The 129,366-nt window shown below is 41.6% G+C and overlaps 2 protein-coding genes across 2 annotated transcripts; one reads left to right on the top strand and one right to left on the bottom strand.

Annotated features, from left to right (window-relative positions):
* Positions 1 to 29,175: 29,175 nt before the first annotated feature.
* Positions 29,176 to 30,047, bottom strand: LOC137257589 (uncharacterized). The gene is given in 4 exon segments (XM_067794907.1): positions 29,176 to 29,331; positions 29,372 to 29,520; positions 29,562 to 29,706; positions 29,841 to 30,047. Coding segments are annotated over 4 exon segments (657 nt in total).
* Positions 30,048 to 43,653: 13,606 nt separating this feature from the next.
* Positions 43,654 to 106,523, top strand: LOC137258932 (GTP-binding protein RAD-like). The gene is made up of 4 exons (XM_067796627.1): positions 43,654 to 44,714; positions 67,112 to 67,194; positions 101,186 to 101,369; positions 103,524 to 106,523. Exons 1-4 carry the CDS (start codon positions 44,120 to 44,122, stop codon positions 103,787 to 103,789), a joined length of 1,128 nt encoding a protein of 375 aa, XP_067652728.1. The 5' UTR covers positions 43,654 to 44,119; the 3' UTR covers positions 103,790 to 106,523.
* Positions 106,524 to 129,366: the final 22,843 nt, after the last annotated feature.

Here is a 129,366-nt window from a genome sequence, read left to right as displayed (position 1 = left end):
ATTATGTAGGAAATCTAGTTGCTTTTGCAACTTCAGAGGGGTATCAGCAACTAACACTAGATCATCTGCAAAAGGAATTGATAACACATTATTCATTTCCTCTGTTATAAATACACCATTGTCAAAAGCTTGACTCATAGATTCCGAGAGCTCCTTGATGAATATTGAAAACAACAGGGACTCAGAGCACACCCTTGTCTAACAATCAAAATAATCAGATAATTTATTACCATCAATTACGACTGCAGACTTCACTTTGTTGTACAAGTCTTTGAGAATATTTAATATATTTCCATGTATACCATTATTTAAAAGTAGAAACAAAAGCTTTCGTCAATTAACCATATCAAAAGCCTGTTTGAAATCAACGTATGTACAGTAAAATCTCCCTTGCTTTCTTGTTGTATACATTTGGATAACAGATTGAAGGATAACAATATTATCTATTGTCGAATGGAATTTTCTGAAACCACCCTGACACTGTCCGATAAGGCAATTACTTTCAATGTAGTCATCTATTCCTCTCTTGATTATATTTGTAAACAGCTTGCTCATAGTATTAAACAATGAAATGCCTCTATAGTTGTTAGGTTCGTTAGGATTTCCCTTCTTATAAGTAGGTATTATTAATGCATCACTCCAAGCTTCAGGGAACTCCCCTATCTCTAGAATGCGGTTATAGAGAAGAGCAAGATATGGGGAAATATATTCCTTAATAATCTTGAAAAATTCTGATGGTGTTCCATCATTACCCGGCGATTTATTGGGTTTCGATCTATCTATTGCTGCCTCCACTTCACATATAGTTATAATGTCTGATAGATCATTGTCGCCACATTTGCTACAGTTGTGACAATCATGTTCATTAACAAAAGTTTCAACATAGTCATCAAACACACTGTCGCCATTCATGTTTAATATTGAGTTCAATAAATCTTTAAAATACGAATTCCACATTTCTGTAGATACATTACAATTATTATTTGATTTCGATGAATATTTCTTAACAACATTCCAAAAGCTTTTATAATCATTACTTATGGATGCTTCATTTAACGTTTTGGAGACACTTTCACAAAATAACCTTTGTTTCTCTTTACACTGTTGTTTATACTCTTTTCTGGTCTGGACATATAAACTGAAATTAGCTGTAGATGGATATTTTCTAAGACGATCTAAATATTTGTATTTGTATTTCTTAACCAACTCACATTCTAAATCAAACCACTCTGGCTGATTTCTTTTATAATTCTTATTCCTTGTAAGCATAGACTTCCCACTATAGTGTAGTATATCTACCAGACTACCTACAGCTCTCTCAATATCATCATTACAAACATATTCCATGAACTAGCTGAGGCTATTACTTGAATAATCTGATTTGAAATTATCAGTAAATTCTTCTCTATATTCATCGTTCCACCTATAAACTAACCAGTCAGCATATTGAGGTACAGAGGACCATACTGTCACATTTCTCTCACTGAAAAGGGTAATGGTCAGTTTTGAAGGGAGATGGTCTGACTCGCTGCGTGCTATACCGTTAAAATCAGTCACAGTTGGGTACAAGCAGGATGACACGCATATATAATCAGGAGTACTGAATCCATGTGGACCAATATAGGTAAACTCACCAGATGCGGTAGAATCAGGAGTACTGAATCCATGTGGACCAATATAGGTAAAGTCACCAGATGCGGTAGAATCAGGAGTACTGAATCCATGTGGACCAATATAGGTAAAGTCACCAGATGCGGTAGAATCAGGAGTACTGAATCCATGTGGACCAATATAGGTAAAGTCACCAGATGCGGTAGAATCAGGAGTACTGAATCCATGTGGACCAATATAGGTAAAGTCACCAGATGCGGTAGAATCAGGAGTACTGAATCCATGTGGACCAATATAGGTAAAGTCACCAGATGCGGTAGAATCAGGAGTACTGAATCCATGTGGACCAATATAGGTAAAGTCTCCAGATGCGGTAGACTATCTTCCATTTAATATCTTGATATTAAGATGGGGGGTGATGAGGTAGCATCGTACATAAAATCTTCAAGGGGCAGGAAGTCGATACTGTCGTCTTCGATATGGTCTAGCTCATTACCAGGTCTGGCGTTTATATCACCACATAGCAAGATAGTCTATCTGGATAGTCAGTCTTGAGGTCAGCCAGATGACCTCCTAGAGTCTCTTTTCCATCGCAGTAGTCGCTCGATTCTGGTGAGACATAGGTCAACAGCAGTATCACCACAGAGTTATTTATGTTAGGTTTCTTACTGATAAAACAAACACAGTCGCCCCAGTGGAGATTAACTCTAGTAAATAGATCACTTAGTGTACCTGTAAGGTATACAGCGACACCACCACTATACCTTCCAAAGTGTTTTACTTTAGGTTCAAGGTCAAGGCCGTTGTCATATTTGCGGGTAAGGGTGTTCCGAGGGGTGGGTCAGGTGGCACCTCTACACCGTGATATGGTACGGTTAACGTCATCGCACCTGTATGCCACCTTCTCAATGACCAGTTTGTCTTCGGCTAGGTACGCAGCCTTCCCTTCCTCTCGTGCTTGCACCATGAAAGGGATTAAATGTTTTCTTATAGCACGAACGCGATGGCTGAAATCTTGTGAGACTTTGTGTGTTTTACTGTCTTTAAGACATGTCCTAGCTGCAGCTAGTTTCTGTATCATCTCGACTTACAAACGTCCCTACGATTGGTGACGGTGTAGTGTTAGTTTTAAGTCTGTGGACAGAGTCAGACATTATAGAAGAAGCGTCTGCTATCTCCAGTGTATCCGATGTAAATTCGCGAATATGATTCTGGAAGTCTGTAGGAGACTCCTTGGCATCACCTGGAATATCAAAAAACAGAAGACTGTTTCTTCGGGAATATGATTCAGACCTGTCTACCATGTCTCCTAGTGTCTGACTCCGAGCGTGTTGATCCTCTACAAGTTTTCTAAGGTCTATGCCACCACTTTTGACCTCAGCAACTGCAAGCGAAACAGAACATATCCTGTAAGTGAAGTTCATGCCGGGAGTCCATGTTGTGGACTCACAGTAGTCCACGTCGATGTGACAAATTTGTCTATGTCCAGGCGGGGTAGAAAAACACCCGATTCTCCGTAGCTCAATCGTTATCCCCATGGTATCTGATGTACACTACGTTATTATTGTCGTAGGATGTGTCCTTAGACGTTGGATTTTGTTGAAAGCTGAGATAGGAAAAATACCATGTCTTCTTTTTTTCACGCACGCGCACAATCGAATGTAAAAAAATAGGACCGACATCTACAGTTACTGGCAGTTAATGTCAAACGCTCTCCCCCCTCCCATCAAGTAACGCCTATGTCCTGCGTACACAACATAAGTAACAACTTCTGTTGGAATGTGAAATAGATGGTGCTTCTTTATGGTTGGGCCTATCGACCGGAAACAAAGACAGCATCTAATCCAGATCGTGTTGGTGTTTATTTAACAAACACAATGTATGCATGTGAGACGCGAGCAAACCTATCTCTGTATGGTGAGTACGACCACAGTACGCGTCGCTGTATAAGCTTTGGTGGCCGAGAAACTGAGAAACATGCTGAATTACACCCAGATGAATGTCAACAATGTCGGTGAATATGGCCACTATGGCCATTCTGACTGCCACACATTTCACAAACATTGATTGTTATTGGTACCATTACCTGGTCTGCCTCCCGTTGCCCGAATAATATAAAATATTCACCTCAGAAATCAGCCGTCGAGTTGTCAGCATCACAATCCTCTTTCGTCCCCCATGGAGGGTCTGCGTCACTTCCGGTTACAAGAGCATCTCTACCTCGAATTTGGCTTCCAAGATTGGGGTTCGTATTGGTGTCCTTTGGGTCACTGCAAGGGTGATGGCAGTCTTCACACCATGTCCTCAACTGGTGCCAGACATTACAGCCCGTGCCTGTCGGTGGGGACGTCTGAACGGGTAACGTTACATGACACCCATGATGGTACTGATGTCTCACTGATGTTACTGGTGTCTAACTAATGGTACTGTTGTGTCACTGGTGGTACTGGTCTCTCATCGATGGTACAGGTGTCTCACTAATGGTAGTGATGTCTCACTGGTGGTATTGGTGTCTCACTGATGGTACTGGTGTCTCACTGATGGTTCCGGTGTCTGACTGATGGTTCTGGTGTCTCACTGATGGCACTGGTGTCTAACTAATGGTACTGATGTCTCACTGGTGGTACTGGTGTCTCACTGATGGTACTGTGTCTCACTGATGGTTCAGGTGTCTCACTGGTGGTACGACATTGGTACGAATGGTACCAATATTGCACGACATTAACTGAATGTTGTCCACCAGAGATGTGCAGAGATCTCTATAACAGTAAATCTGTTACAGTGAAATACACAATTTACAGAATTAAGAAAAAACCCTGAATATCCAGAAAGTGTTTGGTAAAACCACAGACGGTTAATTAAGCCCCTGGATTAGTGTAAAATGCCAGTATCTGGTGTGACCACCATGAGAATCGATAACAGCTTAGCAGCGGTAGACGAAATCAGGTGCCGAATGCTGTCTTGAGGAATGTGTTGATGCTGCATGTGAAGCGTTGCGTGCAGTTCTTGTAGTCTCATGTGGCGGATTACGCTGGCGCAAGTGTCGATCAAGGGTTTTCCACAGTTGTACACCGGGTGTACGAATCGGTTGGTCCAGAAGGCCCTGCTAACCGTTATGCCTGAAGGTTGGTTTGCTAGGGGAAGTTCTGGTAAACACATGCAGCGTGAGGTGGAGCATTGTCATGCTGGCAAGATCCCCAGTTGATGCTGTCAAGACGTTACGTCAAACTAGTTTTCTGGCAAAAAGTCCGACTACCCGTAGCCGATTGCGGACTGGTTTGTGGGAGGTTCGGCTCTGTCTAGTGACGTGGATTGTTCTGGATGATGCGGCCATGGTGTTCGCATGTTCGACACGGGGTCTTATGAATGTTGCATAAATTCTATCCATTAAGGAGCGCTGTGACAAAAAGTGAGTTTACGTAGAGTAGATATAATTTATAAAGTTATTTTTACATTTTTATCAGTATGGTGACGTCTTTTGAAAATATTAACCTGTGTATGCATATCGTCCCATTTTTCTCCTATTGTCGAAGATAGAAATTTGCAGTACAGACGTGAATGAAGCTGAGTAAACGGTGTAGTGGTGAAACCATTATATTACGCGTAGAATATAATGGCCACGTCCAGTGATGAGACCTGCTAACCCGACGATGTGAGTTTATTGACAGTATGGGTGGCCACTGGCCCATTATACATTTAAAAGAGAAATACAGTGTGTAGCACAACAAAGCGCCTGGAACATCAGTTATACATTTGGCAATACAAAACGTGATCGTAGTTGCTAACCCGACGAAATGAGACGTCCGGTGGTTTTGATATTGGTCCCTATTTTAACTGTGCAAGTTCAATGGAATGTGTTTGAAACTGTCGTTGTTCAAATAGAAAAATGAAATGAAAATGGTTTGCATTTGTCCACCCTCAGTTTTCCGCTAAAATACCGTCCCCTAAATAATGTACTTATTGGCGTACTAGGTGGTTTATGTGAGAAACATAAGCACACATATAATTTAGTATGGCATACTAGGAAATACTTACCCAGGGCCCTTCACTTCCTCCGGGTGTGTGTATGACTGCACCTACCTAACACTGTACAATAAACCTGTACCCAGGGTATTCATGTGTCCAGAATGCCCATAAAATGGTCAGTTTTCATTTTGTTAATACACATTGACTAATATACAAGCCAGTTTGGTTGTATTGCATGAAAGCTTTTAAAATAAAAGGATGAATTTTAGGATTTAACAGGTTGATTCTTCCTAAGCCTAATATATTACTGAATTTAAGTTCACTCATCTGCATATGTGCAGTGTAAAAATGTATGGACACTTTTATTTACTGGCAAAATGAACCTCATTCGTTTCATTGCTTGCCAGAAGAAAACAGCTCACAAAATTTGATGAAACTCTACGACTCTATGCATAAATCGGTTACTAAGAAATGTTTATATAATTAACAGTTTTACAGAAACACCGGTAAAGTAGAGATTAAATGAAATGATTTTTGCAAGGAGAAGATAACTGTCTCAGAGTTATTGGGATTATACGTAAATGGTCACCGCTTTGCTCCAGCTCAGAGCCTTTCCGAGTTTGAATTCAACTGTCTTTGAACGAATAGGCGATCATGAGCAGATAAACGTACAGGCGAATCATCAGCAAAAAGTCTTGTAACGTAGTCAGTCTAAGTGAACTTAGTCTCAGTGTATTTCGTTACAGTCCACCACTGAGTCTAACAAAACCTAGGAGAAGGTCGCGTCAGGTAACCTTTGAGCGACAAATGACCCTCCAGTCAAACGCAAGACGGTTAATAGATTTAACCAATCAGACAACGGCTACTATATAGGGATCAGAGGGACTTTCAAAATATTCAGGTCACTGACACAGATCTCCCCACAAACAATAATCCGCATATAACACAGTTATTTGATCTGCAGTATTATACGTTTTGGGGTTTCTGTTGACATGGTTACCATTAGTTAATATTTCCCAAAATAGCATCCTTGAATATTGCCAAAAACACTATTTACAGCGATTGTTTACTCACCGTTGTCATGGTTGTACGTACGGCGTGTACATCACCCGGAAGCGAGCGTGCGCTAAATAGCATTCGGAATCATGCGGGCACGGACCTTTTCGAGATAGAACGGTCAAAAGCCTTTAAGGTATGTGCGAATGTGGACTTTCGCGATCTGGGAGACTGTTCTGATAGGTCAATCGCAAAGGTTACCTGACGCGACCCCCCATAAGGTTTTGTTAGACTCAGTAGTGGAGTGTAACGAAAAGTACTGAGTACTAAGCAGTCCAAACCATGACCAATATCCTTTACACAAACAAGAAATAAGGATGGACCTTTGACGGACACCAGCTTGTAAATACCTCTGCTTGGATGGGGCCCCATTTACAATACGATTTTGTGAACGATTACTCATCTAATCAGTTGTCCAATTTAACAATGAACCATGGATTCCGTATTTTTTCTAATTTGAACAATAAACCTTCATGGCGCGCACGATCAAAAACTTTAGAGACATCACAGAAAACCCCACACAACAGTGTTCCGTCTGAAGGCGTACAGATTTGGTATTACAATTAACTGATGGACAGTTGAGCGACCAATTTTAAAACCTGATTGATATCTATACAATTATTAATTTACATGGAAATAGTTGTACAGATGTTTAAACACCACTCTCTCTCAGACGCCTTCATCACACATTGACCAAGTCGATAAGTAGAGACCATTGAGCGGTCACCCTTTTTTTAAATAGGGGCATTACGTTTTCTTCTTTAACATGCATAGTGGGATACTTAGTGAATGTACTGCACTTTTAAGAGACTTATGACTGGTTCTGTCCGGGACAAAAGCTTTTTACGATGTATTAAGTTTCTCTGTTTTCTGGTTTACCTTTTCGTGAACGTTGATTGGGTCTTTTAGAAAATATACAATATCATTGATTAAAAACAGGATGTCGGAACTACTTCATTCAACTTTTCAGTTCATGCACTGTTTTACACTCAAACTCTCTTGTACACGTGAATAAGAACATATTTACCCAATAAGCATTCAGCTTTGTATATTTATAAATTCGTCTCCATTTCATGCGACCGTTTGTTGCAACAGGTAATACAAGACGTATGCTGTTGTGGCATCGATGTAAACAAACATGGGGTCATCCCTATATCCGATTCAATGTTCACAGTTTGTTCAAACTTGTCATTTCTACGGTAATAGGCAACGAGATCCGCGTATTGACCTAAAGCAGGTTTTGGTATATGTAATATGTTGCAGTAGAAGTATATGATGTCTGCCTAATTCCGAAGCAATTTCTAACCCCAAAAGAAGTTTACCCCTTCTCTTACAATAACTTAAAATATGTGTAAACCCCCGATCTCAGCCTGATATAAAACTATTGATTCTTTATCTCTCAAATTATCTATATCTCAAAAGCAAATTCAAAGGGACCGAATAGCGAAACATTTTCTTTTGTATTCATGTTTTCATCAACCTTACTACGTGTCTTGCACAATACACACACCCTCTACTACAAGAAACATCGTTTTACTTACATAATCCATCGTTTGGTATGTACTTTACACTCAGGAAGCGATTGTTGGCTTGCGTCTGCTCTGGCTCAGCAATGACCGGATGCAGGTGACATACATTGTGAGGTAACGCCATTTCCTTCACGAAGATTTTCATCTGGAGACAATAGCCCTCGTGAACTAACAAAACTAAAACGCCAGAAAATAAAATTTATTCATGGTTACTTAATTGCAAGTGCTTGTGATTAGATGCCCGACTCTGAGAGTGTTGGTTTCGCTGTGTGGCTGGTGACTGCACGGGGGAAATCAAAAGTGGCATGTCCGGGCAGTGTTCCCTGGGTTTTGGAGAAGGGTTGACGTGTTACCCTCTGGTGTGCTTTTCACCATGGCTGGGCCTTGGAGTCTATGGGGTGGCGTTTATTCTTCCCACGTGGTAGTTTTAAGGTGGAGTGTCGACATCATGGCTTTGGAAGAAAGTGCTTGCTCTAGGGTGTTTATTTAGTTCTATCGTTTTACCATTCTCAGGTTTCGAAATTTGTGCTGTAATTTCTAGGTCTAGGTCTGGATCTAGGTCGGATTTGAACACCTCGGAACAATAGCACGTGAAATTTCTCTATTGTCATGTGTCATCACATATTCCTGCATTCTACAATACACGCGGTAAAACCAAGTTGTTATTATTAAGAGGTTTATTTAAGGTTTGTGGCTTAAAGCTATTTTCCGGGCAGAGTCATCACTCACCTTGGTGAATCTTGTAACTTTATTGTAACGTAACTCGGGAACCTATTGCTCGCTGGCACTACCAACTCTGGCTATAGCATTGCAGTATCTTGGAGTTATCTCCCTTGGATCACAGACTGAGTCGTGTCACGCAAGCAAACAACGTTCAGGTGCTCAGCTACATTTACATAAGAAACAAAATATAAGATCTTGACAAAACCCGAATGGGGTATCAAAGGGTTCTTCAAACTCGTCATTATTCTTTTGACGAGCGTTAATACTGTCAGAGATGCTTCGCATTTGATTATACATTTCATGACCTCGTCCACTGACCAGTGTGTTTAATTATAAAGGGACAATTTACCTTCACCAAGTCTACAAATATTGCTCCTAAGTATGTTTGTGTGTAGCTGTGTCTAAACCCTGCCCATGAGTTGTTAAATTCTCATCTTTATGTTTGAGAACAATTATTCCAGCTGCTTTGACCATGGAGCTGCGTAAAGTTCCATGTTTCTAACACCAGGCTAAATAATTTAACATGTCATGATTACAGGAACATTTGAAAATGTTAGCAATGGTGCTGTCTATTCCTAGCCTATATTCAAGCTGCATAAGATGGCCTCCTTGGTAACTGGTTAATCGATAATTCGATTTGAGCTGACACATATTAACTATTCTGCTCACATTATGACGAAACGATATTATTTCCTATACAAGCAAGGGGATCCCGTGTAATATCTTGATATCTTTGATATTTGCACAGTGTGCAATTTAGTGATTCTCGGCGTTGATTGGTCAATCGTAATTTTGTACATTTTCATTGGATGACGGAACTACTTTCACACTGCTACGTTCATTCATTATATTTCATCGATTCATTGATAAATTGAACGTGCTGTAATCTCACTGATTCGGGATTTTAAAACAGAACAAAAAAAAAAAAACATATAAGATTTCGATTTTAATTAAATGCTTTACTTCATTAACAATACAGCGTCATCGACATGAAACATGTTATGAAAATATGTTTATAATTGATAACATCGCCTCTTGTAAACAAACATGACTACCCAGTTAAGGCCAATCAGGGTCAATGACCTGGTGAAGGTGGACGGAGACATCACTGTTAATAATAATAACACAACCAGTAAATCCCTTCCATGTGTACGTTATAAACACCGAATATGGGGAAATGGAAGTTGCAAGGTACAGACTGAAAGAGTTCAGAAACAATCTCGAGCGAGTCGGCTTCTCATCAAAGCCCCCACCTGCCTCTGAGTGTCATAAATGACTGAATACTATCATATGCAAATTTTTCATACCGGCAAGGAAATATGATGGTTCGGAGTATATTTATATGGTTCATATTTACTCTTTGCATTAAGACTGTCACAACATCAAATACATTACTCCAAGACTCTTGTCTCACTCTTACAACCTGACCAGCTGATTCCATGGTGTGACCTGACCCTTGTCCCACCCTTACAACCTGACCAGCTGATTCCATGGTGTGTCCTGACCCTTGTCCCACCCTTACAACCTGACCAGCTGATTCCATGGTGTGTCCTGACCCTCGTCTTACTCTGACAACCTGACCAGCTGATTCCATGGTGTGTCCTGACCCTTGTCTCATCCTTACACCCTGACTAGCTGATACCATGGTGTGTCCTGACCCTCGCCCCACCTTTACAGCCTGGCCAGCTGATTCCATGGTGTGTCCTGATCCTGACCCAGTGATTACTTTATTCTGGGTGTACATTACTCTACATGGATTCCCTTGTCCCGAAGAGTAATCCTTTTCACCTTCAGTTTGGACATACTGTTTGTTGACCTTTGACACATCTAACCCAGCAATGTTTCTTGACCCTCGTTACACCCTTACAACCTGACCAGCTGCTTGGGATAATATGGAAGCATCTGCCTTAACAAAATGAGAGTTCATTATGACAAACTTTCATTAGAGAAGACACAGTCCTGCTGATACAGTTCTATGATATTTTAGCTTCTATCAGATATCCAACTTCACAATCACATGTGGTCGAGTCATCAGTGATTGCATGAACTAGGGCAAACGCTACAGAATGTTAGAAGCTACCTTTAAATGGGCTACAGGTATACAAGGGGCGGCCTTGGGTGAGTGAGTGAGTTAAAAATTATCGTCACACAGGCAATGTTTCAGCCATACCGTGAAGTGAGCAATCAATTTCATACATAATAATACACTTAAATGAACACTTAACTGAAATGTATGCGTATTGTAAATATCTGTCAACGAAGGACAGTAAAACAGCTAGAATATCACAATTTCAATTAAAACTAGCATGAAAAGTTCAAACTAATGTTACAGCTGGTTAAGGCGCCAAGAATCACATGACTCGCTGTAGGGGGTGGGGGGTGGTTTATTCAGAAGTTCATATTGGTAATTGTAAGCCCTGGAATGACATAACATTCTTATTAAAATTTGTACAATACATGATGTTTGGTATAGGCAGCACAAGCAGTTTACCACAATATATTCTCTAATCCAACAATGAAGTTATTCAATATAACTGAGCAAGTGAAATAATTACATGGTACATTGGTTGTGCCACCAAGGGAAATAATACATGGTCCAGTAACCTAGTTTGCCCAAGAAACTGTTAAACTTAGCAATATGTACACATGTATTGACAGGCAATAAAGTTCACAACTATAAAAACATGCAGCCAGATAAATATTTGATAACCCTTTGTAGATACTAGAAAGCTGTACATAAAAAAATACATATATATGGACAAATGAGAATACATCTTACCCATTTGTGGAATAGAGCCTAGTATGTGATCTTGATAATCTGGACCATGTGTTCACGACCCGCCAAGTGCAAACATCATTCGTCATTGTGACAACACATTCACCATCAAAGTTGATGATCTCCATTCATACAATGCAAAGAAACCCATTGCATGCATATACACAAAGAAAGATGAGGACAATGGAAGCAGATACCAATCATTCAGAAATATGAAAACGCTTTTATCCATATCTCTGCTCTCCACTCACAAAACAAACAATAAACCTTTTGCACATATATACATCTAAACAACCGTGAACCATGGTTGTAGAAAAATGAAACAATACTTGCAATACTGTTTGATTTTACACCTGATCTATAATACAATACGACATGAACTTTGGGCTTAAACATAAGTTTTCACCTTTGTCTAGTTTACAACGTTACCATATGTAACAAATTACCAAATGACATTTATAATGTAATTAAGTTAATGAAGTTATTACAAAAATCCAATGCCCTTGAACTTAGCATCATGTTAAAGTATCAAACTGACCTGTCTGATGAAAACTACAGCTGTATGCCTGGGGACCTTGTTCCTTGTTGTTGTACTGTGCTATATTGAAGTATTCTTAGATGAGTACCCAGATTGGTGCATAGGAATTATGGGAATTTTTTAAATTAGCCAATTGGGAGCTATAAATTAGGGTCATGTGATACACAATATTCCTAAGTGAGACAATACTCTTGATCCAGCACTTTTCTGAACCACAAATGGAATAGAAACGTTTCAGATGAATAAAATGCATCTTGAATACTTTCCATACCGTACTAAATGTCAATATGATTGACATATAGATAAAACCACAAACTTCAGAACACTACCACCAACCTTCAATATTTTTATGACTTATGACTTATCTTTATGACTTATATAATATTTTTATTCATATTTTCCTTGTAAAGAATAAAACACTGTAACACTAATTTATATAAGATAGTTATAAAATAGTTCACAGCAAACAAACCAAACTGAGTTATGAAAAGCATTAAAATATCACTGCTACACTAATATCACCATTTAGACAATACAACATAAAAACAGGCTATAGATCGCCAACAACTGAAGGTAGATCACCATACTAGTGACCATGGGAACTTACAGTACCTTTACTACCTGCATGGACCCTAGCTGGATTTGCACCATCCCTTCAGCCGCTGGCGAGTGTACAGAATGCTAGCCCAAATTAACACAACAAGAATACTACGATTAAAAACCTGGTAGACTTAAATTTACATCGAATGTTTTGGGACTTATGTACCCTCTCAGGAGGACAATACAATGTAATTTTACAATACTTCAACCCCCTTTGAGGGTACGACCTCTACAATTCAAGTTACCAATCCAAACTACCAATCATTAAAATACATCTATTTACAGAACATATTATTCATAATTCAACCAAGAAACTAATTTCCTTTAAAAAAAACAATAATTAAATGAGCACTGACTGTGTTAAAAAGATCCTTAATTGTTTTAACTGTAAAATACTTACATACTTGAATATGCTTGAATATGCTTGACCGCGACAAGGGTCACAAGGGACACAAAACGGAGGATCCTCACCTTTTAAAAGGTATGCATGAGTATATCTTGTATGGCCAATACGACATCGTCGTAAAATAACCTCTTCAAATCTGGACTGACAGCCCAAGTCAGCCCAATTTATTTATACCTACTTGGGTGTTCCACTTCTTCTGCATCAAGTCATGGATATAAGATCTAATAGTAGCTTTATAATCACTGTAAGGAATAAGCAGTGGTGTCACAGAGTGCTGCCTTGACAGCAAGGTCGGCCATTGCGTTACCAGAAATGCCTACGTGACTGGGTAACCAACAGAGGATGATGATCAACAGTAGCAAGATCGTTATACAATTCAATAATTTCAGTGAAAAGTGGATGTTTACAAGACAAAATTTTAATAGCCTGAAGGCAAGAAAGAGAGTCGGAAAAGATTATATACTGTCTATGTTTTGGGTGTCTTCGAAGATATTTAAGAGCCGTTAATATGGCGTTAGCCTCTGCTGTAAAAATAGAACTGTTGTCTGGTAATCTAGGGGATAATGACCAGGATCCAATGACAGTGGCACAAGCTACTGCACCGCCGTCCTTGGACCCATCTGTAAATAAGGATTTATAATTACTATATTTATGTTTGATGTGATTGTATTCTTGTTTATATTGTAATTCATTAGTTTCTGATTTTTTAAAATGTAGTTTATGTTAGTTCAACTTGTGGCCTAACCAACTGCCAAGGAGGAGAAGAAAGAAGTCGGGAAGGAGCTATATTTTCCAGCTCTATGCCGGAAGCAGCAAGAAATGGATTAATTCTGAGCCCAAGAGGCGGAACAAGAGAAGACTTTTTGTTATACAAATCCTCATACAGAGGATTAAAGACCATTAAATGCTGGGTTAGACTCATTAGAAGCTAATTTTGTCATGTATTGTAAAGATAGTTTTATACGGCGTTGGTTGAGAGAAGGCTCATCAGCTTCGACGTAAAAACTGTTGATAGGAGAGGTTATAAAAGAACCGAGACAAAGTCTTAGGCCTTGGTGGTGCACAGGATCAAGTAGTTTTAGGTTGCTTTAACAGGCTCCACCATATACGATGGAACCATTTAGATCGCACGAGTGATCTATATAAGTGAAGGAGGATAGTTTGATGCCCTCCCCATTTTGAACTGGAAACAACCTTTAATGCCTTCAGGCATTTGGCATTTAGGGATTTAATATGCGGCAAAAAGGTCAAATGTGAATCGAAAATAAGTCCCAAGAACTTGGCCTCCTTGACAACTTTGATTGGGGTACCACTTAGAAATACTTCTGGGTCTTTATGGGGTTTGTATTTACGACAGAAGTGTATACAACTGGTTTTTGATTTAGAAAATTTGAAGCCGTTTTCAAGACACCATTCATCTATTTTGTTTAAACACAACTTTGTTGCCATTCAACAGTATGCATATTTTTCCCACGACAAGAAATATTAAAATCATCCACAAATGACGATCCATCTATTAGATCGTTTGAAACTTTAGAACTTTAGAGTGACAAACAAAATACTGCCTTGTGGAACGCCCTGATCCTGAATGTAATGATCAGGCAGGATAGAATCCGCACGGACCTGGAACTGTCTGTCATTTAAAAAGTTGGCTACAAATTCAGGCAAACGACCTCGCAAGCCGAGGTCATGTAAATCTCTTAAAATGCCATATTTCCAGATTGTATCATTTGCTTTTTCGAGATAAAAAAAGATAGACACAGCGTGTTGTTTATTAATTAGTGCGTTGTTTACAAATGATTCTAAACGCACTAGGTGGTCGACAGTACTTCTGTTTTTACGGAAACCACACTGTATATCTGTTATAAGGTTATTAGTTTCCAAGTACCAAACTAGTCGATTATTTATCATGTGTTCCATGGTCTTGCAAACACAGCTAGTTCATGAAATCGGACGATAATTGGATGGATCCGTATGATCACGTCCAGGTTTAGGTATTGGTACTACTATAGCGTCACGCCATGAAGAAGGAAATTTCCCGGAAGTCCAAATATCATGAAATATATACAAGAGTGTCTCTAAACAGGATTCTGGTAAGTTTTTCAGGACCTGATAATGTATGTTATTGTGGCAGTCACATATATTCATATGGCTGGCAGCTTTGTACAGTGTAATTATTAGTCATATTAGTATTAGTACTGGTTATTAGTTTTAGTGTTAGCATTAGTACTAGTTATTAGTTTATAGTATATGTAGTATTAGTACTAGTTATTAGTTTATAGTATATGTAGTATTAGTAGTGGTATTAGTATTAGTTATTAGTACTGGTATCAGCTATTGATATTAGTATTAGTTATATACATTGGTATTAATATATGCATTTGATATTGGTTTGTAATATGGGTGAAAAAGATTTTAATTAAGAGGTTATATTACACTTTAAATATTTTAACATAGCTGCTTCTTCATATTGTATCCTTTCAAACATATCTGAACAACTGTAATTAAGGTTGTCGTTATTACTAATGTAATTGTGTAGCCAGATGCTGGACTGGTTTCGTGGCCAGTATTGTAATGACATACAATGACCATATAGATATATTATCTTCATGTAATGATATATACAATGCATATGTTATTCATACCTTCGTATGTAAGCTAAATGGTTTATCATGCTCTGGATATATTTATTGTTCTTATAAATGTTATTGTGTATTTCAGGGTGTAACTGATGAGGATAGTCATCATTAAACCGAATCACACCCGTAGCCTTGTTGTCATCTTTGTTCATGTCACAGTTAATACTGCTACATTAACAGCTCCTGTAGCAGTATCATGAGCTTGATCAAGAGCAGTATAGAGTTCATGAATAGAAAATAGTTCATTATAATCTTCCCCATTATCTGAATTGAAATTAATAGTTTTCTTTTCTTGTTGTTTTTGATGCTGCTGGAATTTAGGTACGTAATTAGAAGAGGAAGGGTGTTTAGCGAAGGTTTCGCCCAGTTTATTTGCAATATTTGATTTATCCGTAAGTAATTGATATCCGTGTTTAAGATGATGGACACTAGACTTAGTACTTTTACCTTTTCTGAACCATGTTCCATACCTTGGACATGGGTGTCCGAGAATTTATTTTGCCAAGATTGGCGTTTGTTCTCTTTAAGGGTACGCCGCACTTTAGCATTTAAAATGTTAAATTTATTCAAATTATGCACCATAGGATGGCGACGGAAATAATGCTCTGATTTTTTTCCTTGCCTTCCTAGCTTGTTTGCAGTCATCTTTGAACCATGGTTTTCGAATATGTGAAACTGCAGAGGAATATGGTATACACTCATCAGCTATGGAATTCAATTCATCGGAAAAGCATTTAATAGCATCGGGAACGTCAATAAAACGTTCAGGTTTAAGTTTTTCAGCACACAGTGTTTCATATAAAGCCCAGTTAGCCTTTTTAAAATTCCACCTTGATGATTGAGGAACATCAGATGGAGTTACAGATGTTAATATAGTAGGAAAATGGTCACTTCCACATAGATCTTATTAGAATAAACTATCTTTTGGGGGGATTTATTGGGGATCTACCCCGCACTTTTTTTGGAGGGCGACAAGCTATGTGCCCTAGAATTGACGTTTTCAGAAACGTCCATGTCTTCAAGAGACCCATATTTATTGAACAATTGAATTTTATTTTGTGGCCCTTTAGAAGCTCTCCCACTTTGTTGTTTTGATGCGTCAGGCTTAGGCTTAGGTTTACTTTTACCAGTTTGTTGACTATCAGCTGTCGATTGAGACTTTGAATGTGACTGAGATGATGATGATTTGTGATCAGAAGAAGACTTTTTTGTTGTACTAAATAGTGATTCCTCAGTCTGAGATGATATAGCAGGGTAGTAAAGCTGTGGAGAGTCGCAATTTACGAAAGGCAAAGTAGTTTGGCAGCCTGTGGTTGATGTTGTTATTTTAGACCCAGATGATGCTTTTGCTACGGTAGCATAACTTTCTGGAAGGTCTGATCTCCTTACCATTTTTTGCCTCAGAAAAAGAAATATTTTGAGTAAATTTTATTTTGCTAATCTCCATTTGCTCTTTCCAAATTGGACACGAAAATCACTAGTACAATCTTCTGTCGTGTGTGTTTTCTCACCACAGTAAGCACACACAACTGACAATGTGCAATGTGTCCATATTTCTGGCATTTAAAACACCTGAGCGGGTTTGGGAATGTAGGTGTCAACTTGAATGTTACAGTAGCCTGCCATCACAGATTTGGGTACATTTGGAGATGGAAAAGTAAACAGATACGTATTTGTTTTGATGGTTTCGTTGTTTCTACGAGTTGAAAAGCGCTTGACATAGAGCACACTTTGATCATTCATTTCTTATACGACATCAAGATCCGACATATCATCAAACAATCGATCCCGATCTTTAACGATACCTTTACTCGTGTTCAAGGTTTTGTGTGCAGAGACCGGAATGCCTGCGAAACATTTCATGTTTATCGGGTTAGTTGGTTGTTTTTTCGCGCACTCAACTAACAGAGCACCCGAACGTAAGAGTCTAAAAACAGAGTCATTTTCAAGTGGACGTTTTGTATTTGTTTGACTGGTATTTCATACGCCATGGTTAGTGTAATATGGTTCATCATCCGAGCTCCCCACCCACCACGGAGTATCACAAGGACAATGCTAAAGTAAGCGGGCCTCCAGCTTGCAGCACCAAGGATACCCAGATGATATACTCCAGTAGAAGAGTTAAGAGATTAATAATTCCACCAGATTGGCTTATGAGGCATCGCCATCGCTTTTTGGCATAGGACTCTAGACAAAGTTCAGAACAACATAATTCAAAATCAAAAATGTTTTAGACAATAAAGCCAAGGCCAAAGTTACACCAGTTCCAAATGATATGTGTGCAATGATAAATATAATTATACTCCATACACAGTGATTGGCATGATCAGGCGGTTAGTTGAACCGGGCCCATTAAACCACCCGTCTAGGTGAAGTCAGGGCCAACGTGCTGTATTAGGCAATAGCAACATAGTTGCAGGCCCCTATTGCCCTCAACCACCAGGATCCCTTCCTCCACCAACACAGGGCCGCAACCCACGGCAAACGGGTTGGTTGACCAAATATCCCCCGGGTCCCCGACGGGGGTGAACGGCTCTCAGCGTTACCCAGCACTCACCACGAGGAGGTGGCCGTTCACGGGTGCCTGGTGTATTCTGTTTTCGAAGCTTCCTTAACTAATGTGCGCTCTATATACAAATTGTTGTATTTACTTTTCAACATAATCTCTCTTGACTCCAATGCCGTGTTCTGCCGTGTGTCCAGCATATTTAACCCGTCTGAAAACCATTGTTTGTCGAGTCACCCTGGAAGCTCCTCTATTGCAGCTGTGACCCCTCAACCGTCTTGTGGCCCCTGAGGACACATTTAAGTTGAGAAAGAGGAAGAAGTCAGAAGGTTCAAGGTCAGGAGAACAGGATGGGTGAGGGAGGATCTTGAAGCCACGCTTCTGTGAAGCACTTACTGCCACTTGGGCAATAGTGAACTGGGATATTTTGGAACACAGTTGGCATTTACACAATTGTAAGTCCAGACTTAAAACTCACTTTTTCTCAGCATACTACTAATTAATTCAGCTGTAAATACTTCATTGTAAATATTCTGTAGCGCTTTGAGCATTCCTTAGAGCGTGTAACAGGCGCGTTATAAGTATGCATTTATTATAACATTTTCCTGGAGTCAGATACCTCGGAGAAATTTATCTCGGCGCTTTTAAATGATCTGAATTGCAACCTACGCAGTTATCAGTTCAAACGTGCATAAACAAATGCAGGGAAAAAATCCCATTAATCGTGGAAATAGCAACATCAACATACCGTGTGTGGATTGTCTATCTTAACCATGTACGAGTGTGGACTGTCTACATTAACACTGCATGTGTGTGGATGTTCTATATTAATAGTGAACGAGTGTGGACTGTCTACATTAACACTGCATGTGTGTGGATGTTCTATATTAATAGTGAACTAGTGTGGACTGTCTACATTAACACTGCATGTGTGTGGATGTTCTATATTAATAGTGAACTAGTGTGAATTGTCTACATGAACAGTGCTCATGTATGGATTGTCTACACGAACAATTCACATGTTATAATTGCTTACATAAACAGTGCCCGTGTGAGGATTGTCGACATTAACAGTGCACTTGTGTCAGTTTTCTACATCAACAGTGTACGCGTGTAGAGTCTCCAGTTAACAGTGGACTTGTGGATTGTGTACATTCACAGTCCATGTGCACATGTTAACAGTGCACATGTGTGAATTCTCTATATTAACAGTGAACGCGTGTGAATTGTCTACATTAAGTCTTTATGTCAGAGTTTGCAGTGTTTTTATATCAGTGTGTGGAGTGTATTCATAACAGTGGGTGGAGTGTTTTTATATCAGTGTGTGGAGTGTATTTATAACAGTGTGTGGAGTGTATTTATAACAGTGTGTGGAGTGTATTTATAACAGTGTGTGGAGTGTGTGTTTTTGTCAGTGTGTGCAGTGTTTTTATGCTAGTATGTGCAGTGTTTTATGTCAGTGTGTAGAGAGTCTTCATGTCAGTGCGTGGAGTGTCTTTATGTCAGTGTGTGGAGAGTCTTTATGATAATGTGTGTAGAGTGATTTTTATCAGTGTGTGGGGCGTCTTTATGCCAGTGTGTGGAGTGTGGGGAGAGTCTTATGTCAGTGTGTGGCGAGTCTTCACGCTAGTGTGTGAAGTGTCTTTATGACAATGTGTTGAGTGCAACGCTCGATCAAAGACCAGTTATGTACATCACTTCCTGAACCAGCAGGCGGTCAAATGATTAGAACCATTGTCTATAAATAGCCACGATATGTGTTAGCATTTATGCTAATGCCTGTAATGAATTTGAATGGTTATTTCAAATCGTCACGGTACCAGTTTACCAACAGCTGCACAATCGTCACGGTACCAGTTTACCAACAGCTGCACAATCGTCACGGTACCAGTTTACCAACAGCTGCACAATCGTCACGGTACCAGTTTACCAACAGCTGCACAATCGTCACGGTACCAGTTTTCCAACAGCTGCACAATCGTCACGGTACCAGTTTACCAACAGCTGCACAATCGTCACGGTACCAGTTTACCTACAGCTGCACAATCGTCACGGATACAATCCGACTTGTCTGTCAAGCGCCCAAGCAATACATTCCATGGCACAGCTGCCTTAACCGAGGGATCGAGTCAGTGTGGGAGTTCCATCAGCATCCCAGAGCTCCACACTCTCGAGTGACAAGTTGGTTATTAGGGAACATCTGCATGTAAATTACCGACTGTGCCAATCAAAGCTCTAGTTGGTGCTATATGGCAGAAATAATCACGTGCAATCTGACACATGATTGGCATCGGGACTGTAATGAAAGCAATGTAATTCATTAATGCACGTTTAGATCATGATATCTGCCAATATTTGTTCAAGCTTTAGGGTCAATGAGGAATGATCAGGTTACATTTTGGCGGAATCCCTAGTTATCGATGATGCCGGTGTTGCAGAATTCAGCAGACAACACTAGACGTGTTGTACTCATGAGGAAAACATTAGGGAAGTTTTATAACATGTATACATTCTTGTGAAACAGTCTGCACGGATGACATTGCTGTGCATGGATTCCTGGGCATCGTTCAGTGCGGCAGGTCGACAGTGTGGGGTTCACTGTATAAAGTATCACCGCTATATGCGTGACCTCTGCTACCGCTATTACCAGTACTAGTGCCACTGTGACTACTGGCAGTACCGCAGTAGTGATAATGCAGAGCATTCATGTGTTTGACATGTGTGGGTGCAACTGGTCAGGCCCGTACAGACAGACAGACAGACAATCGCCCACTGATACCTGCCCCGGTTAGTGTAACTATTTACACACGATGTCAGCACGAGTGTGTGTAGATACGGTCGTTCACATTTTTTAAATAAACAAGTAATTAGTTTGAAGATAACTCACCGCTCTATACACAGACCCAAGTGGAGGTCAACGATAAGTCAAGGTCGGTGAGCGCCCATGTACCCCTGATTGTGAATACGATTGAACATATACATATTACATAACCGCTGCATAACCGCTCGCTGTTACAATTATTTTTCACTGTCACATCAAGATGTCGGTGAGTTGATATTATTATGGCCCATTACTTTAGATTTGACTCAGCTGTATTGTACATGTAACCTGTCTTGTGAGTCTGCATATGTTATTGTACATGTAACCTGACTTGTGAATCTGTATATTTTTGCCTTTGTTTGCTCAATACAAAGTAACACTGAATATATCAAAATATTGTTTAAGCATCCTGCATTTGGGACGTACACGCCCTGCTCGCCTTTTATTCCTGGTTTAGTGCGTTTGATGAACATATTATCTCTCTGTTCATTAAATAGCATCTTATAAAGTACCAATCAAGCAACCATCAATATTGTGAATTGTATCACGATAGTACTGACGACAACACCTACAAACACCACCAGCATTGAGAACTGTTTATACCACAAAAGTACTGGCCGACAACACATACAGACACAATCAGTATGGTGAGCAGTTCGAATTTTGTAGATCAAGCCAACCTGTTGTGTCAACATTCCTTGATGTTCTAGTTTTGTCAGTTAAGAGGTGTTAGCAAAATCCAAGGTTAGGACTATATAACCTTTCACTATTTAAGTAGGTCCATTTTATCAGTAGGCAATGGCTCTGTTGCATATGGTGAAGTCATTACTAAAAGGTAATTAAAAGTAATTAATAAAAATAGAATCATCTCGCCTCAAGGTTTAAGACAAAATCTTTGTCATTTCTCCAGTTAATAACTTGTATATTGTGACTGACTGACCTTCTTTGGAGCAATACCGCATAAAATGACCACTATTTTCAGACTTGTGTTTTCTCCTGACATTCCGGGAAAAAAACACACAGCGAAAAGGTCTAAATTGTATAAAATCATTTCTTTGTTTACTGAGCCTATGTCATAGTTTACTTATCAGTCTATCACAGTCGAAAGTTTACATTAGGCACACATTATCAAGAAGAATATCTATAATTATAGTCATATATATGACTCTGATCGTCTCAGATGGATCCAAGGTTGGTAGTACAGCTTTTGGAGCGTAGTTAGGGAATGTCCAAGGGAATGTCCCAGTTAGGGAATGTCCAAGGGAATGTCCCAGTTAGGGAATGTCCAAGGGAATGTCCCAGTTAGGGAATGTCCAAGGGAATGTCCCAGTTAGGGAATGTCCAAGGGCCAACATCCATTGCCCAGCACTGCTGGCACAGTGAGTAGGTAACTCAATAGCTGACACTGCAGTTAAGGAAAACGTTCACTCTATCCCATACAGTAATATTAAACCACAACAATAATCGGGGCTCATAAAGAGGAGATGGCACATTAGAGGGACGCAAGCTTGAAATAGGTTGTATATTCATGAATGACAGTACTCCAAAGATGTGTACACTGTTGGATAGATTTGTTCACTGCTGCAGTGATTTGTACACAGTTGTAGAGACTGTTGCACAGATTTACATGTTGCTGTATAGATTTGTACACTGTTGCACAGATTTGAACACAGTTGTATAGACTGTTGTACAGATTTATATATTGCTGTTTTGATTTGTACAGTGTTGCACAGATTTGAACAGAGTTGTATAGACCGTTGTACAGATTTATATATTGTTGTATAGATTTGTACACTATTGCACCGATTTGAACACTGCTGCACAGATTTGAACAGAGTTGTATAGACTGTTGTACAGATTTATATATTGCTGTATAGATTTGTACACTGTTGCACACATTTGAACAGAGTTGTATAGACTGTTGTACATATTTATATATTGTTGTATAGATTTGCACAATATTGCACCGATTTGCACACTGTTGCACAGATTTATATATTGTTGTATAGATTTGTACAGTGTTGCACAGATTTGAACAGAGTTGTATAGACTGTTGTACAGATTTATATATTGTTGTATAGATTTGTACACTATTGCACCGATTTGAACACTGCTGCACAGATTTGAACACAGATGTATAGACTGTTGCACAGATTTATATATTGCTGTATAGATTTGAACACTGTTGCATAGATTTGTACACTGTTGCGTGGTTTGTACACTGCTGTTCAGAGCATACTGTTTACTAAGAGGCAAGGTCATTTCGGTTGGTTAAATATGTATGGAGAGAGTGCGGCTTGAAACATTTTGTTTAGTCGAAACGTCCAGAGTATTTTGGTTCCAGCTCAGGTATTTCATAGCGCGTAGGCACGTGAAGATTCGGGTGAGATTTGATCTTCAAAACACTATGCTTGCGGCAAAAGTCACGGGCTAGGGAGCTGACGTGTCATTGTGTCCCAGCTGTGTAGATCGACGTTCGTGTTATTCAGCACTGGATTCTCTGGTCCAGTTTCCATTAATAACTCATTCGTACCTCGTAATTTAATAGAATAAAGTAGTGTTGTGATGTTTCCATAGACCTACCACATATGACAGTTTCTGTCATGGTGACTGTGGATTAACGCTAATTAAGAACCCAAGAATGGTCGACATGTAGCATTGGCATCACTCCCGCGTTAATGTTTATCGTATGTGCATTTACTGGTGTTTTGCACATTAACGTCAGGAAGCCGATAACGGTTTTAGCTGAAGAGGCTTGTAAAATGAAATATCTTCTACACTGCAAGAGCTAGTTGTGCATCTGCTGACCTGCTGTGATGCAGCGTCCTTTCTAGAACACTTTTGGAAAAAACAATACAAGCAACACTTACATGGTATGATAAGTCATACATAATGGTGTCTTTAGTTATAATTAAACACATGTATTCTATATCAAGACATAGTCACCATTGCTTGATAAAAGTCTGATCATGTGTCCGTGTAAGTGTTGAGATTTCTGTGAAATGATAACATCATCAGCGTGATATTGTAGCTGTTGTGTTAAATGGTAACATTACTAGTACTATATGTGATACTGTAACTGTTGTATTTTGTGAGAAGGTAACATTACTGAAGGTGATACACTACCTGTTGTGTGAGATGGTATATTACTGGATTTGCTACTGCGGCTGTTCTGTGAGATGGTACCATTACTGTATGTTTTACGCTGTTAGATGGTAGTTTTACTGTACGTGATACTGTAACTCGCGTGTTAGATGGTAACATTACTGTATGCGATTTTATAGCTGTTTTGTGAGATAGCAGCATTACTATGTGTGATACCGTAGCTGTTGTGTGAGATGGTAGTGTTACAATATGTGATACTGTAGCTGTTGTGTGAGATAGCAGCATTACTATATGTGATACTGTAACTGTTCTGTGATATGGCAGCATTGATATATGTGATACTGTAACTGTTCTGTGATACGGTAGCATTAATGTATGTGATTCTGTAACTGTTCTGTGATATGGTAGCATTAATGTATGTGATACTGTAACTGTGATATGGTAGCATTAATGGATGTGATACTGTAACTGTTCTGTGATATGGTAGCATTAATGGATGTGATTCTGTAACTGTTCTGTGATATGGTAGCATTAATGGATGTGATACTGTAACTGTTCTGTGATATGGTAGCATTAATGTATGTGATACTGTAACTGTTCTGTGATATGGTAGCATTAATGGATGTGATACTGTAACTGTTCTGTGATATGGTAGCATTAATGGATGTGATACTGTAACTGTTCTGTGATATGGTAGCATTAATGGATGTGATACTGTAACTGTTCTGTGATATGGTAGCATTAATGTATGTGATACTGTAACTGTTCTGTGATATGGTAGCATTAATGTATGTGATACTGTAACTGTTCTGTGATATGGTAGCATTAATGGATGTGATACTGTAACTGTTCTGTGATATGGTAGCATTAATGGATGTGATACTGTAACTGTTCTGTGATATGGTAGCATTAATGTATGTGATACTGTAACTGTGATATGGTAGCATTAATGTATGTGATACTGTAGCTGTGATATGGTAGCATTAATGTATGTGATACTGTAACTGTTCTGTGATATGGTAGCATTAATGTATGTGATACTGGAACTGTTCTGTGATATGGTAGCATTAATGTATATGATACTGTACCTATCTAATTTAGCGATATCATTGCTGTGTCAGAAGGTGGTGATTTACCTCATATTTCATGATATAGTGACATCCAGAGACAGATATTATCCCTAGTTGTTGTAGCTCTTGGGGCCTGGGGTTACGATGGATAAGACTTCATGATCGCGATAAATACGTAACGTATTCTTGGTAAAATAAGTGAATCCATCTAACGTATTGTTAAGTCAAATCATTATTAAATGTTGAATATTATGTTATTTCCAGTAATCGCATGGCAATTAGAAACCCTATTTGTTTACTTAGATTACATGCGCTTCCATTACGGAACAATATTATATATATTATTTTTGATAAATTTTTGAAAATTGTTGACAGCAGGTCGAATGCAGATGAAATTCCCTTTTTCCACATTGTGAACCGCATAACATATTGACTGAACGTCTCATTTCATTTACAGTTATTGTACCATCCACCTTTTTAACTGATCGAAATATGTTAAAGAATCTCTTGTTATATGAAATTATGTTGCATGTTCTGTAATAAGTATAAACTGCTACTCCTTATATTGTAAGCTGTTGTCTTACTGCACACGGACTAACGGCCTTTAAAGCCGAAACACAATGAACTGAAACTGATTGTGAACCTGGTGTGTGAGCTGGACACATTTCTGTTCATCAGTTGTATTTTGTAATGTCTTGTGTAAAAACTTCTGTGTTACTAGTAGATTTAAGGCTATCTACTCGATTGTGAGTGAGATATTATGTGTTCTATGTGAGATAACTACAGTTTCAGCTCGAGCAGAGATCGAGTTGTATATGCACTGCTCAGCGTCCTCCACCGCCCCTGCAACATACCTCTATATATAATAATAACTTAAATTTACAACCTCTCACCATGTGTACTTTGTTCGCCAGATGGCCGACTCTACTTTTAGAACATGTCAAAGTTATTTCCGTCCCAGGCTGAAGTCCTATATGAGTCAGCCTTGCAGCATATCTTTGTGTTACCAGTATCTGTGTGAGCGATACTTAGCGATAAACCAGTCACACGAAATATATGCGAACCGAAAACAGGTTTAGTGTAAGCAGGTAACTAATGCTGATTGTGACGATGGCTTTCTACTTTATGTATATATCTAACTGTCACAAGCGAGGAGCAAACGTGAACATACAAAATTGTGGATTACAATTTCTTTTTTATAGTGATCAAGTTAAGAGTGACTACTACTTGATGGTGAGAAGCATGTACATGGAATGTTGAGTCAAGCAGCAGATTTAACATTAACAACGGCATGCTAGAGAATAATAAGTCGTATGTTAATGGATAAGGACAGTAGAGAACTTAAAACAACTAATAGCATTGGCGATGAAACCAATGAACAAGGGTAATTAAGTAGTATCAAAAACAATAAAACGTGCACGTGCACTGTTTCAAGCCATGTGCATGTGCACTGTCAACATCCGATGTGTGTGTGAACTGTCACACTCGATGTGCACGTGAACTGTCACTTGATGTTTGTGGACAAAGTGTCACTTGAGATGTTAATGGTGGGCAACATGTCACATGATGTGTTGTTTGTGGACCAAGAGTCACCTGAGATATTGATGGTGGACTACGTGTCACTTGAGATGTTGATGGTGGACTACGTGTCACTTGAGATGTTGATGGTGGACTACGTGTCACTTGATGTGTTGTTTGTGGACAACGTGTCACTTGAGATGTTGATGGTGGACTACGTGTCACTTGATCTGTTGTTTGTGGACAACGTGTCACTTGAGATGTTGATGGTGGACTACGTGTCACTTGATGTGTTGTTTGTGGACAAAGTGTCACTTGAGATGTTGATGGTGGACGTGTCACTTGACATGTTGTTTGTGGACAAAATGTCTGTTGAGATGTTGTTTGTGGACAAAGTGTCCTCTGAGATGTTGTTTGTGGACAACGTGTCATTTAAGATGTTGTTTGTGAGTAAAGTGTCATTTCCGATGTTGTTTGTGGACAAAGTGTCAGTTGAGAGGAATATGTAAAGTTCCCTGTGATATGTAATCCCAAATATAGCATATGCTACATCAGAAACTATTGCTCAAAAGAAAGTGTGTAGTATGTTTGACCAAACTGGAAAATAAACCATAAGCATATATAAATGAACACTTCAGCTGTTTACCAAAAGATGCACTTCACGGTACCAAACTCGGTACCCTGCAGATGACTTTGTCTGTACGTTTGTTGCTCGGGTGCAGTCGGAAGTTCCGCAATTGAAGGGTGAGGTTAGCTCCTTGCTGGGCCATTCACACAAACTGCTCTCATTCCATATGCCCCCAGCCTATCTCTTGTGCTCTTTACACTACTGTGTTTCTATACGCCAGTCTGCCTGTACATTTCGTGTTACATCAGCAAAAAATAACTTTTGAATTTTTGGCCATTTCGGCCTATTTCGGACTTGTTTCGGACTTGTTCCGCCGTTTGTTCTCGGTAAGAATGCGTCTGTGACATGGTTCAGTATAGTTTCATCACTTCACTTTTATGTTTGTGATTTTTATGCAATACTGTAATGTATATAGTTTCTATAAGCACTATTTTAGAGTGAAAATGAATACACAAGGCTTTATGACGGCTACAAAGATGTCGTGACACCCTTCCCTTTGCGTATACATGTAGGTGTTTGAACTACAGGGTTTTATGATTTCGTGGGACGGATCTGCGCGGTACGTGGCCACAATCGCCATCCTTAACACACATGGTCTGTAGTTTCAGATAACACAGCCAATGAAACAAGTTCCTTCTCCAGACGTTCCGTGAGTTTAGAGGGTGAGGAAGAGTGTTGAAGAAAGAAAGGAGCTGCGTGTTGATTGAAGCGAGCGAAGCGCCGTTAACCAGAGACTATAACTGCTCAAGTGATACTAACTTGTACGAGTAATGGAAGTTTCAAGTGAACCTGGTCAGACTTTTAGAATCCGCCATGAAAACGTATGTCTCATTAACGTAATGATTGGGCTACATTTTCTAAACATATATAATCTACTCTCTCTGTGTCTGTCTGTCTGTCTGTCTGTCTGTCTGTCTGTCTGTCTGTCTCTCTCTCTCTCTCTCTCTCTCTCTCTCTCTCTCTCTCTCTCTCTCTAATCATCAAGGATCCAGAAGACCGATGAACTAAGATGGTGACATTGTGCGTGTAACCACCTCCATGTGTCCCAACACCGCGAGAGGACAGCTCACGTCACTAACTTTAGCGGTCACCGTTCGTGCTGTCTCAGATCGTGTCCACTCTCCCTGTCGACAAACACGTACGCTGTATAATACGTTTGTCTGCTGTCTAGACCCATGTTCACAACGCATTGCATAATACTTGTCTGGGTCCTTGTGTACAACACCCTGTAGAATACCTGTCTATAACCTTGTCTGTAACGCACTGTGCTAAGGTGCCCACACTCACTAAGCGGGTTGGGTAATTGATATTCGCACTGGTCAGTGACATACCACTGTCCCTGGGTAATACCCGTCATTACTGATGACCGGCAGCTAAGGGGGGACAGCTAAGAACAAAGACCAAGACTGGCCAACACCGGGTATATATAACGGCTCAGACAATAGGGCCGAGGAGAGAGAGAGAGAAGCTATAGAGACGTGCTAGTCTACGCCTATGTGTGTAGCTGAGAATAAAGAGTTGTGGACCCGACATAAACTTGTGTTGGTCATGCACTGGACATCCACTAGAGCGCCACAACATCCACTAGAGAGACACAACATCCACTAGAGAGACACAACATCCACTAGAGAGACACAACATCCACTAGAGAGGCACAACATCACTAGAGAGGCACAACATCCACTAGAGAGACACAACATACACTAGAGAACTAGAGAGACACAACATCCACTAGAGAACTAGAGAGACTCAACATCCACTAGAGAGACACAACATCCACTAGAGAGGCACAACATCCACTAGAGAGGAACAACATCTACTAGAGAGACACAACATCCACTAGAGAGACACAACATCCACTAGAGAGGCACAACATCACTAGAGAGACACAACATCCACTAGAGAGGAACAACATCCACTAGAGAGACACAACAGACACTAGAAAACTAGAGAGGCACAACATCCACTAGAGAGACACAACATCCACTAGAGAGACACAACATCCACTAGAGAGGCACAACATCCACTAGAGAGACACAACATCACTAGAGAGGCACAACATCACTAGAGAGACACAACATCAACTAGAGAGACACAACATCATCCACTAGAGAGACACAACATCCACTAGAGAGACACAACATCCACTAGAGAGACACAACATCCACTAGAGAGACACATCATCCACTACAGAGACACAACATCACTAGAGAACTAGAGAGACACAACATCCACTAGAGAACTAGAGAGACACAACATCCACTAGAGAGACACAACATCCACTAGAGAACTAGAGAGACACAACATCCACTAGAGAACTAGAGAGACTCAACATCCACTAGAGAGACACAACATCCACTAGAGAGGCACAACATCCACTAGAGAGGAACAACATCTACTAGAGAGACACAACATCCACTAGAGAGACTCACCATCCACTAGAGAGACACAACATCCACTAGAGAGACACAACATCCACTAGAGTGGAACAACATCCACTAGAGAGACACAACATCCACTAGAGAGGCACAACATCCCCTAGAGAGACACAACATCCACTAGAGAGGCACAACATCACTAGAGAGACACAACATCCACTAGAGAGACACAACATCCACTAGAGAGACACAACAGACACTAGAAAACTAGAGAGACACACAACATCCACTAGAGAGACACAACATCCACTAGAGAGGAACAACATCTACTAGAGAGACACAACATCCACTAGAGAGGCACAACATCCCCTAGAGAGACACAACATCCACTAGAGAGGCACAACATCACTAGAGAGACACAACATCCACTAGAGAGACAGAACATCCACTAGAGAGACACAACAGACACTAGAAAACTAGAGAGGCACAACATCCACTAGAGAGGCACAACATCCACTAGAGAGACACAACATCCACTAGAGAGGCACAACATCCACTAGAGAGACACAACATCACTAGAGAGGCACAACATCACTGGAGAGACACAACATCCACTAGAGAGACACAACATTCACTAGAGAGGCACAACATCCACTAGAGAGACACAACATCACTGGAGAGACACAACATCCACTAGAGAGACACAACATCCACTAGAGAGACACAACATCCACTAGAGAACTAGAGAGACACAACATCCACTAGAGAACTAGAGAGACACAACATCCACTAGAGAGACACAACATCCACTAGAGAGACACATCATCCACTAGAGAGACACAACATCCACTAGAGAACTAGAGAGACACAACATCCACTAGAGAACTAGAGAGACACAACATCCACTAGAGAGACACAACATCCACTAGAGAACTAGAGAGACACAACATCCACTAGAGAACTAGAGAGACACAACATCCACTATAGAGACACAACATTCACTAGAGAACTAGAGAGACACAACATCCACTAGAGAGACACAACATACACTAGAGAGACACAACATCCACTAGAGAACTAGAGAGACACAACATCCACTAGAGAACTAGAGAGACACAACATCCACTAGAGAACTAGAGAGACACAACATCCACTAGAGAAACACAACATCCACTAGAGAGACACAACATCCACTAGAGAACTAGAGAGACACAACATCCACTAGAGAACTAGAGAGACACAACATCCACTACAGAGACACAACATCCACTACAGAGACACAACATCCACTAGAGAACTAGAGAGACATAACATCCACTAGAGAGACACAACATCCACTAGAGAACTAGAGAGACACAAGATCCACTAGAGAGGCACAACATCCACTAGAGAGGCACAACATCCACTAGAGAGAGACACAGCGCGACCATCCCTAAGTGCGACCGTCTTCGCTAAGTGTGATACTCTTCTCTCAGTGCGATACTAGACAGACTAGACTGGTTTGGACAACTCGCCCAGGTGATGGTGTTCAACAAAAGACAAAAGACACAACCCATCCAGTGTATGGTGTTTAACCGAAGACTAGTCACGACACCGCGTCCAGATCATAGTAGTGGGTCAAAGTCTGGACAGGACACCTAATCCAGACTAGGTTTTTCTACCAAAGATAAGACATTACAACTGGTCCATGTTAAGGTGTTGAACTAATCACTACACACGACACCTGGACCAGGTTATTCTGTTCAACCAATCACTGACACGACTCCTGACCCAGAGTTCCAAACAAATACTACCCACGACACCTGGTCAAGGTTCAACGAATCTAGAAACACGACACCTGGTCCGTTTTAGGTCGAAGATTAGACATGACATCTGGTGTTGGATGCCCACCTGATTTGGGGCACGGTGTCTGTGTTTACACAATGTTGCTTGCACTGGAATACATCGATCCTGTGGAACTCCTTACACACTATCACATATAAAGAAATGGAGAAGTCTGATTTTGAGTGGGAAAGGAACCTAAATTGCTGCTCTCGATGTGTCTGCTAAATATGGTGATGTGGACAATCCTGGTGGAAACAAGCGTTACTTTTATTGCAAGTATTCAAGTGGTTTGTCTAGACACAGTCATTATCATGCACCAGAATGAATCTATGAACGACATTCAAGAGTGAGGGAAGCTACAGTTAATGCGAGGCATGGCGCTACCACTCAGGTAAACGGGACACTCAGCAACACCATGTTCCTATGCACATGCAAGGCGTGCGGCAGATGAATATACACTCCTTGTCTGTGTTTTTACCCAGACGTTATAAAGTCTGTGATTAGAATCTTGAAATAATAGATGATATCATCGGTAGCAGGATGTGTTCAGATCGTCCACCAAACCGAGCGCTACTTGTATCTGCGGACCGTCAGTAAGGTTATTCTGACTGACTATCCCGTGGTGCACCTGTGGGACAAAAATAGACATGAAGCGGTGGTGTTGGCCAGACAGCAAGGGGATCAGCAGCGGGATTGCATGCTCCCCGTTACTGTTTAAATATATAGGAGATAGAGGTCACTCACTCACTCGCTCTAAGATCACAGTCACCAGTACGTCAAGCAGGAGTGAGAGCAAGACGGACATAATAGTGAGTGACGTAGGAGTGAGAGCAAGACGGACACAATAGTGAGTGACTGAGGAGTGAGAGTAGGACGGACATAATAGTGAGTGACAGAGAAATGAGAGCAAGACGGACACAATGGTGAGTGACATAGGAGTGAGAGCAACACGGACACAATAGTGAGTGACATAGGAGTGAGAGCAAGACGGACACAATAGTGAGTGACATAGGAGTGAGAGCAACACGGACACAATAGTGACTGACATAGGAGTGAGAGCAACACGGACACAATAGTGACTGACATAGGAGTGAGAGCAAGACGGACACAATAGTGAGTGGCAGAGAAGTGAGAGCAACACGGACACAATAGTGAGTGACATAGGAGTGAGAGCAAGACGGACACAATAGTGAGTGACATAGGAGTGAGAGCAAGACGGACACAATAGTGAGTGGCAGAGGAATGAGAGCAAGACGGACACAATAGTGAGTGACATAGGAGTGAGAGCAACACGGACACAATAGTGACTGACATAGGAGTGAGAGCCAGACGGACACAATAGTGAGTGGCAGAGGAATGAGAGCAACACGGACACAATAGTGAGTGACATAGGAGTGAGAGCAACACGGACACAATAGTGAGTGACATAGGAGTGAGAGCAAGACGGACACAATAGTGAGTGGCAGAGGAATGAGAGCAAGACGGACACAATAGTGAGTGACATAGGAGTGAGAGCAAGACGGACACAATAGTGAGTGACATAGGAGTGAGAGCAAGACGGACACAATAGTGAGTGGCAGAGGAGTGAGAGCAAGACGGACACAATAGTGACTGACATAGGAGTGAGAGCAAGACGGACACAATAGTGAGTGGCAGAGGAGTGAGAGCAAGATGGACACAATAGTGAGTGGCAGAGGAGTGAGAGCAAGACGGACACAATAGTGAGTGACATAGGAGTGAGAGCAACACGGACACAATAGTGAGGGGCAGAGGAGTGAGAACAAGACGGACACAATAGTCAGTGGTAGAGGAATGAGAGCAAGACGGACACAATAGTGAGTGACATAGGAGTGAGAGCAAGACGGACACAATAGTGAGTGACATAGGAGTGAGAGCAAGACGGACACAATAGTGAGTGGCAGAGGAGTGAGAGCAAGACGGACACAATAGTGAGTGGCAGAGGAGTGAGAGCAACACGGACACAATAGTCAGTGGCAGAGGAGTGAGAGCAACACGGACACAATAGTCAGTGGCAGAGGAATGAGAGCAAGACGGACACAATAGTGAGTGGCAGAGGAGTGAGAGCAAGACGGACACAATAGTGAGTGGCAGAGGAGTGAGAGCAAGACGGACACAATAGTGAGTGACATAGGAATGAGAGCAACACGGACACAATAGTGAGCGGCAGAGAAGTGAGAGCAACACGGACACAATAGTGAGTGACATAGGAGTGAGAGCAACACGGACACAATAGTGAGTGACAGAGGAGTGAGAACAAAACGGACACAATAGTGAGTGGCAGAGGAATGAGAGCAACACGGACACAGTAGTGAGTGACATAGGAGTTAGAGCAACACGGACACAATCGTGAGTGGCAGAGGAGTGAGAGCAAGGCGGACACAATAGTGAGTGGCAGAGGAGTGAGAGCAAGACGGACACAATAGTGAGTGGCAGAGGAATGAGAGCAAGACGGACACAATAGTGAGTGAGCACGAACCCAGCAATATTCGGCTGTATGACGGTCGTCTGTATATCGATTCTGGATCAGACAATCGAAGCATATATGAACGTCACTCTACGCTGTTCAGTGAGATTGATCACCCAATCCCGTTAATAGCCGTACACGACGAGATACTGAAGATCTGGTCTCATACGGATCTTTATGAGTTCAAGAGTGAGTGAGTGAGTGAGTTAATATTTAACGTCACATCGGCAATATTTCAGCCATATCGTGAAGAGAACAGATTTGAAATTGAAATGGGATGTGTGCATATTATAACAAAAAAACTGTCAAAGGACAGTAAAACAACTAGAATATCACAGTTACGGATACAACTAGTGTGGAACAGTAAAACTGATAGAACTATTTGGACAAGACAAGAAAAAACACGGGCTATATGCATCACCAGCAGCTGATCACCATACCAGGGTCCATGGGGACAGTACCTTTGCTACCTGCATGGCTGGATTGACGCCATCGCTTCAGTCACTGGCGATGACAGGAAGATTTAACCAGAATTTAAAAGAACAAACATACTACGACTAAAAACTATGGTTCAGCAAAATTGACTTTGAAAGTTGTTGGAACTTTCGTACCCTCTTGGGAGGACAATAATTTTACGCTACTTCAACCTCCTCCAGGGCACAGCCACTAACGATCGCAGTTGCTAATTTACAATACCATGCTTAAAAGATATATTATCTATGTACAAAACATATTCAAAACATATTCAAAATTTATAAAGCAGTTCTAGGAGGATCCCCACCTTTTAAAAATTCAATTATTAAATGATGATGAACATTATGAAAAAGATCCCCGACAGTTTTCACATTGAATATTTATCCCTTGTGATGGCAAAATCTACACAGTCAAGCAGGACATGTTTAACCGTGATTCTCTCATCACAAGGGATACAAAACGGAGGATCCTTACGTTTTATTAAGTATTCGTGAGTATATCGCGTATGGCCAGTCCGACATCGTCGCATAATAACCTCTTCAAATCTGGACTGACAAGCCAAGTGGGTATAACCGATTTAGGGCTTTATTCCATGTAATTTATTGATACCTACTAGGGTGTCCCACTTCTTTTGCATTAGATCTCGGATATACGATCTTATGACGGCCTTATAATCAGAATAGGGAAAGAAAAGCGGTGTCACAGATTTGTTGAGTGCTGCCTTGGCAGTAAATTCGGACATTGTATTACCACAGATTCCAACATGGCTGGGTAACCAACAAAAGACGATGTCACATTGGCCAGTAGCAAGATCATTATACAATTCAACAATGTCAGCTAAAAGTGGATGTTGAGAAGATACATTTTTAATAGTCTGGGGGCACGAAAGGAAGTCTGAATAAATTATATATTGTCTATATTTAGGGTGTTTTTAATATAGGTTAGTGCTGTTAATATGGCATGTGCGTCTGCTGTAAAAATGGAACTGCTACTTGGTAATCTAGAAGATATTATTCTGGATCCAATGACAGCGGCACATGCCACCGTACCACCATCCTTGGACCCATCTGTAAATAAGGATTTACATGTACTATACTTACTTTTTAATTGATTATCTTCCTGTTGGTATTGTAATTCATTTTATATATTTACTTACTTTAATGTAAGGTCAACTTGTGGTATAACCAGTTGCCAAGAAGGAGAAGAAAACAATCGAGAAGGAGCTATATCTTCTAGCTCGATGCCAGCAGCAGAAAGAAAAGGTTTTACTCCAAGAGGCGGAACAAAAGAAGACTTTTTATTGTACAAATCCCCATACGTGGGATTGAAGAGACAGTTATATGCGGGATTGAACTTATTTGAATACAGTTTAGTGACATACTGTAAAGATAATTTAATACGACGCTAATAGAAGGTTCGTCTGCTTCAACGTATAGACTGTCAACAGGAGAAGTTCGGAATGATCCAAGACAAAGTCTTAGACCTTGGTGATGGATAGAATCAAGTATTTTGAGGTTACTTTTACAGGCTCCACCATAGACAATGGAGCAGTAATCCAGTTTAGATCTGATGAGTGACCTGTATAAATGTAGGAGGGTTGTTTGGTCTCCTCCCCACTTTGTATTTGAAACGACTTCCAACAAATCGAGCGCCTTCAGGCATTTGGTGTTTAGGTATTTAATATGTGGCAGAAAGCTCAAGTGTGAGTCAAAGATGAGACCAAGGAACTTAGGAACTTCCTTGACAACTTTGATGGGTGCACCATTTAAAAATAAGTCAGGGTCTTTATGAGGTTCGTATTTTCGGCAGAAGTGAATGCAGTTTGTTTAAGATTGAGAAAATTTAAACCCATTCTCAAGGCACCATTTATGAATTTTGTTGAGACAGATTTGTAACTGTCTCTCAATGTTTCGCATGTTTTTGCCACGACAAGAAATATTAAAGTCATCCACGAAAAAGGAACCATTGATTGAATCTGTTAACATTTTCGAGAGACTATTTATTTCAATACTAAATAAAGTCGTCACAGACAAAATACTGCCTTGTGGAACACCCTGATCCTGTTTGTAATGATCAGAGAGGGTAGACCCCAATCGGACTTGAACTTGTCTGCCCGTTAAAAACTGCGACATGAAATGAGGCAAACCACCTCTTAAACCAAATTCATGTAAATCTTTTAAAATACCATGTTTCCATGTGGTATCATAAGTCTTTTCAAGGTCGAAAATATAGATACAGCATGCTGGTTATTGACAACGGAATTCTTAATGAATGATTCCAATCGAACCAAATGGTCAATAGTGCTTCTATTTCTACGGAAACCACGCTGAATGTTAGAAATCAGATTGTTGGTCTCCAAATACCACACTAAACGATTGTGTACCATTGACAGGTAGCAGCTGCAGAGTATGACACAGTTGCAGTTGGAGTGTTATCATGTGCAACCAAACGTTTAGCCTCTGCAAAAGAAATATTCTTTTCATGTTGCAGTTTCACAATCTGACGTTGTTGTTGCCAGACAGGGCACGATTTAGAAGAGGCAGTATGATCGCCAATTAACGCATTTAGAGGTGTTTGGACAATCTTACGTGTCATGTGCAAGTTCTCCACAGTGATGACATTTCTTGCTGTTGGTACAAGATCTAGCACCATGACCAAACTTTTGACACGAGTAACACCGAAGCGGGTTCGGTATGTACTTATCCACACTGATATTGCAGTAGCCTGCTTTGATGGATGACGGTGGAGCAGGAACAGAAAAGTTGAGCAGATGCGTGTTTAACTTTACATTCTGATCGTTTTGTCGATTTGTAAAACGTTTTACACCTGTTACACCCTGGTCTTTTAGCTCAAAAGCTATCTCATCTTTAGACATGTCTAACAGACAACGTTCTCTGTCTCTGACAATGCCCTTAGAACTGTTGAGAGTTTTGTGTGGAGACACAGTAACAGGTACGGGCACGAGATGCTTAACAGCTAAGAGTGTAGATGATTGAAACGCTGATTTGCACTCAAATAATATAAAACCAGATCGCATCTTTTTCATTGACACAACGTAGCCAGCAATTCCATAAATCGCTTTTGACAGAGCAAACGGATTCAGTTTCAACGGACCATCTTCCGAAGAAGAAATCACTAAATAACGAGACCAATGGTCAGGTTTGCCTTTTGAGACTTCAGAAGATACACTATCCTCTAAAGTACGTTTGAGTTGTTTCGGGGGTATCATGGTAAAGTCGTAGAACTTCATCATCCCAGCTCCCCACCTACCACGGAGTATCATAAAGACAATGCTATATGCCAGTGGGTTTCCTACTGACAGCACCAAGGATACTGGGATTATATGCTCCAGCAGAAGTATCAATTCCAGATCAATAAATCCACGAGACTGACCCATGAGCCATCGCCCTCTGGGCATTATGACTCCAGGTAATGACAGTTTGATTAATGTGGCATCAATATATCAATAGATATTACAGGTCTACAAGCTATTTGACAAAGGCTCATTGACAAAACATTTGAAAAAGTGAAATTTGAGCAAAATCAGTGAGAATTCTCAGGGCTTGGCATGATCAGCCGACTGGTTGAACCGGGCGTATTGAACCACCCGTCTAGGTCAAGTCAGGACCAAAGTGGTGTGTTAGGCAACAGGAACACAGTTGCAGGCCCCTATTGCCCTCAAGCACCAGGATCCCCTCCTCCACCGACACAGTGCCGCAACCTACGGCAAACAGGTTGGTGGACCAAATGTGCCCCCGGGCTCTCAGCGTTACCCAGCACCCACCACGAGGAGGTGGCCGATATATATTTCTATATATATCGTCCTTAAACTTCACGTTACTGATGGGTAGATCCTTAATTCATAAAGAGTACCTGGAACAAAGTCAAACATTCTACATCAAGGAAATGTGTAATGCGTTATTCCTGATGCACGTAGGCACAGTAACGCGCAGCTACATGCAGGCATTAACTCACTACTGCGATACCGCTACGATTGCGCCGAAATCTATCTAGTTAGCGAACATGGTGCTAATTAGAGAACTGATATCTTGGTTTCGCCGAGTGTGTCTGCTCTAAAAGTCATCGACTGCGGAAAACCAAAACAAATATTTGAGGCTGATAAATCACGTGACTGAACTGTTAGTATTCGCACCCTGAGCACTGACGAGCCGGTCAGTGATGCTTAGCCTGTGCACATGAAAGGGTATTAAACGGGTGACATGAGTGACTCTACAAAGAGGGGTCTTCTACACTGGGCTTGTTTATGTATTCAACGGGTGACATAGCGTGGCAGAGAGGACTCTACTATGAGGGGTGTTGTGGAGTGGACGTGTTTGTATATTGAATGATTAACATAGTGTGGCAGAGAGGACTCTACTATGAGGGCTGTTGTACAGTGGACGTGTTTGTGTATGCAACTTGTGACGTAGCGTGGCAGAGAGGACTCTACAAAGAGGGGTCTTCTACACTGGACTTGTTTATGTATTCAACGGGTGACACAGCGTGGCAGAGAGGACTTTACTATGAGGGGTGTTGTACAGTGGGCGTGCTAGACTATTGAATGGGTGACATAGCGTGGCAGGGAGGTCTCTACAAAGAGGGGTGATGTACAGTGAACGTGTTTGTGTGTTGAACGGGTGACATAGCGTGGCAGAGAGAACTCTGCCATGAGGAATATTTGACAGTGGACGTGTTTGTGTATTGAACGGTTGACTTAGCGTGGCAGAGAGGACTCTACAAAGAGGTGTGTTGTACAGTGGACGAGTTTGTGTATTGAATGGTTAACATAGTGTGGCAGAGAGGACTCTACAAAGAGGGCTGTTGTACAGTGGACGTGTTTGTGTATTCAACTTGTGACGTAGCGTGGCAGAGAGGACTCTACTATGACTGGTCTTGTACACTGGACTTGTTTATGTATTCTACGGGTGACATAGCGTGGCAGAGAGGACTCTACTATAAGGAATGTTGTACAGTGGACGTTTTTGTGTATTGAACGGTTGACTTAGCGTAGCAGAGAGGACTCTAGAAAGAAAGGTGTTCTACAGGGAACGTTTTTGTGTATTGAACGGGTGACATAGCGTGGCAGAGAGGACTATACTATGATTGGTGTTGTAAAGTGAACTTGTTTGTGTACTGAACGGTTGACATAGCGTGGCAGAGAGTACTCTACAAAGAGGGGTGATGTACAGTGGACGTGTTAGGGTATTGAACGGGTGACAAGGCGTGGTAGAGAGGACTCTCTGGGGTGGGGTTTCTCTCCAAAACTGTGGTCTGTTTTATTGGCTTTATTATGGATGTGTGCCGACCGCGTGGAAGCCCGGACAGCACAGTACCTTCGATCCATACATCGATCTTTTCGACCCTCAGTCCTTCTATGATTTCAAGACTTTTCCTTCAGTACATGTCTTCGTACGGGTGCTACACCGAAACATTAGTGACAAAGAAACTGTATGTGGTGCGCAATGGAAATGAAATGTTGTGATGTCTCGAAGTGTGCCACCTTGGGAAACTAAATTTGACTTTTTTGGCTATAAATGGATGAAATAATCTGAACAACAAATATGGGGAACTAATCGTGAATCTCTTATAATGGGGTAGTAAACTTTATGTGAATTATGTAATTCTGTTTAACTATCTATCTGCATCCTACCTGGACAAGCTAATGCCATCATGATGAACAGTCACCTTACTCGAACAATCCTGTCAACACTTGTCGATTGGTCAGTGTCCCACGTGGTCAAAAGCATGCTTCTCGGTGACCAGCGACACATCCTGCGTTTGTGCGATCCGTCGATATGTTTCCATATATGTATATGTCTCCAGACCAGTAGGAGGTCGGTCTTGACTGCCGTCGATATTATTCCATATATGTATATGTCTCCAGACCAGTAGGAGGTCGGTCTTGACTGCCGTCGATATTATTCCATATATGTATATGTCTCCAGACCAGTAGGAGGTCGGTCTTGACTGCCGTCGATATTATTCCATATATGTATATGTCTCCAGACCAGTAGGAGGTCGGTCTTGACTGCCGTCGATATTATTCCATATATGTATATGTCTCCAGACCAGTAGGAGGTCGGTCTTGACTGCCGTCGATATGTTTCCATATATGTATATGTCTCCAGACCAGTAGGAGGTCGGTCTTGACTGCCGTCGATATGTTTCCATATATGTATATGTCTCCAGACCAGTAGGAGGTCGGTCTTGACTGCCGTCGATATTATTCCATATATGTATATGTCTCCAGACCAGTAGGAGGTCGGTCTTGACTGCCGTCGATATTATTCCATATATGTATATGTCTCCAGACCAGTAGGCGGTCGGTCTTGACTGCCGTCGATATTATTCCATATATGTATATGTCTCCAGACCAGTAGGAGGTCGGTCTTGACTGCCGTCGATATTATTCCATATATGTATATGTCTCCAGACCAGTAGGAGGTCGGTCTTGACTGCCGTCGATATTATTCCATATATGTATATGTCTCCAGACCAGTAGGAGGTCGGTCTTGACTGCCGTCGAGTGCGGGCGTGCTTTGCTTGTGTGCAAACTGAACAGCACATTAGCATACTTGGTTGTTTATGGTTTTCGCTTTTTTGTTGTTGTTGTTTACATTTTCTCCACGCTGGGGTGTATTGAAACTTTACTTGTATTCCTTTTCATGGATTAAACAGTCAGCTGTTGGGGTTTTCCTCGGCAATGGCTGAACTGTGAAGCATAGAGTGTGAAGGTGATTTCAAAGTGACGTCCTCGGGGAGGAATTGAATCGGTCGCATTCCAGATGGTACTTCTAAGACAGCTTGTGTTGTGAAGCAACCACCTGCTGCTACTCCTGCATGCCCTGATCTTACTTTTATTTATGGTGAGCCAGTTCAGGTGAAGTCAACCACTGTCATCATTAAGGCAGATGTTGATGATGACGTTTCTACAACTCTTTGTCAACTGATGACCCAGTGGGCCTTGGCGAGAGCATTGGCTAAGATTACTACTGAAATAGTCAGTGTTAAGAGGATGGCCAAGGGGGATGTTAGTGTTACAGAGAAAACCGTTGAGGCTGCCCCAAAACTTATTTAATTCCAGACCTTGGTGACCATTACGTTACCACTTACGAGTCTGAATCACTCATGTGATCCCGCGGGGTTATCTATGGTATTGATCTGGATGTTGAGATGGCTGAAAATGAGGAAGAACTAAAACCCCTTTTGCCTTTACCATGCTCCGTTGTGCGTCTGACTCGTGGACCTGATAAAATTCCTACTAAATCTGTTTTGCTTACATTTGCTGGCCAGTCCTTATTTGTGCTAAATGTGGAGGGAATCACAGATATGAGGAGTGCACTGAAAGTTCCCTTAAATGCAAACATGTGGTGAAGCTCACTCTGCTGCCTACAGAGGTTCTATTAAGAATAATGGAAGTTGAGGGGAAACTTTCCTATTCTCAGGGTGTCCGACAGGTGCCTGGAGATTCTCATGTTGTTAAGGACCCACACGTTCATGCCACACCACCCGTTGCTCAACCAGTCTTCAGTTGTTCCCGTTCCTGTTGTGATATCTCATCCTGTCATGGTTACTGCATATACGCAGACTGCCACCCTAAAGGTTGAATGTCAGACTGATTCTCTTACTTGATTTTCTCAGTTGTGTTATAAGCATAGTTGCCAACCTGGAACCCAATCGTGCATTCAAATCAGCACACCAGCATAAAAACACAGCCAATCATTCCCTTGAGATCACCAACAAAACATTCCCCACCCAGCAAAACAGGTTTGACAATTTCGAAGTCCTATCAACCAAGAATCAGGACTTAACAAACAGAAAACAACTGGAAACCATCGAAATCCGCCGCCACAAACCTTTGATCAACAGAGACCAAGAATACTACATACATTCAGCCAATGAAGAACTAATCAAACTATAGACTCTCAAAGCATTGTGTCTATTTGTTGTTACTACTTAATCCCTCTCTTCACTGGCTTGATTACTAGTGGTATTTGTTGTTATCACTTGCCTACTAGTCTCTTCCAGTTACGTATCACTTGTTATTCTATTACATGCTGTTGTTAATGTTACTCCGCTCTGTGTCACAACCATGAATGTAAGTTTCTCATCATGTGGTTGTAGGCACTCTTGGCTTGATAACCATGAAAGAATCTACACCGAAACGTCGCTCAACTTAATAAACAAGAAGTTGTAATCCATAAATGCTGAGTATGTTTCATTTCCCCCAGACTCGATCAGTGTTACCCGGTCAGATCGTCCGCTAAGGTTTTTAAACAAAATGTCAAAACAAAGCTTGATGTGTTCACGTAAATAGTGAAAAACAAAAGAAATAATTTTTCATCTGCAACAGATCCATCATTTCACATATAGATAGTCCACTATTTTCACTCTAGTTCCATTTACGTTTTCAATAGTAGATCTATCAACTATTGCAATGATGGACCAGCCCACCATCTCAACCATAACTGAATTCCTCGTGTAGCCATAAACCTGCAACCATTGGTTCATCCTCGGAGACATTCATTCAAATGGCAGACCACCTGTTATTTCAAAGACGGGTCCACCAAACTAGATGCATCCACTATTCTAAACTTAGCATGTTTAACCAGATACTAGATACCATATATCCGACCACTATTGACATGATGTTTTACCGACGCTTTGTGTACGTACATGCGTCTTACTTGACATTGCTGTCACGCTTGTAGAGCGTACTACTCACTCACTAACTCATTCATTCCCTCACATGGTGTGATGAAATATCTAAACTCAGTATTTGTTGTAGGAAAACATCCTCACGGGTATCTTGGTACAGGAAAACAAAGCACTGATAACACTGATTTGTGTTTGTCCCGGACAACCCGCTGGCGGGAGGCAGCACGCGGTTGCCAGTAGTGATGGGAAGCGGTATACCGCTCTACTTGCAGGTAGCCTGTAAATTAGCCTGCCTTTATCTCAGCACCATGACTAACAGGGCCACGTGACCGCAGCCTGGGTGTATATAGAAAAGCACTGGTAGAACTGAACAGACGGTCTGGGATTCATGTTGTGTGGCAGATATTGATGCGTGCGGCGTCTACTACGTTGTGTATAGCTGGTAGTGGTAGTGTATGAACTGTGGAGGATCAGGAGAGTAGCTGTGTAATACCCTTGACCATCAAGAGAGCGGGCGTGTGTTGATTTGGGTCTGTGTGTTCGGCTTTTGTATACGTGTGTGTATGTAACCTGTGATCAACGATAATTCTACTTGTGAAATCTGACTTCTGATACTTCAGATACCATATCGGAATCAAGGAAAAGCCAACTGCCCATTCATCTGGAGATTCTCCTGTTTTCAAGTTTCAGAGTGTTAACCAAACCTTCTTGTTATACATTCATACTTAGGGGGCACCAGCTGATCGCAACGCTGGATAGGATTGTCCCCGAGATAAACATTGAAGAGAGGGCGTATTTAACCCCCGACATGACACAGGAAGCCATGGATGAGGAGTGCATATCTCAAAAGACTCGCAGGCCCAGTATGGCATCCAGTGGCAATAGTACCCCCAGTCTACACTCCAGGGACTCAACACCAGCCCCTGGTCACAGGGGCAGTCACCTCGGAGCAGGATCCGCTCCACATTCAAGATCCTGTTCGTTCAGAACCAAACAAAGGCCACCCAGTAAAGACCTGGAGGTACAGCCAGCGCCGATCCGGAGAAACAGCATGCCTCTGGTCAAGCCGACCCTTTTGGAAGTGCCGGACAGGGAGGTGGGGGACCAGAGTCCGGGGAAAGAGAACAAGTTAACACGTGTTCGATCGTTTAAAACTACTTCTAAAGGGGTCATCAACCGGGGCGACTCCTTCAAAAAGAAGAGCACACACAGCTTGATGTCCACTGGGGCAGTGGGAGATGGGAAGAAAGCCAGGGCTCCTAGTACCGGCAGGGGACAGGAAACACAAGGTGGTAACCCTGGCGGATATTACAAAGTCATCACTCTCGGCGGGACAGGAGTTGGAAAGTCTACTCTTTGCAGACAGTTTATGACGTCGGAGTTCACAGGATTTGAGGGGCAAGGTAGGTAGCTGATATTACGTCTTCGTTTAGACTCCACACCCATCGTGGTGAACCTCCACAACCCAAACAACCTCCACAACCCAAACAACATCCACAACCCAAACAACCACCTCAACCTCACAACCCAAACGATTTCCACAACCATCACAACCACTACAACCCAAACAACTGCCACAACTCAAACAACTTCCACAACAAACAACTGCCACAGCCCAAACGACTTCCATAACCCAAACAACCGTCACAACCCACACATCCCCAACAACCCAAACAACTTCCACAACCCAAACAACCGCCGCAACTCAAAGAACCCCCACATCCCAAACAACCCACACAACACTAACAACTTCACCCGGGTCTGTACTACATACGACATAAGACATACGATCCATACTGTACATGTAACACTCGTACACAGTTAAGTCCATGCCAGACTGTCATTTTTCAATCAGGTAACACTTGTACACAGTTTAGTTCATGACAGACTGTCATTGTTCAATCAGGTAACACTCGTACACAGTTTACTTCATGACAGACTGTCATTGTTCAATCAGGTAACACTTGTACACTGTTTAGTTCATGACAGACTGTCATTGTTCAATCAGGTAACACTTGTACACAGTTTAGTTCATGACAGACTGTGATTGTTCAATCAGCTAACACTTGCACACAGTTTAGTTCATAACCCTGTGTTGATGCTGGTCAAATACAGTCTGTGTCTGCAGTCTGTGTTGATACAGGTTACAGATAGTATGTGTCGATACTGGTAAAGTACAGTCTGTGTTGATACTGGTAAACTACAGTCTGTGTTGACACATGTTACATACAGTCTGTGCTGATACAGGGCACATATAGTCTGTGTTGATACAGGTTACATATAGTCTGTGTTGATACTGGCAAACTACGGTCTGTGTTGATACTGGTAAACTACAGTCTGTGTTGATACATGTTACATACAGTCTGTGTTGATACAGGGCACATATAGTCTGTGTTGATACATGTTACATACAGTCTGTGTTGATACTGTTCAAAACAGTCTGTGTTGATACAGGTTACAAACAGTATGTGTTGATACTGGCAAACTACAGTCTGTGTTGATACAGGTTACATATAGTCTGTGTTGCTACTGGCAAACTACAGTCTGTGTTGATACTGGCAAACTACAGTCTGTGTTGATACAGGTTACATGCAGTCTGTGTTGATACAGGTCACATGCAGTCTGTGTTGATACTGGCAAACTACAGTCTGTGTTGATACAGGTTACATACAGTCTGTGTTGATACAGGTTACATACAGTCTGTGTTGATACAGGTTAGGGACAGTTGATGCAGGCAACGCCTCGGTATAGATTCGTTCTCATGATCCACAAAACTTTGTCATCTCTATATCACCCACACACCTTGGAACAAACGAGAGCAGATGCCTCTCATACATACAGTAGAGACGTACTGCAACAGTCTGTGTGTGTCTTTGCCTGTTTGGAGTCAAGGCGTGGAGATCGTTAATTGGTGGCATCCCGCTTTATGTTGCTGTGTAATATGCTTTACCATCTCATCGCTACCAATTAATTGGCTGCTGCAGTCAGCCACATCAATCTCTGCTAAATTTAAATTGAAACCTTAGTCATTTCGTGTTCGAGTTAAATCTGTATTTAATATTATGTCGAACTGATTATAGGTCACGTGCAACCAGAGAGACTGTATACAGATTATCCCTGATGCAACGCAAAACACAAGTTTGCAAATTCTGATATCTTTCGGTATGGACTTACAGAAACAAGTTATCACAAATGCAAAATAATTTTTAAAAATAACGTGATGAAATAATGCCCACGAAATCGTTGTTCAAATGATTCACTAATTTCCCACCAGCGCTGGGGGAAAAAAGTGGTTTCACCATCTGTGGTTAGGTTTGCGCGGTTTGACCTGGGAAGGCGACCCATACAGACTCAGCAAGTGATGTGTGCAAGGATTATCCAATATCGTTACGGTCGAAGTCTGAGAATAGAGATGTTCTTGTGATTACAAGCATCTTGGGTCTGCAGTAATAAACATACACTGGTCCCATACGTCCAGATTTGCAAACCAAGAAAGTGCAGCATTAGAAATACTAATTTCATTGCTAGAAATCGCTTAGCTTGAATATTTTCATACATGCCTTTGTAAACATAGAAAGCAGTGTTGATTGTCACAAGCTATCTCTAGACTCAGTGTCTGTTCTGTTGACCCCTGTGTGTCAGTCTGCCTGTCTGCTAATGACAACATGCAATACACAACATCAGTCACTGATCACAACAATTTGAACTTACACCAGTCAGGCTATACGCCATAACCAGAATACATTGCTTTATAGCTCGTGCACCTGAGTTTTGTCTCTGTCACATTATGTAATTACACAGACAGGCAAATGTGATACTTGTACACATGAGATGTTATTATATCTGTGGGTTGTAAACAAACTGCAGCAATTTTCACCGTACGAGTGGATCGGACGGAAACCGGTGCAAACTCAGATTTTCAGTTTTCAAAGTTCTTTTTTTGTACTTTGTTGAACAACAGTTTCCATCATATACAATCAAAGAAGTTGATATCCATTACAAAACATTACTTTCTTACTCACTACACTTCTGAAATGCCAATCAAACAGATCATCTCTGTATACACACAATGAGCTTTCTGCTTATCGACAAATGAACCAGCCACCCGCTCTGACTGGGTTCGCTCTCCCGGGTGCATCGTTTCGAGGGAAGAAGACACAAGTACAAAACATTGCACTTTTGATTCGCGATTGTACGCTTATAATTTTGTTTACTTGTTATTTTCACAATCAACAATGTATATTATATGTCATGGATGAATGGTAATTGTGTTTAAATGATAGCTCCCACTCACACACATAGAGCATCAAAGCATACAAGGACAGTAGTGTGAATCCGCGTGCACACTATAGCAAGTAGTGTATTTTCAGGTCCATTAGAGTAAGTAGATTCTAGCAGGCGATAACGTTTTAACAACAGGCCTTCATTACTAAAGTTCACGTTCACGAGTAGTTTTTGAGAAGTCATGTCCTCACAGTACCAGCACGTGTAAACGGATATTCAGAGATAGAATAATCAGAAAACATTTCAAGTTTTGTTTCTGCAGGCCAGGCTTCCCTAGCGTGTGTCAGACGGTCTTCCCTTTACCGCGTGGGTAATGTAACACTGCTGCTGTTTATAGCCCGTCATACCTGTTGACTATCTGCTGCTGTTTATAGCCCCATAATGCTGATTCATACCTGTTCATTACAGTAGATTGTACCTGATGAAAGGAAGACTTGTGAAATTATCTCCAACCGACTACATGGGCACCAGGGAGTGGCTGCCTCAGTGTATTAGTGAAACACATCAATCTATCGGCTGAAACTGGTGCTGGTGCGCATTCAGCCTTCGTCCCTGAAAACAGAATATTGTTATGTAGTTGTCAAAGTCAGGACGTTAACCCAAGTACACTGTGTCCTCCACTGTTGTTATGTAGTTGACAAAGTCAGGACGTTAACCTAAGTATACACTGCATCCTCCATTGTTGTTATGTAGTTGACAAAGTCAGGACGTTAACCTAAGTATACATTGCATCCTCAATTGTTGTTATGTAGTTGACAAAGTCAGGACGGTAACCCCAATGCACTGTATCCTCCACTGTTGTTATGTAGTTGACAAAGTCAGGACGTTAACCTAAGTATACACTGCATCCTCCATTGTTGTTATGTAGTTGACAAAGTCAGGACGTTAACCTCAGTATACACTGTATCCTCAATTGTTGTTAGGTAGTTGACAAAGTCAGGACGGTAACCCCAATGCACTGTATCCTCCACTGTTGTTATGTAGTTGACAAAGTCAGGACGTTAACCTCAGTATACACTGTATCCTCCATTGTTGTTATGTAGTTGACAAAGTCAGGACGTTAACCTAAGTATACACTGCATCCTCCATTGTTGTTATGTAGTTGACAAAGTCAGGACGTTAACCTCAGTATACACTGTATCCTCCATTGTTGTTATGTAGTTGACAAAGTCAGGACGTTAACCTCAGTATACACTGTATCCTCCATTGTTGTTATGTAGTTGACAAAGTCAGGACGTTAACCTCAGTATACACTGTATCCTCCACTGTTGTTATGTAGTTGACAAAGTCAGGACGTTAACCTCAGTATACACTGTATCCTCCATTGTTGTTTTGTAGTTGACAAAGTCAGGACGTTAACCTCAGTATACACTGTATCCTCCATTGTTGTTATGTAGTTGACAAAGTCAGGACGTTAACCTAAGTATACACTGCATCCTCCACTGTTGTTATGTAGTTGACAAAGTCAGGACGTTAACCTAAGTATACACTGTATCCTCCATTGTTGTTATGTAGTTGACAAAGTCAGGACGTTAACCTCAGTATACACTGTATCCTCCATTGTTGTTATGTAGTTGACAAAGTCAGGACGTTAACCTAAGTATACACTGTATCCTCCACTGTTGTTATGTAGTTGACAAAGTCAGGACGTTAACCTCAGTATACACTGTATCCTCCATTGTTGTTATGTAGTTGACAAAGTCAGGACGTTAACCTAAGTATACACTGCATCCTCCATTGTTGTTATGTAGTTGACAAAGTCAGGACGTTAACCCAAGTATACACTGTATCCTCCATTGTTGTTATGTAGTTGACAAAGTCAGGACGTTAACCTCAGTATACACTGCATCCTCCATTGTTGTTATGTAGTTGACAAAGTCAGGACGTTAACCTAAGTATACACTGCATCCTCCACTGTTGTTATGTAGTTGACAAAGTCAGGACGTTAACCTAAGTATACACTGTATCCTCCATTGTTGTTATGTAGTTGACAAAGTCAGAACGTTAACCTCAGTATACACTGTATCCTCCATTGTTGTTATGTAGTTGACAAAGTCAGGACGTTAACCTCAGTATACACTGAATCCTTAATTGTTGTTAGGTAGTTGACAAAGTCAGGACGGTAACCCCAATGCACTGTATTCTCCATTGTTGTTATGTAGTTGACAAAGTCAGGACGTTAACCTCAGTATACACTGTATCCTCCATTGTTGTTATGTAGTTGACAAAGTCAGGACGTTAACCCAAGTACACTGCATCCTCCATTGTTGTTATGTAGTTGACAAAGTCAGGACGTTAACCCAGGTACACTGCATCCTCCATTGTTGTTTTGTAGTTGACAAAGTCAGGACATTAACCTCAGTATACACTGTATCCTCCATTGTTGTTATGTAGTTGACAAAGTCAGGACGTTAACCTAAGTATACACTGTATCCTCCATTGTTGTTATGTAGTTGACAAAGTCAGGACGTTAACCTCAGTATACACTGTATCCTCCATTGTTGTTATGTAGTTGACAAAGTCAGGACGTTAACCCCAGTGAACTGTATCGTCCACTGCTGTAATGTAGTTGACAAAGTCAGGACGTTAACCCCAATGCACTGTATCCTCCACTGTTGTTATGTAGTTGACAAAGTCAGGACATTAACCTCAGTATACACTGTATCCTCCATTGCTATTTTGTTGTTGACAAAGTCAGGACGTTAACCCCAGTGAACTGTATCCTCCATTGTTGTTATGTAGTTGACAAAGTCAGGACGTTAACCTCAGTATACACTGTATCCTCCATTGCTGTTTTGTAGTTGACAAAATCAGTACATTAACCCCAGTGCACTGTGTCCTCCATTGCTGTTATGTAGTTGGCAAAGTCAGGACGTTAACCCCAGTGAACTGTATCCTCCATTGTTGTTATGTAGTTGACAAAGTCAGGACATTAACCTCAGTATACAGTGTATCCTCCATTGCTGTTTTGTAGTTGACAAAATCAGGACATTAACCCCAGTGCACTGTGTCCTCCATTGCTGTTATGTAGTTGACAAAGTCAGGACGTTAACCCCAGTGCACTGTATCCTCCATTGTTGTTATGTAGATGACAAGGCGTTGTGGAGGTTGCACAACGCATATCTGGTTTGACAAGATTTTCCAACCAACTGTCAAGAATCGATTGCTTGAAGAGGGAATTCTATAAAAGAAGGCCACTTGTCGCCCCTGTTTTCAGGCACGTCCATCGGCCGAGTAGCAGAACTGGAACCTTAGTAACCGGGGGTGAGTTTGGTTCACTGATGAATGACGATATCCTCTTCACCGGTGAGATGGAAGACAGCCTGCTTACCGTGGGACAAATGAGCTTTTGCCTCTAGCTGCATTCGACAGAACGACAGATTGAACGGAGCCTGTGTCATAATGTGGGGTGATATATTGAGCACACAAAGAATTTGACAGCAAATCGGTATATCAGCGGGGTCCTTGCACGTCACAAGCTTCCGATTACGGACCGACAGAGGGAGGTGTTCCAGCATGCCAACGCTACTTCACATACAGCACATGTCACGGTACGGTCGCTACTTTGCTAATTCTAACGGAGTGTCTTGCCATTGCCTTAAAGATCACAAGATCTAAACTCGTACGTCAACGTCAGAACATGCCTCAGACACTTCCCCAACTGAAGATCGTACTGCACAAAGAGAGGGGTAGAACTCCGCACAACGATTTCGTCAACTTATCCTATGTGCGCCGAGCAGTATTTGCATTGAAATTACACTGTACGTGAAATAATATTGCTCTTGAACTTGACATCTCTCTGAAAAAGCCAATGAAAAGCGCATATGTGTCTGTTATATTTCCAGAGCTGATACCTCGTCCCAACAACTATCACCGTGTCTATGGTGATGGGCACTGCACATGGTGGTGTGATAATATTTACTGTCACACAGGGGTGTGACAATAGTTACTGTAACACGATGGTGTGATAATAGTTATTTTAGCACGGGGTGTGACAATGCTTAATGTAACACAGGGTGTGTGACAATAGTTACTCTAGCATACGGTGGTGTGACAATAGTTACTGTAACACGGTGGTGTACCAATAGTTACTGTAACGCGGTAGTGTACCAATAGTTACTGTAACGCGGTAGTGTACCAATAGTTACTGTAACGCGGTAGTGTACCTATAGTCACTGTAACACGGGGGGCGTGGCAGTTGTTACTGCAACATGCGGCTTTGTATTAATAGTTACTGTGACACGGAGGGTGTTTTGAGTGACATGGAAAACGGATATCGGAACCCACTACTTATCTCATTCACTCTGTTTGCTCGTTTATTGAAAATAGAAAGTGTAATAGAACGAAAACTTTTGCTGCTTCTATTGATTTTAAGAAAGTGTTTGACTGTAGAAAGTAAATAATACTGGTGTGAAAGGGAACATGTTTGTAGCTCTTCAGTCTCTGCATTTTACATTAACATACAGTATTCGTATGGATGGTATGTTAACATCATGGTTTAATGTCAGTCAAGGTTTAAAGCAAGGTTGTTTACTCTCCCCATTATTGTTTAATGTTTTCATTAATGATCTACTTAACAAACTGGAAGAGAGTGGTATTGGTATTTCTGCTAATGATGCTACTATTGCAGCTTTAGCCTATACTAATGATGTTATACTCCTTGCAGAATCACGAGAGGATTTAAATCATTTGTTGGACATTTTCAACAGCTGGTGTGTGAAGAAAGGTATATGCATTAATAATGCTAAGTCAAAGTTTGCACATTTTAGACGCGGTAGAGCACAAAGAACAAGTGCGGCTTTTACTGTTGGTAACTTACTTTTAGAAATTGTTGATAGCTATAATTATTTAGGTCTATTGCTCACAGAACATCTTGAGTATAATGCCATGGCTAAGGTAGCGGCAAAGTCTGCCAAAAGAGCTTTAGGCCTTCTTATTGTAGATATATAGCACTTGGAGGAATGGAATTCACAACGTACACTAAGCTATATGATACGATGGTTACAGTAACTGACCATCTGTTTACGTTATGGGACATCTACCTGGGATATCTGGAGGTTTCCGGTGTAAATGCGGTCCACCATCATGCTATGAGATTCTTCCTGAGGCTGGGTAAATATGTTCCATTCGATGCTATGAAAGGTGACATGGCACGGATTCCTCCAATTTTTAGACAATGGGTGTGTATTGTCACACAATATTGCCGTATAATAAAAATGTCTTGTAGAATAAACAAGTATGTAATGTAGTCGGAGAGATGTGCGAGTGGACGTATGAGAAACGAATCCCCGAGTGAAAGCAAAGTTAAGAGAAGCTTATACGTGTATTAGTGTTATACGGGTATGTGAAAATGTTGGAGATATTTGTATGCAGAAGAATGTGAATGATTGGTATTAGATATTATGCCAGCCACGCGGTACCATGGGAAGTAATAAACTACAAACGTATCGGTTATTTAAAGATGTGTATAGCTGTGAAAATTATGTGAGTATGAGCATGACCCCGCTCTTATCGCTCTGCCTTCTCCAAATTCAGATCAGGTACTGCTCACCTGCATTTGGAAACCGCCAGATATTCGAATGTGAATGTGAATGAGAGGGTATGTTTTCAGTGTTGTGAGAGTGTAGAGGATGAGAGACCCGTTCTGTTCTACTACCCTATGTACGATAATTTGTGTGAAAGTTTATATGAAAATGTCGGTTTTAGCTATCCCAACCTCTTATATCTCTGTGATAATGATAAATTAGGTTTACTTTTTAAACACCATGTATATTTTAGTGCCAAAACCTGCTTTTATATTTCACAAAGAAGAAAACATATTTTATATGCATAGATGAGCGGGGGCGGGGTGGGGTATGGCAATGGTAACTGTGGGATACAGTGAGAGGACAATGGTTACGGTAACACACGTTGGTGAGGCAATGGTAACTGTGGGATACAGTGAGAGGACAATGGTTACGGTAACACACGTTGGTGAGGCAATGGTAACTGTGGGATACAGTGAGAGGACAATGGTTACGGTAACAGACGTTGGTGACGCAATGGTATGCTGTAACACAGGGTGGGAGGACAATGGTTACTGTAACAAAGGGTGGGAGGACAATGGTTGATGTAACACACGATGGGAAGACAATGGCTTACTGTAACACATGGTGGTGAAACAACGGTTGCTGTAACACGGGGCTGGAGGATAATTCGAACTGTAACATACGGTGGTGTGACAATTGTAAATGTAACCGCGAGAGGTTAATGGTTACTGTAACGCACGGTGGTGAAACAATGGTTGCTTTAACACTGGTTACTGTGATTCATTGTTTTTCGAGATAAAGAAGTACTACCATGAAATACCGAATGAGGTACCATTGGCAGCGGCTTGCATTGAAAACAATACTGTCTGACAGTGTTTACTGTAACACAGGGTGGGAGGACAATGTTTATTGTAACACACGGTATAAAGGACACTGGTTACTGTACCACAGGGTGCGAGGTCCGTGAACGCTGTCTCTCTCTGTGCTCCAGAATACCTGACCTGTTGCTTGGCAACAAAGTGATTGCCCAACAACCGACATGAGGTTAGCCTGGAAGCGCCGAACTACATGAAGGCTATATACTGAACATCTGTTGACCGGTTATGGCCTCTGACTCTAGCAGAAAGCTTTCTACTCTATATCTGTCATTGTCGGCTCAAGTTGTTGACAGCCAACGTTGACATGCGATATGATGTCAACAGTTTAGAAAGTGCTTGTCCAGTCTTCTTCCTTCTCTGCTTGGCTTCCTTGTTCTGGAGGAACACACAGAAACCTGATACACAAATCGATATTTGTGCAACACTAGCTATTGATTGGGATCGGGTTGCTCTATTCATCAGACGTAAAAATGATCTGTACTTTATCAACATCTATAGCGCTGTGTGAACGAGATTCATATTGAGTTGTAACCTTGAGGTATAGACATAAGTGAATATGTGTATCATTGAAGAGAGGCACTCAGTTGCGTGTACACCCCTCACTAAACGGGTGGCCTCAGATGCGTGTACACCCCTCACTAAACGGGTGGTCTCAGTTGCGTGTACACCCCTCACTAAACGGGTGGTCTCAGATGCGTGTACACCCCTCACTAAATAAGTGGTCTCAGATGCGTGTACACCCCTCACTAAACGGGTGGTCTCAGATGCGTGTACACCCCTCACTAAACGGGTGGTCTCAGCTGTGTGTATACTCCTCACTAAATAGGTGGTCTCAGATGCGTGTACACCCCTCACTAAACGGGTGGTCTCAGATGCGTGTACACCCCTCACTAAACGGGTGGTCTCAGCTGCGTGTACGCCCCTCACCAAACGGGTGGTCTCAGCTGTGTGTATACTCCTCACTAAATAGGTGGCCTCAGATGCGTGTACGCCCCTCACTAAACGGGTGGTCTCAGATGCGTGTACACCCCTCACTAAACGGGTGGTCTCAGATGCGTGTACACCCCTCACTAAACGGGTGGCCTCAGATGCGTGTACACCCCTCACTAAATAAGTGGTCTCAGATGCGTGTACACCCCTCACTAAACGGGTGGTCTCAGATGCGTGTACACCCCTCACTAAACGGGTGGTCTCAGATGCGTGTACACCCCTCACTAAAAGGGTGGTCTCAGTTGCGTGTACACCCCTCACTAAACGGGTGGTCTCAGATGCGTGTACACCCCTCACTAAACGGGTGGTCTCAGATGCGTGTACACCCCTCACTAAACGGGTGGTCTCAGATGCGTGTACACCCCTCACTAAATGGGTGGTCTCAGATGCGTGTACACCCCTCACTAAACGGGTGGTCTCAGATGCATGCACACCCCTCACTAAATAAGTGGTCTCAGATGCGTGTACGCCCCTTACTAAACGGGTGGTCTCAGATGCGTGTACACCCCTTACTAAACGGGTGGTCTCAGATGCGTGTACACCCCTCACCAAACGGGTGGTCTCAGATGCGTGTACACCCCTCACCAAACGGGTGGTCTCAGATGCGTGTACACCCCTCACTAAACGGGTGGTCTCAGATGCGTGTACACCCCTCACAAACGGGTGGTCTCAGATGCGTGTATACTCCTCACTAAATAGGTAGTCTCAGATGCGTGTACACCCCTCACTAAACAGGTGGTCTCAGTTGCGTGTACACCCCTCACTAAATGGGTGGTCTCAGATGCGTGTACACCCCTTACTAAACGGGTGGTCTCAGATGCGTGTACACCCCTTACTAAACGGGTGGTCTCAGATGCGTGTACACCCCTTACTAAACGGGTGGTCTCAGATGCGTGTACACCCCTCACTAAACGGGTGGCCTCAGATGCGTGTACACCCCTCACTAAATAAGTGGTCTTAGATGCGTGTACACCCGTCACTAAACGGGTGGTCTCAGATGCGTGTACACCCCTCACTAAAGAAGTGGTCTCAGTTGCGTGTACACCCCTCACTAAATAAGTGGTCTTAGATGCGTGCACACCCCTCACTAAACGGGTGGTCTCAGATGCGTGTACACCCCTCACTAAATGGGTGGTCTCAGATGCGTGTACACCCCTCACTAAACGGGTGGTCTCAGATGCGTGTACACCCCTCACTAAATAAGTGGTCTCAGATGCGTGTACGCCCCTCACTAAACGGGTGGTCTCAGATGCGTGTACACCCCTTACTAAACGGGTGGTCTCAGATGCGTGTACACCCCTCACTAAACGGGTGGTCTCAGATGCGTGTACACCCCTCACTAAATAAGTGGTCTCAGATGCGTGTACACCCCTCACTAAACGGGTGGTCTCAGTTGCGTGTATACCCCTCACTAAACGGGTGGTCTCAAATGCGTGTACACCCCACACTAAATAGGTGGTCTCAGATGCGTGTACATCCCTCACTAAACATATCAACAATTCCTACACCTTTAAGACTGTGAACAGCAGTACAACCAAGCAAAGCCGACAGCAGTACAACCAAACATGGTCGACAGCAGTACAACCAAACATGGTCGACAGCAGTACAACCAAACATGGTCGACAGCAGTACAACCAAGCATGGTCGACAGCAGTACAACCAAGCAAAGCCGACAGCAGTACAACCAAACATGGTCGACAGCAGTACAACCAAGCAAAGCCGACAGCAGTACAAACAAACATGGTCGACAGCAGTACAACCAAGCAAAGCCGACAGCAGTACAACCAAACATGGTCGACAGCAGTACAACCAAGCTTGCAAATGCTGTCTGAATGTATGTCAGGAGGAACCCTACCCCAGATCCACGGACTAGGTGTTGATGGATAATGGAAATCAACAAGACTGATGGTTTGGAGGGATGTGATGACCTTTCCCCGATGTGTCAGGATCCAGAAGGACCTGTACTGAATGCACGCAGTATTGGACTACCTGTTTTCTGCTTGAGAGATGGCTTCCATTATCTGACTATATCGCACAGGCATTGTTAAAAACTGATACGGCGCTACTTTGTCAATATGTTTTAAGAAAGAACACTAACAAATTCGTATGAACATTTTCAAAACAGGTGAGAAACTGTCTGACGGTGTATACATGTCCACGACCTGTACACTGGGCGTGGAACTCCGTTAAACGGAGCATCAACGGCACTGTGACCTGCACAGCCAACAAGGGATCCTGAGGACATAGCTCGTGAAGGTCTACATGTTTCAAAACAATAGATGTTCTAAAACGGCTAAATGTTCTTCAGCTGTACAGGACATAATTATACATTAGTAAATCTGTCCCAAAGTATTACTGGACATATGAATCCATCCATCAACTGATTTACCACCAAATTAATTTAAAGTGTTCGCACATGCTTGTTTGTGGGTTTATGTCAACAACAGACATGGTTTTCACCTGCAGCTGCTAATCTAGATACTATAAACTTTAATAGTGCGTAGAAAAAAGGTAGTATCGCAAACATTATCTTTGTAATATTATTATCTCAGTAATATTTCAAGATTTGTCTGAGATGATGCATAAAAACTGAAGGATGTGGTCAGGTAAAACTGTAGAGTATCTGCATATGTGCAGGTCGAGGCTAGGGTTAAAGTATCGGCATATATAACCTAAGATATACATGTGTAGGACGTGATCGTACATGTGTAGGACGTGATCGTACATGTGTAGGACGTGATCGTACATGTGTAGGGCGTGATCGTACATGTGTAGGGCGTGATCATACATGTGTAGGACGTGATCATACATGTGTAGGGCGTGATCGTACATGTGTAGGACGTGATCGTACATGTGTAGGACGTGATCGTACATGTGTAGGGCGTGATCGTACATGTGTAGGACGTGATCATACATGTGTAGGACGTGATCGTACATGTGTAGGACGTGATCATACATGTGTAGGACGTGATCGTACATGTGTAGGGCGTGATCGTACATGTGTAGGGCGTGATCGTACATGTGTAGGGCGTGATCGTACATGTGTAGGACGTGATCATGCATGCAGGTTGAACGTTTCGGAGTCGTTACACAAACCTGTAGGGTGTGATGATATCGAAACTAAGTGTGCATTAATATGATTTTGCAGGAGCTGGGCCTTGTAGGTAGGTGTCATTTAAAACTGTGAGTGTGATGCTTATAGAACTGTGGAACTTGGTCATATCAATGGTTGGTCGAAGGTATCGAAATGTCGGAGCATAGTGATATCAATCGTCTCAAGATCACGAGTACATGGAGAGTGCGTATACGGATGGTCTAACAGAGTACTTGTAGCGATAGTCTAGGAGAGAGTACGTACATAGATGGTCTAGTGAACAGTACGTGTATAGATGGTCTAACAGAGTACTTGTAGCGACATTCTAGGAGAGAGTACGTATATAGATGGTCTAGTGAACAGTACGTGTATAGATGGTCTAACAGAGTACTTGTGGCGATAGTCTAGGAGAGAGTACGTATATAGATGGTCTAGTGAACAGTACGTGTATGGATGGTCTGACAGAGTACTTGTAGCGACATTCTAGGAGAGAGTACGTATATAGATGGTCTAGTGAACAGTACGTGTATAGATGGTCTAACAGAGTACTTGTAGCGATAGTCTAGGAGAGAGTACGTATATAGATGGTCTAGTGAACAGTACGTGTATAGATGGTCTAACAGAGTACTTGTAGCGACATTCTAGGAGAGAGTACGTATATAGATGGTCTAGTGAACAGTACGTGTATAGATGGTCTAACAGAGTACTTGTAGCGATAGTCTAGGAGAGAGTACGTATATAGATGGTCTAGTGAACAGTACGTGTATAGATGGTCTAACAGAGTACTTGTAGCGATAGTCTAGGAGAGAGTACGTATATAGATGGTCTAGTGAACAGTACGTGTATAGATGGTCTAACAGAGTACTTGTAGCGATAGTCTAGGAGAGAGTACGTGTATAGATGGTCTAGTGAACAGTACGTGTATAGATGGTCTAACAGAGTACTTGTAGCGATAGTCTAGGAGAGAGTACGTATATAGATGGTCTAGTGAACAGTACGTGTATAGATGGTCTAACAGAGTACTTGTAGCGATAGTCTAGGAGAGAGTACGTACATAGATGGTCTAGTGAACAGTACGTGTATAGATGGTTTAACAGAGTACTTGTAGCGACATTCTAGGAGAGAGTACGTATATAGATGGTCTAGTGAACAGTACGTGTATAGATGGTCTAACAGAGTACTTGTAGCGACATTCTAGGAGAGAGTACGTGTATGGATGGTCTAGTGAACAGTACGTGTATAGATGGTCTAACAGAGTACTTGTAGCGACATTCTAGGAGAGAGTACGTATATAGATGGTCTAGTGAACAGTACGTGTATAGATGGTCTAACAGAGTACTTGTAGCGATAGTCTAGGAGAGAGTAGGTACATAGATGGTCTAGTGAACAGTACGTGTATAGATGGTCTAACAGAGTACTTGTAGCGATAGTCTAGGAGAGAGTACGTATATAGATGGTCTAGTGAACAGTACGTCTATAGATGGTCTAACAGAGTACTTGTAGCGACATTCTAGGAGAGAGTACGTGTATAGATGGTCTAGTAAACAGTACGTGTATAGATGGTCTAACAGAGTACTTGTAGCGACATTCTAGGAGAGAGTACGTACATAGATGGTCTAGTGAACAGTACGTGTATAGATGGTCTAACAGAGTACTTGTAGCGACATTCCAGGAGAGAGTACGTGTATGGATGGTCTAGTGAACAGTACGTGTATAGATGGTCTAACAGAGTACTTGTAGCGATAGTCTAGGAGAGAGTACGTATATAGATGGTCTAGTGAACAGTACGTGTATAGATGGTTTAACAGAGTACTTGTAGCGACATTCTAGGAGAGAGTACGTATATAGATGGTCTAGTGAATAGTACGTGTATAGATGGTCTAACAGAGTACTTGTAGCGATAGTCTAGGAGAGAGTACGTATATAGATGGTCTAGTGAACAGTACGTGTATAGATGGTCTAACAGAGTACTTGTAGCGATAGTCTAGGAGAGAGTACGTATATAGATGGTCTAGTGAACAGTACGTGTATAGATGGTCTAACAGAGTACTTGTAGCGATAGTCTAGGAGAGAGTACGTATATAGATGGTCTAGTGAACAGTACGTGTATAGATGGTCTAACAGAGTACTTGTAGCGATAGTCTGGGAGAGAGTACGTATATAGATGGTCTAGTGAACAGTACGTGTATAGATGGTCTAACAGAGTACTTGTAGCGATAGTCTAGGAGAGAGTACGTACATAGATGGTCTAGTGAACAGTACGTGTATAGATTGTCTAACAGAGTACTTGTAGCGACATTCTAGGAGAGAGTACGTATATAGATGGTCTAGTGAACAGTACGTGTATAGATGGTCTAACAGAGTACTTGTAGCGACATTCTAGGAGAGAGTACGTGTATGGATGGTCTAGTGAACAGTACGTGTATAGATGGTCTAAAAGAGTACTTGTAGCGACATTCTAGGAGAGAGTACGTATATAGATGGTCTAGTGAACAGTACGTATATAGATGGTCTAACAGAGTACTTGTAGCGATAGTCAAGGAGAGAGTAGGTACATAGATGGTCTAGTGAACAGTACGTGTATAGATGGTCTAACAGAGTACTTGTAGCGACATTCTAGGAGAGAGTACGTGTATGGATGGTCTAGTGAACAGTACGTGTATAGATGGTCTAACAGAGTACTTGTAGCGATAGTCTAGGAGAGAGTACGTATATAGATGGTCTAGTGAACAGTACGTGTATAGATGGTCTAGTGGACTATAGGTGAACAGATGGTCTAGTGGACAGTACGTGTATAGATGATCTAGTAGACTGTACGTGTATAAATGATCTAGTAGACTGTACGTGTATAGATGATCTAGTGGACTATAGGTGAACAGATGGTCTAGTGGACAGTACGTGTATAGATGATCTAGTAGACTGTACGTGTATAAATGATCTAGTAGACTGTACGTGTATAGATGATCTAGTGGACTGTACGTGTATAGATGATCTAGTAGACTGTACGTGTATAGATGACCTAGTGGACTATACGTGTATAGATGATGTAGTGGACTACAGGTGTTTAGATGATCTAGTGGACTGCAAGTGTATAGATGATCTAGTAGACTGTACGTGTATAGATGATCTAGTGGACTATAGGTGTATAGATGATCTAGTAGACTGTACGTGTATAGATGGTCTAGTGGACTATACGTGTATAGATGGTCTAGTGGACAGTACGTCTATAGATGGTCTAACAGAGTACTTGTAGCGACATTCTAGGAGAGAGTACGTGTATGGATGGTCTAGTGAACAGTACGTGTATAGATGGTCTAACAGAGTACTTGTAGCGATAGTCTGGGAGAGAGTACGTATATAGATGGTCTAGTGAACAGTACGTGTATAGATGGTCTAGTGGACTATAGGTGAACAGATGGTCTAGTGGACAGTACGTGTATAGATGATCTAGTAGACTGTACGTGTATAAATGATCTAGTAGACTGTACGTGTATAGATGATCTAGTGGACTATAGGTGAACAGATGGTCTAGTAGACAGTACGTGTATAGATGATCTAGTAGACTGTACGTGTATAAATGATCTAGTAGACTGTACGTGTATAGATGATCTAGTGGACTGTACGTGTATAGATGATCTAGTAGACTGTACGTGTATAGATGACCTAGTGGACTATACGTGTATAGATGATGTAGTGTACTACAGGTGTTTAGATGATCTAGTGGACTGTAAGTGTATAGATGATCTAGTAGACTGTACGTGTATAGATGATCTAGTGGACTATAGGTGTATAGATGGTCTAGTAGACTGTACGTGTATAGATGATCTAGTGGACTGTACGTGTATAGATGATCTAGTAGACTGTACGTGTATAGATGATCTAGTGGACTGTACGTGTATAGATGATCTAGTGGACAGTACGTGTATAGATGATCTAGTGGACTGTACGTGTATAGATGATCTAGTAGACTGTACGTGTATAGATGATCTAGTGGACAGTACATGTATAGATGATCTAGTGGACTGCACGTGTATACATGATCTAGTAGACTGTACGTGTATAGATGATCTAGTGGAGTATAGGTGTATAGATGATCTAGTGGACGATACGTGTATAGATGGTCTAGTGGACTATGCGTGTAGAGATGGTCTAGTGGACGATACGTGTACAGATGATCTAGTGGACTGTACGTGTACAGATGGTCTACTGGACTATACGTGTACAGATGGTCTAGTGGACTATACGTGTATAGATGATCTAGTGGACGATACGTGTACAGATGGTCTAGTGGGCTATACGTGTATAGATGGTCTAATGGACTATAGGTGTATAGATGATCTAGTGGACGATACGTGTACAGATGATCTAGTGGACTATAGGTGTATAGATGATCTAGTGGACTGTACGTGTATAGATGATCTAGTGGACTGTACGTGTATAGATGATCTAGTAGACTGTACGTGTATAGATGATCTAGTGGACTATAGGTGTATAGATGATCTAGAGGACTATAGGTGTATAGATGATCTAGTAGACTGTACGTGTATAGATGATCTAGTGGACTATACGTGTATAGATGGTCTAGTGGATAGTACGTGTATAGATGGTCTAGTGGACTATAGGTGAACAGATGGTCTAGTGGACAGTACGTGTATAGATGATCTAGTAGACTGTACGTGTATAAATGATCTAGTAGACTGTACGTGTATAGATGATCTAGTAGACTGTACGTGTATAGATGACCTAGTGGACTATACGTGTATAGATGATGTAGTGGACTACAGGTGTTTAGATGATCTAGTGGACTGTAAGTGTATAGATGATCTAGTAGACTGTACGTGTATAGATGATCTAGTAGACTGTACGTGTATAGATGATCTAGTGGACTATACGTGTATAGATGATCTAGTAGACTGTACGTGTATAGATGATCTAGTAGACTGTACGTGTATAGATGATCTAGTAGACTGTACGTGTATAGATGATCTAGTGGACTGTACGTGTATACATGATCTAGTGGACTGTACGTGTATAGATGATCTAGTGGACTGTAAGTGTATAGATGATTTGGTAGACTGTACGTGTATAGATGATCTAGTAGACTGTACGTGTATAGTTGATCTGGTAGACTGTACGTGTATAGATTACCTAGTGGTCTATACGTGTATAGATGATGTAGTGGACTACAGGTGTTTAGATGATCTAGTGGACTGTAAGTGTATAGATGATCTAGTAGACTGTACGTGTATAGATGATCTAGTAGACTGTACGTGTATAGATGATCTAGTAGACTGTACGTGTATAGATGATCTAGTAGACTGTACGTGTATAGATGATCTAGTAGACTGTACGTGTATAGATGATCTAGTGGACTATACGTGTATAGATGATGTAGTGGACTACAGGTGTTTAGATGATCTAGTGGACTGTAAGTGTATAGATGATCTAGTAGACTGTACGTGTATAGATGATCTAGTGGACTGTACGTGTATAGATGATCTAGTGGACTGTACGTGTATAGATGATCTAGTGGACTGTACGTGTATAGATGGTCTAGTGGACTACAGGTGTATAGATGATCTAGTGGACTATACGTGTATAGATGGTCTAGTGGACTATAGGTGAACAGATGGTTTAGTGGACAGTACGTGTATAGATGGTCTAGGCATGGTTTCGTGCAGTTTATATAAAAAGAAGCATGGTTGCAAGTAGCTTGTACAGGGAGCTGAAGCATGGTTGCAAGTAGCTTGTACAGGGAGCTGCATGCTTACATGGAGCTTATATATATATATATATGTAAACATATGGGACTTAGAACTTATAACATGGGACCTAAGTATATGAAAGCATGGTTCCGTGGAACTTGTATACAGAGAAGCATGGCTTCGTGGAACCTGTATACAGAGAGGCATGGTTACGTGGAACTTGTATACAGAGGAGCATGGTTACATGGAACTTCTATACAGAGAAGCATGGTTACATGAAACTTGTATACAGAGAAGCATGGTGACATGAAATTTGCATACAGAGAGGTATGCTTACATGGAACTTGTATACAGAGAGGCATGGTTACGTGGAACCTGTATACAGAAAAGCATGGTTATGTTAAACTTGTATACAGAGAGGCATGGTTACGTGGAACTTGTGTACAGAGAGGCATGGTTACGTGGAGGTTGTATACAGAAAAGCATGGTTATGTTAAACTTGTATACAGAGAGGCATGGCTACGTGGAACTTGTATACAGAGAGGCATGGTTACATTGAACTTGTATACAAAGAGGCATGGTTACGTTGAGCTTGTATACAAAGAGGCATTGTTACGTGGAACTTGTATACAGAGAGGCATGCATGTTACGTGGAACTTCCATACAGAGAGGCATGGTTACATGGAACTTATATATAGAAGCATGGTTACAAATCAGTATATGTAGATACCTAACTGATCCAGATGTTAGTGCCTTGGTCTGCATGTTAAAAGCAGCCTGGCGATGGAAGAAAGCTGTAGTTACATAGCGTTAATGAACACGAGGCTGAAAGCTGTATTTTACTGTAGTTTAAAGGCCTGGATGTACCCATGTGTACATGGGATGGCTGATGAAAGCCTATATGTTTTATAAAAAAATATAATGTTACTATAGAAGTCTAAGGGAAGATATCTGGTGTTGTGTAACCTTAAACATGTATATCCCTAGCCTGTCTCACAGTCCGTGAACCACACATTTTTTCCATACAGCCAAGCCCTCCCCGCAGTGCTAAGGCTCTAAATAAAGCAAGTCGAGATTTACCCAGGTTCATATCTCATTCTCTGGTCAGCCTTAGCTCCTTTTCAATTTAAGCAGGTTTACAATCAAAATTACATGTTCAGAGACTAACCATGAACCTAGTATCTCCGCGAAGGGCTCTATGCGGTTTGTTCTGATACATCCTACCACGCTTACACGTCAAGGTCATGGGTTATTCGCTTTCCTGACATTTGCTTTATTCTCGGCAGCTTGTTTTGTTTCGAACCCGTATACTCCGTGCCCAACATCTTCCTCCCCGCCATTAGCTCTGGGGACCTCCACAAGTGTAAACGATCGCTTTTTCCACGAGAGATGTTTACTTCAACAGTGCCGTCTGACTGAGGAGGCAGACAAGCAGGTATTCCAGTCGGTTGTCTCTTTTTCACAGGGATGGTTTTCACAAATTACAAAATTGTTCTCACAAATCTGCCTCTAGTACACTCACATCCTACTACGTCTCTTGTGACGGTCACGTGACTGGATCAACAATGCTTTGGTAACAGCAGGATATTTGATAACAGCACGCGTATTTTAAAACAATTTGGGGATGATTTATGACTTACTACATGCTGAATCACTTCTTCCCTTTACAGACTCTGTTAGTGTAGTGATACATACTTTAAAAGGTCGATGTTCAATAAGGTGTTGTAACTGTTCATATTTTATATCTTGAAGAAACCAAATAGTTCAAAACATCATATGTTATTATGGAGATTTGTAAAGCACATATTCTAGTTCCCATCCGGAATTCGGGAAAACACTCTCAGAATAAGTTCCCAATCGCGGCGAGGAGATATCAAAAAGTTCTAATTATCACCAAGTCGTTTTCAAGGTAGAAACTTTATTTTGATTTCTTGTCCTTTAGATTTCTCTACAAAGTCACACTTATCCCTTGAGCAGACCTATAATTTCATGGAAAACCAACATTCCTCCTCTACAATGACCTCACTGGTATCGTCAAAATGGAGTCCACATCTTGGCTCATCTGGCAGGGACATATGATCGGTTTGAGAATTCTGCCTATATGGTACTTATATGGTGTCATACGTTTAGCATGTGTTGGATTAACTACTTTCTGAAAGACGCTGTGCATAGATAGTTTAACACTGTGACATGAACATTTGACTAAGATTTGCATTGGTCATTTAACGTCAGATGACCACAAATACCAACATAATGTCTAAAGAGTCTTCTTGTCTGTCTCGCCATTTTCCATGAAATATCAAACTTCATTTCTCAAAAAATCTGCCTCGTCCAGTGACAGCTTGGTTCATTCCACCCCATCTTCCTGCAAGTAGCTTCTGGTTCGTTGAGGCAATATCCAAGCATATGCCATATATGTTCGATAGATGCCACGTGTGGACTGAGTGCTTAGAGTGTCAAGATGGTTGTGTACTTCTGTTGGAGGTTCTCGGTGAGAGTCCTCATGAAACACTCAACAGATAGCTCCAATATGTTATCACGGAGGTACTGCCCAGGGTGACGCCCATGAATAGCATGTAAATGTGTTCTGCCCGTCACCTTGATCCCATCCCATGTCAGCTGTGAGACGTTGTAGGATGTTGACGCTCACCCTGTGTAGTCACTCTCTGTTACCCAAGGCATGATGTAGAAAGCGTCGACGTTTGAACCTGAAAAGTTTATTATATATATTACCACACTGACACAAGCACATCATGAAAGTCATCACATGCTGTGAGTGGAATAGTCACAATAATACAACTTGGCTCCAAAACAACAGAAAATGACACATTCCTTAATTCTTCAGTCTATATTATCAAACATGACACGATGTAGCTATGTGTGATGTGTCAATGGACTATGTAGCGTTGTGTGATGCAGCTATGTGTGATGTAGCTATGTGTGATGTGTCAGTGGACGATGTAGCGTTGTGTGATATAGCGTTGTGTGATGTGTCCATGGACGTTGTGGCATTGTGTGATGCTGCTATGTTTGACGTGTCAATGGACGATATAGCGTTGTGTGATGTGTCAAAGGACGATGTAGCGTTGTGTGATGTAGCTATGTGTTATGTGTCAATGGACGATGTAGCGTTGTGTGATGCAGCTATGTGTGATGTGTCAACTGACGATGTAGCGTTGTGTGATGAAGCTATGTGTGATGTGTCAATGGACGATGTAGCGTTGTGTGATACTGCTATGTGTGAAGTGTCAATAGACCATGTGGCACTATGTGGAGTATTAGTGGAAGAAAACAGTGTTGACGGTTGTCTTTATGTTTCAGAGGCGGGCAACACAATGACTGTGACGGTGCAACTGGACGGAGTTGAGTCCACACTGGAATTTTTTGACCCTGTGGAACGAACAGTAAGTACCACACTCATTCTGATCATACCAACACCATCATCAACACCATAAGTTACACCGGACTTTACAATCATCATCCTCATCAAAGCCGAAACCAACATAACTGCACCATTTTCACGTCAGAAATGGCATCACCAGGACCAAAATCAGAAACACCGCATATCAACATCAAAACCACAAATCACCACCTCCACCTTGTCTGTTTTTATCAACTCACAGCCACAGGTTCAAGCTCCTACCCACCCCTCCACATCCATGCAAGATGGTAGCCCCACTTCCCGCTATCTCAAGGTCAGGAAATCTCTTGTCCTGTCCACCCAAAACCACAACAGGTGGTATGTGCTTGATAAGAACTTAATGTCTTCAGTTCCAGCATTGGACCGTTTCAAGGATCGGCCTCATTTGCATTGCATTAACAACGAATCCACAAATTAAAGGACAATATCTATAATCCAATAAACAAAAACAAAACGTTCTGAGTATAGTGTAATCAAACTAACAGGTAGCTAAGTCTGTCATTTTTGGATACATAGTAACCAAACAAACAGGTAGCTAAGTCTCTCATTTTGGGATAGATAGCAACCACACAAACAGGTAGCTAAGTCTGTCATTTTTGGAGAGATAGTAACCAAACAAACAGGTAGCTAAGTCTGTCATTTTTGGAGAGATAGTAACCAAACAAACAGGTAGCTAAGTCTGACATTTTTGGAGAGATAGTAACCAAACAAACAGGTAGCTAAGTCTGACATTTTTGGAGAGATAGTAACCAAACAAACAGGTAGCTAAGTCTGTCATTTTTGGAGAGATAGTAACCAAACAAACAGGTAGCTAAGTCTGTCATTTTTGGAGAGATAGTAATCAAACAAACAGGCAGCTAAGTCTGACATTTTTGGAGAGATAGTAACCAAACAAACAGGTAGCTAAGTCTGTCATTTTTGGAGAGATAGTAACCAAACAAACAGGTAGCTAAGTCTGTCATTTTTGGAGAGATAGTAACCAAACAAACAGGTAGCTAAGTCTGACATTTTTGGAGAGATAGTAACCAAACAAACAGGTAGCTAAGTCTGTCATTTTTGGAGAGATAGTAACCAAACAAACAGGTAGCTAAGTCTGTCATTTTTGGAGAGATAGTAACCAAACAAACAGGTAGCTAAGTCTGACATTTTTGGAGAGATAGTAACCAAACAAACAGGTAGCTAAGTCTGTCATTTTTGGAGAGATAGTAACCAAACAAACAGGTAGCTAAGTCTGTCATTTTTGGAGAGATAGTAACCAAACAAACAGGTAGCTAAGTCTGTCATTTTTGGAGAGATAGTAACCAAACAAACAGGTAGCTAAGTCTGTCATTTTTGGAGAGATAGTAACCAAACAAACAGGTAGCTAAGTCTGTCATTTTTGGAGAGATAGTAACCAAACAAACAGGTAGCTAAGTCTGCCATTTTTGGAGAGATAGTAACCAAACAAACAGGTAGCTAAGTCTGTCATTTTTGGAGAGATAGTAACCAAACAAACAGGTAGCTAAGTCTGTCATTTTTGGAGAGATAGTAATCAAACAAACAGGTAGCTAAGTCTGACATTTTTGGAGAGATAGTAACCAAACAAACAGGTAGCTAAGTCTGACATTTTTGGAGAGATAGTAACCAAACAAACAGGTAGCTAAGTCTGCCATTTTTGGAGAGATAGTAACCAAACAAACAGGTAGCTAAGTCTGTCATTTTTGGAGAGATAGTAACCAAACAAACAGGTAGCTAAGTCTGACATTTTTGGAGAGATAGTAGCCAAACAAACAGGTAGCTAAGTCTGACATTTTTGGAGAGATAGTAACCAAACAAACAGGTAGCTAAGTCTGACATTTTTGGAGAGATAGTAACCAAACAAACAGGTAGCTAAGTCTGACATTTTTGGAGAGATAGTAACCAAACAAACAGGTAGCTAAGTCTGCCATTTTTGGAGAGATAGTAACCAAACAAACAGGTAGCTAAGTCTGACATTTTTGGAGAGATAGTAACCAAACAAACAGGTAGCTAAGTCTGTCATTTTTGGAGAGATAGTAACCAACCAACAGGTAGCTAAGTCTGTCATTTTTGGAGAGATAGTAACCAAACAAACAGGTAGCTAAGTCTGCCATTTTTGGAGAGATAGTAACCAAACAAACAGGTAGCTAAGTCTGACATTTTTGGAGAGATAGTAACCAAACAAACAGGTAGCTAAGTCTGTCATTTTTGGAGAGATAGTAACCAAACAAACAGGTAGCTAAGTCTGTCATTTTTGGAGAGATAGTAACCAAACAAACAGGTAGCTAAGTCTGCCATTTTTGGAGAGATAGTAACCAAACAAACAGGTAGCTGAGTCTGCCATTTTTGGAGAGATAGTAACCAAACAAACAGGTAGCTAAGTCTGCCATTTTTGGAGAGATAGTAACCAAACAAAAAGGTAGCTAAGTCTGTCATTTTTGGAGAGATAGTAACCAAACAAACAGGTAGCTAAGTCTGCCATTTTTGGAGAGATAGTAACCAAACAAACAGGTAGCTAAGTCTGTCATTTTTGGAGAGATAGTAATCAAACAAACAGGTAGCTAAGTCTGCCATTTTTGGAGAGATAGTAACCAAACAAACAGGTAGCTAAGTCTGACATTTTTGGAGAGATAGTAACCAAACAAACAGGTAGCTAAGTCTGCCATTTTTGGAGAGATAGTAACCAAACAAACAGGTAGCTAAGTCTGTCATTTTTGGAGAGATAGTAACCAAACAAACAGGTAGCTAAGTCTGCCATTTTTGGAGAGCTAGTAACCAAACAAACAGGTAGCTAAGTCTGCCATTTTTGGAGAGATAGTAACCAAACAAACAGGTAGCTAAGTCTGCCATTTTTGGAGAGATAGTAACCAAACAAACAGGTAGCTAAGTCTGACATTTTTGGAGAGATAGTAACCAAACAAACAGGTAGCTAAGTCTGTCATTTTTGGAGAGATAGTAACCAAACAAACAGGTAGCTAAGTCTGTCATTTTTGGAGAGATAGTAACCAAACAAACAGGTAGCTAAGTCTGTCATTTTTGGAGAGATAGTAACCAAACAAACAGGTAGCTAAGTCTGCCATTTTTGGAGAGATAGTAACCAAACAAACAGGTAGCTAAGTCTGTCATTTTTGGAGAGATAGTAACCAAACAAACAGGTAGCTAAGTCTGCCATTTTTGGAGAGATAGTAACCAAACAAACAGGTAGCTAAGTCTGCCATTTTTGGAGAGATAGTAACCAAACAAACAGGTAGCTAAGTCTGTCATTTTTGGAGAGATAGTAACCAAACAAACAGGTAGCTAAGTCTGCCATTTTTGGAGAGATAGTAACCAAACAAACAGGTAGCTAAGTCTGCCATTTTTGGAGAGATAGTAGCCAAACAAACAGGTAGCTAAGTCTGACATTTTTGGAGAGATAGTAACCAAACAAACAGGTAGCTAAGTCTGCCATTTTTGGAGAGATAGTAACCAAACAAACAGGTAGCTAAGTCTGACATTTTTGGAGAGATAGTAACCAAACAAACAGGTAGCTAAGTCTGTCATTTTTGGAGAGATAGTAACCAAACAAACAGGTAGCTAAGTCTGCCATTTTTGGAGAGATAGTAACCAAACAAACAGGTAGCTAAGTCTGTCATTTTTGGAGAGATAGTAACCAAACAAACAGGTAGGTAAGTCTGCCATTTTTGGAGAGATAGTAACCAAACAAACAGGTAGCTAAGTCTGTCATTTTTGGAGAGATAGTAACCAAACAAACAGGTAGCTAAGTCTGTCATTTTTGGAGAGATAGTAACCAAACAAACAGGTAGCTAAGTCTGCCATTTTTGGAGAGATAGTAACCAAACAAACAGGTAGCTAAGTCTGTCATTTTTGGAGAGATAGTAATCAAACAAACAGGTAGCTAAGTCTGTCATTTTTGGAGAGATAGTAACCAAACAAACAGGTAGCTAAGTCTGCCATTTTTGGAGAGATAGTAACCAAACAAACAGGTAGCTTAGTCTGCCATTTTTGGAGAGATAGTAACCAAACAAACAGGTAGCTAAGTCTGTCATTTTTGGAGAGATAGTAACCAAACAAACAGGTAGCTAAGTCTGACATTTTTGGAGAGATAGTAACCAAACAAACAGGTAGCTAAGTCTGCCATTTTTGGAGAGATAGTAACCAAACAAACAGGTAGCTAAGTCTGCCATTTTTGGAGAGATAGTAACCAAACAAACAGGTAGCTAAGTCTGCCATTTTTGGAGAGATAGTAACCAAACAAACAGGTAGCTAAGTCTGTCATTTTTGGAGAGATAGTAATCAAACAAACAGGTAGCTAAGTCTGTCATTTTTGGAGAGCTAGTAACCAAACAAACAGGTAGCTAAGTCTGCCATTTTTGGAGAGATAGTAATCAAACTAACAGGTAGCTAAGTCTGTCATTTTTGGAGAGATAGTAACCAAACAAACAGGTAGCTAAGTCTGTCATTTTTGGAGAGATAGTAACCAAACAAACAGGTAGCTAAGTCTGCCATTTTTGGAGAGATAGTAACCAAACAAACAGGTAGCTAAGTCTGACATTTTTGGAGAGATAGTAACCAAACAAACAGGTAGCTAAGTCTGACATTTTTGGAGAGATAGTAACCAAACAAACAGGTAGCTAAGTCTGACATTTTTGGAGAGATGGTAACCAAACAAACAGGTAGCTAAGTCTGTCATTTTTGGAGAGATAGTAACCAAACAAACAGGTAGCTAAGTCTGTCATTTTTGGAGAGATAGTAACCAAACAAACAGGTAGCTAAGTCTGCCATTTTTGGAGAGATAGTAACCAAACAAACAGGTAGCTAAGTCTGTCATTTTGGGATAGATCGTAATCAAACAATCTTGTTGCTGAGCCAGTCCGTTTTGGGTATAGTTTAATCAAACAAACTTGTAGCTAAGTCTGCTTTCTATCATCTATCTAAACTCGGGATGTGAATCCTGGCCAACAATAATCCGAGGACGTCTGTTTTCATTGTTAAACGTAAGGGCCCCTAGTGTCCTCAATCATCGGCTCCGAATGTATATATATGTGGACACCTGGTGCCAATGGTGTTCTGGGAGAGTACACCTGTTACATATTCCGCGTCCTGGCGCTAGCTTATTGTAAAGGCAACATCAAAGAAAGGTGATAATGCGTTCATATTTAAACAACTTGTTGAATGATCCTATGAGCTTACTGCCATGCCCCTTCTTCACATGCCTCGAGACAGTTGGCATTGAAACCATTTGTTCTTGAGGCACATGTAGGTAGTATTCCCACAATCATCAGTCTACCATGCTACATCTGCCTACTGTTGCTACAACAAAACTATCTGCCCCACCTGTATACAGTGTTGCTACAGCCCAACTGTCTGCCCAACCTGTCTACAGTTGCTACACCCCAACTGTCTACTGTTGCTACAGCCCTACTGTACGCCCCACCTGTCTACAGTTGCTACACCCCACCTGTCTACTGTTGCTACACCCCACCTGTCTACTGTTGCTACAGCAAAACTGTCTGCCCCACCTGTCTACAGTTGCTACACCCCACCTGTGTACTGTTGCTACAGCAAAACTGTCAGCCCAACCTGTCTACAGTTGCTACACCCCACCTGTCTACAGTTGCTACACCCCACCTGTCCACAGTTGCTGCAGTCCAACTGTCTGCCCCGCCTGTGTACAGTTGCTGCACCCCACCTGGCTACAGTTGCTACACCCCACCTGTCTACAGTTGCTACAGCCCAACTGTCCGCCCCATCTGTCTACAGGTGCTACACCCCACCTGTCTACAGGTGCTACACCCCACCTGGCTACAGTTGCTACACCCCACCTGTCTACAGTTGCTACAGCCCAACTGTCTGCCCCACCTGTCTACAGTTGCTACACCCCACCTGTCTCATGCTACTACACCCCACTTGTGTACTGTACCTACAACCCACCTGTCTCATGCTACTACACCCCACCTGTCTACTGTTCCTACAGCCCAAATGTCTCATGCTACTACACCACAACTGTCTACTGTACCTACCCCCCACCTGTCTCATGCTACTACAACCCACCTGTCTACTGTTCCTACACCCCAACTGTCTCATGCTACTACACCCCAACTGTCTACTGTACCTACACCCCACCGTTGCTACACACCATCTATGATTACGCAATGTCAATTAGAAAGTGGTCAAATGTAACATTTGTATATTTGAGATTACACTTTCTTAGTAAAATACAAATTCTATTGCGTTTTTGGTTGAGTCCCATGCGGGATTCGAACCCACACCCTTAGTGTCAGGCACATAATCACCAGCACACAAAGTCATCCGCCTAGCCCCCTCAGCCACCGCGACTTCAACAATAATGACAGGTATAAATTGGCATGGCTTCCACGGCCGAAAGCTGACATTACACAATGCCATTTAGAAAGTGCCCAGATGTAACATATGTCACATTTGGGATTACACTTTCGTAGTAAAGTATAAATTCTAGTACGTTCTAGGTTGAGGCCCATCCGGGATTCGAATGTGTCTACACCCCACCTGTCTACTGTACCTACACCCCACCTGTCTCATGCTACCACACCCCAATTGTCTCATGCTACTACACCCAACCTGCCTCATGCTACTACACACCGCCTGTGTAGTGTACCTACCCCCCACCTGCCTCATGCTACTACACCCCAACTGTCTACTGTACCTACCCCCCACCTGTCTCATGCTACTACACCCAACCTGTCTCATGCTACTACACACCGCCTGTGTACTGTACCTACCCCCCACCTGCCTCATGCTACTACACCCCAACTGTCTACTGTACCTACCCCCCACCTGTCTCATGCCACTACACCCAACCTGTCTACTGTACCTACCCCCCACCTGTCTCATGCTACTACGACCCAACTGTATCATGCTACTACACCCCACCTGTATCATGCTGCTACGCCCCATCTGTCTACTGTGCCTACCCCAACCTGTCTACTGTACCTACACCCCAACTGCCTCATACTACTACACCCCAACTGTCTACTGTACCTACACTCCACCTGTCTCATGCTCCTACACCCCAACTGTCTCATGCTACTACACACCGCCTGTGTACTGTACCTACACCCCACCTGTCTCATGCTACTACACCCAACCTGTCTCATGCTACTACACACCGTCTCATGCTACTACACACCAACTGTCTCATGCTACTACACACCAAATGTCTCATGCTACTACACACCGCCTGTGTACTGTACCTACCCCCCACCTGCCTCATGCTACTACACCCCAACTGTCTACTGTACCTACCCCCCACCTGTCTCATGCCACTACACCCAACCTGTCTACTGTACCTACACCCCACCTGTCTCATGCTACTACGACCCAACTGTATCATGCTACTACACCCCACCTGTATCATGCTGCTACGCCCCATCTGTCTACTGTGCCTACCCCAACCTGTCTACTGTACCTACACCCCAACTGCCTCATACTACTACACCCCAACTGTCTACTGTACCTACACCCCACCTGCCTCATGCTCCTACACCCCAACTGTCTCATGCTACTACACACCGCCTGTGTACTGTACCTACACCCCACCTGTCTCATGCTACTACACACCCCACCTGTCTTCTGTTCCTACACCCCAGCTGTCTTATGCTACTACACCCCACTTGTCTACCGTTGCTACACACCACCTGTCTACTGTTACTACTAGACGTCATGTCTGTCTACTCTTATTACGCCCCGCCTGTCAACAGCTATTACACCGCACGTGTCCATTGTTATTGCACACACCCTGATTTGCTACTTTTACTACACCTGTTACTAGACCCGACCAATCTGTGGTTGTACTACACCTGTTACTACACCCGACCCATCTGTGGTTGTACTGCACCTGTTACTACACCCGACTCATCTGTGGTTGTACTACACCTGTTACTACACCCGACCCATCTGTGGTTGTACTGCACCTGTTACTACACCCGACCAATCTGTGGTTGTACTGCACCTGTTACTACACCCGACCAATCTGTGGTTGTACTGCACCTGTTACTACACCCGACCAATCCGTGGTTGTACTGCACCTGTTACTACACCCGACCAATCCGTGGTTGTACTGCACCTGTTACTACACCCGACCAATCTGTGGTTGTACTGCACCTGTTACTACACCCGACCAATCTGTGGTTGTACTGCACCTGTTACTACACCCGACCAATCTGTGGTTGTACTGCACCTGTTACTACACCCGACCAATCTGTGGTTGTACTGCACCTGTTACTACACCCGACCAATCTGTGGTTGTACTGCACCTGTTACTACACCCGACCAATCTGTGGTTGTACTGCACCTGTTACTACACCCGACCAATCCGTGGTTGTACTGCACCTGTTACTACACCCGACCAATCCGTGGTTCTACTGTACCTGTTACTACACCCGACCAATCTGTGGTTCTACTGCACCTGTTACTACACCCGACCAATCTGTGGTTGTACTGGACCTGTTACTACACCCGACCAATCTGTGGTTGTACTGCACCTGTTACTACATCCGACCAATCCGTGGTTGTACTGCACCTGTTACTACACCCGACCAATCTGTGGTTGTACTGCACCTGTTACTACACCCGACCAATCCGTGGTTGTACTGCACCTGTTACTACACCCGACCAATCCGTGGTTGTACTGCACCTGTTACTACACCCGACCAATCCGTGGTTGTACTGCACCTGTTACTACACCCGACCAATCTGTGGTTGTACTGCACCTGTTACTACACCCGACCCATCTGTGGTTGTACTGCACCTGTTACTACATCCGACCAATCTGTGGTTGTACTGCACCTGTTACTACACCCGACCCATCTGTGGTTGTACTGCACCTGTTACTACACCCGACCAATCCGTGGTTGTACTGCACCTGTTACTAGACCCGACCCATCTGTGGTTGTACTGCACCTGTTACTACACCCGACCAATCTGTGGTTGTACTGCACCTGTTACTACACCCGACCAATCTGTGGCTGTACTGCACCTGTTACTTCACCCGACCAATCCGTGGTTGTACTGCACCTGTTACTACACCCGACCAATCCGTGGTTGTACTGCACCTGTTACTACACCCGACCAATCCGTGGTTGTACTGCACCTGTTACTACACCCGACTAATCTGTGGTTGTACTGCACCTGTTACTACACCCGACCAATCTGTGGTTGTACTGCACTGTGTATGGATACTGATAATACGCCCTACCCCCTCACTATTGTTACACCCCACCTGTCTGTTGTCACCTCACGGTTATAGTACCGTGATGCACGTGCCGCAATTTATTAGTTAATGTAGGTGACTGGATTCATAATAAGGAAAACCTATAGATATGAACATGTTTGATATAAAAATTATACACAAGGCAAAAGTTACTTTAAGTGTGCGAAGGAAATGTAACACTGGAATTTGTTTTTAAGTTTATGTATAATTGAGGACCCAGTGTTGCAATACTCTGTGATGATCAGTTGTTCTACGAGCGTGATCTATGACATTAGTTCTGATGAAAATGAAGGTCAATTCGTCAAGATTCTTGACGTCATGGGCAATGTTTGTTGTCATGGAAACAGGTAATAAACATCACTTATGATGTCATTAGCGTTCCGGTGAAGTGTGTCTACGTCACAGACCGACATGCATATTATTCCTGTCAGATTTGACATTTATGTCTCTGATACCGTGAAGCATTCCCGCCCTTATCTCTTCAAAGAATTATCAGATATTACCAAGGAGTGTTATGATTACAAGAGCCCCTTTTGCCGCGTTTGAGGACGTTTTGATCGTCGGTTGTATAGATAAAGAATCTGACGGAAAATCGATGTTAGTTAGAAGAATGTCATAGATACTGACTATGTACTATATGTTATATACGGACCAATTTACTACTGAGAAATACTGTCTAACTTATAAAGAATATACCACGGACATTTCCAAGGTAGTACTATAAAGGGTTGAAAGTCCAACCCAGGTATAATTATCAGCAAAATATGGAACTGTTCAGTCTCAGTATGGAACAGTGAAATGTCGGCCGCGTGTATTCCACGCTGCAGTGTGGTCAGTTTCATAAAGTGCTGCTGGTTTGTGCCCAGGATACTCCAGTGTTCCACACTGATAGTGCTAGACCAACTTGTTAATGGTATTTTGTATGTAATATATATCTTTTAGCCCACCATAGAACACACAGTTATACAGTATGCAACTATACAACACACAGTTATACAGTATGCAACTATACAACACACAGTTATACAGTATGCAACTATACAACACACAGTTATACAGTATGCAACTATACAACACACAGTTATACAGTATGCAACTATACAACACACAGTTATACAGTATGCAACTATACAACACACAGCTATTCATTACCTCTATACAGCATCCTGCTATATATACCGAGAATAAAAGTTATGCGCCAGCCTATTTCAAAACTAAGATGTGAAGCTGTGGAAATGGCTCGCTGAAGTAATAGGAAAGCAACACACAGATATACAAGTCTGTGCTAGAATCTATAACCTGTACAATATACATGTATACAAGTCAGTGTTAGACTCTATATGCTGTACTATACTCAGGTATACAAGTCAGTGCTAGACGCTATAAGCTGTACAATTACCCAGCCATAGTGCTAGACCCTTTGTTCTGTACACTACGTGGCAGGCAGGGAACCTCTGCATTATTCACGGGGTAACTGAATGTCCTCATTTATGGAATGACGATGTGGCCCTACCCTGTGTACAGCAGAGCAAATTTTCATCGAAACAACCCTAGCCTAGTTGTTATTGACTTCATTTAAGGATATGAACTTTGTTGATAGAGATGTATTGAATAGCCTTTCTCACTGCAGGTGACAATAAAATAAATAACAGTGCATTCCATGACAGGCAGGAGATCATAAATAAACTGATGTGTGGCTGTACCGAGATATAAGGGACATCACACTACCTGGTAGAGGTGTGGGTGTATCGCCCAGCATTCAAAGTACCTTCAGGTATCTGGTACGGGTGTGGTTGCATTGCGATTCAAGGCACCTTAATGAATCTGGTACAGGTGTAGTTGCACTGTCATTCAAGGTACCTTAATGTATCCGGTACAGGAGTACTACTATTAGTACAACTAACAAACTAGTTATACTGCAATTCAAGGTACCTCGAGGTATCTGGTACAGGTGTTGGTGTACGGCCATTCAAGGTACCTCGGAGTATCTGGTACATATTTGCCTGTACTGCCATTCAAGTTACCTCGAGGTGTCAGATACAGGTGTGTTTGTACTGTCATTCATGATAATTCAGAGTACCTGCATGTGCGAGTATCCGCCATTCAAGGTACTACAAGGTATCTGGTACTCGTGTTGTAAACTGCCATTCACACAAGTCAGTGAGTCCTGCATATAACCAACACACCATTCAGTGACCCAAGTTGATATCCAACACACCAGTCAGTGACCCATGTATATATCTTACACACACGCCTCTGACCCATGTTGATATCCAACACACCAGTCAATGACCCATGTATATAACGTACACACTAGTCAGTGACTTATTTTGATATCCAACACACCAGTCAATGACTCATGTATTTAACGTACTCACTAGTCAATGACACATGTATATCACTGACACACACGTCAGTAAGTCATCTATATAACCAAAACACCAGTCGGTGACCCATGTATATCACTGACACACACGTCAGTAACTCATGTTGATAACCAGCACACCAGTCAATGACCCATGCATATAACTTACCCACTAGTCAGAGACCCATTTTGATAACCAACACACCAGTGAATGACCCATGTATATAACGTACACAATAGTCAGTGACTCAATTTGATAACCAACACACCAGTCAATGACCCATGTATATAACCTACACACTAGTCAGTGACTCATTTTGATAATCAACACACCAGTCAATGACAAATGTATATCACTGCCACACACGTCAGTGACCCAAGTTGATATCCAACACACCGGTCAGTGACCCATGTATATATCTTACACACACGCCTCTGACCCATGTTGATATCCAACACACCAGTCAATGACCCATGTATATAACGTACACACTAGTCAGTGACTTATTTTGATATCCAACACACCAGTCAATAACTCATGTATTTAACGTACTCACTAGTCAATGACACATGTATATCACTGACACACACGTCAGTAAGACATCTATATAACCAAAACACCAGTCAATGACCCATGTATATACCGTACACACTAGTCAGTGACTCATGTACATCACTGACACACACGTCAGTGAGTCATCTATATAACCAAAACACCAGTCGGTGACCCATGTATATCACTGACACACACGTCAGTAACTCATGTTGATAACCAGCACACCAGTCAATGACCCATGCATATAACTTACACACTAGTCAGAGACTCATTTTGATAACCAACACACCACTGAATGACCCATGTATACAACGTACACAATAGTCAATGACTCATTTTGATAACCAACACACCAGTCAATGACCCATGTATATAACCTACACACTAGTCAGTGACTCATTTTGAAAACCAACACACGAGTCAATGACAAATGTATGTCACTGCTACACACGAAGGTGACTCATGTTGATAACCAACACACCAGTCAATGACCCATGTTATATAACGTACACACTAGTCAGTGACTCATTTTCATAACCAAAACACCAGTCAATGAAACATGTATATAACGTACACACTAGTCAGTGACTCATTTTGATATCCAAAACACCAGTCAATGACAAATGTGTATAACGTACACACTAGTCAATGACTCATGTAGACACCAGTTAGTGACTCATTTTGATAACCAACACACCAGTCAACGACCCATGTATATAACGTACACACTAGTCAGTGACTCATTTTGATCACCAACGCACCAGTCAAAGACACATGTCTGTAACCTACACACTAGTCAGTGACTCATTTTGATCACCAACGCACCAGTCAATGACCCATGTCTGTAACCTACACACTAGTCAGGGACTCATTTTGATATCCAACACACCAGTTACTGACACATGTATGTAACCTACACACTAGTCAGTGACTCATTTTGATAACCAGCACACCAGTCAGTGACCCATGTATATAAAGTACACACTAGTCAGTGACTCATGTATATAACTTAGACACACGTCAGTGAATCATCTTTATAACTAACACACCAGTCAGTGGCTCATGTTTAACACTGACACACAAGTCAGTGACTCATTTTGATAACCAGCACACCAGTCAATGACCCATGTATATAACCTACACACTTGTCAGTGACCCATTTTCATGTCCAACACACCAGTCAATGACCCATGTGCATAACGTACACACTAGTCAGTGACTCATGTATATAACTTAGACACACGTTAATGAGTCCTCTATATAACTAATACACCTGTCAGTGACTCATGTTTAACACTGACACACACGTTAGTGAGTCATCTATAAAACCAACCCACTAGTCAGTGACCCATGTATATAACTTAGACACCAGTCAGTGACTCATTCTGATAAGCAACACACCAGTCAATGGCCCATGTACGTAACCTACACACCAGTCATTGACCCATGTATATAACGTACACACTAGTCAGTGACTCATTTTGATAACCAACACACCAGTCAATGACCCATGTATATAAGGTACACACTAGTCAGTGACTCATTTTGATAACCAACACACCAGTCAATGAAACATGTACATAACGTACACACTAGTCAATGACTCATGTATATAACTTAGAGACTAGTCAGTGACTCATTTTGATTACCAACACATCAGTCAATGGCCCATGTATGCAACCTACACACCAGTCAATGACCCATGTATATAACGTACACAATAGTCAGTGACTCATTTTGATCACCAACACACCAGTCAATGACACATGTCTGTAACCTACACACTAGTCAGTGACTCATTTTGATCACCAACGCACCAGTCAATGACCCATGTCTGTAACCTACACACTAGTCAGGGATTCATTTTAATATCCAACACACCCGTCAATGACCCATGTATGTAACCTACACACTAGTCAGTGACTCATTTTGATAACCAGCACACTAGTCAGTGACCCATGTATATAAAGTACACACTAGTCAGTGACACATGTGTATAACTTAGACACACGTCAGTGAGTCATCTATATAACTAACACACCAGACAGTGACTCATGTTTAACACTGACACACAAGTCAGTGACTCATTTTGATAACCAGCACACCAGTCAATGACACATGCACATAACTTACACACTAGTCAGTGACTCATTTTGATATCCAACACACCAGTCAATGACCCATGTATGCAACCTACACACTAGTCAGTGACTCATTTTGATAACCAACACACCAGTCAATGACCCATGAATATAACTAACACACTTGTCAGTGACTCATGTTTAACACTGACACACAAGTCAGTGACTCATTTTCATAACCAGCACTCTAGTCAGTGACTCATGTATATAACTTAGACACCAGTCAGTGACTCATTTCGATTACCAACACATCAGTCAATGGCCCATGTACGTAACCTAGACACCAGTCAATGACCCATGTATGTAACGTACACACTAGTCAGTGACTCATTTTGATAACCAACGCACCAGTCAATGACCCATGAATACAACGTACACACTAGTCAGTGACTCATTTTGATATCCAACGCACCAGTCAATGACCCATGTATATAACGTACACACTAGTCAGTGACTCATTTTGATAACCAGCACACAAGTCAATGACCCATGTTATATAAAGCACACACTAGTCAGTGAATCATTTTGATAACCAAAACACCAGTCAATGAAACATGTATATAACGTACAGACTAGTCAGTGACTCATTTTGATATCCAAAACACCAGTCAATGACAAATGTGTATAACGTAGACACTAGTCAATGACTCATGTAGACACCAGTCAGTGACTCATTTTGATAACCAACACATCAGTCAATGGCCCATGTATGTAACCTACACACCAGTCAATGACCCATGTATATAACGTACACACTAGTCATTGACTTATTTTGATAACCAACACATCAGTCAATGACCCATGTCTGTAAGCTACACACTAGTCAGTGACCCATTTTGATCACCAACACACCAGTCAATGAAACATGTATACAACGTACACACTAGTCAGTGACTCATTTTGATCACCAACGCACCAGTCAATGACCCATGTCTGTAACCTAAACACTAGTCAGTGACTCATTTCGATCACCAACGCACCAGTCAATGACCCATGTCTGTAACCTACACACTAGTCAGGGACTCATTTTGATATCCAACACACCAGTTAATGACCCATATATGTAACCTACACACTAGTCAGTGACTCATTTTGATAACCAGCACACCAGTCAGTGACCCATGTATATAAAGTACACAGTCAGTGACTCATGTATACAACTTAGACACACGCCAGTGAGTCATCTATATAACCAACACACCAGTCAATGACCCATGTATATAACGTACACACTAGTCAGTGACTCATTTTGATAACCAACGTACCAGTCAATGACCCATGTCTGTAACCTACACACTCGTCAGAGACTCATTTTGATAACCAACACACCAGTCAATCACCCATGTATATAACCTACACACTTGTCAGTGACCCATTTTGATGTCCAACACACCAGTCAATGACCCATGTGTATAACGTACACACTAGTCAGTGACTCATGTATATAACTTACAGACATGGGTCATTGACTGGTACGTTGGTTATCAAAATGAGTCACTGACTAGTGTGTACGTTATATACATGGGTCATTGACTGGTGTGTTGGTTATATAGATGACTCACTGGCGTGTGTCTAAGTTGTATACATGAGTCACTGACTGTGTACTTTATATACAAGGGTCACTGACTGGTGTGCTGGTTATCAAAATGAGTCACTGACTAGTGTGTAGGTTACATATATCAGTCAGTGACTCATTTTGATAAACAGCACACCAGTCAGTGACCCATGTATATAAAGTACACAGTCAGTGACTCATGTATCCAACTTAGACACACGCCAGTGAGTCATCTATATAACCAACACACCAGTCAATGACCCATGTATGTAACGTACACACTAGTCAGTGACTCATTTTGATAACCAACGCACCAGTCAATGACCCATGAATACAACGTACACACTAGTCAGTGACTCATTTTGATATCCAACGCACCAGTCAATGACCCATGTATATAAGGTACACACTAGTCAGTGACTCATTTTGATAAACAGCACACAAGTCAATGACCCATGTTATATAAAGCACATACTAGTCAGTGAATCATTTTGATAACCAAAACACCAGTCAATGAAACATGTATATAACGTACAGACTAGTCGGTGACTCATTTTGATATCCAAAACACCAGTCAATGACAAATGTGTATAACGTAGACACTAGTCAATGACTCATGTAGACACCAGTCAGTGACTCATTTTGATAACCAACACATCAGTCAATGGCCCATGTATGTAACCTACACACCAGTCAATGACCCATGTATAAAACGTACACACTAGTCATTGACTTATTTTGATAACCAACACATCAGTCAATGACCCATGTCTGTAAGCTACACACTAGTCAGTGACCCATTTTGATCACCAACACACCAGTCAATGAAACATGTATACAACGTACACACTACTCAGTGACTCATTTTGATCACCAACGCACCAGTCTATGACCCATGTCTGTAACCTAAACACTAGTCAGTGACTCATTTTGATCACCAACGCACCAGTCAATGACCCATGTCTGTAACCTACACACTAGTCAGGGACTCATTTTGATATCCAAAACACCAGTTACTGACCCATATATGTAACCTACACACTAGTCAGTGACTCATTTTGATAACCAGCACACCAGTCAGTGACCCATGTATATAAAGTACACAGTCAGTGACTCATGTATACAACTTAGACACACGCCAGTGAGTCATCTATATAACCAACACACCAGTCAATGACCCATGTATATAACGTACACACTAGTCAGTGACTCATTTTGATAACCAACGTACCAGTCAATGACCCATGTCTGTAACCTACACACTCGTCAGAGACTCATTTTGATTACCAACACACCAGTCAATCACCCATGTATATAACCTACACACTTGTCAGTGACCCATTTTGATGTCCAACACACCAGTCAATGACCCATGTGTATAACGTACACACTAGTCAGTGACTCATGTATATAACTTAGACACACGTCAGTGAGTCCTCTATATAACTAATACAGCTGTCAGTCACTCATGTATATAACTTAGACACACGTCAGTGAGTCCTCTATACAACTAATACACCTGTCAGTGACTCATGTTTAACACTGACACATACGTCAGTGAGTCATTTATACAACCAACACACTAGTCAGTGACCCATGTATATAACTTAGACACCAGTCAGTGACTCATTCTGATTAGCAACACACCAGTCAATGGCCCATGTATGTAACCTGCACACCAGACATTGACCCATGTATATAACGTACACACTAGTCAGTGACTCATATTGATAACCAACACACCAGTTAATGACCGATGTATCTAAGGTAAACACTAGTCAGTGACTCATTTTGATAACCAACACACCAGTCAACGAAACATGTATATAACGTACACACTAGTCAGTCACTCATTTTGATTACCACCGCACCAGTCAATGACCCATGTCTGTAACTTACACACTAGTCAGAGACTCATTTTGATAACCAACGTACCAGTCAATGACCCATGTCTGTAACCTACACACTAGTCAGAGACTCATTTTGATAACCAACACACCAGTCAATGACCCATGTATACAACCTACACACTTGTCAGTGACCCATTTTGATGTCCAACACACCAGTCAATGACCCATGTGTATAACGTACACACTAGTCAGTGACTCATGTATATAACTTAGACACACGTCAGTGAGTCCTCTATATAACTAATACAGCTGTCAGTCACTCATGTATATAACTTAGACACACGTCAGTGAGTCCTCTATACAACTAATACACCTGTCAGTGACTCATGTTTAACACTGAGACATACGTCAGTGAGTCATCTATACAACCAACACACTAGTCAGTGACCCATGTATATAACTTAGACACCAGTCAGTGACTCATTCTGATTAGCAACACACCAGTCAATGGCCCATGTATGTAGCCTACACACCAGACATTGACCCATGTATATAACGTACACACTAGTCAGTGACTCATTTTGATAACCAACACACCAGTTAATGACCGATGTATACAAGGTAAACACTAGTCAGTGACTCATTTTGATAACCAACACACCAGTCAATGAAACATGTATATAACGTACACACTAGTCAGTCACTCATTTTGATTACCAACGCACCAGTCAATGACCCATGTCTGTAACCTACACACTAGTCAGAGACTCATTTTGAAAACCAACACACCAGTCAATGACCCATGTATATAACCTACACACTTGTCAGTGACCCATTTTCATGTCCAACACACCAGTCAATGACCCATGTGTATAACGTACACACTAGTCAGTGACACATTTTGATAACCAACACACCAGTCTATGACCCATGAATATAACGTACACACTAGTCAGTGACTCATTTTGATCACCAACACACCAGTCAATGACACATGTCTGTAACCTACACACTAGTCAGTGACTCATTTTGATCACCAACGCACCAGTCAATGACCCATGTATATGACTTAGACACCAGTCAGTGACTCATTCTGATTAGCAACACACCAGTCAATGGCCCATGTATGTAACCTGCACACCAGACATTGACCCATGTATATAACGTACACACTAGTCAGTGACTCATATTGATAACCAACACACCAGTTAATGACCGATGTATCTAAGGTAAACACTAGTCAGTGACTCATTTTGATAACCAACACACCAGTCAACGAAACATGTATATAACGTACACACTAGTCAGTCACTCATTTTGATTACCACCGCACCAGTCAATGACCCATGTCTGTAACTTACACACTAGTCAGAGACTCATTTTGAAAACCAACGTACCAGTCAATGACCCATGTCTGTAACCTACACACTAGTCAGAGACTCATTTTGATAACCAACACACCAGTCAATGACCCATGTATACAACCTACACACTTGTCAGTGACCCATTTTGATGTCCAACACACCAGTCAATGACCCATGTGTATAACGTACACACTAGTCAGTGACTCATGTATATAACTTAGACACACGTCAGTGAGTCCTCTATATAACTAATGCAGCTGTCAGTCACTCATGTATATAACTTAGACACACGTCAGTGAGTCCTCTATACAACTAATACACCTGTCAGTGACTCATGTTTAACACTGAGACATACGTCAGTGAGTCATCTATACAACCAACACACTAGTCAGTGACCCATGTATATAACTTAGACACCAGTCAGTGACTCATTCTGATTAGCAACACACCAGTCAATGGCCCATGTATGTAGCCTACACACCAGACATTGACCCATGTATATAACGTACACACTAGTCAGTGACTCATTTTGATAACCAACACACCAGTTAATGACCGATGTATACAAGGTAAACACTAGTCAGTGACTCATTTTGATAACCAACACACCAGTCAATGAAACATGTATATAACGTACACACTAGTCAGTCACTCATTTTGATTACCAACGCACCAGTCAATGACCCATGTCTGTAACCTACACACTAGTCAGAGACTCATTTTGAAAACCAACACACCAGTCAATGACCCATGTATATAACCTACACACTTGTCAGTGACCCATTTTCATGTCCAACACACCAGTCAATGACCCATGTGTATAACGTACACACTAGTCAGTGACTCATTTTGATCACCAACACACCAGTCAATGACACATGTCTGTAACCTACACACTAGTCAGTGACTCATTTTGATCACCAACGCACCAGTCAATGACCCATGTCTGTAACCTACACACTAGTCAGTGACTCATTTTGATATCCAACACACCAGTCAATGACCCATGTATGCAACCTACACACTAGTCAGTGACTCATTTTGATAACCAGCACACTAGTCAGTGACCCATGTACATAAAGTACACACTAGTCAGTGACACATGTATACAACTTAGACACACGTCAGTGAGTCATCTATATAACTAACACACCAGTCAGTGACTCATGTTCAACACTGACACACAAGTCAGTGACTCATTTTCATAACCAGCACACTAGTCAATGACCCATGCATATAACTTACACACTAGTCAGTCACTCATTTTGATTACCAACACATCAGTCAATGGCCCATGTATGTAACCTACACACCAGTCAATGACCCATGTATATAACGTGCACACTAGTCAGTGACTCATTTTGATATCCAACACACCAGTCAATGACCCATGTATCCAACCTACACACTAGTCAGTGACTCATGTATATAACTTAGACACACGTCAGTGAGTCCTCTATATAACTAATACAGCTGTCAGTCACTCATGTATATAACTTAGACACACGTCAGTGAGTCCTCTATACAACTAATACACCTGTCAGTGACTCATGTTTAACACTGACACATACGTCAGTGAGTCATCTATACAACCAACACACTAGTCAGTGACCCATGTATATAACTTAGACACCAGTCAGTGACTCATTCTGATTAGCAACACACCAGTCAATGGCCCATGTATGTAACCTGCACACCAGACATTGACCCATGTATATAACGTACACACTAGTCAGTGACTCATATTGATAACCAACACACCAGTTAATGACCGATGTATCTAAGGTAAACACTAGTCAGTGACTCATTTTGATAACCAACACACCAGTCAATGAAACATGTATATAACGTACACACTAGTCAGTCACTCATTTTGATTACCACCGCACCAGTCAATGACCCATGTCTGTAACCTACACACTAGTCAGAGACTCATTTTGATAACCAACACACCAGTCAATGACCCATGTATGCAACCTACACACTAGTCAGTGACTCATTTTGATAACCAGCACACTAGTCAGTGACCCATGTATATAGCGTACACACTAGTCAGTGACACATGTATATAACTTAGACACACGTCAGTGAGTCATCTATATAACTAACACACCAGTCAGTGACTCATGTTTAACACTGACACACAAGTCAGTGACTCATTTTCAAAACCAGTACTCTAGTCAGTGGGTCATGTATATAACTTAGACACCAGTCAGTGACTCATTTTGATTACCAACACATCAGTCAATGGCCCATGTATGTAACCTAGACACCAGTCAATGACCCATGTATATAACGTACACACTAGTCAGTGACTCATTTTGATAACCAACACACCAGTCAATGACCCATGTATATAAGGTACACACTAGTCAGTGACTCATTTTGATAACCAACACACCACTCAATGAAACATGTATATAACGTACACACTAGTCAATGACTCATGTATATAACTTAGAGAATAGTCAGTGACTCATTTTGATTACCAACACATCAGTCAATGGCCCATGTATGCAACCTACACACCAGTCAATGACCCATGTATATAACGTACACAGTAGTCAGTGACTCATTTTGATCACCAACACACCAGTCAATCACACATGTCTGTAACCTACACACTAGTCAGTGACTCATTTTGATCACCAACACACCAGTCAATGACTCATGTCTGTAACCTACACACTAGTCAGTGACTCATTTTGATAACCGACACACCAGTCAATGACCCATGAATATAACGTACACACTAGTCAGTGACTCATTTTGATCACCAACACACCAGTCAATCACACATGTCTGTAACCTACACACTAGTCAGTGACTCATTTTGATCACCAACGCACCAGTCAATGACCCATGTCTGTAACCTACACACTAGTCAGGGACTCATTTTGATATCCAACACACCCGTCAATGACCCATGTATGCAACCTACACACTAGTCAGTGACTCATTTTGATAACCAGCACACTAGTCAGTGACCCATGTATATAAAGTACACACTAGTCAGTGACACATGTGTATAACTTAGACACACGTCAGTGAGTCATCTATATAACTAACACACCAGTCAGTGACTCATGTTCAACACTGACACACAAGTCAGTGACTCATTTTCATAACCAGCACACTAGTCAATGACCCATGCACATAACTTACACACTAGTCAGTCACTCATTTTGATTACCAACACATCAGTCAATGGCCCATGTATGTAACCTACACACCAGTCAATGACCCATGTATATAACGTGCACACTAGTCAGTGACTCATTTTGATATCCAACACACCAGTCAATGACCCATGTATGCAACCTACACACTAGTCAGTGACTCATTTTGATAACCAGCACACTAGTCAGTGACCCATGTATATAGCGTTCACACTAGTCAGTGACACATGTATATAACTTAGACACACGTCAGAGAGTCATCTATGTAACTAACACACCAGTCAGTGACTCATGTTTAACACTGACACACAAGTCAGTGACTCATTTTCATAACCAGCACTCTAGTCAGTGGGTCATGTATATAACTTAGACACCAGTCAGTGACTCATTTTGATTACCAACACATCAGTCAATGGCCCATGTATGTAACCTAGACACCAGTCAATGACCCATGTATGTAACGTACACACTAGTCAGTGACTCATTTTGATAACCAACACACCAGTCAAAGACCCATGTATATAAGGTACACACTAGTCAGTGACTCATTTTGATAACCAACACACCAGTCAATGAAACATGTATATAACGTACACACTAGTCAATGACTCATGTATATAACTTAGAGACTAGTCAGTGACTCATTTTTGATTACCAACACATCAGTCAATGGCCCATGTATGCAACCTACACACCAGTCAATGACTCATGTATATAACGTACACAATAGTCAGTGACTCATTTTGATAACCAACACACCAGTCAATGACTCATGTCTGTAACCTACACACTAGTCAGTGACTCATTTTGATAACCGACACACCAGTCAATGACCCATGAATATAACGTACACACTAGTCAGTGACTCATTTTGATCACCAACACACCAGTCAATGACACATGTCTGTAACCTACACACTAGTCAGTGACTCATTTTGATCACCAACGCACCAGTCAATGACCCATGTCTGTAACCTAAACACTAGTCAGTGACTCATTTCGATCACCAACGCACCAGTCAATGACCCATGTCTGTAACCTACACACTAGTCAGGGACTCATTTTGATATCCAACACACCAGTTAATGACCCATATATGTAACCTACACACTAGTCAGTGACTCATTTTGATAACCAGCACACCAGTCAGTGACCCATGTATATAAAGTACACAGTCAGTGACTCATGTATACAACTTAGACACACGCCAGTGAGTCATCTATATAACCAACACACCAGTCAATGACCCATGTATATAACGTACACACTAGTCAGTGACTCATTTTGATAACCAACGTACCAGTCAATGACCCATGTCTGTAACCTACACACTCGTCAGAGACTCATTTTGATAACCAACACACCAGTCAATCACCCATGTATATAACCTACACACTTGTCAGTGACCCATTTTGATGTCCAACACACCAGTCAATGACCCATGTGTATAACGTACACACTAGTCAGTGACTCATGTATATAACTTAGACACACGTCAGTGAGTCCTCTATACAACTAATACAGCTGTCAGTGACTCATGTATATAACTTAGACACAGGTCAGTGAGTTCTCTATACAACCAATACACCTGTCAGTGACTCATGTTTAACACTGACACATACGTCAGTGAGTCATCTATACAACCAACACACTAGTCAGTGACCCATGTATATAACTTAGACACCAGTCAGTGACTCATTCTGATTAGCAACACACCAGTCAATGGCCCATGTATGTAACCTACACACCAGACATTGACCCATGTATATAACGTACACACTAGTCAGTGACTCATTTTGATAACCAACACACCAGTTAATGACCGATGTATCTAAGGTAAACACTAGTCAGTGACTCATTTTGATAACCAACACACCAGTCAATGAAACATGTATATAACGTACACACTAGTCAGTCACTCATTTTGATTACCACCGCACCAGTCAATGACCCATGTCTGTAACCTACACACTAGTCAGAGACTCATTTTGATAACCAACGTACCAGTCAATGACCCATGTCTGTAACCTACACACTAGTCAGAGACTCATTTTGAAAACCAACACACCAGACAATCACCCATGTATATAACCTACACACTTGTCAGTGACCCATTTTGATGTCCAACACACCAGTCAATGACCCATGTGTATAACGTACACACTAGTCAGTGACTCATGTATATAACTTAGACACACGTCAGTGAGTCCTCTATATAACTAATACAGCTGTCAGTCACTCATGTATATAACTTAGACACACGTCAGTGAGTCCTCTATACAACTAATACACCTGTCAGTGACTCATGTTTAACACTGACACATACGTCAGTGAGTCATCTATACAACCAACACACTAGTCAGTGACCCATGTATATAAATTAGACACCAGTCAGTGACTCATTCTGATTAGCAACACACCAGTCAATGGCCCATGTATGTAGCCTACACACCAGACATTGACCCATGTATATAACGTACACACTAGTCAGTCACTCATTTTGATTACCAACGCACCAGTCAATGACCCATGTCTGCAACCTACACACTAGTCAGAGACTCATTTTGATAACCAACACACCAGTCAATGACCCATGTATATAACCTACACACTTGTCAGTGACCCATTTTCATGTCCAACACACCAGTCAATGACCCATGTGTATAACGTACACACTAGTCAGTGACACATTTTGATAACCAACACACCAGTCAATGACCCATGTATATAACCTACACACTTGTCAGTGACCCATTTTCATGTCCAACACACCAGTCAATGACAAATGTGTATAACGTACACACTAGTCAGTGACTCATTTTGATCACCAACACACCAGTCAATGACCCATGTATATAACCTACACACTTGTCAGTGACCCATTTTGATGTCCAACACACCAGTCAATGACCCATGTGTAAAACGTACACACTAGTCAGTGACTCATGTATATAACTTAGACACACGTCAGTGAGTCCTCTATATAACTAATACATCTGTCAGTGACTCATGTTTAACACTGACACACACGTCAGTGAGTCATCTATAAAACCAACACACTAGTCAGTGACCCATGTATATAACTTAGACACCAGTCAGTGACTCATTCTGAAAAGCAACACATCAGTCAGTGGCCCATGTACGTAACCTACAAACCACTCAATGACCCATGTATATGACGTACACACTAGTCAGTGACTCATTTTGATAACCAACACACCACTCAATGACCCATGTATAAAAGTTGCACACTAGTCAGTGACTCATTTTGATAACCAACACACCAGTCAATGAAACATGTATATAGCGTACACACTAGTCAGTCACTCATTTTGATATCCAACACACCAGTCAATGACAAATGTGTATAACGTACACACTAGTCAATGACTCATGTATATAACTTAGACACCAGTCAGTGACTCATTTTGATAACCAACACATCAGTCAATGACGCATGTATATAACGTACACACTAGTCAGTGACTCATTTTGATAACCGACACACCAGTAAATGACCCATGTATGTAACCTACACACTAGTCAGTGAGTCATTTTGATTTCCAACACACCAGTCAATGACCCATGTATATAACGTACACACTAGTCAGTGACCCATTGTGATAACCAACACCCCAGTTCTTGACCCATGTGTACAAGGTACACACTACTCAGTGACTCATTTTGATCACCAACGCACCAGTCAATGAGACATGTATATAACGTACACACTACTCAGTGGCTTATTTTGATCACCAACGCACCAGTCAATGACACATGTATATAACGTACACACTAGTTAGTGACTCATTTTGAGAACCAACACACCAGTCAATGACCCATGTATACAACGTACACACTAGTCAGTGACTCATTTTGATCACCAACGCACCAGTCAATGACCCATGTCTGCAACCTACACACTAGTCAGTGACTCATTTTGATAACCAACACACCAGTCAATGAAACATGTATATAACGTACACACTAGTCAGTCACTCATTTTGATTACCACCGCACCAGTCAATGACCCATGTCTGTAACCTACACACTAGTCAGAGACTCATTTTGATAACCAACGTACCAGTCAATGACCCATGTCTGTAACCTACACACTAGTCAGAGACTCATTTTGAAAACCAACACACCAGACAATCACCCATGTATATAACCTACACACTTGTCAGTGACCCATTTTGATGTCCAACACACCAGTCAATGACCCATGTGTATAACGTACACACTAGTCAGTGACTCATGTATATAACTTAGACACACGTCAGTGAGTCCTCTATATAACTAATACAGCTGTCAGTCACTCATGTATATAACTTAGACACACGTCAGTGAGTCCTCTATACAACTAATACACCTGTCAGTGACTCATGTTTAACACTGACACATACGTCAGTGAGTCATCTATACAACCAACACACTAGTCAGTGACCCATGTATATAAATTAGACACCAGTCAGTGACTCATTCTGATTAGCAACACACCAGTCAATGGCCCATGTATGTAGCCTACACACCAGACATTGACCCATGTATATAACGTACACACTAGTCAGTCACTCATTTTGATTACCAACGCACCAGTCAATGACCCATGTCTGCAACCTACACACTAGTCAGAGACTCATTTTGATAACCAACACACCAGTCAATGACCCATGTATATAACCTACACACTTGTCAGTGACCCATTTTCATGTCCAACACACCAGTCAATGACCCATGTGTATAACGTACACACTAGTCAGTGACACATTTTGATAACCAACACACCAGTCAATGACCCATGTATATAACCTACACACTTGTCAGTGACCCATTTTCATGTCCAACACACCAGTCAATGACAAATGTGTATAACGTACACACTAGTCAGTGACTCATTTTGATCACCAACACACCAGTCAATGACCCATGTATATAACCTACACACTTGTCAGTGACCCATTTTGATGTCCAACACACCAGTCAATGACCCATGTGTAAAACGTACACACTAGTCAGTGACTCATGTATATAACTTAGACACACGTCAGTGAGTCCTCTATATAACTAATACATCTGTCAGTGACTCATGTTTAACACTGACACACACGTCAGTGAGTCATCTATAAAACCAACACACTAGTCAGTGACCCATGTATATAACTTAGACACCAGTCAGTGACTCATTCTGAAAAGCAACACATCAGTCAGTGGCCCATGTACGTAACCTACAAACCACTCAATGACCCATGTATATGACGTACACACTAGTCAGTGACTCATTTTGATAACCAACACACCACTCAATGACCCATGTATAAAAGTTGCACACTAGTCAGTGACTCATTTTGATAACCAACACACCAGTCAATGAAACATGTATATAGCGTACACACTAGTCAGTCACTCATTTTGATATCCAACACACCAGTCAATGACAAATGTGTATAACGTACACACTAGTCAATGACTCATGTATATAACTTAGACACCAGTCAGTGACTCATTTTGATAACCAACACATCAGTCAATGACGCATGTATATAACGTACACACTAGTCAGTGACTCATTTTGATAACCGACACACCAGTAAATGACCCATGTATGTAACCTACACACTAGTCAGTGAGTCATTTTGATTTCCAACACACCAGTCAATGACCCATGTATATAACGTACACACTAGTCAGTGACCCATTGTGATAACCAACACCCCAGTTCTTGACCCATGTGTACAAGGTACACACTACTCAGTGACTCATTTTGATCACCAACGCACCAGTCAATGAGACATGTATATAACGTACACACTACTCAGTGGCTTATTTTGATCACCAACGCACCAGTCAATGACACATGTATATAACGTACACACTAGTTAGTGACTCATTTTGAGAACCAACACACCAGTCAATGACCCATGTATACAACGTACACACTAGTCAGTGACTCATTTTGATCACCAACGCACCAGTCAATGACCCATGTCTGCAACCTACACACTAGTCAGTGACTCATTTTGATCACCAACGCACCAGTCAATGACCCATGTCTGCAACCTACACACTAGTCAGGGACTCATTTTGATATCCAACACACCAGTCAATGACCCATGTCTGTAAGGTAAACACTAGTCAGTGACTCATTTTGATAACCAACACCCCAGTTAATGACCCATGTGTACAAGGTACACACTAGTCAGTGACTCATTTTGATCACCAACGCACCAGTCAATGAGACATGTATATAACGTACACACTAGTCAGTGGCTTATTTTGATCACCAACGCACCAGTCAATGACACATGTATATAACGTACACACTAGTTAGTGACTCATTTTGAGAACCAACACACCAGTCAATGACCCATGTATATAACGTACACACTAGTCAGTGACTCATTTTGATCACCAACACACCAGTCAATGAAACATGTATATAACGTACACACTAGTCAGTGACTCATTTTGATCACCAACGCACCAGTAAATGACCCATGTCTGCAACCTACACACTAGTCAGCAACTCATTTTGATCACAAACGCACCAGTCAATGGCCCATGTATGTAACCTACACACTAGTCAGAGACTCATTTTGATAACCCACACACCAGTCAATGACCCATGTATATAACCTACACACTTGTCAGTGACCCATTTTCATGTCCAACACACCAGTCAATGACCCATGTGTACAACGTACACACTAGTCAGTGACTCATTTTGATAACCAACACACCAGTCAATGACCCATGTGTAAAACGTACACACTAGTCAGTGACTCATGTATATAACCTAGACACACGTCAGTGAGTCCTCTATATAACTAATACATCTGTCAGTGACTCATGTTTAACACTGACACACACGTCAGTGAGTCATCTATATAACCAACACACTAGTCAGTGACCCATGTATATAACTTAGACACCAGTCAGTGACTCATTCTGAAAAGCAACACACCAGTCAGAGGCCCATGTACGTAACCTACACACCACTCAATGACCCATGTATATAACGTACACACTAGTCAGTGACTCATTTTGATAACCAACACACCACTCAATGACCCATGCATAAAAGTTACACACTAGTCAGTGACTCATTTTGATAACCAACACACCAGTCAATGAAACATGTATATAGCGTACACACTACTCAGTCACTCATTTTGATATCCAACACACCAGTCAATGACAAATGTGTATAACGTACACACTAGTCAATGACTCATGTATATAACTTAGACACCAGTCAGTGACTCATTTTGATAACCAACACATCAGTCAATGGCCCATGTGTGCAACCTACACACCAGTCAATGACCCATGTATATAACGTACACACTAGTCAGTGACTCATTTTGATAACCAACACACCAGTAAATGACCCATGTATGTAACCTACACACTAGTCAGTGACTCATTTTGATTTCCAACACACCAGTCAATGAACCATGTATATAACGTACACACTAGTCAGTGACCCATTGTGATAACCAACACCCCAGTTTATGACCCATGTTTACAAGGTACACACTAGTCAGTGACTCATTTTGATCACCAACGCACCAGTCAATGACCCATGTCTGCAACCTACACACTAGTCAGTGACTCATTTTGATCACCAACACACCAGTCAATGACCCATGTCTGCAACCTACACACTAGTCAGGGACTCATTTTGATATCGAACACATCAGTCAATGACCCATGTCTGTAAGGTAAACACTAGTCAGTGACTCATTTTGAAAACCAGTACACCAGTCAATGAAACATGTATATAACGTACACACTAGTCAGTGACTCATTTTGATCACCAACGCACCAGTCAATGACCCATGTCTGCAACCTACACACTAGTCAGGAACTCATTTTGATATCCAACACACCAGTCAATGACCCATGTCTGTAAGGTAAACACTAGTCAGTGACTCATTTTGATAACCAACACACCAGTCAATGAAACATGTATATAACCTACACACTTGTCAGTGACTCATTTTGATCAACAACGCACCAGTCATTGACCCATGTCTGCAACCTACACACTAGTCAGGGACTCATTTTGATATCCAACACACCAGTCAATGACAAATGTGTATAACGTACACACTAGTCAGTGACTCATGTATATAACTTAGACACACGTCAGTGAGTCCTCTATATAACTAATACACCTGTCAGTGACTCAGGTTTAACACTGACAGACACGTCAGTGAGTCATCTATATAACCAACACACTAGTCCGTGACCCATGTATATAACTGAGACACCAGTCAGTGACTCATTCTGATAAGCAACACACCCGTCAATGGCCCATGCATGTAACCTACACACCAGTCAATGACCCATGTATATAAGGTACACACTAGTCAGTGATTAATTTTGATAACCAACACTCCAGTTAATGACCCATGTATACAAGGTAGACACTAGTCAGTGACTCATTTTGATAACCAACACACCAGTCAATGAAACATGTATATAACGTACACACTAGTTAGTGACTCATTTTGAAAACCAGCACACTAGTCAATGACCCATGCATGTAACTTACACACTAGTCAGAGACTCATTTTGATAACCAACACACCAGTCAATGACCCATGTATATAACTTACACACTAGTCAGTGACTCATTTTGATAACCAACACACAAGTCAATGACCCATGTATATAACGTACACACTAGTCAGTGACTCATTTTGATAACCAACACACCAGTCAATGACCCATGCATATATCTTACACAGTGTTCAGTGACTCATTTTGATAACCCACACACCAGTCAATGACCCATGTATATAACCTACACACTAGTCAGTGACTCATGTAATATAACTTAGACACAGGTCAGTGAGTCATCTATGTAACTAACACACCAGTCAGTGACTCATGTTTAACACTGACACACACGTCAGTGATTCATCTATATAAGCAACACACTAATCAATGACCCATGTATATAACTTAGACACCAGTCAGTGAGTCATCTATATAACTAACACACCAGTTGCTGACCCATGTACGTAACTTAGACACTACTCAATGACCCATGTAAATAAGGTACACACTAGTCAGTGACTTATTTTGATAACAAACACACCAGTTAATGACCCATGTTTGTAACTTACACACTAGTCAGTGACTCATTTTGATAACCAGCACACCAGTGAATGACCCATGCATATAACTTACACACTAGTCAGTGACTCATGTATATAACTTAGACACAGCTCAGTGAGTCATCTATATAACTAACACACCAGTCAGTGACTCATGTTTAACACTGACACACACGTCAGTGACTCATTTTGATAACCAGGACACCAGTCAATGACCCATGCATATAACTTAAACTCTAGTCAGAGACTCATTTTGATAACCAACACACCAGTCAATGACCCATGTATATAACCTACACACTAGTCAGAAACTCATTTTGATAACCAACACACCAGTCAAAGACCCATGTATATAACCTTCACACTAGTCAGTGACTCATTTTGATAACCAACATACCAGTCAATGACTCATGTATATAACGTACACACTAGTCAGTGACTCATGTACATAACTTAGACACACGTCAGTGAGTCATCTATATAACTAACACACCAGTCGGTGACTCATGTTTAACACTGACATACACGTCAGTGAGTCATCTATAAAACCAACACACCAATCAATCACCCATGTAAATAACGTACACACTAGTCAATGACCCATGTAAATAACGTGGACACTAGTCAGTGACCTATTTTGATAACAAACACACCAGTCAATGACTCATGTATATAAAGTACACACTAGTCAGTGACTCATGTACATAACTTAGACACACGTCAGTGAGTCATCTATACAACTAACACACTAGTCGGTGACTCATGGTTAACACTGACACACACGTCAGTGAGTCATCTATATTACCAACACACCAGTCAATGACCCATGTATGTAACTTAGACTCTAGTCAATGACCCATGTAAATAAGGCACACACTAGTCAGTGACTTATTTTGATAAACAACACACCAGTCAATGACCGATGTATATAACGTACACACTAGTCAGTGACTTATTTTGATATCCAACACACCAGTCAATGACTCATGTATATAACGTACACACGAGTCAGTGACCCATGTTCATAACCAACACACCTGTCAATGACACCTGTATATAACTTAGATACACGTCAGTGAGTCATCTGTATAACCAACACACCAGTCGGTGACTCATGTATATAACGTACACACCAGTCAGTGACCCATGTATATAACTTAGACACACGTCAGTGACTCATGTATATAACGTAGACACTAGTCAGTGACACATGTATATCACTGACACACACGTCAGTGAGTCATCTATATAACGATAACACGAGTCGGTGACTCATGTATATCACTGACACACACGTCAGTGAGTCATCTATATAACCAACACACTAGTCAATGACCCATGTAAATAACGTACACACTAGTCAGTGACTCATTTTTACAACAAGCACACCAGTCAATGACCCATGCATATATCTTGCACACTAGTCAGTGACACATGTTGATAACCAACGTACCAGTCAATGACCCATGTATATAACGTACACACTAGTCAGTGACTTATTTTGATAACCAACACACCAGTCAATGACTCATGTATATAACGTACACACTAATCAGTGACCCATGTTGATAACCAACACACTAGTCAATGACCCATGTATGTAACCTACACACTAGTCAATGACCCATGTAAATAACGTACACACTAGTCAGTGACTTATTTTCATGTCCAACACACCAGTCAATGACCCATGTATATAACGTACACACTAGTCAGTGACTTATTTTGATATCCAACACACCAGTCAATGACTCATGTATATAACGTACACACTAGTCAGTGACCCATGTTGATAACCAACACACCAGTCAATGACCCATGTGTGTCACCTACACACCAGTCAATGACCCATGTATATAACGTACACACTAGTCAGTGACTTATTTTGATAACCAACACACTAGTCAATGACCCATGTATGTAACTTACACACTAGTCAGTGACACATGTATACAACGTACACACTAGTCAGTGACTTATTTTGATATCCAACACACCAGTCAATGTCTCATGTATATAAACTACACACTAGTCAGTGCCTCATTTTGATAACCAACACTCCTGTCAATGACTCATGTATATAACTTAGACACACGTCAGTGAGTCATCTATATAACGTACACACCAGTCAGTGAGTCATGCGTAACACTGACACACACGTCAGTGCGTCCTCTATATAACCAACACACCAATCAATGACCCATGTATATAACTTACACACTAGTCAGTGAGTCATCTATATAACTATCACTCTAGTCAGTCTGTCATCTATATAACTAACACTGTAGTCAGTGTGCCGTCTATATAACTAACACACTAGTCAGTGAGTCATCTATACAACTAACACACTAGTCGGTGTCATTTATATAACTAACTCTCTAGTCAGTGAGTCATCTATATAATTAACACTCTAGTCAGTGAGTCATCTATATAACTAACACTCTAGTCGGTGTGTCATCTATATAACTAACACACCAGTCAGTGTGTCATCTATATAACTAACACTTTAGTAGGTGTGTCGCAACGTAAACATCTGAACAGAATAGAAACCGAATTTACATTAAATTTTACACCGCCATGTTTGTGTTCCAGATATCATCGGAACAGCTTCAAGTAGATGCATATATCGTTGTGTTTTCCATCACTGACCACGCCTCCTTCGGTGTCGCCAACTCTATTGTCAGATACCTGAGGGTCGACTTCGGGACAGACCGCGCAATCATCCTGGTTGCTAACAAAATAGATCTCGTACGGAAAAGGAAAGTATCGGCGGACGGTGAGTGAACGAAGCCTACGTTCAATTTTACAATACTATCTGACTGCAGTCATCGAGATAAGAGCGGTGGAACAATCCAACACAACTACTTAACGTATCTTACTCATAAACACGATATAATTTATCCATGTCCACATTGATAAAAAAAAGAGGAATAACATGACACCTTGTGACACACACGCGATGGACAGACACCATGTGACACACACGTAATGGATTGAAACTATATGACACACATGTGGTAGGCTGACACCATGTGGCACACCTGATGCATTGACACCATATGTTACACACACGATGGATTGACACCATGTGTCACACACGTGATCGAATGACACTATGTGACACATGCAGGATGGATTGACACTATGTGACACACACATGATGGATTGACACTATGTGACATTTGATGGACAGACACCATGTGACACACACATGATAGATTGACACTGTGTGACACACACATGATGGATTGACACTATGTGACACACGCATGATGGATTGACGCTATGTGACACACACATGATGGATTGACACCATGTGACACACACGTGATGGACTGACACTATGTGACACACACGTGATGGATTGACACTATGTGGCATTTGATGGACAGACACCATGTGACACAGACGTGATAGACTGACACTGTGTGACACACACATGATGGACAGACACCAAGTGACCCATACGTATTGGATGGATACTATGTGACACTCATGCGACGTATTCATGCCATGTGTTGGACAGACCCTACATGACACACACGTGACGCGTACAACAGCAACTAAACAACAGCATGGCAGAAAGTAGTGCTCTAACCTAACTTGTCGTGACACCACCCACATACAAGACTCTAACCTAACGTGTGACGATACCACCCACATACTGGGCTCTAGTCTAACTTGTCGTAACACCACCCATCTACAGGACTCTAACCTAAAGTGTGATGATACCACCCACTTACTGGGCTCTAGTCTAACTTGTCGTAACACCACCCATCTACAGGACACTAACCTAACGTGTGATGATACCACCCACCTACAACCTAAGCGGACGCTTACAGGGGTAAAGGAGGCATCTCACGAGAGTGGCTTAAAATATTAAATGAAATATATTGGTACGATTGGTACATGCCAGTGACCTGGGCTAGATGACTGTGTCGACGGGTAGTTGACAGTGACCTGGTCAAGATGACTGTGTCGACGGGTAGTTGACGTCACAAGGCATACATGTCGATGACGACCAGTAGATGATTTTGGCCAGGGATGGATGACCTGACGAGTGGTAGATGCCGGTGACAATTTAAAGCGTACATGGTGGTGGCGACGGTAGATGAGTAGATGACGGCGACGACGGGCAGATGACAGTGTTCTGGGATAGATGACTTTGACGATGGGTAAATAAAGGCGATCTGAGGTAGATGATCGTGAGGAGAAGTAGACGCCGGTTACAGAGAGTAGATGACGGTGACGACGGGCAGATGACAGTGTTCTGGGGTAGATGACTTTGACGATGGGTAAATAAAGGCGATCTGAGGTAGATGATCGTGAGGAGAAGTAGACGCCGGTTACAGAGAGTAGATGACGGTGACGGCGGGCAGATGACAGTGTTCTGGGATAGATGACTTTGACGATGGGTAAATAAAGGCGATCTGAGGTAGATGATCGTGAGGAGAAGTAGACGCCGGTTACAGAGAGTAGATGACGGTGACGACGGGCAGATGACAGTGTTCTGGGGTAGATGATGGTGATGAGGGGTAGATGAAGGTGGTTTAGGATAGATGCCGATGATGGGTCGTAGATACCGGTGATGACTGGTAAATTATGTGACAAGGAGTTGATGAGGGTGACGTCAGGTACATAAAGGTGGACTGGGGGTAGATACCGGTGACAAGGTTTAGATGCCGGTTTCGAGGGACAGATATTGGTGGCAAGGAATGGATGAAGGTGTTGACGGGTAGGTGAGAGTGGCAAGGTGTAAATGCCTGTCACAGGGGGTGACAAAGGGTAGATGACGTGACATGGATGAAATGCCGCTGACAAATGGTAGATGATGGTGACGAGGATAGATGCAATGTAAATGGCAGACTGATGTTATTTCGTGGGTATGCAAATTATTTTCCAATCTGTAATTTTTGGTGATTCCTTCCAGAAGCCCGACTGTGTGCAGAGAGTTTCGACTGCAAATATGCGGAGACATCAGCAGCACTGAACCACCACGTGGACGAGTTGCTAGTAGGAAGCCTCAGTCAGATCCGTCTCAAGTTGAATATTAGCACTGTGCTGCCTCCCGTCGTCAAGGACAACAGAAAGAAGGAGAAGAAGAAGCGTCAGAGTTTTGCCCGGAGCATCCTTAACAAGCTGTTCCGGAGAACCGCCAAAAAGGCACAGTCATGTGACAATCTATATGCATTATGATTGGCTGGTGTCGTCTTGGGTTGCAGCGGAATGCACATGGGTGTCTTTTACAATATGCACCTTTGTGTGACCAGTTTGATGGCGTCAGGGGAGTGGTCACGTTCAGTAGATGCAAAGCAAGATTTCAAATGGTATTTTCTGGAGGGTACAATCAGCTATCTACGAGGGTCATGCTAATGTCACACAGATTCTGTGACGGTAAAGCCTGTAGAAGCACTGGTTCTGAGGGTTAGAAGGTTATATGAACAAGATCCAACTTTCACAATGTCTCTAAGAATAGAGAGTCTTTATACTGAGATGAACGGGTGAATGTGTATTCGGGTTTAGTTCATATTTGATGAAAATATTTTCCACACTCTATTTATTGCAAGATTGGTGTTTTGTAAGCCCCGTGCAAAGAAGGAACAGTGTTTATATGGCATACAAGAACTTAGAGGTACAAATATCAGTTTCCCAGACTTCTGTAGACCGTAGCTGACTGGTCAGTCATGGGGGAAATCTTGTGGAACTCGACCCAGGCTGTGGAGAAGTACAGGCAGATAACCAGCTGGCTGTTTTAACGCACCGCTACAGTCAGCCAGTGAGAGATTTCACTTACCGACAGGACGAGGGCTTCACGGTATATTTATCTTCCCTGATCCAAGCCGGTTTTCTCTTGAAAGATGATAAACAGAGGTACCACTAATGGTCATTGGAGCGTCTGTCAGGCGCTAGATGACGTCATGCTAACGTTGTACACCTTTCAACAGTTCAGTGGTGGCGGGATCTGGGAAACTGTTATGCAAATATTTCCTGGAATGCCTTTGCCAGAGAGACGTTTATTACAGTAACAGGACGCAGAAATGAACAATGAGCTCCCTCTGTCTATTGTCTGACATGCCAGTTAACCTCCGGAATTGTTACACCAAGCTGTTATAGATTCCGGTCCTGACATGTCTTCCATGATTTTACACCTCACGAAATAACCATCGCAATCAGGAAGGAGATTATATTTACACTGGACAATATTTTAGTTTTGGGAGAAATATCAGTTATGCTTGAGAATTTTCTAGCAGAACTTTTAATTTTGTTGATGGATAATTTCTGTATCTTTGCTGGCGGACATTGGTGGACTGATTTACCCAATTTATATTTAAGCTTAGTTTCCTTTCCTTATGAAGTAGAGCTAGTCGGGCCAGAGTGTTCCGCATCTCCACACTGCAGCACCATGCTGGTATGGTCTCAGCATGGTGCTAATTATCCCTGTCAGTAGGGGGCATGGGCAGCTATACAGATCCTCGCGTCAGGTATTGCTCCAGTGCCGATGGGTTTACACGCTGCTCCTGCAAAACGCATGTTGTCTGTCAAGCCCCAAATTAAACTAATCATTCAACCAATATGGTGTTGCAACTATGCAGCCACACCTGACAGGGGTCTGTCCAGGCCAGGAGGCACAAAGTCCTGCATGATGTCCAGGTTCGCTACTGCAGAGCGTGCAACACTGAGGCCAACTGTGAGAGATGTTTATATCCAGCAATGCATGTCTATACTGTCATCACTTTTGAAATATTTACCGTATTTTTGTCTTCCATGGTGATAATATTCATACAAGGTCAATATACTCCTGATTCCATATGACGTATGTGCAGGTGTTTATGAGATGATTGTTATTGTGTGTAGGTGTTTTATATGATAATTGTAACAAATCATATGGCTTCGTTGTCAACCGATGTAACAAGACATTTGTCATGGCTGTTAACCCATGTAACAAAGCATTTGTTATGGCTGTTAACCGATGTAAAAGCATTAGTCATAGCTGTCAACAAACATAACAAAACATTTTCTATGGCTGTTATCCCGTGCAACAAAACATTTGTCTCGGCTGTTAACCGATGTAACAAACATGTTGTCAAGGCTGTTAACCGATGTTAGCGAGGTGCATACACATTCTCACAAACATACACACACAGACTCTCTCTTTCTCTCTCTCTCTCTCTCTCTCTCTCTCTCTCACACACACACACACACACTCACACTCACTCTCTCTCTCTCTCTCTCTCACACACACACACACACACACACACACACTTCAGAGGTGTATTCCATCCAATGCAGTGGTTCGTGCGTAGTTACTGTTGGCTAATCCAGTGCAAAGTGTGTTAGATGCAAAACGAGTATGCTTCTGTTGTAGGTGTATTCGACAGACTGTGTAAGTGGAAAGGCCCATTTTATGGTCAGTGGAGAATAGCGTGAAAGTGGGGTGGGGGCTCAGTCAAAGCACAGCGACTGGGGCATCTGGGTGCGCATCCATGGGGACATTCATTGTGGAATTTGTATTTTTTCAGATAATCGTATATGTGTTGTTTTTAAAATATATTGTGAACGTTTGATATTTACCTATATATGCCTTAGAATTGACAGTGATCCAAACAATATGTGCTTTACTGTATATTTTTTGTACTTCCAAAACAACAATATCGGAAATGGTAAATTATGCAAATTTCTTGGATGCAAAACACTTGCCCCGTTGATCTTACAGTCTCAGCACAAAATATTCGAGTCAGTTTCAAAGGAGTTACACTGTGTCCCTTAGCGACACAAAACATATATAAATAACATTGACTTGTTGTCGGTATTTCCGTATACGTAATTTTGAACGAAATGAGTTTCAGACTGTTTACACATATCCATCTAATGACCTTATTTAGATTTATACATACTGTACATATTTTTGATAATAAAAATGATGAATTTATTGCGTGGTTCTTTCAGTCTGTTGAGGAGAAAGGAGATAAGTACAGACAAGAAAACATGTTCAATGTGTGCTTATACATGCAGGTAACATCCTGATATATGATTGTGTGTGGTGTACATACAGGTAATATTCAGATATATGACTGTATGTGGTGTACATAGAAATAACATCCACATATTTGACCATGTGTGGTGTATATACAGGTAACATCCAGATATATGATTGACTATGTGTTGTATACATACAGATAACATCCAGATATATGACCGTGTATTGTATACATACAGGTAACATCCAGATATATGACCGTGTGTGGTGTACATGCAGGTAACATCCAGATATATGTCTCTGTGTGGTATACATACAGGTAACATCCAGATATATGACCGTGTGCGGTATACATACAGGTAACATCCAGATATATGACCGTGTGTGGTATACATGCAGGTAACATCCAGATATATGTCTCTGTGTGGTATACATGCAGGTAACATCCAGATATATGACCGTGTGCGGTATACATACAGGTAACATCCAGATATATGACCGTGTGTGGTATACATGCAGGTAACATCCAGGTATATGACCGTGTGCGGTATACATACAGGTAACATCCAGATATATGACCGTGTGTGGTATACATACAGATAACATCCAGATATATGTCTCTGTGTGGTATACATGCAGGTAACATCCAGATATATGTCTTTGTGTGGTATACATACAGGTAACACGCAGATATATATACATAGAGGTAACATGCAGATATATGTCTTTGTGTGGTATGCATGCAAGTAACATGCAGATATATGACCGTGTGTGGTATACATACAGGTAACATCCAGATATATGTCTTTGTGTGGTATACATGCAGGTAACATGTAGATATATGACTGTGGATGGTATACATACAGATAACATCCAGATATATGACCGTGTGTGGTATGCATGGAGGTAACATCCAGATATATGACCATGTATGGTATACATACAGGTAACATCCAGATATATGACCGTGTGTGGTATACATACAGGTAACATCCAGATATATGTCTTTCTGTGGTATACATGCAGGTAACATCCAGATATATGACCATGTATGGTATACATACCGTGTGTGGTATACATGCAGGTAACATCCAGATATGTGACCGTGTGCGATATACATGCAGGTAACATCCAGATATATGACCGTGTGTGGTATACATGCAGGTAACATCCAGATACATGACCGTGTGCGGTATACATGCAGGTAACATCCAGATACATGACCGTGTGCGGTATACATACAGGTAACATGCAGATATATGACTTTGTGTGGTATACATACAGGTAACATGTAGATATATGACTGTATGCGGTATACATGCAGGTAACATCCAGATATATGACCGTGTGTGGTATACATACAGGTAAAATGTAGATATATGACTGTGTGCGGTATACATGAAGGTAACATCCAGATATATGACCGTGTGTGGTATACATGCAGATAACATCCAGATATATGACCGTGTATGGTATACATGCAGGTAACATGTTGATACATGACCGTGTGTGGTATACATGCAGCTAACATCCAGATATATGACCGTGTGTGGTATACATGCAGGTAGCATCCATATATATGATCGTGTGCGGTATACATGCAGGTAACATACAGATATATGACCGTGTGTGGTATGCATGCAGGTAACATGCAGATATATGACCGTGTGTGGTATACATGCAGGTAACATCCAGATACATGACCTTGTGCGGTATACATACAGGTAACATCCAGATATATGACTTTGTGTGGTATACATACATGTAACATGTAGATATATGACTCGGTGCCTAATACATGGAGGTAACATCCAGATATATGACCGTGTATGGTATACATGCAGGTAACATGTTGATACATGACCGTGTGTGGTATACATGCAGGTAACATGTAGATATATGACTGTGTGCGGTATACCTGCAGGTAACATCCAGATATATGACCGTGTGTGCTATACACACAGGTAACATCCAGATATATGACCGTGTGCGGTATACATACAGGTAACATCCAGATATATGACCGTGTGTGGTATACATGCAGGTAACATCCAGATATGTGACCGTGTGTGGTGTACATACAGGTAACATCCAGATATATGACCGTGTGTGATATATATACAGATAACATCCAGATATATGACCGTGTGTGGTACACATACATGTAAAATTAAGAAATATGTCTTTGTGTGGTATACATACAGGTAACACGCAGATATATGACCGTGGGTGGTATACATACAGGTAACATCCAGATATATGTCTTTGTGTGGTATGCATGCAGGTAACATCCAGATATATGACCGTGTGTGGTATACATACAGGTACCATTAAGATATATGTCTTTGTGTGGTATACATGCAGGTAACATTCAGATATATGACCGTGGGTGGTATACATACAGATAACATCCAGATATATGTCTTTGTGTGGTATACATGCAGGTAACATTCAGATATATGACCGTGGGTGGTATACATACAGATAACATCCAGATATATGTCTTTGTGTGGTATACATGCAGGTAACATGTAGATATATGACCGTGGGTGGTATACATACAGGCAACATCCAGATATATGACCGCGTCTGCTATACATACAGGTAACATTCAGATATATGTCTTTGTGTGGTATACATGCAGGTAACATCCAGATATATGACTGTGTGTGGTATACATGAAGGTAGCATCCAGATATATGTCCGTTTGCGGTATACATGCAGGTGTCATCCAGATATATGGCCGTGTGCGGTATACATGCAGGTAACATCCAGATATATTACCGTGTGTGGTATACATACAGGTAACATCCAGATATATCACCATGTATGGTATACATACAGGTAACATCCAGATATATGACCATGTATGGTATACATACAGGTAACATCCAGATATATGACCATGTATGGTATACATACAGGTAACATCCAGATATATGACCATGTATGGTATACATACAGGTAACATCCAGATATATGACCGTGTGTGGTGTACATGCAGGTAACATCCAGATATATGACCGTGTGTGGTATACATACAGGTAACATCCAGATATATGACCGTGTGCGATATACATGCAGGTAACATCCAGATATATGACCGTGTGCGATATACATGCAGGTAACATCCAGATATATGACCATGTGTGGTATACATGTAGGTAACAACCAGATATATGACCGTGTGTGGTATACAAGCAGGTAACATCCAGATATATGACCATGTGTGGTATACATGCAGGTAACATCCAGATACATGACCGTGTGCGGTATACATGCAGGTAGCATCCAGATACATGACCGTGTGCGGTATACATAAAGGTAACATGCAGATATATGACTTTGTGTGGTATACATACAGGTGACATGTAGATGTATGACTGCGTGCGGTATACATGGAGGTAACATCCAGATATATGACCATGTGTGGTATACATGCAGGTAACATGTAGATATATGACTGTGTGCGGTATACATGCAGGTAACATCCAGATACATGACCGTGTGTGGTATACATGCAGGTAACACTCTGATATGTGGCTTTGTTTTAATAGTTGTATGATATTGAGTCGATGCATGAAATTTATGAGTAAATCCATGTGTGTTTACATCCCAAGATAAGCAGCCATGCTAACGATGAGGATTGCGTCTAGAACGTCTTATTTCAGGATCAGGTGTCACCGTGTGACCTGCAGGCGACCTATAACTGCCAAGTAAGAAACATTAGTGCTGCTTTCTCGATGTGCACATGTTTCGATGACGTCAGGCATGCTGCCACACATCTGGAGTTGGAGTACCTGGTCGTACCAGCACCCAAGTGTAGTCGGATGTTTTCAATACCTGCCCTGAAGTGTTCCGGTTTAGGTCATGGGAACTTGAGACATGCCGGCTCGCATTACGCTGATTGTACGTGAGATACCTCGTGAACACCGTAAGATTTCCATGGAAGACTGTGGAAGACTGAAGGCAATATTTACAGTGAGTCATTCCAGGCAAAGAACAGCCCCAGACAATATGTATACTTGAACAGTTGTCTTGTAGTTCAGTCTAATTCTGAAGTATGCATGTATTCTCTTCAAAACAAAAGTAGGGGAACCTGAACTTTGAAGTCTGGTAGAAAAAAGGCCACTGAGGAACGTCACAATGACATTCATCTTGTGTATGCAGCATCATGTCACGTTATCACCACATGCAAACACAATGCATGGGAAGAACGTGCACAACGTAGGGGGCTCCTACATGTGCATGGGGTGTCATTATGAATTTTGACGTTTTTCAGGCAGATCGATAAACCATTGTTTTTCCCATTATGTTCTTGCATCTGTGCATGGTCAGGGCTTTCAAGTTCAAATCACACACTACTGCCTGGAAATTGTAAACCTGAATTATTTATGGCATACTCCAGTCACCTAATAAGGGGGATAACTGAACGAACAGCTTTGCTTTGAATGAAACCCATGTGGTGATGCATTCTCAAAACATTCAACATTTTTGTATCAACATTGATTCAGCCCCATATATCTCCAAATGTCGACAATCGTACACTGAAAGTAGAGTTCCCCATATATATATATAAGAAAGTGATGAGAATACTGAGAGTACAGTTGTAGATATATAGGAAATAGTTTCCGAAATAATAACACAACACGGATCTTCTCCTACATGTTTCAATCGTGTATCTTCAGGGAGAAGCCATGCTGCGTAAAGTCTAAAGAAAACTTTTTTCATTAAAGAATTGTGTCCATCGTAAATCAGTAACGCAATGTATTGGAATTATACTTCTTTTCCTTATGCTTCTATTGTATTACTATTAGGCGTCAGCCGGAGGTTTCAAATGAAATATTCCCGTGCTTCAAATACTCAATAACACCCGGAAATTGGCCAACACATGATGTTTATCGACATTGTAAACAAAAAAGTAAACCAAAGGGGTTTTACTGTCTGCACTCGTTTACATCAAATACGGACACAGCAGTGAAGTGTCATCAGCTGGCCGTTTCAGCTGGTTCTCATGGTAGCATGTGGAGTTGCTCATTTGTGACGTCATTCTAACTTTACGTCACAACATGATTTGAATGACGACACCACTGTTGATGACACAACAAAACAATTGTTTACGTGTAAATACGCGGTGAATAGTCTTTCAGTTTCCGGGAATCTAATACCATTTAATCATGTTTTTCAACCAATCAGATTACAGAACACAGTAACTTTTGGTTTACTATCAATGTTAACCCCTTGGATGCCGAGTTTTTTTCAGGCGCACATTTTCATAAGGTTTGAAAAGTGAACGTTGTGCGAGATTTGCGCTCGCGTGGTCCTGGATCTGCGTACGGCTATGAAATTGCACAGACATGTAGAATATTTAATTTCCTATCCGTTGGTATAAATATAATTGCGACTACCTCAGGGGTTTGAGAAATAGACACTGCTAAAAGTTGTCCAAAACTTTTGTGTGTGTTCAAAAACAGTAAATTTCTCAGTTTTTTATCGTGCACCAATAAAAGCACTCTGCTACGATTTTTTTAATTTGGCATCTTTACGGAAAGTGTGAGCGAAGAAAATACAGCATGATATCTGAACGACATAAGTGTATACGAAATGGATGTATGTGCTAATGCATAACGTCCTACTCACAAAATCAAAAATGACCCGCAATAACTGTCAAAAATCGATTTTCTACTATGACGTCAAACGTCGTCAGAGAGGTCATGCACGTATAAAGATAAGGGGGCATAACTCCGCTATGGTTTACATTAGGTCAATGTAACTCCGATCACATGGAGAGAATTTGCTGTGGATATGGACAGTATATTTTCGTGATGTTTTGTTCACAGTGAACCAAACTATTCCAATACAAATTTCCCCAATGTGAGAGGATACCTTCTGGTGGTTTCACAATTTGTAAGAAAAGATGCAAGTGTACTACATCAAAAAGCAGGCAATAGCGATTTGGATGTCCCTATCCGATACATATTTTAGTTCTTAGATTCCCATATTCTCCTTTTTGTGTATATGTATTTTTATTAATTTTCCATCATTATTAAAGGAGTAACAGCCACATATTCAAACGTAATGATATAACTGAAGATAATGCGACATTTTAGTTGACGTCACGGCATGTTTTGTGCATTTTGTGACGTCAGAAAAATTCTACTCTGGTTGCTGATTAGTATATATCTAACCTAATTTCTACTCAATGTGTAAAAGATCTCGGCTTCTGTGTCAGAATTCAACACTTTTTAGCCAAAATATGAAATGAATGGTTTTATCAATGAAATAGTGTCCTGATTATATCAACAATTACACGGTTTTACTACATATCTTATTGTGAGCAACACGCGCACCTGTCTAGCATCAATTTAGCGTAAATGAAAATTTCACAACACCTGAATATTCATTGAGTATTCATTTAGGAAAAAGACTTTTCTTCTCATGATTATGAAATCAATTCCCTTCATAAGTATGCAATGAAAAGTACAAAGAGATCGCCTTTTCAGTAAAGAAGTATTAGAAAATGGACGTAAGGCTTGTCCAAATTAAGACTTGACCTGATTTATATATTTTTAACAATTTCCGTATAAATATTGTTTGAGTTAGACATTCTGCCATCAGATATATTTTAATCGCATTTGAATTGACTTTATTATCGAAAAACAATGATAATGAATCAATTAATATTCATAATAATTTTGTCTATAAAAACGACACAAACCAATACAATGAACAAGACAATTCCTTTAAATAGTAGTATGTGTGCCCCTACATTTGATAAAATGTACAAATCATTTTCATTAATATTATCCGTTTTACTTATAAGTTGGAAGTAAATCGCTGTTTATTAACCTGTTCATATGAAACTGCAATATTTGTCCCATCGTACTGAATATTGCACATCACGTGAACTAAAGCACATGTTGCAGTAATGGCTACGTGTGACCTTCTAACACTTGTGTAGAGGCTTAAAATGTGGTGTAATACACTTACTGAGTCAATTTCCCATGTAAATATTATTCAAACAATCAAAAGCTTTCAAAGAATAAAAGCGGATACCTTATATCCACACATGATATGGTGTTGAACATGGATATATGTAGATACTGAAATCAATTTCATGAAAAAATATCTGAACGATGCGCAAAATATACATCACAATACTAAAAGTGCCATCGGAATGGTATGGGCATTGTGTTTACTCTTGTTCAACCGACCTTCACCTCAAAGAAATTGCCTAATATGTGCAACAATGTTGACGTGTGACATCACTACCGATGACCGATTTCTTTCAAAATGGCGGCTTCGCTGAGAAGGGTACACAGGATTTTGCGACGAATTTTTGCTTGATTCAGGGATCTTTTGTACATAAATGTGAGATGTAAGTAATCAGAATTATTCTGACTATCTGTGTATTGTTATATGTTCTTATCGTTTACATTGTAAAAGACGGAAGAAGCCAGAAATGCCGATAAGTACCGTTGTCGTTCTGCGTGATTTTGCGTCAGTCATGGCGTCACGCTGCACTAAAAGTTTGACAGTTTCTTATGAATTACCAAATTATTTCATTGTATCTAGTTTCAATTTGCTATTTTTTGCCACGATACTCTTCCCCTGAATATACTAAGCGTATTGAGCCATTGTAAGCAATGATTAGAGAGCTGGATGTTGGAAAATTTCCGAAAATGCTAAGCAGTGTAAAATTGGATTTTTTCTTTGTTTACATTTCAGTCAAGCGCTCTCTTTCGAGCACAGCGTTCGTTTTCATACAAAGTATATTTCGTTTCGTTTTGTCTAGACAGTTGGTAGTGGTGACAAAGACCATTTGTAATTTGATTCTAAGATGCATGGGGAGTTCAATGATGCATTTGTCGTAGCTAACTATGAAGTATACATGATGTAATAGGCTTCTCAATACCGGCCTTCTCGAAGCGTGATTTTGTAAACACTATCCAATATGGCGGAAAGCGCACTTCGGCGTTCGTGTAAGTGTATTTTCGAAAACATCCCAACCGATTCTGGGTACATCGGTGACGTTTCAGAATTATCATTCCTGGTTACATGAAAACTTGATATCAGTGATCATTAATATGCTATTTTTGAAATTCATTACTTCCAGTAATTATCCGATTTTCACATTTCAAAACATACTGCAAATAACGCTGTGAATCTCGATTTTGTACAGTTTGAAAAATGGCGACATTTACGATGAAGCCTATTTTGAAAGGCGAGTTTAAGCACTTTAGCTTGGTCTGAGGTAATAGTGGATGGTATCAAGAAACTGGGAATTTTCCGCAAAATTCAAAACTGTGAAGTATTTACATATGCGTGGTATATTTAGAATTTTATTGGACTTCCAAGTGAGGTATGTAGAGGAAGGACATATATGTCCCTGTGGCATCCAGGGGGTTAAAGCCACCAATGTGACGTCATGGCAACGCCGCGTCACAACATTTGTATACAGTTGTATTGTGACGTCAAGACAAAAGTGACGTCATAACAGTCTGTTTAACTGAAATCACTTCTCCCTGAAGATACACGATTGAAACATATAGGAGAAGATCCGTGTTGTGTTATTATTTCGGAAACTACTTCTTGTATACACTGTACTCTGCATGCTCTACTCTAAATACTCTACTCTTTACACTGTGCTCTGTACTCTGTACTGTGTACTGTGTATATGTATTCTTTATCCTGTACCACAGACGATGTACTCTCTACACTGTACCCTGTATATTGTACTCTGTATGATGTACGCTATACTCTGTACTCTGTATTCCATACTCAGTACACTATACTTTGTACTCTGTGTTCCATACTCTGTACACTATACTCTGTACTCTGTATTCCATACTCTGTACACTATACTCTGTGTATGTACTCTGTATACAGTATCCTGTATACTATACTCTGAAAAATAGGCCCTGTACACTTTACTCTATATTCTACTCTGTATATTGTACACTGTACACTATACACTGTACACAGTACTCTGTACACTATATTCTGTATGATGTACTCTCTACACTGTACATGCGGCCTGCAAGAGAGTAAGGCGAAGTGTAAGGGCGTCACCCACACAGTTTACTATCGGGAACACATACTAGAGTTAAATACACAGCCCCTGAGAGGGGCGTCACTCATACAGGTTACTATTGGGGATTTATATTAGAGTTGACTAGACATCCCCTGAGACGGGCGTCACCCATACAGGTTACTATTGGGGATGCATATTAGAGTTGACTAGACATCCCCTGAGAGGGGCGTCACCCATACAGGTTACTATCGGGAACACATACTAGAGTTAAACACACACACCCTGAGAGGGGCGTCACTCATACAGGTTACTATTGGGGATGCATATTAGAGTTGACTAGACATCCCCTGAGACGGGCGTCACCCATACAGGTTACTATTGGGGATGCATATTAGAGTTGACTAGACATCCCCTGAGAGGGGCGTCACCCATACAGGTTACTGTTGGGGATGCATATTACAGTTGACTAGACATCCCCTGAGACGGGCGTCACCCATACAGGTTACTATTGGGGATGCATATTACAGTTGACTAGACATCCCCTGAGACGGGCGTCACCCATACAGGTTACTATTGGGGATGCATATTAGAGTTGACTAGACATCCCCTGAGAGGGGCGTCACCCATACAGGTTACTATTGGGGATGCATATTACAGTTGACTAGACATCCCCTGAGAGGGGCGTCACCCATACAGGTTACTATTGGGGATGCATATTAGAGTTGACTAGACATCCCCTGAGAGGGGCGTCACTCATACAGGTTACTATTGAGGATGCATATTAGAGTTGACTAGACATCCCCTGAGAGGGGCGTCACCCATACAGGTTACTATTGGGGATGCATATTAGAGTTGACTAGACATCCCCTGAGAGGGGCGTCACTCATACAGGTTACTATTGGGGATGCATATTAGAGTTGACTAGACATCCCCTGAGACGGGCGTCACCCATACAGGTTACTATTGGGGATGCATATTAGAGTTGACTAGACATCCCCTGAGAGGGGCGTCACTCATACAGGTTACTATTGGGGATGCATATTAGAGTTGACTAGACATCCCCTGAGAGGGGCGTCACCCATACAGGTTACTATTGGGGATGCATATTAGAGTTGACTAGACATCCCCTGAGAGGGGCGTCACCCATACAGGTTACTATTGGGGATGCATATTAGAGTTGACTAGACATCCCCTGAGAGGGGCGTCACTCATACAGGTTACTATTGGGGATGCATATTAGAGTTGACTAGACATCCCCTGAGACGGGCGTCACCCATACAGGTTACTATTGGGGATGCATATTAGAGTTGACTAGACATCCCCTGAGAGGGGCGTCACCCATACAGGTTACTATTGGGGATGCATATTAGAGTTGACTAGACATCCCCTGACACGGGCGTCACCCATACAGGTTACTATTGGGGATGCATATTAGAGTTGACTAGACATCCCCTGAGAGGGGCGTCACCCATACAGGTTACTATTGGGGATGCATATTACAGTTGACTAGACATCCCCTGAGAGGGGCGTCACCCATACAGGTTACTATTGGGGATGCACATTACAGTTGACTAGACATCCCCTGAGAGGGGCGTCACCCATACAGGTTACTATTGGGGATGCATATTAGAGTTGACTAGACATCCCCTGAGAGGGGCGTCACCCATACAGGTTACTATTGGGGATGCATATTAGAGTTGACTAGACATCCCCTGAGAGGGGCGTCACTCATACAGGTTACTATTGGGGATGCATATTAGAGTTGACTAGACATCCCCTGAGAGGGGCGTCACTCATACAGGTTACTATTGGGGATGCATATTACAGTTGACTAGACATCCCCTGAGAGGGGCGTCACCCATACAGGTTACTATTGGGGATGCATATTACAGTTGACTAGACATCCCCTGAGAGGGGCGTCACCCATACAGGTTACTATTGGGGATGCATATTACAGTTGATTAGACATCCCCTGAGAGTGTCGTCACCCATACAGGTTACTATTGGGGATGCATATTAGAGTTGACTAGACATCCCCTGAGAGGGGCGTCACCCATACAGGTTACTATAGGGGTGCATATTAGAGTTGACTAGACATCCCCTGAGACGGGCGTCACCCATACAGGTTACTATTGGGGATGCATATTACAGTTGACTAGAGATCCCCTGAGAGGGGCGTCACCCATACAGGTTACTATTGGGGATGCATATTAGAGTTGACTAGACATCCCCTGAGAGGGGCGTCACCCATACAGGTTACTATTGGGGATGCATATTAGAGTTGACTAGACATCCCCTGAGAGGGGCGTCACCCATACAGGTTACTATTGGGGATGCATATTACAGTTGACTAGACATCCCCTGAGACGGGCGTCTCCCATACAGGTTACTATTGGGGATGCATATTAGAGTTGACCAGACATCCCCTGAGAGGGGCGTCACCCATACAGGTTACTATTGGGGATGCATATTAGAGTTGACTAGACATCCCCTGAGAGGGGCGTCACCCATACAGGTTACTATTGGGGATGCATATTACAGTTGACTAGACATCCCCTGGGACGGGCGTCACCCATACAGGTTACTATTGGGGATGCATATTAGAGTTGACTAGACATCCCCTGAGAGGGGCGTCACCCATACAGGTTACTATTGGGGATGCATATTAGAGTTGACTAGACATTCCCTGAGAGGGGCGTCACCCATACAGGTTACTATTGGGGATGCATATTAGAGTTGACTAGACATCCCCTGAGACGAGCGTCACCTACACAGCTTACTATTAGCGACACATAACTAGACTTTGTCAGACATGCCCTGAGACGGGCATCACTCACACAATTTACTATTAGCGACACATAACTAGACTTTGTCAGACATGCCCTGGGACGGGCATCACTCACACAATTTACTATTAGCGACACATAACTAGACTTTGCCAGACATGCCCTGGGACGGGCATCACTCACACAATTTACTATTAGCGACACATAACTAGACTTTGTCAGACATGCCCTGGGACGGGCATCACTCACACAATTTACTATTAGGGACACACACTGCTGCCTTCAGACTGAACACACCTCTTTCTTGATGAGGATCTCGCTGCGTATGAAACAGAAAGTATTCCAGCACCAGTTCTACTTGAGTTAGTGTCTTCTTTGATCACAGAACCTTGAACCTCATCATCCATTTAACGCCATCCCTGGCTACTGAGATCTGTTTCTCGGGTTCTAGTTTATTAAAACGTCAGCTGTACATCTATTCAGTAACGGTTTGCGACTGATGGCACTGGCCGCTCAACAGCCTGTTGGTATCTACAAGTCGGCCTGTGTAGCCTAAAACACAAGACCCGTGCAGTATCGTTGGCAAATTTGGCAGACCCTCCACAAGACGTTCACGACCCCTCGACCCTCATTGCGTCAGATTCTACTGCATTTTAAAAACATCAGCTGTGATGTTCTGGAACCATTCGCCGTAGTTTCACGTCACCAATGACCTTCTTCACCTGAAAATTTTCACACATCTCCTCCACCAAGCATCACTTCACCACTGACCTCCATCACTGATTCAAATCTTCACACATCTACTAAACCAGGCAACACCTGACCACTGAGCTCCATCACCTGAATCAAATCTACAAACAACATCTCCTCCCTCAAGCAACACATCACCACTGACCTCCTTCACCTAAAACAAATCTCCACACAACATCTCCTCCCTCAAGCAACACATCACCACTGACCTCCATCACCTGAATCAAATGTTCAAACAACATCTCCTCCTTCAAGCAAGACATCACTTGTGACCTCCATCACCTACATCAAATGTACAAACCACAGAATTACCAATTCAGAGAGAATTCCACTGAAGCCAAAGAAGATAGCAAGCAAGAGAGTTATCTTTATGTCTTGTCTTATTACTTTTATTGTCTTTATATATACATATCATGTTCTCTTTCATTCATTCGACTTATGAACTTCGAAACGTTGTGTGATTCATGATAAAGAAGTTGACATCTATGAAACTCTTTCCTTATGAGTATTCCTTCTAAAGGAAAGTTAAAGTTATTCAAAACATCTGAATGAGTGAGTCAGTGGGTGTGGTTTTATGCCGCTTTTAGCAATATGCCAGCATTATCGCGGCGGGGTACATCAGAAATGGGCGTTACATGTTGTACCCACATGAAGATCGGAAGCGGGGTCTTCGGCGTGACGAGCTCGAGCGAACGCTGGAATCACAGATTACCCCATTGTCCCAAATCCGATAAAGATAATGATTGCGTTTATAAGTAAGTGAAGAAAATCAAACTTCTGGACACAAGCTACATCTCGAAAGTATACTGAGAAACTATACAGATTAGGTAGATGGACAAGGTGTGACAGCTGGGAACATAATTCTATGGCAACATGTACAGTATGCATATGTCCGCGATTCTTCAATCTGCAAATGTGACACTTCGACTGATTGTAGTCAACCGATGTTTCGCGCAGCCTTCGAAAGCTATCTAGTTGTTGTCATACGCACACTTCGCCGCGCTTCTTTCCTTTTCAGAATGTTACATGACGCCGATGTTACTTTTCGATATGAAATCGACCATGTGATAACAAGGACCAACTATAGATAGCTAACATCATCCAACTACCGCATGTGTCCGGTAGTCTCACCCCATCAGTATCACCTGCACTGTTCTGTTTTACACCATGACCATTACACCTTCACCTGATGCGTTCTGTTGTACAGCTGACTATCATGTCTGTATCAGCAGTGTTCTGTTGTACAGTTTGTTGTACAGTTTGACTATCATTTCTTCACCTGCAGTGTTCTGTTGTACAGTTTGACTATCATTCTTCACCTGAAGTGTTTTGTTGTACAGTTTGACTATCATTTCTTCACCTGCAGTGTTCTGTTGTACAGTTTGACTATCATTTCTTCATTTGAAGTGTTCTGTTGTACAGTTTGACTATCATTTCTTCACCTGCGGTGTTCTGTTGTACAGTATGACTATCATTTCTTCACTTGAAGTGTTCTGTTGTACAGTATGACTATCATTTCTTCACCTGCGGTGTTCTGTTGTACAGTTTGACTATCATTTCTTCACCTGAAGTGTTCTGTTGTACAGTTTGACCATCATCTCTTCACCTGCAGTGTTCTGTTGTACAGTTTGACTATCATTTCTTCACCTGAAGTGTTCTGTTGGACAGTATGACTATCATTTCTTCACCCGCAGTGTTCTGTTGTAAAAACAATTACCCATTCACCCATACCCATGGTGTTACAGAGAGTCTTGCGAGGTGAAGCTCCATAATCCATAATCTTTTCCCTGCCACCTTTGTCAAACACTAGACTGCATTGTTATTTATATTCCCGAGTGCAGAAATCGTTAACTTCTGCAGACTATTTACGCGGGTATGTGGTTGGGTTCGTCGCTAAGGCAAATGTGAAGATTTTTCATTGATGTGAAGATGAAACACTGGGTGAGCGTGGAAACACTGGGTGAACGTGGAAACAATGGGTGAGCGTGGAAACACTGGGTGAGCTATCATCTGATGCGAGAAGGCTTAGGGTAGATTTCAGAACTAGGTGCTTGTAGTACATCCATTACGTCATAAACTGTCAAGAGCAGAAATTGACTTGACAGCTTTGTGCATCCCGGTCTATTTTAGAAGACCTATGATGGTGTACCCCTGGTGATGTAGCCATGCAAGAAGATAGCGCTATCTGGGAAACTGACATACACTGTACATTTTGTGTGTTAAGCCTGGTAATTCTGTACAGCTTGTAGTCACCTGTTTGTTCTCAAGAGTTCAGCATTTGTTTCACCTTAAGCTGTCGACACCATAAACAGCATTCCATGAATAGGTTTTGCCTAAATAGCTAAAATCATACGGTCCGGTTAGAATATATCTTCCCTAACCTATGCTTGTGATAAGATGTGACTAACGGGATTGGGTGGTCAGGCTGGATAGCTTGATTGATGTATGTGATCATATCACTATTGTGTAGATGGATCCTACAAGAATCTTTGGTCCAGACCGGCCGTCCCCATACAGAAGGAGTGAGGGAGTTTGGTTTTACGCCGCTTTTAGCAATGTTCCATAATTTTACGGCTGGAGATACCACAAATGGGTTTCACTCATTTTCCCGATGTAGGGAATGGAACTCCGGTCTTCGGTGTGACGAGCGTCGCCTTAACCATTAGGCTACACGACTGCCCCCACACAGCTGGAATATGAGTAAAAACACACCAAACAACCAACTACACATAATGCTAAACATTTCCATAGCACTTTCCTACGGCGCCAGCGTCACTAAATCTGCACATGGCACAACAACGTATTCATGTGACTGGGTATTACACTCACTCACTTACTCTCTCCCTCACACACTCAGTCACTCACTCACTCACTATGCAGACTTTCCATCAAGGTTTTAGCCTCACCACTGCAGTAGTGTAAATATAGTGCCACTTACTTCAGGTAGCTGTTCTAAACTAATGTTTGCTAAAGTCCATAATATTTAAAAGGACTGTTTATACAGACGAACCGATCTATTGTAAACCAAATCAGTAAAGATGAAATCAGCATTATCATAAGTTCAGTAAATGATAAAAATCAATGAAAAATGGCCACTTCTTAACAAAACTTTACACTCAAACGCAGTGTTACTGTTAAACATTTGCCGTGACCAAAGGTCCCCCGTGAATCAGCAAAACAGAGCAAAGTCAAGTCTAAAACATTTAAATATTGTATTAGGCAAAGACAGCAAGTTATACAAAGTCACAAGTCAATTTCACAATACCGATTTTAAATACAATACAAATGAGACAAAATCTAAGGCAATGGGTAACAAAATATACAGCCATCTCACCAAAGTCTTACTGCGAGAGAGGAACAGTTATGCAGAACCCAGCGAGCGGTCTGGCAGCGGCCATGTATCAAGTGTTGACGGATTTGTTGACGATGACGTATGCTCCAGTGAATGTGTCTGTGTCCGTGTCCAACACGGCAACTAGCATTTACATATATTCAGTCATTTCCTGAAAGTTCGAGCACGTACGACCATAGCCACTAACGTGGAGAGCTCTAGAACAATCTCCCGGGAGTCAACAAATAGAAAGCCAAGTGCAGATGACTCCAAAGTACTCCCTTAGGAGTGTGCCGCTTTTATAATTTTCTGTGCGAAATGTGACCCTTTATAACTAAAACTAAAACCTTCAATAGTGCGACCCAATTACAACTACAGCAATAGTGCACATACCTTTCAGCAATTTTATGCATGATCTGTGTTATATATTCCAAAAGTCTGATTGATATATGGGCAAACAAAGACTCACGCCACTGTTTCCAGTTTCCAGATACTTTCGGGGCTAAAATACAAATGTGACTTGACATCATGTTATAATATTTATACATCTTACAAAACAGAAACGATTACTGCTCATTAGTTGAGAAGCTACATCTGAATGAACTTTTTCCTTTTATCTGAGACTTTGAGATGTTGGAGTGACGAGATTAAAGACAACATTTCACTGTAAACAATATGAAAATAAAATAATTATGTGTTTCAACACTGCGTTGGCATTAATGAGATGTTTTCATTTGAGCTTTGCCAAGAGGGACCAGGATGTTATAGAATGTATTTCACTACTTCTTGTTTATTCATTCTTATATCTGAGTAAAATAACAACCAAAATGAAAGAGCAAATGTGGGGAAATGACCAGACAGGTGTATAATTGGGTGGGGTATTGTCCGGGTGGGGAATGGTAGATGAAGAATTGACTGGGTGGGGAAATGACAGGATTCCTCGGAGGATACCGTGAACCATTACACCAGCCAGTTACTGGTCAGAGAGGTGAGATCACAGGCACCTTGAAAAGGTGACACGGATCTGACAAAACTCACTAATGTGACATATTGTTTCATATTTACATTCTGTAATATATGAAAATAACATTTGTTTTATCAAATATTCACTTATGCTTGCATATGTGTAGAACTGAAGCAGGATCAAGTTACATTAAATAGATACAATTTTGTTAGTATATGTCAAACTAACCCATATACATAGAAAAGGAGCCCCAGGATGGCCAGATATTCAAAACCTGAGGAAATCTAGACTTGCTCAGTTTAGGGTTTTAGAACTGGAGAGAGGGCTTGGAAGACGGAAAAATAATGTGGTTCAGGGACTGTGAGACAGAATAGGATCAGAACTGAGCATCTACTCTTCCCTTGTAGACATCACAGAATGGCTTAAACCCACCTTTCCTTGTTTAATCACAGAACGGCTTAAACTCACCTTTCCTTCTATACATCACAGAATGGTTTAAAATCACAATTTCCTTATGTGCATCACAGAACAGATTAAACCCACCTTCCCTTGTAGACATCACAGAATGGCTTAAGCTCACCATTTCCTTGCGTAGGTCACAGAATGACCTAAACCCTGCACTTCCCTTGCATACATCACAGAATGGCTTAAACCCTACACTTAGCTTGTGTATATCACAGAATGGCTTCAATCCTATACTTTACTTGTGTACATTACAGAACAGATTAAACCCTACACTTCCCTTGTATGCATCACAGAATGGCTTAAACCTACCATCCCTTGTATATATTACAGAGTGGCTTAAAGCTACCATCCCTTGTATATATTACAGAATGGCGTAAACCTACCTTTCCGTGTATATATTACAGAATGGCGTAAACCTACCTCTCCGTGTATACATCACAGAGTGGCTTCAGCCTTAGACTTCCCTTGAATACATCACACAATGGCTTAAACTCACTTCTCCTTGTATACATCACAGAATGGCATAAAACCCACCTCCCCGTGTATACATCACAGAATGGCATAAAACCTACACTCTCCTTGTATACATCATAAAATGGCTTCAACCTACCTTTCCATCTATACATCACAGAATAGTTTCAAGTCACCATGTCCTTGTGCACATCACAGAATGGCTTCAACCCTTCAGTTCTCTTAAACTCTACACTTTACTAGTGTACATCACAGAACGGCTTAAACCCTACACTTTACTTGTGTACATCACAGAACGGCTTAAACCCTACACTTTCCTTGTGTACATCACTGAATGGCTTAAACCCTACACGGCCCTTGTCTGGATCACAGAACGGTCTAAACCCTACACTTACCTTGTACTCTGAATATGTGCCATATAGACTAACTGAGTTCTACAGACCACAGACCAAAAGCTATCAGAATCTGAAATGTTTTATGTCAGCTTTGATCAATGCAATCTTCTTGTGTACATCACAAAGTGCGCATTGAATACGTACCTTAAACAGTACACTCTCTTTGTGTACACCACAAACTTTCACGGATGGTTTACACTGTACACTATAATTACAGACGAGGAATGCACAGGCGGTGCACGTCATCATCTTGGAGTTACATAAGTGGCTTAAAGGTTCATCTTTACCTGTTTGCTTCAGAATCTTGATACTGCGTCGGATTCTATAGCCTTAATCAGCACAAACACTCCATTCCAAACCAGTCCATTATGTATGTGACTTAAACCCTCAGTTTAACATTTGTATCACCAATAACTGTATAGTGTATAGAGTGCCTAAAGCAACAACATGCTTTTGAGGCACAGACCAGTGATCAACACCACGCTATTGATACAGAGATCGGTGATCAATACCACGCTACTGATACAGAGATCGGTGATCAATACCACGCTATTGATACAGAGATCGGTGATCAATACCACGCTATTGATACAGAGATCGGTGATCAATACCACGCTATTGATACAGAGATCGGTGATCAATACCACGCTATTGATACAGAGATCGGTGATCAATACCACGCTATTGATACAGAGATCGGTGATCAATACCACGCTATTGAGACCCAGACCATTGATGAACATCATGCTACTGAAACACAGACCAGTGATCAACACCACGCTATTGAGGCACAGACCAGTGATCAACACCACGCTATTGAGACACTAACCTGTGATCAACACCACGCTTTTGAAATTCGGGCCAGTGATCAAGACCACACTATTAAGACACAGACTAGTGACCAACACCACGCCATTGAGGCACAGACCAGTGATCAACACCACGCTATTGAGACACTAACCTGTGATCAACACCACGCTTTTGAAATTCAGGCCAGTGATCAAGACCACACTATTAAGACACAGACTAGTGACCAACACCACGCCATTGAGGCACAGACCAGTGATCAACATCACGCTATTGTAATAGACACCAGTGATCAAAACAGACTACACACATACCAGTCATGAATACCACGTTATCGAGACAGAGATCAGTATTCAACACCACGCTATTGAGACACAGACCAGTCATGAACACCACGCTATTGAGACACAGACCAGTCATGAACACCACGCTATTGAGACACAGACCAGTCATGAACACCACGTTGTTGAGACAAAGACCTGTGATCAACACACTTTTGAGACAAAGACCAGTGATCAGCACCACGCTATTGAGACACAAACCAGCGATCAACACCACACTTTTGAGACAAAGACCAGTGATCAACACACTTTTGAGACAAAGACCAGTGATCAGCACCACACTTTTGACGCACAGACCAGTGATCAACACCACGCTATTGAGACACAGACCAGTGATCAACACCACACTTTTGAGACAAAGACCAGTGATCAACACCACGCTATTGAGACACAGACCAGTGATCAACTCCACGCTATTGAAACACAGATCAGTGATCAACACCACGCTTTTGACGCATACACCAGTCATGAACACCACCTTATTGAGACACAGCCCAGCGATCAACACCATGCTACTGAGGCACAGACCACTGATCAACGCCACGCTGTTGAGACAGGGACCAGTGATCAAGACTATGTTATTAAGACACAGAACAGTTACAAGCATCATGTTGTTGAGACACAGACCAAGGATCAACAACACGCTTTTGAGACACAGACCTGCCATGAACACCACGCTATTGAGGTACAGGCCAGTGATCAACACCACGCTTTTGACGCACAGACCAGTAGTCATCAACACCACGCTTTTGACGCACAGACCAGTAGTCATCAACAACACGCTTTTGAGGCACAGACCACTAATGAACACCACGCTTTTGAGGTACAGACCTGCCATGAACACCACGCCATTGAAATTCAGGCCAGTGATCACCACCGCGCTATTGAGACACAGACCAGTGATCTACACCACCTAATTGAGAATGAGACCTCATATACATGCTGAGATAATCTGACTTGTATATGACAGCACTTGTATATGACAGCACGAATGTCTTGGTGTGGCGGTTTTTGTATGTTGTGATAATGAAATTTAACGAGAAATCTACATGTAATTGTGTAACTAGCACTAGGTCACGTGATGTGCTCATGTGTCACTCTAAAGTTCTGTTGTTTTGTGCAACCATTCCCCATAGCGCCACTGACATATAGATCTGATGGCATTTTCTGACTGAGACAATGTTGGTGTATCAGTTCTAGAACCGGAGGATTGATTTCAGTTGCACCTGCCGCGTTGTTTTCCACTCCTCTTGTAAGAATTCGCTGCCCTTGTCCGCCAGTCATCTCACAGCCCACGTGGCTGACGGCATGCCTACATGCTCTCACCACAGCTTACAGGTCAGGCTGGTTAGTACAATGTATAATAAAAGATCCCATAACGATCCGTTTCATGTTCTTTTATACATAGCGTATAAACGCAGGACGACGCCCCCCAACGCCCCCTGCACAACTGCCTGGATGTGATACTATCACAGTATATCCCGCCTTCCTGAACCCAGACATAAACTACAGATGTCTTGCTTCACTGGCGGAGGTAACTGAAAGGGCAAATAGATATGCGGCTATATGGAATTATGGTTACCGTTACTGATAAGTTACGTTCGGACAACTAAACCCCAAACTGTATAACTGATGACAAACTAACCAGTACATCCTCAAACAACGAGGCAGTGGGGCCGAGAAATGGCTTCGATCAGCCGAAGACCGGATTTGATTGCACTCATAAGTACAAGGTGTGAAGTCCATTTCTGGTGTCCTCCGTCGTGATATTGCTCGAATATTGCTAAAAACTACGCTAAAATCACATATTCCTCCGAGATCACATGTTATTGTACAACGTATCTGGAGAGACTGAACAGTGTCTTCTCAGGTACACGTGGGAACACACTGGCAGCAAAGGTCACTATCCACAGCCGGGTTAACAAACGACAGTCAGGAAAACAATGGATAGCAAGGCTCCATGGGTTACAACCTTGTTAACAACTACAGCCAGGTAAACAAAGGATACTGGGAACATAAGAGATAACAGTGTTAACAAGGTATGAGCCAGGCTCTTGACTCTAAGATCATCGCACTCCTCTGCTGGACAAGATCAAGATCTGCTAACTTCCTGACTCTAAATCATTTCATCGCACATGGTCAGGTGGACAAAATCAAGATCTTTCACCCCATGGCTCCATATATCATCGCACACTCTCTGCTGGACAAGAACATGACTTCCTGGTTCTAGACCAGCGTCAGCTCTGGACCCTTTGCCCCCTTTGCACGAGGCCCAGACATCGAATGGGACTTCAGGAAAATCTGCCTAGTCGAACCCACCAAGGACATTTCGTAGAACGCAGAAACTCCCACGAACATTGCCGCCTTCTGCTTACCCAGAGTGTCAGAAGAGCTGTGCTCACAGTGGTCAACTGATCACGAAATACCAAACCAATGGCACCGCGAACAATGGAGAGTTTCGGATCAAGCGACCCATTTTTACATATTTGCCTCTCCTGATCTTGTTAATCGTGATACTTTTAAGACATCGCGTAAGCTGTGGTCTCATCACCGGTACTTCCATCAGGCCGAGTATCCACTGCAGAGCGATAATCACGCACAATATCTGCGTTCCTGTAACGTGAGGTGGTGGTGCTGATATGGCTTAGGGCGATTTGGACCAGAGTGTAAGATCTGTTTGCGCCAAATATAGCACTTCTGTCCTTGCTGCTGTGACTACAGATAGTATTGCTGATTTTGTTGTTCTTTTCATTACTCTTAGTACTGCTGATATTATTACTGTTGTTACCATTGTTAGTGTTGCTGATGTTGTTGCTGTTGTGACTACTTTTTTGTTGCCTACATTGTTGTTGTAACTGTTAGTGTTGCTGATAGCACTGCTGTTTTGACTACTGTTAGTGCTACTGATATTAGTAATGTTGTGACTACTGTTGGTGTTGCTGATATTATTACTGTTGTTACCATTGTTAGTGTTGCTGATGTTGTTGCTGTTGTGACTACTTTTTTGTTGCCTACATTGTTGTTGTAACTGTTAGTGTTGCTGATAGCATTGCTGTTTTGACTACTGTTAGTGCTACTGATATTAGTAATGTTGTGACTACTGTTAGTGTTGCTGATATTGTTGCTGTTGTCATATCTGTTAGTGTTGCTGATATTGTCGATGTTGTTATATCTGTTAGTGTTGCTGATATTGTTGCTGTTGTAACTACTGTTAGTTGTACCCGTGAAGGTCCCGGGGTGGAATATTCCGTCACCAACCCATGCTTACCACAAAAGGCGTCTATGCCTGTCGTAAGAGGCGACTAACGGGATCGGCTGGTCAGGCTCGCTGACTTGTTTGACACATGTCATCGGTTCCCAGTTGCACAGATCGATGCTCACGGTGTTTATCACTGGATTGTCTGGTCCAGGCTTTATTATTATTTACAGACCGCCGCCATATAGCTGGAAT

Source organism: Haliotis asinina, chromosome 12, assembly GCF_037392515.1.
Source record: "Haliotis asinina isolate JCU_RB_2024 chromosome 12, JCU_Hal_asi_v2, whole genome shotgun sequence".
Lineage (NCBI taxonomy): Eukaryota > Metazoa > Mollusca > Gastropoda > Lepetellida > Haliotidae > Haliotis > Haliotis asinina.
The sequence above is the reverse complement of the archived record's forward strand: the minus strand, read 5'-3'. Positions and strand labels throughout refer to the sequence as shown.

Excerpts from the sequence above, each read along its gene's own strand:
- LOC137258932 (XM_067796627.1), top strand. The coding sequence starts at position 44,120 with ATGACACAGGAAGCCATGGATGAGGAGTGCATATCTCAAAAGACTCGC. Across the intron at positions 44,715-67,111 it reads CACAGGATTTGAGGGGCAAG|AGGCGGGCAACACAATGACT; the intron begins GTAGGTAGCTGA and ends TTTATGTTTCAG. Across the intron at positions 67,195-101,185 it reads TTGACCCTGTGGAACGAACA|ATATCATCGGAACAGCTTCA; the intron begins GTAAGTACCACA and ends TTTGTGTTCCAG.